The sequence below is a fragment of the Rattus norvegicus genome, chromosome 2 (genome assembly GCF_021556685.1).
Source record: "Rattus norvegicus strain SHRSP/BbbUtx chromosome 2, alternate assembly SHRSP_T2T, whole genome shotgun sequence".
NCBI lineage: Eukaryota > Metazoa > Chordata > Mammalia > Rodentia > Muridae > Rattus > Rattus norvegicus.
The window spans coordinates 111,357,473-111,479,368 of NC_141535.1; the positions used below are offsets into that span (position 1 = coordinate 111,357,473).

The window sequence follows — 121,896 nt, forward strand, 5'->3', positions numbered from 1 at the left end:
ACTCCACCCATATGATGAACCAATGTCACCAATTTGACCTCAAAAGAAAAATTAAACAAACTGATTTTAATTCATTTGAACATTTATACGAATAACTCATTTAACTCTACAAAACTTAAAAAAAAACTTTTAAAACAGTTTATTATTGCTACAGTTAAATCTATAAACAATACAGAATTAAGTTAATAGACAACCAACTCTAATAACTGCCCAAACACAGACTTATTATTTTCATTTATTCACTTTATTTCTTTTTTTTTTTTAAACAATATTGGGAATTGAAGCCAAGGCTGTATACCCACAAACAAATATATCGATTTCTTTTTTTACAGTTTATCCTTATTTATGTGTCTGTGGGTATGCACACACACAATTAGGTCCCCAGAGCTGGTATTACAGGCAGCTGTGAGAATGGACACAGCTGCTGTGCTGGGAACCAAAGTTTTGCCCTCTGAAGACCAGCAAGTGCTTTTAACCACTGAGCCATCTCTCCAGCCACAAAATATTGAGTTTCAATATCAGGCTATATAACATCAATATTCTTCCCACAAAATTATAGCAATACTTACTAGTTCCAACGTAGGACATATTATGAACCAAAAAAAGGTTCTATGATTTATTTATGATGGTAAAAATACTTTAAAGCTTAGTTTGTAAACCAATATTCATTTTTTGTAACAAAAAAAAAAAAACCCAACCAATGTAACTAATAATTAGCAAGAGAATGAAACAGTTCTGATAGTTATTAATTCACAGGCCTACTGTCACTTACAAAACAGTCTGGTTTTTTTTTTTTTAACTTACAAATTTCTTTAAAACTTAGAATCTCATAGTCATAGCATTTTTCCTTCAAGACTTTAAATGCAGGCATGACACCAAGGAGAAATAAATTTAAAAAATGCAGTTCTACTCTGTCCTACTAGGACAGTGTCCATACAGTCATCTCATACTCACGAGCTCCTCCTTCTTCCTGAATCCAGTGAAGCAGAGCACCAGATTCAGCATGCTCGTGCAGTACAGCGGCCGGCAGGAGAACGGCAAGGGCTAGAGGACACAATTGCAAACCTGTGAGCTTCCTTTTCAGTTAGGACTAGAAAATATTCCTGAAGCTTAAAGATTTCATTATTTGCCAATTAACTTTTCAATATCCAAGGTGTACACGTACGTACGTACACACACACACACACACACACACACACACAGAGTTAGAAAAAAGCTAAAATTCTAATTAAAATCTTACGATAATAGATATGATACCAGTTTCAAGTGGAAAAAAGGTTTATGTGTACACCTTGGAAGGCAAGTCTCATGGCACGAGCCACCATATCCAGCAACGAATTATTCTTATTCAAAGTGCCACACGCATTCAACAATTAACAGCATTTTCTAATTATAAATTTTCAAAGAATACATTAATAAAGATGTATTCTTGAGCTGATAAACGTGTATTTCTTACCTCTCCCATTTGTGCACAGTTGAGTATAACTGGTGGTCCAACAATCCTACAATCAGCCTTGTATAAGTCATTGAAGACAGACGTCTGGAAGTCAGTAACTACAAATATATTCTCAAATTCTGGGGAATCCAAACTTCCAAATTCTTCCATTGAATCCATCTTTACACAGGGCACTTTAATTTCCTGGATTTTTTTCATAGTTATTACAAATAAAAATAATTCATGGGTTATACAAAATAATATTTGACTCCCTAAAACTGCACCTGTATTTTTGGACATCTTTTTTTAGAAAATTTAACTGTTCAGGTCTACAATTACCAACACAACACATAACAGTGTAGAACCATATTTCTCTACTTTATACGTCACATATCCTCATACACACCTAGACCTTACTGTGAGGACATAAACATAGGCTCTACGCCTCTGTGGTCTATAAGCCACCTCACTAGCACGCATACTAGGTTCCACGTACTAGAACCAGGTAATGTCCTCTCTGGTGTTGTAGTTTTAATTTTGGTGGTAATGGGGATTGAACCTAGAACACAAAGCATGCTCGGCAAGCACTCTACCTGCCCTTGAGCTACCGTGCCAGCCTTTGTACTTTTTGTTTGTTTTTTGAGGCAAAGTTTTGGCATTGCCCAGACCAGCCTTCAACCCTCAGCAATCCTTCTGGCCTCAGCTTGCTGAGTGACAAGGCATGAGCCACTAGACCACACCTTTAAAAAAGTGTAAATGCATGTATACATGCATTAGGTATATATCCACCAATTTTTATTCTGCTAACTACTGCTTATTGTTATACAGTAGAAAATAGCAAAAATGTAAACTAAATATAAAACTAATGGGGAAAAGTACATGTAAGAAAACCACCAGATCTTTGTACTCACTACATCCTTTTCTTAAATAACAAAGTCTCTAAAATTTGAATTTCTAATAGATGTCATAATTTTGGGGTTCAAAACAACTTATTCTAAATTAAGTTACTTCCAACATTCCTAATTCAGAGTGCACAATACACTTCGTGCCTGATTCCAGTCACCAGAGTGAAGTAATTCAACCGAGGGAAGTGAAGCATGCCACATGCAATGAGATGCTTGACCTACCATATTAATAATACTTTTTATTAACTTTTCATCCGATTTCCCAGGACAACTTTCTTTTATCTTTATAACAGGGACTTCCATTATCTTAACAGTCTGTAGAAAAGAGACTTAAGTTTAAGATTAAGAAAGGTAGGAAAATATTTACAAAGCTGGGTGAAGAATCTCTTTAGAAAGGAACTACAAGCCTAAACTCCTTACCTTTAAGGCCTTTAGGAGCTCCTCTTGTTTCCCAGCTTCCTGGACCACTACCACTCTTGCTTCCACCTGAGGCATTTCTTCTATTAACAGGCAAAATGTCCCAATGTGGTTATAAGGTACCAACAGCACAATCAGTCCCTAGGCCCTCTTTCTAGTCAGAAAGTCTATGTCTGAGGAGAGCAGAATATTCCCAGAAGTTGAAATAACCTAATTCTGAATTTCCTACAAAAATATTTGACCATATATCACTTTTAAAAAGTAATATGTACATTATAGCAAAAGGCATACAACACCAAAGAAACAATGCTCTCTAAAGAAGCATTATGCAGCATGACCCTCCTTAAAGTACATGGAACTTTAGAAGAAAACATTACAAAGCAGTAAACCACAAGCAGCTCCTCACTTAAGCATGAATAAACTCCAGCTTAACAATGTTCTAGCAAGACTGCCTCAATACAAAGAAAGCAGTGTCAACACTAAGACACTCCTTTTTCAAAGTGGGGAAACATTAACCAAATAATGGACAGAGAATATAGACATAGAGCCCTAATTAATACAAAAAAACTCAGTAGTAAGTACTTTATGATTTAATTAACAAATGTGTTTTTAAAAGCTGGTACTAGTCTGAGGTCCACATCATAAAAAAAAAAAAAAAAAAAAGCTGGTACTAGGCTTACCGTCAACATTTGAAGTAGACACCATGCACAAGTTTTCCTTGGATGTTTCTGTAACTTTAGAATCAAAAACTGAAGTGTCTGCCAAGCTAGTTATCTCAGTAGGAGATGGTAACACACTGTCGTCCGCCATTGTTTGAACTACTTTATGAAGGCTGCAACAGTAAAACTTGAAATGTGAATACATGAGACAAACAGGGTCACTGAGCAACAAGCTTTAGAACAGTTTTGACCTTCCTAATGCTTCAAACCTATAATACAGTTCCTCCCCAACTGTAAATTTACTTCATTGCTACTTCATAACTTTGCTATCGTTATGAATCATGTTATAAATATCTGGTATGCAGGATGACCGAAGGGATGAAGACCCACAGACTGCCAGCCACTGACTTAGCCACTGTACTTGGGATCTAGAAATGTGTAAGCTGGGCCCAGGAGGTAAGGTAGGTAGAAGGTCATGCTTGCAATCTCAGCACACAGGAGGTGGAGGTACAAAGATCAGGAGTTGGAAGATATCCCTGGAAACACGAATTCAATGCAAATGTGTAGTACAAGAGAGCCTGTCTCAAAACCTCCATGAGCCTAAGTTTTCTTTCCTATAAAACTGCTCTGGCATCATTTATAGAAATACAATGAAAAATAGGAAAGTGCATAAAAAGAACCCAGAAAACTCCAGCAAATATTTTTACCTCTTTCTTCTACATCTATCTTCAACCCATTTCTCCTACAAAATGTCTACACAACATCTCCCTACCAATAATCCCAGCTTTACTGTTCACCTCATCCTCCCTACTCAAAACTCCTGTCAGTCTCAAATCAAGGTACTCAAGTGTCAAATTCTGTCTATGCACCAGCAATGAGTCTCTGAACAGTTTTCAAGGCCAAATGGCAGTGCTCTTTATAACTGCATGTATTCCATGGAGATCAGCTCTAAGGGCATGCCAACTTCAATCACCACTCTTGACTCAACCAACCCTTATGTGGATTCTCAGAATCTTTCATGGGTCATTGGACAGCTTACATATTACTGGCATTTTTATATTAATTCCCAAACATCTCCAAACTTGACAAGACAAACATTAGTACCATTTTACATCTGGACTGTGAAAGAAAACTTTTAGACTTCTAGGACCTCAGACCTGGAAAGTTAGGCAAGCAAGGAGCAAAGTCTAAAGTGTGGAGCTTGAGTTTGTGGTAACTCAGTGGTAAGTGCTTGCCTGGCATGCTGAAGGCCCTGGGTTTTGTACCTAACTGGACTGGGGAGTAAATACCTTAAAAAAATCAAACAAATATAACCAACAGTCTCACCTTTACCTCAGAGCTTAATCTGACTTTATTCGACAGTGTCTGATCCACTTTTCCCTAGTTTAGATTCATATAATCAGAGACTGCTCAGATTCTTAGTAGAGAAACATTTTAAACTGTCTGCTCTGGAGAAACAGTAAAGTGTTTAATTCTCCATTTCTGAGTAGTGACTAAAGGTAGGCAGATACACAGTATATAAAATCAGACACCTGCTTCCTGGCTCAGCTCTATAGTAAGTTAAGTCTCGGTTTCCATGTGAAGGAAGCAGAGGTTGTGATAGAAACTCAATAGGTATCTTGAAGGACAAAATAACTACTCATACGCTATTCACAATTCGTTTTTTTATCCATGGCAATCACTCTAAAGGTCTCTAAGGAAGAGTTCTAATAGTTGTCCTTTTTCAGAAGCAAGGACCAATTTCATACAGCCTTTTTCATACTTCTCCTAAAACTTACTTCTAGTATAAAATACAAGGCTCTGGGGGTTGGGGATTTAGCTCAGTGGTAGAGCACTTGCCTAGCAAGCACAAGGCCCTGGGTTCGGTCCCCTGCTCCGAAAAAAAGAAAAAAAAAAAAAATACAAGGCTCTGGGCTGGAGAAATGGCTCAGTAGTTCAGAGCACTGACTGCTCTTCCAGAGGTCCTGAGTTCAAATCCCAGCAACCACATGGTGGCTTACAACCATCCATAGTGGGATCTGGTGCCCTCTGCTGGTATGCATGAAGAGATCAACAGAGTATATGTAACATAAATAAATTAAAAAAAGAAAACAAGGCTCTAAGTCACTTAAATGTCACAACATAATGACTTGTATCAACATTCTGCTATCAACATTCTGCTAGATACCCATAAATAACTGTCTTGTTCAGCCTTCATCAGGAAGCTTCATCAGGGAGGGGGGAGGGAGGGAGAGGGGAGTAGAGGGAGAAAGAACTATTTATTTTAAATTAAAAAAAAAAGTGCTCCCTTTTTAAAAACAAAATTAAGAGCCAGGTGGAGTGGCACATGCTTTTAAATCTCAGTGCTTGGGAGTCAGAAACAAGTGAAGCTGAATTCAAGGTCAGTCTAGTCTATACAGTGAGTTCCAGGATAGGCAGAGCTATACCGCATCCCGGCCCAAACAAATAATATGCATGTTTTTTAAAGGAAACAAATACGATTTTTAAAAAGAAAAAGAAAAAAAGGAAAAAGCCAGGGCTGGAGAGATGGCTCAGTGGTTAAGAGCACTGACTGTCCTTCCAGAGGTCCTGAGTTCAAATCCCAGCACCCACATGATGGCTCACAACCATCTGTAATGAGATCTGATGCCCTCTTCTGGTGGGTTTGAAGACAGCTACAATGTATTATAAATAAACACATCTTTAAAAAAAATTTTTTTTTAAAAAAAGGAAAAAGCTAAACATGGTAGTAAACATCATCTAAGAAGGCCTTAAGGCAAGAGGATTACTGTGAATTAGAGGCCAGTCTGTGTTACAGAATAAGAGAGTGAGTCCAGTACGGTACACACCTTTTACCCCAAAACTCAGAATAAGACCCTGGTTCAAAAAGGGGGATAGGGGAATCATGGGCTATCTGACTGCTGCTGCCTTTGAGAACCTTTCCTCTAGTTGTCTAGTCTTGCTACAACTTGATTTGGTCAGTTGATATCCATGGGAGGCCTCCGCTTTTCAGAAGAGAAAGGGAGGAGTGGATAGGGTGGGAGAAGGCCTGGGAGAAGAGGAAGGAGGGATATTGTGGTTGAGATGTAAATTAATTTTAAAAGTTAATTAAGGGCTGGAGAGACGCTCAGCAGTTAAGAGCACTGACTGCACTTCCAGAGGTCCTCAGTACAATTCCCAACAACCACATGGTGGCTCACAACCATCTGTAATGGAATCCAATGACCTCTTCTGGTGTGTCTGAAAACAGCTACAGTGTACTTATATATAATAAGTAAATAAATCTTTTTTAAAAAGTTAAGTAATTAATTTTACAAGAGGCTGGTGAGGAGAAGGAAAAAGGGAGAAAGGGTGAGCTGCTCAGCTTTAAGGACTGGAGGGGAATTTGATTTGATTGACCCATGTTCCTTTGAGACAGGATCTCGAAATCCTTGCTGGCCTGATTTCATTCTGCACTCCAAGCTGCTAGGAAACTCATGGTCAATCCTCCTGTGCCAACACTCCTGAGAATTGGGATTAAATGTTCACAAAGCCAAGATAGGATCAGAGATTTTAACAAATCAAAAGGACCACAGGAGCTGGAGGAGTCACATGAAACTTCGTCTCAAAAAAGCCAAAAATAATTAATGAAATGGTCAGTAGAACACTGCTTAATCTAGACTAAAACGTCACCTAAGAAACTCCAATTCCTAACTTAAAGGTTAGTAGAAAGGACTTTGAACATCTCCAGTAAAAGGATAAATGCTTACAGTGATATGGGCATGACCTTGACCTAAGCATTACAGGGGTATAAATGTACTAAAATAGACTAGGGCTGGAGGTGGAGTTTAGTGGTAAAGCCTGGAAAGATTCAGAGTTCAATCTCCCAGACCGCCCCCCACCAAAAAAAAGTCAAAATAAGAGTCTATACTTATGTGTAAACTACGTGCCAGAGCTTTACAATGCACTTTCAACAATACTTCAGCTTACATGACCCTCTTTAAAATTGCCAGTTGACTGATAATGTGTTGCCTAGTGGCACAAGCCTAAAGTTCCAGCACCCACACAACAGGCAGGAGTACACAACTAAACCCTTTCTCACTATGCACCAAAACAGTGAAAATGCATATTATTATCTATTTTCAAAATATACAGCAAAAGAGCTACAGGGCACACTAATGATACATCTAGCACCCAACATCACTGCAAACTGAAATGCACCAGTTTCTTCCTTTTCACACATTCTAGAGGCTTTTTAAAAATAAACACAACAATCTGATCATAAAAAGAACACATCTTTGTCTTGGAATGTGCCTCAGCGTAGCATGCATGAGGTCATCCTCGGGCACCTCAAAACCAAGCAAGGTGAAAGTACATCGGGGAGGAGGTAGAGGCAGGTGGAGTTTTATGTCACCATTGGCTCCACAATTCAAGCCTATTCTGGAATACCTAAGACCCTGTCTCACAACACATGGATTCTTTTAAATAAAGTCATTTTTAGCTTTTCTTTTAAATAAACTTTTTTCCATAAAAAACGTCATCCAGAGTAAAGAGACAAAACTACAATAGTTTTGAATACGTTGATAATGGTGTTAATTAGCGATTTCATTTACTTAAAGCTCACTATTTTACAGCCACTATCTTAAATCTCCCCCTTACCATTATTTAACCTTTGCAGCCATCCTAAAAGACAAATATCATTGCCATATCCAGTTTGTGGCTAAGAAAGTTGTTCACACAGAGACTCCAAGCCGGGTCTAACTCTGAGGGCGCTAAGTTAACCACTAACCACACACATCTGTGGCCAGGAAGGGGCGGAGCGGCCTGTGTTTTATATTTTAAAAAAATCGAAAATCGGAATTCTGCAGGAATTCCAGAGGGAAACCACAAAACAATCAGGGCAGCTCTGGGCTGCAGCGAGCGGGCGGAAGGGCAAGCAGGAAGCCAAAATCGCTGTCCCAACTGCGCCCTTCACCCTGGGGCGCCTGACAGAAGCAGAATAGAACCCAGATTCCCGCAAGGAAAAACCGGGGCCAGAACAGACGACAGGAAAGGAGGCGGATGTGAGGGAAGAGGATGAAAGGGAGCGGTACAGACAGGTACGCAGCCGTGGGGGCTCGCCGCGGCGGGGACGCCGGCCTTGGTCCCCACGGCCGGTGCAGTTCCGGGCACTCGAATCCCTTCCCGTCCCCCACTCACCCCGCAGTCCTCACCACGTTCAGATATTTTTAAAAAAAGAAAAATGAACCACTGCGGCGCAGTCCTCGCTTAACCTTCTCAAACACTGAGTCTCCTCACTGGGGCCGCCATGGCTCGAAGGAGGCTACCGCCTCCGATTCAAAAAACCCAGACGCTCTCTCTCAGAGCCATGCTGATTGGCGCGCTTTGTCAACCTCCTTTTGATAGGCTGGAGTCTCTGGCGGACTGCTTATTGGTCAATCTCAACGACCGCCTCCAGGAGGCGCCGGCTGATTGGCTATGCGTGTGTTTCAAATAAGCTAAACGGCTGGAGCGTGTGGACGTCAGCGAAATGCCCGGATGTGGGCGAGAGGGGGGCGTGGCCTCGGAGCGCCTCTAGACGTAGCAGGTGTTTCTGTGGTGACCGCTTGTTTACTCAGTAAACAGCCAGTTTCCCGAGGCTCAGTCTCTACCATCACCTCCAACTTCAAGAAAAGTAACAAGCACCGCAAACCATTCGGCTCTTACCACTTCCCAGATTTTATATTTGGAGACAAGCTTGCATCTAAGTAACTAAAAAAAAAAAAAGTGTAAGGAGATTTTAGAATCCCCTGATGCAAAATTGCTTCTGGGTGGCTTGCTCCTTCTCCCCAGGCCCCACCTCCAATCCCCAGCATAAGAATGTTAGTGACCTTTGAAGTCTAGAAAAGAAATGATCAGGTTTTTTTTTTTTTTTCGATATTTCTATTCTGAAAATTGTTTCTAGATGTAATGTTCTATAATACAATCTCTTAAACATACACTTCTAGCTGGGTGTGGTTTCAAATCCTGTGACCCCACTTACTAAGGAGGATGGCGCTGGAAGTGGAGAACAAGATCTGCCTGGTCTGCACAGGAGACCCTGTCTCAAAACAGTTATTTTTTTACTTTCAAAACCGAACCCTACCAAGTGGTTGGATCTGTTGCTACGCCCCAAACCTCAATAAGAGGTTTTAAAACCACCTTTTAAATTTAGATTTATTAATTATATGTGTCTGTATTATTTTCCCTGGATGTGTGTGTGTGTGTGCATCTTGTGAGTGCTTGGAGGTAAGGAGGAGGCCAGATCCATTCCCAGGTACTGAAATTAGAGGATTATGAACCACCATGTGGATGCTGGGAATTAAACCCAGGTCCTCTGTGAGAGTAAGAAGTGCTTTTAACCACTGAGCCAACCCACCAGCCCAAGATCTACTTTAAAAACAAAAAGAACTTCTTGACAACCTTAGGAGCTTGACAAGTGTATGGCGAGTTCATAGAATGAGTAAAACAGTCTACAGTCTTTGTCTGGTTGGTTGTTTTTGTTTTGTTTTGTTTTGTTTTCCGCTTAACATTATCTATGGCCTGACAGTCTCTAGAATTAGCCATTAGAGCGGAAGAAAGAGGGAAAAAAATCAGCCTTGAAATTGCCAACGGGAGTGTGTTTGCAGTTTAAGCTTGGGTGTGTCTGGCATTCCAAACATTCTCCTCACTAAAGTACTTTAAGCTGAAGGCCTCAGTGCTGTTTCCTTTGTGCACCGCCCGAGGAGAACAAGCTTCCCAATCTGTTGGATGAGAATGTGGGGTCTGAGTGCAGGAACTGAGATCATCAGTCTTTCAAAGTTAGGGCAGCACTTTGAAGAGAAATGAATAGATACTACCTTCACTTGCAGGTTTTTATTGGCTCAGCAAATCTTTATGTATTAACCATAAGAAAGCCACTGGACTTGCTTTTGTGGGGGTCATAGGGAGCATGAATAAGGTATAGACTCGGCCTGTCAGAATGGAGGGGGCTTCAGTCGTACAGGCTTGTAATCCCATCACCACAGAAGGGGAAGCTACTGTTCAAGGTCTTGCTTTGGAACATACCTACTTCCAGGCCAGCCCAGGTTCTGTGAGACCCTGACATTTTTTTAGACATAAAAATATAAAGAAACTCAGATATATATAACAGATAGACATAAAGAAAGCCTAATATAGGAAATACTAGATGGGAAGTGCTTGTGTTTTCTAGAGGAAATGCTGACGGAGCATTTTAGATAATTGTGTGTGAGAAATGATTGCTACCAAACTATCTAGCAGAGTGTAGATCCTAGTGAAATACAGCATAACATACTCTGGTGCGTGTGCGAGCACGTGTGTGTGGTGTGTGTGTGTGTGTGTGTGTGTGTGTGTGTGTGAGAGAGAGAGAGAGAGAGAGAGAGAGAGTGTGTTTTGGAGGTGAAAAAAAAAAAACTTTCAAGAGTCAGTTCTACTGTGAGTTTGAGAAATCTGACTCAGGTCAGGCCCTCTTGCTGGTAGCTTGAGGGGGAAGTTAGGGAGGGTTAAGGGGCTGGCTCAGCAGTTGAGAGCTCTTGTGGAGGACCTGGCTTTGGTTCCTCATGGTGGTTTGAAACCACCCCTGACTCCAAGTTCAGGGGATCTTAAATCTTAGGGTTTTTTCCTAGCCAAATGTGAGCATCAGGCATGTGTGTGGTGTGCACGTGTACATACAGCAAAACACTCATACACAAGAATAAAATGTTAAAATCTAAGCATGTTTTTGATGTGAGTATTTTTTAAAGGCATGGTATATCCTTGCTCTTTGGTAAGCAGAGGGTATACAGAGGTGGCGGGGAGTGAAAGCTGTTCTCAGTCATTGACTCATAGTTATTGTATAATAAAGCCCTGAGCATCCAGTAAAACATGCTAGGAATGAGATGGGACAGACAAGGCCTTGACATCATCATAGAACTAACTTTTATCCCATACAAAGATTTTCACAAAATCTGGATACATGGAGAACAGTAATAAAAATAACTTTCTCTGATTTAGGAGCTCTTTCAAGTGTTTCCCTGCTTCTGAGTCTACATGGCAACAATCTTTTTTTTTTTTTTTTTTTTTTTTGGTTCTTTTTTTTCGGAGCTGGGGACCGAACCCAGGGCCTTGCGCTTCCTAGGCAAGCATTCTACCACCGAGCTAAATCCCCAACCCCAACAATCTTTTTATTAACATACTCATAGATATGGTTAAATTAGCTCAATGGCATAGTAACCTTGAACTTCCAAAACAATAAATCTCAGGTACTGATTTGTTTACTTAGTGGCTAACCTCATTTTTTAAAAGATCAGGATAATCCAGACACTTCTAATCCCAGCACACAGGCCTTGCAAGCAAGAAAAGTTTAAGAGTGGACCCTGAAGCAGGAGGGACTGAGGTGCATAGTTTACATACCAAAGCAGACCTGGCCTCCAGGCCGGCCTCCAAGCTCTCTCAGCATCCCCCCCTCAGTCCTCACCCTGCCCCCAACCCTGAACTTTCCAGCTCAGAGGCTAGTCTGCCTCCCCCCCCCCCCCCCCCCCCCCGCACTCCTCCTGATATAATCCAGACATTTTGGTCTCTCTGCCCTTCTCTCTCCTTTCTCTCCTAGTGTGCCCTCTCTGCTCCCCTGGCCTCAATCCTTGGGGTCAGTAAATTTGCCTGCCTGAGAGCAGTGTCCCCATAAAGCTGCCTTTATATACTCTATCTGACTCCCGTTGGCTCATTTCACTGAGGGAGAAGATCTTAATCACTAAGCTACATGCTGAGTCTCCAAAACAAAAAGTGAAACAAAACCACAAAACATGGTAATGCATGAGAAGTCTCAGCTTTGGGAGTCAGAGCAGGAGGATCAGAAGTTCAAGCTCAGGCAGGTGCGATGGCCACTCAACTGTTAATGCAGGCAACCAACTGCCTGTGACTAAATTTGAGGTCCTGCTCCAGAGAAGAGAATTCCTGCTTGGTGCTGTAAACCTGCTTAAAAACCCTTGGTTGCAGAGGTCATAGGCCCCAGGAAGCATCTACTACTGCTTTGTTGCAAATACATGTTGTGAAACATATATATATATATATATATATATATATATATATGGCTTAGTGCTGCATGTTTTCATTTTATTTATTTAATATATGAGTGCCCTGCTACATATACATCTGCATGCCAGAGAGCACATCGGATCCCATTACAGATGATTGTGAGCTACCATAGGGTTGCTGGGAATTGAACTCAGGACCTCCGGAAGAACAGTCAGTGCTCTTAACCGCTGAGCCATCTCCTTAAACCCTTAGTGTTGCTCTTAATCTTGGGCAGAGAAGCTTCTTTTCGCAGTGGGAAGAAGTCAAGGTAGAGACTCCTAGTAAAACAAAGAGTTAAGGATAAGTGCTCAGTGCTAAACGGGATCTTTACACAAGTCCTCGGGCACTCTCGTGACCACACAGCAGCTATGATTATCTGCACATGACCTGAAGAAGATGGAGTCCGTCAGTAATCCAGAATGGGCGGTAGAGGAGCTCATGAAGCCCCGGCCCTCACTGAAGAGCTGTTGTCCATGGAAGGCTGCTGAGGAGACAGAGGGAATTCTGTTTCTTCCAGGGTGTGATTGGTATAAGGTTGCCCATTGCCCAGGTGGGTGGCCCCAAGTCTGTGTGTATGCAGACAGCACTGGTTGGACTGGGGGAGAGACTGAGAAGAGAGGAAGTGGAGTTGCGGATTTAGATACATTGTATACATGTGTAAAACTGTCAGGGTTAATTTTAAAGTTCTAAAAAATTACGGGTCAGGGCTGGAGAGATGGCTCAGCGGTTAAGAGCACTAACTGCTCTTCCAGAGGTCCTGAGTTCAAATCCCAGCAACCATGGTGGTTCACAACCATCTGTAATGGGACCTGATGCCCTCTTCTGGTGTGTCTGAAGACAGTGACAGTGTACTTATATATAATAAATAAATACATCTTTAAAAAAATTACAGGACTTAGCATAAAAAAAGTCAAGGTCATATTCAGACACACATGAGTTCAAGTGAGTTCAGATTCACAGTGAGTTCAGGCTATATGAGGTCTTGTTTTATGAAAAAAAAACAAAATAAGAAAAATCGCCAGGTGGTAGTGTATGCCTTTAATCACAGCACTCAGTAGGCAAAGGCAGAGGCAGGTAGATCTCTGAGTTAAAGGCTAGCCTGGTCTCGGTGAGTTCCAGATCAACCGTGGTGATGCCACAGAGAAACCCTGTCTTGAGAAACAAAAGAAGGAAGGAAGGAAGGAAGGAAACAAGGAAGCAAGGAAGCAAGGAAGCAAGGAAAGAAGGAAGAAAGGATAAAATAGCAGAATTTGTAACCAATTGGATCAATAGAACTATAAAACAGGAGGGGTTAAAATGTGAGTAAAACTGTAATGTACCCTCCTGCGTGACTAAGAAAACAGTATCCTTAAATAAATGAAACCTTTTCCTAAATTCAGGACCCTGCCTTCCTCTGCCAAAGTTCAGACCATCCAGTTCACTCAGCAATTCCATATCAGTCCTGAGGAGTTTGTTTATAGAGTTTTTGCTAAAGCCAAGGCAGGTCTGAAAGCCGTAGCAATCCAGCCTCCCTTCCCCTGTGTTCCAGCAGGTGCTACTGTGCCCCCACTGTCAGCGCTGCCCTTCTCTTCCTCCTTCAATTTTCCCTCCCAAATTACCTCTCAAAGTCATCTTTTATTTATTCCCCTCTCTGTACCTATTCCCCCACAGTACCACCACCCAACATTATACTCCCAACCTACCAAAAGAAAAAAACAAAAACAAAAAGCAAAAAATAAGGTTTGAGTCCCTCCCTGCCAGAGTTCAGACTCGCCATCTCTCATCCCAACCACAGCACGGCCTTCTGGTCAACCTTTTCAGGATGTTCACATTCCTGATTAGAAATCAAACTTCAAACGTTTTCCTGTACTGGTCATGGACTCAAAAGTTCAAAGTCCTGAATATAAAATGGAGATCCTTCACTGAATAAGCTGTGTCTGGCCATACTGGATTCTCACCCATCCATGAAGTCACTCTTTCACAGGCCCTTATATTTCCATACCACATTCACTTTCCCTTAGTTCCTTTTTCCTTATTAAAAAAATGCATGATGTTAATCAGTCAAGACCCCGCTCAAGGCTGAGATGTAGCTTAGTGGGCAGAGTGTTTACCTAGCATTGGTTGGTTTTTGTTTTTTTTGAGACAAGGTTTCTCTGTGTAGCTCTGGCTGTCCTGGAACTCACTCAGTAGACCAGGCTGACCTCAGATATTGGCCTGCCTCTGCCTCCATCTCTTGGGATTAAAGGCATATGCCACCACTGCTCGGCTATGTGGTATAAAAAGCAAGATCATATTGTACCCTTACGGTTAGCCAAGTGAATCCAATAAGTATTTATAGAGCTAGGCATAGTAGGGCATGTGTAAATCCCTTCAGAAATGGAGTTGGGAATGCCCAGAGTTTAAGGTCATCCTTAGCTACATAAGGAGTTCAAAGTTAGTCTGTCCTGTATGAAAAGCTGTGTCAAACAAACAAACAAAAACGTGTTACCTAGGCATGGTGACATACACCTTTAATCCAGCACTGAGGAGGCAGAAGCAGGTGGGTCTCTGTGAGTTTGAGGCCAACCTGATCTCTACATCGAATTCCAAGCCAGACAAGGTTACATAGGAGTGCCCTGTCTCAAAACAAAACAAAGCAAAAATGTTCATATATGTGCATATACTAATATATGTGTACATATACCGTATATACACACCAGAGTATATATGTACTACTGTGTACCGTGGGCATGCCCAATGCCTGCAGAGGCCAAAAGAAGGAGTCAGGTCCCCAGGACTGGAGTTATTGTGAGACACCATGTGGTAGTTAGGGATGGATTTCGGGTCCTCTGGAAGAACTGACAACACTCCTTGAAAGACCCCAGCTTAGCAGCAGTAACGCCATTTTGCAAGGCTGTACTTAAGATGACTGGTTCAGGGAAAGGTTAGAACACTGAGTACACAGCGGCTGCCAAGCAAGATGTGTTTGGTTGAAGGCCTGGCAACAGGAGGACTGCAGTTGAGCACCTGACAATGAGAAAAGCCCCGAGAGAGGTCCCACACCCTGGTGGGGGGCCGAGTCAGCCGTTATGTTCCAAGAAGGTAGCTAGGAAACTTGCCCCCGGGCTGAACCCTTGGGGGGCCGAGTCAGTCCTTATGTTTCAGGAAGGTAGCTAGGAAACTTGCCCCCAGGCTGAACCCTTGCCACATTAGAATCCACCAATTATATCCCTGTAACCATGCATCTGCTTCTGTATGCTTGCTTCTGCTCCCCAAAATCCTATAAAAAGCCCATCCTTGGTTCCGTGGGGCGCGCCAGTCCCCCGAGTGACTGAAGCGCCCGCAGGTGCCTGTGCCTGTGTATCCCGACAATAAACCAAATCCTCTTGCTGATTGCATCCTGTGGTGTCTCAGTCTGGTCTTTGGAGTTAGAGGGTCTCCATCCCGAAGGAAAGTTCTCCCTGAGAGCTTTTCATTTGGTGCGCTGGCCGGGAAAGGAGATCCTCCACCCAGGGACCACCGACCACCCACTGGGAGGTAAGCCGGCCGGCGTCTGTCTGTCTGTCTGATTTTGTCTCGTTCTGCCTTATTCTGTCTGTTCTGTGAGTGCTCAGCCAGGTCTGTTCTGTGAGCGCTCAGCCAGGTTGTTTGGAATTTGGGCGGGACGAAGAAGGAGCTGACGAGCTCGGACTTCTCGCCCCGCAGCCCTGGAAGACGTTCCAAGGGTGTTGGGGCCCGACTTTTCGGGGCCCAATCTGGGAGAGGAGGAAGATCCGGACTAACGGCACCTCTGTCTGTATTTTTGGCTTTCAGAGGGCCCCGGACCTTTGCCACCTCCATCTGACTTTTTGCTTTCAGTTTGGTACCAAAGCCGTGCAGCACGCCTGTCTGTTGTTTGTTTGACTGTTGGTGTTGTTTGTTTTCTCTGTGTTCTAATCTTCCTTAGAACTAACATGGGACAGTCCCTAACAATGCCCCTAAGTCTCACTCTTGATCATTGGGAAGACGTCCACGACCGGGCACACAACCAGTCCGTCGAGGTTAAAAAAAGGAAAATGACAGACTCTCTACACATCCGAGTGGCCCACTTTCGGAGCGGGATGGCCAGTGAATGGCACATTTAATAAGATCATTATTTTACAGGTTAAAGATCGGGTCGTCCACGGACATCCTGACCAGGTTTCTTATATTATCACTTAAGAGAGTCTCGCCTTAAACGCGCCCCACCCTGGGCAGAACCCTTCGTGGACCCGAATTGGCCTCCCCTCAACCCCCAGCCTGTCCCCTCAGCCCCGCCCGGTCCGCCGGCCACGTCTTCCTCTCTCTACCTTTGTGAAATCAGAGCCTTCTAAGAAACCTGTCCTCCCGGCAGACCCAAACTCCCCTCTCATAGATCTTCTCTCTGACAGGCCCGGCTAAAACGGAGGAGGCAGAGCCGCTGGCCAGATCAGTTGCCGGGCCACAGTCTGATAAGGGTTTCTCCCCTGTCGCAGGGAGATTGCGCAATAAGCGTGAGGTGATGCCAGATTCAACCTCCCAGGCTTTCCCACTTAGACAGGGAACCGGTGGCCAGACCCAATACTGGCCGTTTTCAGCAGCTGACATTTACAATTGGAAACAACACAACTCTTCTTTCTCCAAAGATCCGGTGGCACTCACCGACCTAATAGAATCTGTTTTACTTACCCACCAGCCTACTTGGGATGACTGCCAACAGCTCTTACAGGCCCTCTTAACCTCAGAAAAAAAACAAAGAGTGTTCCTAGAGGCCAGAAAGCATGTTCTGGGAGATGATGGGCGTCCCACCCAGCTGCCTGAGAAAATTGATGCTGCATTCCCACTTAAGAGACCAAACTGGGATTTTAATACAGCTGAAGGTAAGGGACACCTACGCCTTTATCGCCAGTTGCTTCTAGCAGGTCTCTGAGGGGCTATACGACGCCCTACTAATTTGGCTCAGGTAAAACAGGTATTACAGGAAGCAGGGGAAACTCCCTCCGCCTTTCTAGAGAGACTTAAGGAGGCCTACCGTATGTACACTCCCTATGACCCAGATGACCCAGGACAAATGACGAGTGTCTCTATGTCCTTCACCTGGCAGGCTGCTCCAGATATCAGGACTAAGTTACAGAGGTTAAAAAATTTACAGGGCTATACATTACAGGATTTACTTAAAGAAGCTGAAAGGATTTTTAATAAGAGCGAGATAAAAAAAAAAAAAAAAACAAAGAATTGAGTCGAATCTTGGCCGCCGTAGTACAGGGCCAAGAAAGGAAGGGAGATAGGGGGGAGCTCGAAAGGGGCTGAAGCTGGATAAAGATCAATGTGCCTATTACAAAGAGAAAGGGCACTGGGCCAGAGAGTGCCCCAAGAAGCCTGGTGGACCCCGAAAGCCTCGACCACGAACCTCCCTCTTGGCTCTAGATAAAGATTAGGGAGGTCATGGCCAGGAGCCCCCCACCCCTGAGCCCAGGGTAATGCTTAAAGTTGGGGGGCAGCCGGTTACTTTCCTGGTAGACACAGGAGCCCAGCATTCAGTCCTCACCCAAGCTTCAGGACAACTCAGCGACCGGACGGCCTGGGTACAAAGAGCTACTGATGAGAAACAATACCGATGGACTACGGACCGCCGGGTTCAGCTGGCTACCGGTAAGGTGACCCATTCCTTCTTACATGTTCCGGACTGCCCGTACCCTCTGCTGGGCCGTGACCTGCTCACCAAACTAAAAGCACAAATTCATTTTGAGGAAAGAGGGGCCCAAATAACTGGCCCCCACGGAACTCCCCTTCAAGTTCTATGAATATAGACTATATGAACTGGGACAGGACAAGCCACAATCCCTAGAAATAGACACTTGGGTCACGAATTTTCCACTGGCTTGGGCAGAGACTGGTGGGTTGGGGTTGGCGCTCCAACAGCCCCCCTTAATTATACAATTAAAGGCCACTACAACTCCAGTCTCCATAAAACAATACCCCCTGTCACATGAAGCTTATCAAGGTATAAGGCCTCACATTACGAGGCTTCTAGATCAAGACATCCTAATCCCCTGCCGGTCGCCTTAAAATACGCCTCTTCTGCCTGTTAAGAAACCCGGCACTGGGGCTGGAGAGATGGCTCAGCGGTTAGGAGCACTGACTGCTCTTCCAGAGGTCCTGAGTTCAAATCCCAGCAACCACATGGTGGCTCACAACCATCTGTAATGAGATCTGATGCCCTCTCCTGGTGTGTCTGAAGACAGCTACAGTGTACTTATAAATAAATAAATCTTTAAAAAAAAAAAAAAAGAAAAAGAAACCCGGCACTGGAGATTATAGGCCAGTACAAGACTTGAGAAAGGTCAACAAGAGGATAGAAGATATTCATCTGACTGTTCCAAACCCTTACAATTTGCTCAGTAACTGTTCATCGATGAGAAACAGGGGTATGCTAAAGGGGTCCTAACACAAAGGTTGGGACCCTGAAAACGCCCTGTGGCCTACCTGTCTAAGAAATTGGACCCTGTGGCCTCCGGCTGGCCACCGTGCCTAAAGATGGTGGCTGCTATTGCTGTCCTGATCAAGGATGCTGGAAAATTGACTTTGGGACAGCCACTCACCATCCTAACACCCCACGCAGTGGAGGCCTTGGTAAAGCAGCCCCCAGACCGCTGGCTCTCTAATTCTCACACCAAGCCTTGTTACTGGATGCAGAACGGGTTCAGTTTGGGCCCGTAGTCGCCCTCAATCCTGCCACCTTGCTTCCTCTACCAGAGGAGACAAAACAACATGACTGCCTACAAATCCTCGCAGAAGTACATGGAACCAGGCCGGACCTATCGGACCAGCCTCTTCAGAATGCTGACCACACATGGTACACAGATGACAACAGCTTCTTGGCAGAGAGAGAGCAAAAGGCTGGAGCTGCGGTCACTACGGAGGACAAAGTGATTTGGGCGAAAGCCCTGCCTGCTGGTACCTCCGCACAACGGGCTGAACTCATCGCCTTGACTCAGGCGCTCAAGATGACAAAAGGTAAGAGACTAAATATATATACAGACAGCCGTTATGCCTTTACCACGGCACACATCCACGGGGAGATCTACCGGAGGCGGGGGCTGCTCACATCTAAAGATAAAGATATTAAAAATAAGGCTAAAATTCTGGCCCTCTTAGAAGCCCTATTCTTGCCCAAAAGACTGAGTATTATACATTGTCCAGGACACCAGAAAGGGCACAACCCAGAGGCACGAAGAAACCGGCTGGCCGATGCCACGGTGCGAGAAGCGGCCATGAACAAACAAATCTTGCCCTTAAATAGCCCAGACCAACCCACGCCCCCACCAGTGGGACAAACCAGTTGGGTTTATGCCCATGAGGACATAGAGCTCCTAGAAAAAAAATGGGGGCCATCTACCACCCTCAACTAAAACAGTCTACAAAAGAAAGACAGTTATGCCAATAAAAATGACTTTTAAATTGATCTCCTTTTTACATAAATTAACCCATTTGGGGTTTAAGAAGATAAAAACCTTACTAGATCGGGAAGAGATTGAAAGACCCCAGCTTAGCAGCAGTAACGCCATTTTGCAAGGCTGTACTTAAGATGACTGGTTCAGGGAAAGGTTAGAACACTGAGTACACAGCAGCTGCCAAGCAGGATGTGTTTGGTTGAAGGCCTGGCAACAGGACGACTTCGGTTGAGCACCTGACAATGAAAAAAAGCCCCGGGAGAGGTCCCACACCCTGGTGGGGGGCCGAGTCAGTCGTTATGTTCCAAGAAGGTAGCTAAGAAACTTGCCCCCGGGCTGAACCCTTGGGGGGCCGAGTCAGCCGTTATGTTTCAGGAAGGTAGCTAGGAAACTTGCCCCCGGGCTAAACCCTTGCCATATTAGAATCCACCAATTATATCCCTGTAACCATGCATCTGCTTCTGTATGCTTGCTTCTGCTCCCCAAAATCCTATAAAAGCCCATCCTTGGTTCTGTGGGGCGCGCCAGTCCCCCGAGTGACTGAAGCGCCCGCAGGTGCCTGTGCCTGTGTATCCCGACAATAAACCAAATCCTCTTGCTGATTGCATCCTGTGGTGTCTCGGTCTGGTCTTTGGAGTTGGAGGGTCTCCATCCTGAGGGAAAGTTCTCCCTGAGAGCTTTTCAAGATAAATCTGTGGTTTTTTTTTTTTTGAATCGGGACAAAGCGACACAAAAGGTGACTGAGAGTTACAAAGCGTGCGCTCAGGTTAACCCGGAAAAGACCATGATTGGACAAGGAGTTCGTCCTAGGGGACACCGTCCCGACATCCATTGAGAAATTGATTTTACTGAAATTAAACCAGGTATATATGGATACAAATATCTCCTAGTGTTTGTAGACACCTTCTCAGAATGGGTCGAAGCCTTCCCCACACAAAAATGGTCACCAAGAAGCTCCTCGAAGAAATCTTTCCCAGGTATGACATGCCTCAAGTGTTGGGGTCGGACAACGGGCCCGCTTTCGTCTCCCAAGTAAGTCAGTTGGTGGCCAAATTGCTGGGGATTGATTGGAAATTACATTGTGCCTATAGACCCCAGAGTTCAGGTCAGGTAGAACGCATAAATAGAACAATTAATGAGACTTTATCCAAACTTACGCTTGACGTCTGGAGATCTTTGGCCGCTGCTTACCAGGACGAGCTTGAGCATCCGGTGGTGCCACACCCGTTCCAGATTGGAGACACCGTGTGGGTGCACAGACACCAGATTACATCCTGTGGTGTCTCGGTCTGGTCTTTGGAGTTGGAGGGTCTCCATCCCGAGGGAAAGTTCTCCCTGAGAGCTTTTCATCCTAACCTCTGATCTATTTGCTTTCTTTTTTAAAATTGGCAAGTTAACAGTCATGAATATTCTTTTTTCTGTTACTTTATCAACTATCTAAGTTTAGACCCAAAACATTTCAGGGTAACTATTTACAGCTGTATTTATAACACCAGTGTATTCCCTGATACAGTGCTTAGGCTGATCAAAGCCATACTCTAAGAGTTTCATATCAAATAGATCTATAAGCTCATATTGACTTAATTTTCTCTCCTCAATACCCCCCATTTGAACCAAGGTCCTGTGTGTCCCAGACTGGTCTCCACTTACTTCCTAGTTGAATATGGCCTTGAGCATCCGATCCTCCTGCCTCTATCTTCCACAGTGCTAGGATTCTGGCATGTAACCATACCACATTGGTTTATTCTGTGCTAGGGATAACCCAGGGCCTCCTGCTTGCTAGGCAAGCATTCACCTAACAAGCTATGGACCCAATCCATTGACTTAGTTTTCCTATGTCTGATATTAATTAATGAATGCTTGTTACCTGCTTACTAACTTGGTTCTAAAGGCTGCACCTTTGTGTATAAATTGGAATAAATTAGTACATCCTAAATATATCAAGGTGTTTTTTTATCTTATTTTTTTTCTTCATAAATGCCTAACACCCATTTCTCCTTGTGTTGTGACTTGGTTTGGATACAAAGTAACTCTCCTGAAAAGTCCCCTGTATGGACAGGCTTGGTACTCAGCTGTTCTTTGGTGATCCTGGAAGCACTAACCCCAGAGTTGGATTAAGTCCTTAATAAATTAATGGCTACTAGGATGTGGAGGCTGGTTAGTTCAAAGTTAGTCTGTCCTGTATGAGAAGCCCTGTCAAAAAAAAAAACAAAACAAACAAACAAAAAAAAATGTGTTACCCAGGCATGGTGGCACACACCTTTAATCCAGCACCCAGGAAGCAGAAGCAGGTGTGTCTGTAAATTTGAGGCCAACCTGATCTACATAGTGAATTCCAAGCCACGCAAGGCTACATAGGATTACCCTGTCTCAAAACAAAGAAAATAAAAGCCTTTGAAGGAATACCTTGGCTCCTCAGCTCTGTGGCTTCCTTTCTCCTTCCTGGTAGTGTTCTACACGCCATTTCATGTATGACCACAAGAGGGGTAGGCATGCCTCTGTTCTCCTCCTGGCCCTCAGCTACTATAAGTGCCTCCTCCTCAACTCCTGTCCCCACCTCTACCTCCAGCCCAAGGCTGTTCCGGCTAAGACTTCTACTGCACGGTTCTTTCTCCTTTTTTTTCCTTTTCTTTTCTTCTTCTTCTTTTTTTTTTTTTTTTTTCAGAGCTGGGGACCGAACCCAGGGCCTTGTGCTTACTAGGCAAGCGCTCTACCACTGAGCTAAATTCCCAACCCTGTTAACCATCATTTGAAAACACATAGTAGGCCTGTGTCTCTCAGTATCAGGTAGGCATCGCTTTGTTGAATTGAGCAGCCAAGGTATGAGGTCGTCTGTGATATGCTTTTGTCTTATCCAGAAGAAATTCATTAATGAGAAATAGCTGTCTAAACAACATCTCATATGGTTCAGCCTAATGTCCAGGCAGTATGACAAAGCATTAAAAAGCATTAAATCATTCAAAGCATTAAAGAATCTCACCAACTATTTTATTCTGTGAATATCTTCCTGCTGGGTACTTAAGACCACACAGGTAGTTTTTCTTTTTTAACTGTCAAGATCTTTTGAGACTCTGGTCCTCAAGGGTAATCTGGGCTTGAGAGCAACTCCGACTCCTCTAAACTCTTTTTTCTAAATCCCAATTGTTTCATTGTGTGAGAATAATTCAAAGGCCTTGTTTGACCTTGGCTTTTCTTAAAGCACGGAGGAATATTTTCTCTGTACTGACATTCCTCTTCAGAAACTGGACTCTGTCAGAGCTCACTGGTGAGACTTCTGCCCTCCCAACAGAAGAACAGGTGACTCCTCAAGGTTGCAGTGCTTTTTGAGAGTTGCCCCCACAGTCCTCTGGAAACGACCTTGGAGAACAAGGGTGTTAAGGTTTGGTCTGTTGCTATGTATTGTAATGCTAAATACTGGCCCTGGTTGCCCCCAGGGACTAGGAGACTCTCAGATCTCACATGATGCTATGTAACCTTGTCCACCAAATTATTCTTTTTTTTTCCCCCTGGAGCTGGGGACCGAACCCAGGGCCTTGAGCTTATAAGGCAAGCGCTCTACCGCTGAGCTAAATCCCCACCGCCCACCAAATTATTCTTGATTGGTGAATAAAGATGCCTACAGCCTATAGCGGGGCAGAGGAGAGATGGGCAGTTTCAGGTCCTAGGTTTGGGAGCTAAGGAAACCACAAGGAGATAGAAAAGAAGACTCCGTGGGGAAGGTGAATTATAAAAACATGGCTGCGAGGTCTAGCCAATTGGAGTTAAGATAGGCCAGATGTAATATGGCAGCTTATAACTTGGAGTTATGATATGGAAGTAGACATAATAACATAGAGGGTAGATTCTGTCCAGCTGTAGTGCTGTGTAAGGCTTATTATAAATATACAGGTTACGTGTCTTTTATCTGGGAACTGAGTGATCAAGGTGGGGTAGAAACCCCCTGCTGAGATTAATTATTGACTACTACACAAGGAGGAAAATATTCTCTTCTTTAATCCTTCTTATCACATAGATAAGCCTCCAAATATGGTTATTGAACCCCCAGAAGGTTAGTTACACTATTTTGATTCTTTTAACTACTATGTAATGTTTAGATAAAACTTGAGCAAAAACTTAAATTCACTTTGATTAGACATAGTTTTGGTTTTTTTTTTTTTTTTTTTTTTTTTTGGTTCTTTTTTTTTTTCGGAGCTGGGGACCGAACCATAGTTTTGTTCTTTAAGACAGTCCTTATAATCGTTTTGGAGAATAAACAAGTGACTCCTTTGATTTAAGCAGAGCCTTGACCCTAAGTGTTTTGAACATTGACTTTTTATATTCCTCGCTCAGACCTTTGTAGTTAAACTTTTCAGCTTTTTTTTTTTTTTTGGCCATTCTCAAAACTCATCCAGCCCACATATAAGACATAATATCATTAACAAATCAATAATAGGCAAGCATTGAAAGACCCCCGAAGTGGGGAGACCCTCACTCAAGTCTTGGGATGACACAACCCCCCAAGAACTCACGAGAGACCGATCTTGATGCAATCAACAAGAGGTTTATTGATAAGGATGACAGAAACCAGCGCACTGGGGTCAAGACTCATATCCCACGCAGGGGTAGAGGAGTTCGACCTCGAATGGCTGGGAGAAGGAGTATTTAAAGGAAAAACCATACCGACTCACAAAGAAGAACTTCCTGTTTCTCATGATTGTTTAATCCTGCTATTATCTGAACCAGCTGGTGCAATTTAGCTAGTTCCTGCAACAAAGTGGCTGAACCAGCTGGTGCAAGTACTCTTTCTGTGGTCAGCTAGTTCCTGGAACAGGCAGTTCCAGGGCCCGACTATTTTTCTTTCTTTTGGCTTCAACTTTTGATTAGGGGGGCAGTTTTAAGCTTTTACCTTTCAGCATCACCTTGAGAACCTCAAAATAATACAGCTGATGTAATGGCAGCTGTTTGTCTTGGAAGACAAATTCATATATCCAAACAGCATACAAAATAAGTTAACGTGACCCATGTATGTACTGCAAAATTGTAGGACTTGCTAAGTGCCCAAGTAAAACTTATAGAAAACACAACAGGACAGTGTTCATACACTTAAATAAAGTGATCTACCATAGCCATACCAGGGTTTTGAATAAGTGTTAAGTAGCAGATAGGGACAGCTTTATATTGCAAGATAAGTAACAATCACAACATCCTTATTCTTTGGCTGTTCTCTTGCTTTCTCTTATCCCTGTTACAGAGTTAGGGGCCAGCCTGACTCAGGAAAGGGGGCTTTGGAGGACGTTTTGAAACAAAGAATCCCTGAGTCTGAAGTGGGAAGGCCAAGTGTCAACTCCAGAACTAATTTCTCAGCAAGGCTCAAACAACACATGACCCTGTAATGTACAGACAAAGGCATTTGTTCCTCTATAAAACTGAATCCAGTGGTCTACACTGAAAAGAGGGAGACTTGCTGATGGGTTCAGTGACACCCGGGAGCACCTGAAACACCTGTCCTCTTTACAACCCATACCCATGTCTGCTTGAGTCCTGGGGTTCTCTGTTAATGATAACTTTGCCCTGCTCTGGTGATCAGGGCTGGGCAGAGCCAGATTGGAGTCAGATACAGAACAAAGCAGTAGGCTCTGGCTCTCTGGCCCATCGACACTATGGAGGAAGCCCAGGAGCCAAGGTTTACCTGTACTGTTCTAGGACTCATCAACAATTCAGACTAGTCATTTGCAGAAATCGAGAAGGAAGAGCTGAAGTGGAAGCTTGAGGGTTCTTTGAAGAGTCAGTTGTGTTGGATGCTGTTTTGCTGGGGCAAACACATGAAGGAGTGTTTTCCTGAAGTGGACACAGGTGAAAGGCTAAGGCAGATTCCATTGAACCAAACACAGGAGAAAGGATGTTCTGCTAAAGCAAGCATGTGAAAGGGCACGTGATGAAGAATTCTTCGCTAACTACATGAACGTATTGGTCTGCCTTACATCTAGTGGTTGAGTTTCATTTGTCGGGACTCCGTAGAAAGCAATGCACCAAAAAACTTCTGCTCCGGGCTGCAGTTTCTTGCCACTTCTGTGGACTGGACTGATTGGCAGAATGATGTCAGCTGAGACAGACTCACGTGCCGAGGCAAGACCCATGGTGAGGGAAGACCCATGGAGGACACTTGATGTTTGGAGGGAGTATGAATACAACTGAAGGGACAATGACAGCTGCTGAGCTTGGCTTGCTTATATGCTAGCTGTGCAATGCCTGTTGGTCTCGAATCATCATGGCTCTTCACTTCCCTGAGAGAGGCACAGCAGATAACTTCTCCTGGCCTCCCTCTGGGTCCCTCTAGCCGACTAGAGCCAAGGCTGAGGCCTGGCTGTCTGCTAGGTTGTATCAACACTGTTGCTAACCCAGCTCTACTGAATTGAATGGCTGGTGAATCTGTGAAGTGTTTGCGAAGGGATCAAGCTGTCTCTGCCTGCTAACCGGTGAACTGAACTGCCCGATTGCCAGACAACACAGACGGGCGTTGCTCTAAACAGCCATTTCTAAACAGGTCCACTTCCCCCATATCCTTTCTTTTCCACTACCTCTGATGGGTGGTGGGCTAAATGGAAGGTCAAAGTGTTTAAGAACCATCATTAAAAATAGGTTTTGAAAAGTATTAGAGTTATAAAGAACCCAACTATAATCAGATCACAGCAAAACCACAGCCCCACAGTGAACAGTATCTGACATCTGCTCATGATCTTCAGAGCTCAGGCAGCTCCATTTCTCTCTGCCCTCCAAGGCACACAGAGCTCATCTCAGAGGCTTAGGCTTCATCATTATAGAAGTATTGTACTCCGTAGTCATCCCACAGTCAAAGGCAAAAAAAACCCCCAAAAACCAAAAAACAAAAAAACAGCGCTCCCTGGGCGTCACACGTTGTTTGGCTGACAATCTAAAATGCAACCTTGGCTCTCCCTGGACCCTCTGTGTGCTAACTGAGGAAATACTTCAGAGATTCCACTTCAACACTGGTCACTCAATCCCAGCTAATTTCTCAGCTCCAGCTGACCAGTATCTCTTATCCCAGTAAAGCAAAGATTCTACTCTAATAGTATTCACGTTCTTCAGCCCTAAATGGTTGTGAATGGTCCTGATAGAATCTTTAAGAGACTCTCAAACTTCCTCTGAGCCTTCAAAGCCAGGCCTATTAACCCATGATCAGACTTAGATGGCAGGACTGGTCTTTCCTCACAGGCTTGCCATGGATACACATCACACTTCTTCATATGCTTGCCTCGGTTACCCAGCACACTGCTGGCAGGCACCTAGACGAGCAGCCTGGAGGCCTTTGGGAAAGACAACTCCTGGAAGACCTGTGACCTGAGGTGAGTGTCATGGAAATGGCACAGGTTCATGTTTCCTTTCAGACTTGGAAATTGAGGTTTCCAACACATGCCGTGCCTTCGTTCCAATCACTGCTACTCACTAACTATTCTGCCCATTTTTAACAGAAGCTGGCAGTTGATATACACCTTACCTACTACATCTCACCACACAACCATGAAGCCAAGGACTTAAGGTTTCAATGAGTAGATTACCCTGTTGTTGTTGTTGTTGTTGTTGTTGTTGTTGTTGTTGTTTTGAGAGTCTCAGCTCACACTAGTCTCATTTATAGACACAGCTGTATTATACCGTGCTAACCAGAGTCACAAAGATGGAGGCCTCTAAGAATTTCATGTATGGCTTTGTTTTAATGAATAGCCATGACAATTCTGTCAATGTCTTTTTTAAAAAAAAAACGATTAGCATTTTCCAATTAAATTGTTACACTTCCAAATAGGCTATGCTAGAGTATCTTCTAACCAGGCACTCTTTCCTGTTAAACACGCCTGAGATATTATAATCAGTGTGCGCCTGAAAAAGCTGTTTGGCACACTTCAATAGTCAGTAATTAGTGTATGAATCTTTGCTTTATTCATGCAAATCATTGAGCTATAAATCATTTGACACCGATTTGCAAGACTCTGCAACTGTGGCGCTGGCGCTTTGGCGAGCCTTAGAATTAGCTACCCCAGTAGCAAAAAAGGGTCCCAAGTAGAAGAAAAGTGTTACTTATTTCAAACTGTGATTTCTTTTTGGTAAGATGGCCACTGTTATTCTGTTAGTCCTACCAATCCATGAGCATGGGAGATCTCTCCATCTTCTCATATTTTCCTCAATTTCTTTCTTCAGAGACTTGAAGTTCTTGTCATACAAGTCTTTCACTTACCTGGTTAGAGTGAGACCAAGACATTTTGTATTTGTGACCATTGTAAAGTGTGTTGTTTCTCTAATTTCTTTCTTAGTCTCTTTATTTAGTTTGTATAAAGGAGGGCTACTGATATTTTTTTTTAGTTAATTTTGTATCCAGATACTTTGTTGAAGGTATTTATTAGCTATAGGAGTTCTGATGGAATTTGTGGGGTCACTTATATATATATCCTATCATATCATGTATTATACTGACATCTTCCTTTCCAGTTTTTATCCCCTTGATCTTCTTTAGTTGTCTTATTGCTCTAGCTAGAACTTCAAGTACTATACTAAAGAGATAGGGAGAAACTTTGAGTTTCTTTCCATTTGATTTGATGTCAGCTATTGATTTGCTGTATATTGCTTTTATTATGTTTGGGTATGGGCCTTGTATCCCTGATCTCTCCAAGACTTTTAACATAAAGGGGTGTTGGATTTTGGCATCTAATGAGATGATTATGTGATTTTTTTCTTTCAGTTTGTTTATATGGTGGATTACATTGATGGATTTTATTATATTGAACCATCGTGTGTCCCTGGAATGAAGCCTATGTGATCATGGTGAATGAAGTTTCTGAACAGAACAGCAACAGCTCAGGCACTAAGATCAACAGTGAATTAATGGGACCTCATGAAATTGAAAAGCTTTTGCAAGGATAAGGATACCATCAATAGGAGCCTACAGAATGGGAAAAGATCTTCATCAGCCCTACATCTCACAGAGGATTGATATCCAGAATGTATAAAGAACTCAAGAAAGACACTGACAAACCAAATAGCCCAACTAAAAAAATTGGATACAGAGCTAAAGAGAGAATTCTCAACAGAGGACTCTCTAGAAACACTTAAATGTTCAGCATCCTTGGTCCTCAGGGAAATGCAAATCAAAATGACTCTGAGATTCCATATTTTGCCTGTCAGAATGGCCAAGATCAAAAATTCAAGTGATAGCACATGCTGGTGAGGATGTGGAGTAAAGGCAACACTCCTCCATTGTTGGTGGGAATGCAAACTCCCACAACCACTCTAGAAAACAATGTGGTGGTTCCTTTAAAAAAATTGGGAACAGTTCTACTCCAAGACCCAGCTATACCACTCTTGGACATATATACCCAAAAGACGCCCCACTATACTACAAGGACACTTGCCCAACTGTGTTCACAGCAGCTTTATTTGTAATAGCCAGAAACTGGAAACAACCTAGATGTCCCTGAACTGAACAATGGATAAAGAAAATGTATATCTACCCAATGGAATGCTATTCAGCAATTAAAAACAAAGACATCATTATATTTGCAGGCAAATGGATGAAACTAGAAAATATCACTCTGAGTGAGGTAACCCTGACCCAGAAAGACATGAATGGTATATATTCACTTGTAAGTGAACATTAGCCACAAAGTACAGGATACCCATGGTAAAAATCCATAGACCCAAAAAACCTAAGTAATAAGGAAGGCCTGAGGGAGGGTACCTGAAGACCACTCAGCATGGTGAAAAAATAGTCATTGAAGGTGGATGGAGAGGGAACTGGGTGGGAGAGGGGGCAAGGAGGAGAATGGGAATGGGGATGAGGTGTGGGGACAGAGGGATAAGAGATGGCTGGGAATGAGAATGGTGGGGGACATCTCTGTGACTAATTGGAGACCTGGTATGGGGGAGGCTCCAGGAGTCTCTAGGGGTGACTCTAGCTGAGATTCCTACCAGTGGGGGATATGGAGATTGAAGTGGCCTCCTTCTATAGCTAGGCAGGACTCCCACTGTTGGGATAAGGACACCAACCCACCCACAAAACCATCAACTCAACATTTATCCCTCCTACAAGATGCTCAGGGATAAAGATGGAGCAGAGGAACAGACAACTAATGACTGCCCCAACTTGAGACCCATCCCATGGGAGAGAATCACTCAAACACTATTAGTGATACTCTGCTATGCTTGCTGACAGGAACCTAACTTAACTGTCTCCTGAGAGGCTTCATCCAGCAGCGATGGAAACAGATGCAGAGTCCCACAGCCAAATATCAGTGGCCTCATTCAGGACTCCTAGACTCAGGGGCTCTTGTGGAAGAGTGAGGGATAGAATTGAGCGACCTAGAGGGGTCAAGGACACCTAAGAAGACTTACAGAGTCAACTAACCTGGGCCCATGGAGGCTAACAGACTGAACCACCAACCAAAGAGCACGCAGAGGCTGGACCTAGGCCTCCTACATATTTAGAGCAGATGTGCAGCTTGGTCTTCATGTGGGTCCCCTAACAATTGAAGCAGGGGCTGTCTTTGATTCTGTTGCCTGCCACTGGGCCCCTTTTACCTAATTGGATTGCCTGGTTGGACCTCAATGAGAGAGGGTGCACCTAGTCTAAGGGAGGCTTCCCCTTCTCTGAGGAGAAGGAGAGGAGATAATGGGGGGAAGGGTTGGTAAGAGTGAGACTGGGAGGAGAGGTGAGGGGCTGAGATTGGGATATAAAACGGATAAGTAAATTAATTAATGGAAACAAACAAAAATCAGTATTCAGGAAACTGAAGCAGGATTATAAGTTAAAGGGCAGCCTAGGCTACATAGTTAGTCCAAGGCTACCTCCTATTATAACAAATGGTGCTATCTCAAAAACAAAAACAGCCAACTAAAATTGAATGGACTAAAAAAAAAAACACTTTCTATAGGAGCCTTACGAATTCGCTTCCGTTTATTCCCCAGCACCTAATGACAGGCACTAGACCATAGCACATTCTCAAAACTTAGCAATGAATAACACTGTACATAATCAAGACTATATTACATGATACACACACACACACACACACACACACACACCCCTTTGCAGTACAAAGATTGAACCCAGGATCCTCTGGACCTTTTGTACACTGGGCAAGGACTCTACCATTGAGCTCATCCCCATTCATACTGTCCTTTTCCTGAGTTCTAACTGTCTCCCTTCCTTATCAGCATCTATACCTACCCATCTCTACCTATGTGCGTCTGTGTGTGTGTATACGTATGTGCATGTGCATGTGCTTGTGTGTGTGTGTGTGTGTGTGTTACTGGGGTTACAGGCATAAATAGCCATGTCCTGCTTATAGGTGCTGGGGCTCAATCCTGGGAACTTGAGCATGCAGGAACTAGGTAAGCACCCACCACCTGACTTACATCTCCAGCATCCCCTCTCTGTTCCTTTCATTTCAAACTTCCCAAGGACTGTTCCTCACTATCCACACTGTCAGAATCCCCATGCCCCCACCCCTAACACCATGACTATCTCCTCTATGGTATTGGTGCAGTGACTGGAGAGATGTTTGTTTCCCTATCTCTGGTACTTGAAAGGGCATCACCTTTTTTTTTTTTTCTTTTTTCTTTTCTTTGGAGCTGGGGACCGAACCCAGGGCCTTGCGCTTGCTAGGCAAGTGCTCTACCACTGAGCTAAATCCCCAACCCCTGGCACCACCTTTTTCCTCACCATTTTATCCATAGTGCCTAAAAGCAAGTAAACAACAAAAACATTGAAATATCAAGGGACATAAATTAACAATTTTTAACATTTATTTTATTTTATTGTATATTTGTAATCATATTGTTTCCTCCTAGGTATAATGGATTTAGTGATGAATTCTAAGAATTATTAATACATCAAGAGTGTTGGGCTGGAGAGATGGCTCAGTGGTTAAGAGCACTGACTGCTCTTCCAGAGGTCCTGAGTTCAATTCCCAGCAACCACATGGTGGCTCACAACCATCTGGAATGGGATCCGATGCCCTCTTCTGGTGTGTCTGAAGACAGCTACAAAGTACTCATATAAATAAAATAAAATCTTTTTTTACACACACACACATCAAGGGTGAAATAACTCACCTTTCAATTGACATTTGAGCACATTTTCTAAGAACTGAATACATTTTTGAGCAATAGCCAGCCCAGTTGTGAATGGAGGAGTGCTAATGTTAGATGTTATGAAACTGGTTCAATCAAGACTTGTCAGAGTTTATAAAGCTAGGCGATTCATTTACCAATACTTCAGTTTGATTAGTCTTTCATATATTATATACTGACACCTATAACTGTTCTCCATGTCATCAACTGACTTACAAAGACATCTGAGACGTCCCAAATTTAATTTGACAGTGACTCCATCATTACACAAAAGAACTCACTGTAATAAAATGTTTTGATTCTATTTAGCCATATTGTTGTTGCCATTAAGATGAATAGAATCAAGACTAATGGATTAAGTTTCAATCATGGAGGTCTGTCAGGTGAGGACCTAGCTCCCAAAGCCAGCGCTGAGTCTACAACTTCTCCTAAGAGGTGTTCCGGCCGGCGTTGGGGTCTCTGCGGAGGCGGCTAAATCGGCCGCAGTTTCTGCCATGGTTGCGCCCGCTGTGTTGCGCGCTCTGCGTAAGAACAAGACCCTTCGCTATGGAGTTCCCATGTTGTTGCTGGTTGTTGGTGGTTCTTTTGGTCTTCGCGAATTTTCACAAATCCGATATGATGCTGTGACAATTAAGATTGATCCTGAATTGGAGAAAAAATTGAAAGTGAATAAAATAACTTTAGAGTCAGAGTATGAGAAAATAAAGGACTCCACTTTTGAAAACTGGAAGAATATTCGTGGTCCGAGGCCTTGGGAAGATCCTCAACTCCTCCAAGGACGAAACCCAGAAACTCTTAAGCCTAAGACAACCTGACTGTGCTCAGGTTTTGTCTCGTTCTGGTTTTTCAATGAAGTAGTCTCATCTCCATCTGTAGGAAGAAGAGTCCAGACCTGTGGAAACCTGGATGTGAATAATATGATGGCAGAAACTTTTATTAAAAAGTCACATATAAAAAAAAAAAAAAAAAAAAAAAAGATGAATAGAATCATTGCCAATACAGCTAAAATAAAAATGGGTCTTGGCATGGTGACACATACTTGTAAACCTAGCATTCAGGAGGTAATTGTAAGTCAGGTAACCTAATTAACATAGTGTGTTTCCGGCCTTCCAAACACATAAGGTAACTGCACACCTTTAATCCCAGTATCTGGGAGGCAGAGGCAGGCGATTGTCTGTGAGTTTGAAGCCAGCCTGGTCTACAGAGAGAATTCCAGGGCAGCCAGGGAGACACCGAGAAATACTATCTCAAAACAAAACAACAAAAAACAAGAAAAACACATAAGGCATCTGGACTAGTTACTTTTCTATTACCATGATAAAACACTGTGAGCAAGGAGAGCAATATAAGAATGAGTTTTGGGCTTGTGGTTCTAGAGGGCTACTTTCCCACAGCAGGGAAATGCAGCGGGCGGCAGGCAACAACATGGGGGGCATGGAGCTCAGAGGTTGAGAGCACCGACTGCTCTTCCTCAGGTCCTGAGTTAAATTCCCAGTACCACATCACAACCATCCATAAAGGGATCTGATGGCCTCTTCTGGTGTGTCTGAAGAAAGCTACAGTGTACTCACATAAATAAAATGAATCTTTAAAAAAGGGGGGTGGGCAGCCGAGAGCTCCCAGCTAGAACCGTAAGCAAGAAGCAGAGAGAGAGGAACTGGTAATGCTCTGAGGCTTTGAAACTTCAAAGCCCACCCATTCCCAGTGATATCATTTCCTCTAGCAAAGCCACGACAACTGGGACCCAAGTGTCCAAATGCCAGAACCTATGGGGGACGTTATCATTCAGACCACTACAGCATCCAACTCACCAAATGCCTTTAATCTCGGCACTCGGGAGGCAGAGGCAGGAGGATTTCTGTGAATTGGAGGCCAGCCTGGTCTGCAGGATAAATTCTAGGACAGTCAGTGCTATGGACAGAAGAAAGAATTGTCTTAGAAATAAAGCATAAAGGTTAGAAAATTCCTATGGCCAGGGCTAGTGGCACACACCTTTAATCCCAGAACTTGGGAGACAGAGGTAGGTCTCTATGAGTTTGAGGCCAGCCTAATTTACAAAGTAAGTTCTAGGACAGCCAGTGCTACCCAGAGAAAACCTGTCTCAAAGTTCACACATAGACACACACACACACACACACACACACACACACACACACACACACACAAACAGAGAGAGAGAGAGATTCCTGTAGATGTAGATATCCATTATGATCAATGAGGATTACTGTATTTAAAATCCAGTGAATTTTATTACTGCATTCACAGAATAAAAAAAGAAGGCATTGTGATAATTTTAATAAGCAAATAAAATATTAATCAAAACAAATGCCCTATGGAGACTGTAAAAAGATTAGTGGTGTTATATTAAAGGTAGATCATGTGTAATCCCATCTCTCAAGGGCAGAGGCAGGAGGATGGACACAAGACCAACTTACTGTACATACCAGACTCTGAAGAAGAAAGGTGAGGGAAGGGAGGAAGACCGTTGTCAAGTTCATTTCTATTCATCAAATACAAGCCTTTTATTACCTGTAACTGACTGTTTCTCTTCTTTCTTCCCCACCTCTTTTCTTTTCTCTTATACTTCTGGTTGGACTTCGGGACTCCCGTGTGCTAGGCGAGCTCTCGCTCTAACTACTGCACTACATTTCTCTGTACTTTTTGCTGTCTTTGTGGTTTTCGCTTTGCCTCAGAGTCTCGCTAAATTGCTCAGACAGGACTTGAGCCCACTGTGGAGCCTCAGTCTTCCTGCTTCAGCCTCCTGAGTGGCTGGGATCCCTGGCCTGTGTTGCGGGTCCTGACTCTTAGCCGACTCGGGCTTCCTCAGAACTGACCGTGCTCACCATATTATTATTAAATATGGTGGCAGGCGAACGTGCGGAGGAGTGGCCTGAGTGTAGAAACTCAACTCTGGCCTCTGGTGGCAACAGGATCAGGAAGTAAACCCTAATTCGTAAATTTGCAGCAACTAATGTGCTGAAAGCCCAGTAAGCAGGAGGGACCAAGAACGGTGTGAGGTGCAGAGCGGCAGAGAGGTAGAGAATGGTGAAGAACACCCTCCACCCTCCTCTACCCCACGCTCCATGCTCAGCCACACTGTGGACAGCAGACATTTAAAATTCAGGTGAGCCAGCCGGGTGGATGTGGTGGCAGGCACCTGCAATCACAGCCCTTTGGAGGCGGAGGCAGGGGGATCAGGAGTTTAAGGTCATGAGATACTGTTTAAAACACTAACATATCAAAAATAAAATAAAGCAGTCGGACAGTTCTCCTAACTCGACAAAAAGAGTCAGCATAACTGTCTAGTTATCAGGCATTTACCTGCCAGGTACTAGGCGCTAGGAATAAAACCATGAAACACATTGATGTGATTGAGGCTTCTCTTGACTTGCTATGTAGCTAATAAAATGATCCCCTTTCCAAGTGCTGGTATAAGACTCTCAGAGAGAATCTTCCCTCAGGAGGGAGATCCTCGAGCCCAATGACCAGTCCGAGTCCACAGGCTGAAATCTGCAAGAGGATTTTTATTGATCAGGATACACAGGTATCTGTGGGCATCCCAGTCAATTCGGAAGACTGGCGCTCCTAGCAGAACCAGGGACGGGTTTTTATAGGGCATTGGGGAGCAGAAGCAGGCTTACAGAAGCAGATGCATGGTTACAGGGATGTGATTGGTGGAGTAAATCAGGCATACGTGTATGTTACCTATTTTGGCTATAATCATAACAGTGAGTTAGCAAAAAGTACATGGTGGTCAGGGCTTCCGGGGGGGTCAGGGACTGTTTCTTTTTCCTGCCAGGTGGCCCATGGAGCAATGCTCATAATTTAGTCTGGTTTCTGCATTTTGTTTTCTTTTATGGTCTGTTTCGTCTAAATGATGGGTCAGCTTGTCCCACAAAGCTTGGACACATCTGAATTTTCCCAGGCTTATTTTAGTTCTGAGTCTGTGTATCTAAAAACTTACTTTTTACTTCTATAGTGAGGGCCTTGGGCTTGTACAATTCCCTTTCTGGGAGGGGGTCTTTCACTGGGATCTGCAGATGGGCACCACCGTGCCTGTCTGTGCTGTGCTGGGGTTAAACAGGGCTTCATGGGTGAGGGGCAAGCACTCTACCAATTGTGCATCATCCCCAGCCTCAGATAACTTGAATCCTACCACACTGCTCTCGTTTTTTTTTTTTTTTTTTTTTTGTACAACTGGAACACACAAAGCGTTATAACTATACTAATTATCTGTAATTGAGAGGTAATTTTGGTCAATATACGTAAAGGAGAAAATGTTTCCCCAGCGAGCACTATCGAGATCGCCGTGGGGCTTGGTACAGTCACGGTTGTAAAGGGAAACGTTCGGGTTCATTAGTTCCACCCTTTTCACCCCCAGTTGAACTTGTTTTATGGAAGCCATTAAAATATTGGGCTATTTCCTCCTCCTCCACTAGACATAATTCTCTTTAATTTTTTTTCATTCACATTTTGCACGCTTCTTCCCAGAAGATTAAACAGTCGTTACACATACTATTGTATGATTAAGATCATGATCAGTATTTCAAATTATACCATTTCATTATTCCAAATTAAAAGCCTTCTCTTATTGGTGATCGTGCTTTTATTATTGCCTTATCTTCAGCAAGGTGAGAAATGAAGGAGCGAACAACACATTACTACTCCTGAGAATGGGGACACGACCTTATAAACCCATCTGTGCACTTGGTTTGTTTGTTTGTATTTTGAGACTGATTTTCATGTAGCCCAGGCTAACCTTGAGTTCACTATGTAGCCAAGAATGACCTTAAGTTCCTAATTCTCCCGTCTCCACCTGCTCCCAAGTTCTGAAGTTAGAGCTTGGCTTATGGGTGAGTGTTTGAGACAAGGTCTCACTGTATGGCTCTGGAGGTCTTAGACTTGCTGCCTAGATCAGATTGGCCTAAGATTTCTTCTGTTCTGCCTTGTGGGGTCTTTCCACTGCAACTAGGCTTTACCAATAGCCTCTCACAGGCTCTCTTCACAGTGCCAAGCCTCAAATTCTTTGCATGACCCCTTCAGTCCTGGGCCATCAACTGCAACTGAAGCTGCACCTTCCCCAGTGGCCTTCCATGGCCTCTCACGGTGCCAAGACTCAGCTGCTATTCATGACCCCTTCATGCCTTCAAAACCAGTACCACCTGGGTAACTCTTACACAATACCAAGTCCAGCTGCAGCATGAGGTACAACCTTGGCTATTTCTGGAACACGGCTTCTTTGTGCGCTCAGAAGACACTTCCCAAAAGATTTCACCTCAGTGATGCTGGGCTCTTAATTACCACTAATTTCTTAGCTTCAGCTAACCAGCATCAATCATCCTTTCTATTTTTCACTCTAAAGTCAGAGCCACACGGCGGAGTTCTGCTGCTTGCAGGACCTGGAACATGGCCCCCTTATTCTATTACCAGCTTTCTGTTTCTGTGATTCCCTCTCTGCCTAAGCTTGGCTTTCCTGGAATTTGCTCTGTAGATTGACCTTGAACTCAGAGAGCTGCATGTCTCTGTCTCTGGTATTGCTGGGATTAAGGGTGTGTACCACCGCGCCTGGCTTTAAGCTTTTCTTCACTTAGAACCTGCTTTGTCCCAGGCTGGCCTTGAACCAGAGATCTGTTTGGTTTTGTCTCCTGGGATTAAAGGTGTATACCATCATGCCTCCACGTAAATTTATCTGGGTGGGATCTTGACCCCAAATCCCTTAACCTGTTATCTCCTAGAATAGGATTCAGTTCCATTCCACTTGCTGGTGCCCTTTAATACTTGAACCATATATTTTATATTTTTCCTTTTTAAGCTTGCTATGCTTGTTCAAAACACTCTTCATGAGACTTAACCAGAGAACACGGTCTCTGCTGGGCTTTTTTGAGACTTTCTTTGTTAATGCAATTAATATAAATCTCTTTACCTTAGCCTCAGGTAGACGCTTCAGACAAGGGCAAAAAGCAGCTACATTCGTCACCAAAATATCACAGAAACAAGTCTCTAGGCCACAGTCTGAAATTCTCCTCCACTAAAACTTCTTGGGCCAGGTATGCACAGTTCAAATCACACTCAGCAACAAAGTCTTCCATATTCCTACTAGGATAGCCCCATAAGCCCAACTTAAAGCATCCCACTGCTTTCCCAAGCCCCCAAATCCCATTCCTCCAAACCAAAGCATGGTCAGGCTTATCCCAGCAATACCCCAGTCCCTGGTACCAACTTCCACCTTAAGGTTTTACTGCTGCGAACAGACACCATGACCTCTTATAAAGGACAACATGTATTTGGAGCTGGCTTACAGGTTCAGAGGTTCAGTCCATTATCATCAAGGTGGGAGCATGGCAGCATCCAGGCAGGCACGGTGCAGGCAGAGCTGAGAGTTCTACACCTTCATCTGAAGGCTGCTAGCCCAATACTGACTTCCAGGAAGCTAGGGTGAGGGTCTTAAGTCCACACACTGACTGTGACACACCTTCTAAAAGTGTCCGTCCCTGGACAGAGCATATACAAACCATCACAGGGTCTCATGTAGCTCAGGCTAGCCTCTGACTGACTACGTATTTAATGTTTGCACTGAGCTTCTGAGCATCCTGCCTCTACTTCATGAGTGTTGGGGCTACAAATATTTACCAACTACCACAACAGGCTCATGATTATCAAAATCACAGGTTTAATAGATTACCTTAGTTCTGCATGCTGGGAACCAGCTGTAACCCCAGCACTGAAGGAGATGAAGCAAAAAGATTGTAAGTTTTAGGCTAGCCTGGGCTACTCCTGTCTAGAAATAAGCAAATAAAAGTCTCAAATTTGCAAACTGAAATTACAAAATTATGTTTACAGCAAAGAATATTACTATTTTAAAACCTTACCTGTTAAAAAGTATTAAGTTTGTGGATATGAATGTGTGCTTTCCACCATTTCTGTATGATTATCATTATTATTTTGATTCATCTTAGGTGATGCCTCCCTAGAATTTGAAAAATATTGAATACCTTTAGAGTTATGGTATCAAATGAAAATGCCACAGCCAGCGATGCTCAGTAGGTCAAGTTCCAAGGGCCAGTGCGCTGGGCCTGGTTGTTCCTCCCAGAGCTGAGCTGCTGACCTTACATAGCTGATGTTTATGTTTTCGTGAGGCAGATCTTTCGTGTAGGTGGGATGAGAATCAATGGCTAGAATTTTAATTCATATGAAGATGTTGCAAAAATAAGCAGCGCCGGGTGTTGTGACTTCCACTTATAATTCCAGAACCTGGGAGGCCGATGCTGGAGATGTCCCAGTTCCCAGGATGAACGACTAGACCTTACCTCAGAATAAACATTTCAGAACATAGCTAGGAATATTGCTTAGCAGTAGAGTGCTTGTGTGGTACTCGTGAGGCCTCTGTAGTGAAGAAAAAGGGAGCTCCGGTTCACTGTAAGAATACAGTCTGAACTTCAAAAGCAAATCTCGAAAATGAAACCCTACAAACACACACACACACACACACACACACACACACACACACACACACACCCCTTCTGATCCCAATCCCAGAAGGTGATCTGTGAGCTGCTGAGAGAAAAGACACCAAAGGATTTACTCAGCACTGCCTCCTACCGTGCTCCAGTGCTGACTGGGCAGGCAGGATGTGCCCCAGCTTCAATCAGCATGGCTGCTATGGGGGAGAACTAATTGCTTTCTGATTGGATTTGGTTGAGCCCTGTTCCAGAATATGCAGTTCATGTTTTCTACTAGAATCCTAGTCAAAATGCCATAGCAGAGTAGGTCCTAGGTCCTAGGGTAAAGTCTTCTATGGCTATCTGCTTCAGAGGTCATGTTGTCAAATTGCCACCTATATACTGACATTTATACCTATAGACATGGGCTGCTCTCACTCTTGGTCACAGAAGCTTCTGGTCATGGAAGCTTTTTTTTTTTTTTTTTTTGCAGTGGGCAGTCAGTCAACACAGAGACGTAATTGATCAAAGTCCTGAGAATAAGAGACTGAGTGCTTCCAGCTAATTAACGCGACGTGCCTTTATCAAGTCTTCCCACATTCTCCTACCCCACCTCGGCCAACCCTCCCCCACCCACAAGGCTCAGGAAATAGCTCGGAAGAGGAAGAGGAAAATATGTAAGAGCCGGGCGGTGGGGAGGAGGGCTGTGGAAGGCTTCTGGAGGTGGCATTGCTGTCACGCACTGACTTACAGCAGTATGGTTATTGGTGCAAGCCTTGCACGAGATCAGCCCAGTCAGAATTCAGGCAGAGACGGGGAAGGTGCTCTCCAGGCCTTCTGCCTTTCTAAGGAACTTCTGGAAGAGGAAAAATCACTGTTCTGAGTGTGTTCCAAATGACAGGTTCCATGCTCCAGGGGCTGAGCCCACACTCGTCCACATATGGACAGCACTAATTAGTCAGACTTAGTGAGTTAGGAAGAAGAGGAGGGGGAGGAGGGGGGGAGGGGGAGGAGGGGGGGAGAACGGGGAGGATGGGGAGGAAAACATGAAGTTAGGAAGAGGACATGCTGGAGAGGATTTGGGGGAGGGAAATGGGGTTGGATATGATCATAATATATATATATATGTATATATATAATGCATATATGTATACAGTTCTCAAAAAATAAGAAAAAAAGTGTAATTAGAAAAATTCTTCGGAGCTGACAATGGGCGCCAAAGAGCCTGTGCATGTGAAGCGAGTCATCTTTCATCAATCCACACCTCAGCCCAAAGGTACAGTTAAAAAGGCAAACAAACAGCCAGGCACTATTCTTCAACTGAGTCATTAAAGCCCCGTTAACTGTAAGAACACGTTACCACAGGTGAAAAGGCAGGAAAACGCGTAGCTGACTCGCAAGCCGACCTCCCCTGCCCGCTCTTCTGTGGGTTACGTCAGCTTGTCATTTCTGGCCTTTACCCTTCTGGGTTTCTCACTTTTCATTCGGTCCGTCTCTCAAATAGTCAGATCTCAATCTCCACCTCAGATCTCTCCTGAGATCTAAATCCACACATTGAACTGACTGCCGGAACGTCCCCTTGGAAACACAAGTTTTCAGAAGAAGGAAGAAAGCACAAGTTTTTAAACGTTGGCTTTAAATAGCTTCTCCATATTACCTTTCTCTCCCACAGACCTTCCCCTCCACCTCAGTCACTCTGTTAGCACTGTGAAGAGACGCCAGGACCAAGCCAACTCTTCGGAAAGAGGAGGGCTTGCTTACAGTTTCAGAGGGGGAGTTCATGGAAATCAGGATGGGAAGCCTGACAGCATGCAGGCAGATGCTGGAGCAGGAGGTAAGGGCTACATCTCCATCCCTAGGCAGATTGAGTCTGAGCCCAGCATGGGCCTTGGATACCTCAAAACCCATCCTCTACCCCAGTGACACACTTCCTCCAACAAGGCCACGCCTCCAAATATTTTTAATGCTGTTCCCTAGTGAGTAAGCATTCAAATATATGAACCTATGGGGGCCATTCTCCTTCAAACCACCACATTCTCCTATAATTCTTTCTTCTGTTTTGGTTTTGTTTATTTGTTTTGATACAGGTGCCTTGTAGCCCAGACTGACCATAAACTATGTAGCAAAAGATCTAGAACGTCAGTCAGCATTTCCTGCTTCCATCAGTCAAGTGCTTGAGACTGCCCAGCTCCGGGCCTGTGGGTTCCATCTACCTAGCTGCCCATAATTCTGAAAACCTTGGAGTCCTGCAATATTCTTCCCTTTCTCAACACGGTAACAGCAATCCAGCGAGACATTCCCTTCTCAAATCCATCAGGTGAGGTAAACTCCGTGCCCTCTTAGCAAGGAGCTAAGGCAGGAGGGTCTCTAGTTCAGTGTGAGGCTCAGGTATAAGGCAAGGCAGTGAGTGTCTCTAGAATCTAAAACAACTAAATCAAACCAAACTAAAATCTGCCACGTACTCTCCAGCCCTTCTCCAGGTTAACATCCTTTCTTCAAGCCAATTACAAGCAGTCACTATCAGAATTATGTCTTTTAAAATGTAAATCTGAAGGCTGTACCCAGTCTCTAGTCCTCAAGTCAATTTAATCTGCATAGCTGAGCTAACAAGGCTCTCTCCCCTCCTCATCTGTGTCTCCCATGTTCTGTGGCATAGGAAAAGGCTCTGCTTGGAGCTGGACTGGCAGCCAGTAAGCCCCGGTCATGTTTTTGTCTCTGCCTCCTCCTACAGGGCTGATGTTACCTGCACTTGGGCACACAAGTGGCTTTTTACATGGAGGTCTTAGATTCAAACTCAGGTCTAACTTGCACTGCATCCTTACCCACTGAGCCTGCTTCCCAGTTCTGGGCTGATTTTTTTTTTAATCATTTACAAGCTTTTTATAATAAAGTTTATTTTTTAGAAAGTGGAGTGCGATTAGATCCTCTTCTTACAACTCATAAATACACCGTTCAAATGCACTGAAGCCATAAGTATGACAACCGAGTGCTTTACACAGTCACCGAGAACAGAAGGGAGCATGCCTGTTTAGAAAACAAATCTTGTGACACAAACCAAAAGACACAGAAAAGCAGATACATAAGAACAAGGTTTTGGGGCTGGAGAGGTGACTCAGTGGTTAAGAGCACTGACTGCTCTTCCAGGGGTCCTGAGATCAATCCCCAGCAACCACATGATGGTTCACAACCATCTGGAATGGGATCCAATGCCCTCCTCTGGTGTGTCTGAAGACAGCTACTATGTAAAAACAGTTACTATGTATTTATATGTAAATAAGACAAAATTAAAAAAAAAAAGGAAGAAGGTTTTGTAAAGCCAAAGTGCTTCCACAGAGCAAAATCATGTACAGAGTGCACATGTAACTAAGAATGTATTTCAAATCCTTACAATCCGTGAGGTAAATGCCCATCTAAGTTGAAGGGCTATCTAATGAAAATGGGCAAAGAATATGAAGAAGTATTTCTGAAAAGAAGATACAGAATATCCAGCAGCATATGATTAACCACATCATTTCTAATTGTGAGGCGAATGCATATAGATATCTAGATGATAGATAAACAGATGATAGATAGATAGATAGATAATAGTTTAAAGTTCACCAAGATGACTGACGGGCTGACATTGAACACAGAAGAATTCTTTTTTTTTTTTTTTTCTTTTTTTCGGAGCTGGGGACCGAACCCAGGGCCTTGCGCTTGCTAGGCAAGCGCTCTACCACTGAGCTAAATCCCCAACCCCTAGAAGAATTCTTAAAGACAAAAAGAGACCTTTGAGGATAGTCACAGGCTAAACATTCTCATGGCTTATGAAGTGATCTTATGAAGGCTTCTCCCTACTTCTCAAAGGGGCAGGGGAGTGTGCTAAAGACAGCTCAAGAGAGTTTGGCTCCAGATCTACAGCATTCCATAGTTGCTAAGTTCTAATTAGTCAGCACTAAAGAACCACTGACACTTGTGGGTTTTTTTTCCTTGGAATTTCAGTTTATAAGATACTCAGATGGTGTTTGCTCACACGGCCTCCTCAGCACCCAATTTGATATCATAGACAAGTTAACCACATGCTTTTTGATCACCTCAAACTCTGTACTATGTCCTTTGCTTGTCTGATTAAACTAACCTTTAAGAAAGTAATGTAGGGGTTGGGGATTTAGCTCAGTGGTAGAGCGCTTGCCTAGCAAGTGCAAGGCCCTGGTTTTGGTCCCCAGCTCCGAGAAAAAAAAAAAAAGAAAGTAATGTAATCAGTCTTACCATACCTGCATAGCTCCTTCACACCTCTGAATCAGAGCAATGTGTAGTGTGCGAAGTGTAGTACTTAGGCCCAAGACCACCAGGAAGCAATGAGTCATCCAGAGAAGCATTGAAAATGACAGTTTGATAATATCTGTTTGTGGTTTTGCTTACTGTTCTGGGTCAGGAAGGTAGGAAAATCAGTTGTTTCAAGAAGTAAAACCTTGGCTGAAGAGATGGCTCAGCGGTTAAGAGCACTGACTGCTCTTCCAGAGGTCTTGAATTCAAATCTTGGCAACCACATGGTGGCTCACAACCATCTGTAATGAGATCCAATGCCCTCTTCTGGTGTGTCTGAAGACAGCTACAGTGTACTTATATATAATAAAAAATAAATCTTTTAAAAAAAGAACTAAATCTTATAATAGATGGAGACAAAGCTCCTCCATCCTTTATGTGCTGTTCAAGAAGAGAGGATGGTCCTTCTTAGGGGGTCAGGCCCACTCTTGGAGACCCTACTCAGGGAATCAGTCAGTATCTTTTCTTTTCCTGGGTACTGCTACAACCATGCAAGACCTTCACATTCTGATCTGCCCACTTGCTGAGTGCTGGCTTACAAGCGTGTGCTCCCCATACCCCCTTTCATGCAGGGCTGAGGTTCAAGCCCATGGCTTTTTGCAGGCTGGGCAAGGATTTCACCAAGAGAGCTTGCATTCCTTATTTCATAGCAGTAGACATGAATGATAGACCGTCAAGATCCCTGGATACGAACTCAACCTAAAGCCCAGCTCTCGCCAGATGGTTGGCTAGGGGTAAAGTGTTCTCTCTGTCTCTCTGTCTCTCTGTCTCTCCCTCCCTCCCTTCCTCTTTTCCTTCCTTCCTTTCTTTGACAAGACCTTAGTATATAGCCCTGGCTGGCTTAGGACTTACTATGTAGACCAGGCTGGCCTTAAACTCATAGAAATCGTCCTGTCTCTGTCTCTCAAGTCCTGGGATTAAAAAGTATGCCCCCATGCCTGGCTATTTCTTTCAATGACTCTGTTTTCAGAATAACAAGAGTGCTTCCCAGAATTGTTGTGAAAACTAAATAAATTAGTCCTCTTGGAGTGCTTACCACAGGCTTAAGCTCACAAGAAGCTATTATCACTATTTTGGTTTCCCTTGTGTATTTTTCTTGCACTTCACAACCACTCTCCAATAACGACACACACACACACACACACACACACACACACACACACACACACACACAACTTAAAAAGAGCCAGCGTCGAATTAGTATTCGATAGTAACCCTACTTGGGAAGTTCAAGTATATAGGAGGACCAGACACTTAAAGTCACCCACAACTACCGAAAAGGACTAGCCTGGGGTACACAGAACCCTGTTTCAACAAGTCCAAAATTTTAAAAGTAAAAAAATAAATAAACAAAGGTTGGGTGGTGGGGGCCCATGCCTTTAATCCCAGCACTTTAGAGGTAAAATCAGGCGGTTCTCTGAAGTTTGAGATCTCTGTGAGTTTGAGGCCAGCCTGAGCCAGGGCTATACAAAGAAGCCTTGTCTTGAAAAACATATACACATAGTCTTGCTACATGTGGTGACAAGTTCCTGTAAAGTTAGTATTATAGTCTGAAGCAAGAGGATGATTTTATCCTAGGTGATCCTGTCTCAAAAAACAAAAGCAAATCAAAACAAAAAACCCAGGGGCTGAGATGTAACTCAGTGGTAAAATGCATACCTGACATAGGCAAAACCCTGCTGCGAGCACGGAGAGTCAACTCCATGGTCTGGTCCCCCAGCTCTTGTAGTTCTTGGTGTTATTTGTAGACTGAATAAAAGTAAAAGGAAGGGTGATGAAAGGGCTTTAGTTTATTGTACCCAGTATCATTAAAAAAAAACAAAACACCAAGAAGAAAATAATAAAACAACAAAACTCCTTCCCATGCAACAAAGGAAGCACCAAGAATCATTGCAGTTTCTTAAAACAACAATGGGGGTGGAGAGATGGCTTGGTAGTTACGGGCTCACTTCTCAAAGGTTTTGCAAAGGGCCAAAGTCCAGTTCCCAGCACCCATGTCAAGGTGCTCGGGATCGGGGGCTGGAGGGATGGCTCAGTGGTTAAGAGCACTGACTGGCCACAGACACCGCCGGACCCTGAAGGAAACAGACCGGATAAACAGTTCTCTGCACCCAAATCCCGTGGGAGGGAGAGCTAAACCTTCAGAGAGGCAGACAGGCCTGGGAAACCAGAAGAGACTGCTCCCTGCACACACATCTCGGACGCCAGAGGAAAAAGCCAAAGACCATCTGGAACCCTGGTGCACTGAAGCTCCCGGAAGGGGCGGCACAGGTCTTCCTGGTTGCTGCCGCTGCAGAGAGCCCCTGGGCAGCACCCCACGAGCGAACTTGAGCCTCGGGATCACAGGTAAGACCAAATTTTCTGCTGCAAGAAAGCTGCCTGGTGAGCTTGGGACACACGGAAGCAGAATTTCTCTAGAACCGGGCACGTTCTGTGTTTACCGGAAGTCCCACACCCGCGGATCCCGGCCCGCAGCAGCTCTCTGCTCCCAGACCCGGTGAGAGAGAGGCCCAACCGCCTGGTCAGGTGGGCACTCCTGAGGCTGCAGAGCGGAAGAGACCACCAACACTGCTCACCCCTGCCCACATCCCTGGCCCAAGAGGAAACTGTATAAGGCCTCTGGGCTCCCGTGGGGGAGGGCCCAGGAGCGGCAGGACCCCTGCCACAGACACCGCCGGACCCTGAAGGAAACAGACCGGATAAACGGTTCTCTGCACCCAAATCCCGTGGGAGGGAGAGCTAAACCTTCAGAGAGGCAGACAGGCCTGGGAAACCAGAAGAGACTGCTCCCTGCACACACATCTCGGACGCCAGAGGAAAAAGCCAAAGACCATCTGGAACCCTGGTGCACTGAAGCTCCCGGAAGGGGCGGCACAGGTCTTCCTGGTTGCTGCCGCTGCAGAGAGCCCCTGGGCAGTACCCCACGAGCGAACTTGAGCCTCGGGATCACAGGTAAGACCAAATTTTCTGCTGCAAGAAAGCTGCCTGGTGAGCTTGGGACACACGGAAGCAGAATTTCTCTAGAACCGGGCACGTTCTGTGTTTACCGGAAGTCCCACACCCGCGGATCCCGGCCCGCAGCAGCTCTCTGCTCCCAGACCCGGTGAGAGAGAGACCCAACCGCCTGGTCAGGTGGGCACTCCTGAGGCTGCAGAGCGGAAGAGACCACCAACACTGCTCACCCCTGCCCACATCCCTGGCCCAAGAGGAAACTGTATAAGGCCTCTGGGCTCCCGTGGGGGAGGGCCCAGGAGCGGCAGGACCCCTGCCACAGACACCGCCGGACCCTGAAGGAAACAGACCGGATAAACAGTTCTCTGCACCCAAATCCCGTGGGAGGGAGAGCTAAACCTTCAGAGAGGCAGACAGGCCTGGGAAACCAGAAGAGACTGCTCCCTGCACACACATCTCGGACGCCAGAGGAAAAAGCCAAAGACCATCTGGAACCCTGGTGCACTGAAGCTCCCGGAAGGGGCGGCACAGGTCTTCCTGGTTGCTGCCGCTGCAGAGAGCCCCTGGACAGCACCCCACGAGCAAACCTGAGCCTCGGGACCACAGGTAAGACCAAATTTTCTGCTGCAAGAAAGCTGCCTGGTGAACTCAAGACACAGGCCCACAGGAACAGCTGAAGACCTGTAGAGAGGAAAAACTACACGCCCGAAAGCAGAACACTCTGTCCCCATAACTGACTGAAAGAGAGGAAAACAGGTCTACAGCACTCCTGACACACAGGCTTATAGGACAGTCTAGCCACTGTCAGAAATAGCAGAACAAAGTAACACTAGAGATAATCTGATGGCGAGAGGCAAGCGCAGGAACCCAAGCAACAGAAACCAAGACTACATGCCATCATCGGAGCCCAATTCTCCCACCAAAACAAACATGGAATATCCAAACACACCAGAAAAGCAAGATCTAGTTTCAAAATCATATTTGATCATGATGCTGGAGGACTTCAGGAAAGACCTGAACACACTTAGGGAAGCACAGGAAAACATTAATAAACAAGTAAAAGCCTACAGAGAGGAATCGCAAAAATCCCTGAAAGAATTCCAGGAAAACACAATCAAACAGTTGAAGGAATTAAAAATGGAAATAGAAGCAATCAAGAAAGAACACATGGAAACAACCCTGGATATAGAAAACCAAAAGAAGAGACAAGGAGCTGTAGATACAAGCTTCACCAACAGAATACAAGAGATGGAAGAGAGAATCTCAGGAGCAGAAGATTCCATAGAAATCATTGACTCAACTGTCAAAGATAATGTAAAGCGGAAAAAGCTACTGGTCCAAAACATACAGGAAATCCAGGACTCAATGAGAAGATCAAACCTAAGGATAATAGGTATAGAAGAGAGTGAAGACTCCCAGCTCAAAGGACCAGTAAATATCTTCAACAAAATCATAGAAGAAAACTTCCCTAACCTAAAAAAAGAGATACCCATAGACATACAGGAAGCCTACAGAACTCCAAATAGATTGGACCAGAAAAGAAACACCTCCCGTCACATAATTGTCAAAACACCAAACGCACAAAATAAAGAAAGAATATTAAAAGCAGTAAGGGAAAAAGGTCAAGTAACATATAAAGGGAGACCTATCAGAATCACACCAGACTTCTCGCCAGAAACTATGAAGGCCAGAAGATCCTGGACTGATGTTATACAGACCCTAAGAGAACACAAATGCCAGCCCAGATTACTGTATCCAGCAAAACTCTCAATTAACATTGATGGAGAAACCAAGATATTCCATGACAAAACCAAATTTACACAATATCTTTCTACAAATCCAGCACTACAAAGGATAATAAATGGTAAAGCCCAACATAAGGAGGCAAGCTATACCCTAGAAGAAGCAAGAAACTAATCGTCTTGGCAACAAAACAAAGAGAATGAAAGCACACAAACATAACCTCACATCAAATATGAATATAACGGGAAGCAATAATCACTATTCCTTAATATCTCTCAATATCAATGGCCTCAACTCCCCAATAAAAAGACATAGATTAACAAACTGGATACGCAACGAGGACCCTGCATTCTGCTGCCTACAGGAAACACACCTCAGAGACAAAGACAGACACTATCTCAGAGTGAAAGGCTGGAAAACAACTTTCCAAGCAAATGGTCAGAAGAAGCAAGCTGGAGTAGCCATTCTAATATCAAATAAAATCAATTTCCAACTAAAAGTCATCAAAAAAGATAAGGAAGGACACTTCATATTCATCAAAGGAAAAATCAACCAAGATGAACTCTCAATCCTAAATATCTATGCCCCAAATACAAGGGCACCTACATATGTAAAAGAAACCTTACTAAAGCTTAAAACACACATTGCACCTCACACAATAATAGTGGGAGATTTCAACACCCCACTCTCATCAATGGACAGATCATGGAAACAGAAATTAAACAGTGATGTAGACAGACTAAGAGAAGTCATGAGCCAAATGGACTTAACGGATATTTATAGAACATTCTATCCTAAAGCAAAAGGATATTCCTTCTTCTCAGCTCCTCATGGTACTTTCTCCAAAATTGACCATATAATTGGTCAAAAAACGGGCCTCAACAGGTACAGAAAGATAGAAATAATCCCATGCGTGCTATCGGACCACCACGGCCTAAAACTGGTCTTCAATAACAATAAGGGAAGAATGCCCACATATACGTGGAAATTGAACAACGCTCTACTCAATGATAACCTGGTCAAGGAAGAAATAAAGAAAGAAATTAAAAACTTTTTAGAATTTAATGAAAATGAAGATACAACATACTCAAACTTATGGGACACAATGAAAGCTGTGCTAAGAGGAAAACTCATAGCGCTGAGTGCCTGCAGAAAGAAACAGGAAAGAGCATATGTCAGCAGCTTGACAGCACACCTAAAAGCTCTAGAACAAAAAGAAGCAAATACACCCAGGAGGAGTAGAAGGCAGGAAATAATCAAACTCAGAGCTGAAATCAACCAAGTAGAAACAAAAAGGACCATAGAAAGAATCAACAGAACCAAAAGTTGGTTCTTTGAGAAAATCAACAAGATAGATAAACCCTTAGCCAGACTAACGAGAGGACACAGAGAGTGTGTCCAAATTAACAAAATCAGAAATGAAAAGGGAGACATAACTACAGATTCGGAGGAAATTCAAAAAATCATCAGATCTTACTATAAAAACCTATATTCAACAAAATTTGAAAATCTTCAGGAAATGGACAATTTCCTAGACAGATACCAGGTATCGAAGTTAAATCAGGAACAGATAAACCAGTTAAACAACCCCATAACTCCTAAGGAAATAGAAGCAGTCATTAAAGGTCTCCCAACCAAAAAGAGCCCAGGTCCAGACGGGTTTAGTGCAGAATTCTATCAAACCTTCATAGAAGACCTCATACCAATATTATCCAAACTATTCCACAAAATTGAAACAGATGGAGCCCTACCGAATTCCTTCTATGAAGCCACAATTACTCTTATACCTAAACCACAGAAAGACACAACAAAGAAAGAGAACTTCAGACCAATTTCCCTTATGAATATCGACGCAAAAATACTCAATAAAATTCTGGCAAACCGAATTCAAGAGCACATCAAAACAATCATCCACCATGATCAAGTAGGCTTCATCCCAGGCATGCAGGGATGGTTTAATATACGGAAAACCATCAACGTGATCCATTATATAAACAAACTGAAAGAACAGAACCACATGATCATTTCATTAGATGCTGAGAAAGCATTTGACAAAATTCAACACCCCTTCATGATAAAAGTCCTGGAAAGAATAGGAATTCAAGGCCCATACCTAAACATAGTAAAAGCCATATACAGCAAACCAGTTGCTAACATTAAACTAAATGGAGAGAAACTTGAAGCAATCCCACTAAAATCAGGGACTAGACAAGGCTGCCCACTCTCTCCCTACTTATTCAATATAGTTCTTGAAGTTCTAGCCAGAGCAATCAGACAACAAAAGGAGATCAAAGGGATACAGATCGGAAAAGAAGAGGTCAAAATATCACTATTTGCAGATGACATGATAGTATATTTAAGTGATCCCAAAAGTTCCACCAGAGAACTACTAAAGCTGATAAACAACTTCAGCAAAGTGGCTGGGTATAAAATTAACTCAAATAAATCAGTTGCCTTCCTCTATACAAAAGAGAAACAAGCCGAGAAAGAAATTAGGGAAACGACACCCTTCATAATAGACCCAAATAATATAAAGTACCTCGGTGTGACTTTAACCAAGCAAGTAAAAGATCTGTACAATAAGAACTTCAAGACACTGAGGAAAGAAATTGAAGAAGACCTCAGAAGATGGAAAGATCTCCCATGCTCATGGATTGGCAGGATTAATATGGTAAAAATGGCCATTTTACCAAAAGCAATCTACAGATTCAATGCAATCCCCATCAAAATACCAATCCAATTCTTCAAAGAGTTAGACAGAACAATTTGCAAATTCATCTGGAATAACAAAAAACCCAGGATAGCTAAAGCTATCCTCAACAATAAAAGGACTTCAGGGGGAATCACTATCCCTGAACTCAAGCAGTATTACAGAGCAATAGTGATAAAAACTGCATGGTATTGGTACAGAGACAGACAGATAGACCAATGGAATAGAATTGAAGACCCAGAAATGAACCCACACACCTATGGTCACTTGATTTTTGACAAAGGAGCCAAAACCATCCAATGGAAAAAAGATAGCATTTTCAGCAAATGGTGCTGGTTCAACTGGAGGGCAACATGTAGAAGAATGCAGATCGATCCATGCTTATCACCCTGTACAAAGCTTAAGTCCAAGTGGATCAAGGACCTCCACATCAAACCAGACACACTCAAACTAATAGAAGAAAAACTAGGGAAGCATCTGGAACACATGGGCACTGGAAAAAATTTCCTGAACAAAACACCAATGGCTTATGCTCTAAGATCAAGAATCGACAAATGGGATCTCATAAAACTGCAAAGCTTCTGTAAGGCAAAGGACACTGTGGTTAGGACAAAACGGCAACCAACAGATTGGGAAAAGATCTTTACCAATCCTACAACAGATAGAGGCCTTATTTCCAAAATATACAAAGAACTCAAGAAGTTAGACCGCAGGGAAACAAATAACCCTATTAAAAAATGGGGTTCAGAGCTAAACAAAGAATTCACAGCTGAGGAATGCCGAATGGCTGAGAAACACCTAAAGAAATGTTCAACATCTTTAGTCATAAGGGAAATGCAAATCAAAACAACCCTGAGATTTCACCTCACACCAGTGCGATTGGCTAAGATCAAAAACTCAGGTGACAGCAGATGCTGGCGAGGATGTGGAGAAAGAGGAACACTCCTCCATTGTTGGTGGGATTGCAGACTGGTAAAACCATTCTGGAAATCAGTCTGGAGGTTCCTCAGAAAATTGGACATTGAACTGCCTGAGGATCCAGCTATACCTCTCTTGGGCATATACCCAAAAGATGCCTCAACATATAAAAGAGACACGTGCTCCACTATGTTCATCGCAGCCTTATTTATAATAGCCAGAAAATGGAAAGAACCCAGATGCCCTTCAACAGAGGAATGGATACAGAAAATGTGGTACATCTACACAATGGAATATTACTCAGCTATCAAAAACAACGGCTTTATGAAATTCGTAGGCAAATGGTTGGAACTGGAAAATATCATCCTGAGTGAGCTAACCCAATCACAGAAAGACATACATGGTATGCACTCATTGATAAGTGGCTATTAGCCCAAATGCTTGAATTACCCTAGATCCCTAGAACAAACGAAACTCAAGACGGATGATCAAAATGTGAATGCTTCACTCCTTCTTTAAATGAGGAAAAAGATTACCCTTGGCAGGGAAGGGAGAGGCAAAGATTAAAACAGAGACTGAAGGAACACACATTCAGAGCCTGCCCCACAGGTGGCCCATACATATACAGCCACCCAATTGGACAAGATGGATGAAGCAAAGAAGTGCAGACCGACAGGAGCCGGATGTAGATCGCTCCTGAGAGACACAGCCAGAATACAGCAAATATAGAGGCGAATGCCAGCAGCAAACCACTGAACTGAGAATAGGTCCCCTATTGAAGGAATCAGAGAAAGAACTGGAAGAGCTTGAAGGGGCTCGAGACCCCAAAAGTACAACAATGCCAAGCAACCAGAGCTTCCAGGGACTAAGCTACTACCTAAAGACTATACATGGACTGACCCTGGACTCTGACCCCATAGGTAGCAATGAATATCCTAGTAAGAGCACCAGTGGAAGGGGAAGCCCTGGGTCCTGCTAAGACTGAACCCCCAGTGAACTAGTCTATGGGGGGAGGGCGGCAATGGGGGGAGAGTTGGGAGGGGAACACCCATAAGGAAGGGGAGGGGGGAGGGGGATGTTTGCCCGGAAACCGGGAAAGGGAATAACACTCGAAATGTATATAAGAAATACTCAAGTTAATAAAAAAAAAAAAAAAAAAAAAGAGCACTGACTGCTCTTCCAGAGGTCCTGAGTTCAATTCCCAGCAACCACATGGTGGCTCACAACCATCTGTAGTGTGATCTGATGCCCTCTTCTGGTGTGTCTGAAGACAGCTACAGTGTACTCATACACATTATTAAATAAATGATATTTTTTAAAAAAAAAGATGTTCAGGATCACCTATAACCCCAGCTCCAGGGGATCTGATGCTTTCTTCTGGCATCCAGGAGCACATGTTCTCCTGTGCACATTTCCACACACAGATACACACATCACATGATTAAAAACAAATGTTTTAAATAAGATCTTATTACATATAGTGCTTGCTATATTAATTATATATATAGTTACTATATACTTATCATATATAGTACTGAGAACTAAAATCAGGGCTTTGTGTGTGTGAGACAAGCTCTCTGTCATTGAACTGAACTCCCAGACTTTTTTCTCCAGCAACGTTTCACATAACCCAGGTTTGCCTCAAAGCCCTGGTCCTCCTGTCTCCTCCAATTCTGAGATTACAGGTGTTATCACCATGCCCAGCTGAAAAGGACGTTTGGAAGCTCACACAGGAGGCTAGCTATACTGGCCTTATTGCTGGAGCTATGAGAAATCAGGTGTTCTCTCTCTCTCTCTCTCTCTCTCTCTCTCTCTCTCTCTCTCTCTGTGTGTGTGTGTGTGTGTGTGTGTGTGTGTGTGTGTGTGTTGTGCCATGCCCCACCCCCATAGAGTCTCACCATGTAGCCCTGGATGGCTTAGAACTTACAACGTGGACCAGGCTGTGTGTACCACCATGCTCAGAAACTCTCATTTAAAACCACTTACTGAATTTACATACTGTTCCAAGTCTTTCTCTAGAGAGAGGATTTTATTATCTTTTACAATAGTATCTTTGTTTTGGATCAGATGATTTACATGCTTTGGAAGTTTCACAGTGCAACTATTTGCGTTTTCTATTTGCTTATTTGTCTGATATTTTGATTTTCTTGTGACAGGGTCTCTCATCTAGTATGGCCTCAAACTTGTCATGTAGTCCAGGATGACCTTGGCTTTCATCCTTATGTCTTCTCCTTTCGAAACCAAGATTAGCAGTTATGTGTGCCAAACACTACTTATTTATTGTTTGTCTGTTTGTTTGTTACTGTTAGTTTCTCTTCTGAGACAGTTTCAAGTAGCTTAGGCTGACCCGGAACCCCTTTTGCACACACCTTCAGAGGCAGCTTGGCATCGCAGGCAGTCATACTCACAGTGTCCGCCAGGGGTTGCTGTGCGTCCTCTGGGCTGCACCACTCTGTTTCCTGAAACCTGGCGAGCCAGCGGCTCTTCGCAAGGACACCACGGAGGGGGCACATCCGCGCTCCCACTTCCTCCCGACGCAGCTTGTGATTGGCTCGCAGCCTGAGGAGGAACACGTGAAAGAGCAGCTGCGGCTGGCAGAAACTTGCTGGTCGTCTCCGGGTACCATCGCACCATACTGCGGTCAGCTCCGGACAGCCGGGCCTGGGGACAATGAGGTCGTCATGCGTCCTACTGGCCGCGCTGCTGGCGCTAGTCGCCTACTACGTGTACATCCCACTGCCCAGCGCTGTGTCCGACCCCTGGAAACTGATGCTGCTGGATGCCACTTTCCGCGGCGCGCAGCAAGTGGTGAGCAGAGCGAAAGGGGGATGCCCCGTGTCGTCCCTGCTCCCCTAAACGAAACCCCCATCGCTTACCCCGGTTGCCCGTGGGCCCTTTGAGGATGTCACATTTGCATCCTTGTCCTGCAATAGGGATATCCCGTGTTTCCGTGAATGCGCATCTGCCTCTCCCTGTCGCTTCTTCCGATCCCCGGGCTCTGAGGGTGTCCTGTTTGCATCCTTGTAATGCAGTGGGGGCGCCCGGTGTCACCCATGTTTTTTCCGAGTGCACGCTTCCCCAGGACTCCTAGCCCGACCACCGGTGTTCGCATCCTTGAAGTCGGCGGGTAGATGTGAGTCTGGAAACAGGCGAAGTTCTCGCCTGGCGTCTCTGACAGCTGTTAACCTTTCCCAGGTCCTAATTAGCGCCCCTGCTTTCTTGGTTCGCTGTGTCTTGAGCCAAAGCCTTTAGCAATTTATAAACCACCCTGCCCCCACCTCCGTTGTGCCACTGGCTGGCAAAGGAAGAGTTAAATGTTTTTTAGCTAAGGGGATTGTGATTCCCCGATGAGCAGTAGCGACGCGCCAGCCTCCCAAAGTCCCCAGGCCTTAGCGCTCCGTTTTGGAGACCGCAAGCTAGGAGGAACCGCTCTGACCTTCGGTTCTCTCCCTGGCACCTCTCAGCTCAGCGGAAGAAAAGAAGGCCGGGAGGCTGGCAGGCCCGGAGGGTCGTTAAAGGTCCTTGTTTGAAGGTTGTTTTCTGTTTGTCTGCAGCCTTTGTTTTGCGTCCTTCGATGTCTGGGAGATAACCTTGGCCTGAGCCAGAGCCGTTGTGGCCTTTTTTAACCTGCAGGGTGGCATTACTCTGCACTGTATCCTGCTCATGAACATTGCTCCCCCGGCGGGAGGACTGTGTCATTGGTTTATTCCACGGTAGGAGAATTGCTTTTAGTATCAGAAGCACAGTCTGTTGCCAAGGTTGAACGCCATGACTGCATCGTATTTTTGAGTAGTCTACGTTATGTAGGTTTCCAGAGCTTCTCCACAATCAAGCCACACTCTATCTTTGCCCAACACTGAGCCTTAATATTGTTTTGTTTTGTTTTTCGAGACAAAGTTTCTTTATAACCACGGCTATCCTGGAACTTTCTCTGTAGACCAGGCTAGCCTCCAACTCGCCTGCAGCTGCCCCAGGAACGCTGAGATTAAAGGCATGCGCCACTACCTACCAGGTCTTTTTTTTTTTTTAAAGATATATAAACATGCATTAAAATTTTATTATTAATTTTTCTGTGTGGGTGTTTTGCCTGCATGTGTATCTGTGTACCACGTGGGTGGAGTCTCCATAGAGGCCAGAAGAGGATGTTAGGACTGTGGTTAAAGAGGGCGGTGAGCCTCTGTGTGGGTGCTGGGAATGAACCCAGGGCCAATGCTTTTAACTCATAAGCTCCAGCTGGTTTTGCTTTCTCTCTCTCTCTCTCTCTCTCTCTCTCTCTCTCTCTCTTTCTTTCTTTCTTTCTTTATTTTTTTTAGACAGAGTCTCAGTGTGCAGCTCTAACTGGACTCCGTGGGTAGCCCACTGAACTCAGTGTGTAGCCCGGAGTAGTCTCGAACTCTCAATCCTGCCTTTGCCTCCCCAGTGCTGGAATTTACTATGTGGGTCAAGCTGGCAGTTCTTCATACTGACGTTAAAGACCTGTCTGCACTCTGTGTGTGGGTGGGAGGGTGGGGGGGTGGTGTTGAGGCTGAGGCTGGGTATGAGCTTCTATGCAGTCCTTAAATTATCCCTAGTGTTCAGATTATAGGTTGTTTAATTCTGGTTTTTAGAATCCAGACCTTGCCACCTGTCTCAAGCAAGCTGGCCTCAAACTTGCTATGTTGTTCTAACTGGCCTTCAGGTCCTAATTTTCCTGCCTCTGCCTCCTGAATGCCCTGGGAATTTATTTAAAGGCACCTCCCAGAGATCCACCATGGTTTGTGAGACATCGTGTAGACTTTAACAGAGTGTTGACCTACTGGAACAGTGGTCTGTCCTCTTCTCTATATGCAACTGAGAAAGTCAGTCAAGGAAGCCCTCATGAAGTTGAGGGTGCACTTGACAGAGTTTCTGAGGTGCCTACTCTACTGGGTTGGCCGTCGTTAATAGGTTAGAATAAGGAGAGAAGAATGCTGTGCTGGTATGGAGATGCTTTCTCTGTCCGTGTTGTAGGTTACTGATGAATGCTTCCACATCATAGTCATCTAGGAGAGTCCAGGTTTAGAAGAAAGCTTTTTTCCCCAATATGCCTTCCCAACCACCAGGGCAAGGCTGTGCTGGGCTCTTGATGGGCCCACCAACATACTGGGAACTAGGGGTTATGTGATGCCAGGCAGTCCCAGGAACTTATGAAAGTCATGGGTGTTCTCACTTGATGCTGGCTTGGGAGTGGGTTTTCAGAGAGTGGCTCTGGTCACCTCCCTGCTAAACGGAGAATGTTGGCGAATACCACTGAGACCAGAAGTAAGCATATTCTACTTGGAAAGCAATTTTTTTCTGAGTTTTCCCCCAAACAGAGACTAGACTTAGGGTTCCGTGTATACCAGGCAAATAGTGGACAGTGAGCTACACTCTCATGTTGGCCCAGTTATGTTTGTGGGTCTTTCCTTCTCCCTACTCCCCTTCCAGGGTCTCAGCATGTAGGTCTGTCTGTCTGACCTAGAACTTTCTAGGTATACCAGGCTGGCCTTGAACCCACAGAGATCCACCTGCCTCTGCCGCTGCCGCTCCCTCTGCCTCTGCCTCTGCCTCTGCCTCTGCCTCTACCTCTACCTCTGCCTCCTAAGTGCTAGAATTAAAAGTATGTACCACCTGCCCCTCAACTATTGTTATAACTTTTGTTTGTTTGGTTCTTTTGAGGCTTGGTCTCTGGATGTATATAGTCCAGACTGACCTGAAATTTATTATAAGTTGTTTGTTTATTTTCCTTAGTATTCGTTTTTAGAATCCAGACCTTGGTACCTGCCACCGGTTGGCCTCCAGCTTGCTGTGTTGTTGAAGCTGAACTCAGCTCATGGTTTTCCTGCCTCAGCCTCCTCAGTGTCCTGGGATTAAAAGGCCAATAGCCCATTGTACTGAGAGTGTCTCCCACAGAGAGCCACCATGATTGTGAGGAAAGTCTGTAGGATGGTCCCAATTTTGTTTAAACCATAAGATCAGCTGATTTATAGCTTTAGAATCCAGAGAACTGCCATGAGGTTGGCATAGGCTTGTTTGCCAAATAGTTTTGGTTTAGATCGCTTGACTTGATTCAAAAAGCAATTGAAGTTACTTAAGAGACTGAGCTTGACCTTCTTTCTTTTTTTTTTTGAATTTGAATAACCTTTATTATGAAATTATTTTTACCAATTACAAAATCAATACAGTCATCATTACACACAAGTAAGTTTGGGGAAGCCCAAAGAAGAATTGCAAAATTCTTCATAATGCTAATCATGCAAAAAAAGTAACATAACTTTTAGAACTTTTAAAATATCTAAATTCTTTTTTTCCACATTTTTTTCTTTATTGAGTATTTCTTATTTACATTTTGATTGTTATTCCCTTTCCCGGTTTCAGGGCCAACATCCTCCTAACCCCTCCCCCTCCTTCTATATGTGTGTTCCCCTCCCAACCCTCCCCCCATTACCCCCCTCCCTCCAACAATCATGTTCACTGAGGGTTCAGTCTTGGCAGGACCCAGGGCTTCCCCTTCCACTGGTGCTCTTACTAGGATATTCATTGCTACTTATGAGGTCAGAGTCCAGGGTCAGTCCATGTATAGCTTGACCTTCTTTTTTTTTTTTTTTTTTTTTTTTTAAAGATTTATTTATTGTATAAGATTACACTGTAGCTGTCTTCAGACACACCAGAAGAGGGCATCAGATCTCATTACAGATGGTTGTGAGCCACCATGTGGTTGCTGGGATTTGAACTCAGGACCTCAGGAAGAGCAGTCGGTGCTCTTAACCACTGAGCCATCCCTCCAGCCCCTGACCTTCTTTTAATGTCAAGAAATTTGAGTGCTGCACAGCATGGTGGCTCACACAACTCCAGCACTCAGGAGGCAGAGTCGGGCAGATCTCTGTGGGTTCAAGGCCAGCCTGGTCTATGTAGTGAGTTTCAGGCTAGCTAGGGCTACATATCGAGACCCCGTCTATAAATAATGAATTTGCTGAGTGCTTCCTTGTTCAGTTGCCATGGGCTACAGCTTCTCACATTTTCTTTAGCCTTGTACTCTGTGTCAGACCATTCTGATTATGTTTGTTTCGCTTTCCTTCCTGGGGCTCCTGGATGCTGCTCAGTTCTCTTGCTTTCTATTGTTTGTTTGAGAAAATGCTTCTTATAGTAGGGGCTAGCCTTGAACACTTTATCCTCCTGTCTTCAGCTCCCCAGTGCCAGGGCTGTCCTCCTGCCTGGGTCATCCTCCATTACCACGTTTATTTGGAATTCTGGGTGCTTTCAGTGTTTTTAGCAGTTAATTTCCTTGTGGCTATAGAACCAGGGTTTCACCCCTACTAGACAAGCACTGTACCACAGAACTATATTTCCAGCCAGGAAAGTGGTCTTTTCTTTTAAAAGTTGTAGCAAAGAACTGCTGCACTCATATGGTGGGGCAAGACCGTTGTTTCAAGTTCAAGGTCAACCTGTGGTATATACTGATATTTTCTACCAAAAAAAAAAAAAAAAAAAGGAAATTCCCTCAAATTGTATCATCATGTAAATAAGACACAATACTGTAGTGGATACATTTACTTAGAAAATTATTGGATATAGTCATTATAATATGTATTTTGCTTAATCTGTCCAGGTATTTCAGCACGTATGGCTATGTTATAAGATTAGTTGGGTGAGCTTCAAGGCCTCAGTCAGTGGTTCTCAGCCCAGAGGGGGTCACATATCAGATATTTTGCATATCAGATACTTACATTACCATTCATAACAGTAGCAAAACTGCAGTTATGAAGCAGCGATGAAATTATTTTATGGCCTGAGGTGAACGCAGCTTGAGGAACTGTATTAAAGGGTCATAGCATTGGGAAGACTGAGAACCACTGGTCTAAGGGAATAAGATGAGGCGAATTTCAGTGTGACAGCAGAGCCCTCAGACTTCACAGCTGCATCACAGTGGCAGTGTTCTTGTGGAGGGCAGAAAGCAAGCTGACGATGAAGGAAGCCCGAGGACACAGAGGAGTCAGGTCTGAGAGCCTCTTTGAAAATGTTCTCTATATAAATGGGCTGGGGTCGTAGCTCGCTTGGTAGAGACTTGGCCAAGCATGATCGGGGTTTCTGGTTTAATCCTGAGCTCCAGCATGGCAGTACCTACCTGTAATCCCAGCATCCAAGAGGCAGAGGCATCTTCATCTACAAAGCATATCTGGGGCTAGCCTGGGATACATGTTTAGAAAAAGAGAGAGAGAAAAAGAAAAGGTTGTCCAGATGAAAAGGTGACCCCTGGGGGCTGTGTTGGACTTTCAGAGCCAAGCACTGCTGGGGAGAACGTGGTTGGGCAGTGCCCATCAGAAATGTTGGAAGCATGGTTTTTCTTGGCCACCAGTCCCTTTGGGCGGACGTTGTTATGTTATGACGGATAGAGGCAAGGCTGTGTAGCTAGAGATGCAGATATTTTACAGGATTGAGATCCTCCTCCTAGTCCAAATACACGGTCATTTGTAAGAAACAGAGGAGACCTTCCGTGTTAAGGGAGAGAGGGTTGGAATGCAGCGCGGTGGTAGAGCGCTTATCCTGCATGTGCTAGATCTGAGGCACCCCACATCTGTGTCACCCCAAACTCATTTAAATGAAGGAACATTCAGGAACAGTAGAGGAGGGGGTGGGGTATAGCTCAGACTTTGAGTGATTGCCTAGCATGTGTGACACCCTGGGCTTGATCTCTAAACAAACAAAATATTAAACTGTATTTTTACAGTTTATAGAACTCATATTTTTTGAGTACTATATAGCTAGAATATTTATATTATAAAATATTTAGTGAGTGCTGGGGAGATGACTCTGACAGCAAAGTAAAATGTGTTCTGAGGACCTGAGATTGAATCTTCAATATGCATGTAAGACCTGTACATAGTACACATGCCTGTGTTCCCATCACATGCCTGTGTTCCCATCACATGCCTGTGTTCTCATCACAATCCTGTGTTCCCAGCACATGCCTGCATTCCCAGCACTATAGAGGAAGAGACAAGAGGATTTCAAGGACTTTCTGGTCACACACCCTGGCTGAGTCTGTTAGCTCAGGGTCCAGTGAGAGAGGCCCATAGGATGTCAGTTATGAATCTCCTTAGTGACATAATGTAAAAGAAAGGTTCCTGAAATTGGCATGCCTGCTGACTTGCCCTGTTTTTGAGCACAGCACCACAGCGGCAGGCTGTGTCCTTCTTTGTCTTATGGGTGACTGAGCTCTTGGACTAGCTGAGCAGAGCTGTTAGTTGTCTCCTCACACTTAGAGCTGTAACGTGACCTCACCCGAGCTCTCTGAAGGCCTTGCTGTGCTCTTGTGTTGTGTGGGTGTGACTGAAATTACAGCCTCACTGGAAACTTCAGAACTCCACTGTACTGACCTTTGCCATACATTTTGAACTGGGAAACTGTACCCATATCAGGTAAATTTTAAGTATTTCTAAGTATAGGAAGTGTTTCTTTTGGCTTGTGATTTGAGGAGACGCAGTCCACAGGGCAGGGGTACCATGGAAACCTGAGGCAGCTGTTCACATTGTCTCTGTAGTCCCGAAGGAGAGATGAATGCTGGGGCTCTTCATTTGACTTTAGAGTATCAGTGAATAGGTTTTGATGATTTTCTTTTTTGAAACATTGTCATGCACTGTGACCTGGGTTGGCCTCCCTATGTCTTTGGTGGAGGCTGGTTTTGAACTTGTGATAACTCCCCACCAGAATCTAGAACAGTGGGACTGTGGGAGCGGGCTACTCAGCTTGGTAGGAGACAAGTTTCATATGCCACCTCCAGACTTGGGATGAAGACCACTACTTCATGGAAGCTTGAGGGGTCAGTAACCATAGTGATGATTAGCTGATCCAGTCAGATTTCCTACAAAGACAGGGCAGCAGAAAGGCTTCACCTTCAGGGAGGTGTTTACTCTGCTCTAGTTCCGGCAGGTGAGCAGGGTGGTTTGGGATCTTCAGACAGCACCTGGGAAATGGTAAGGTCAGGTTGACTCAGTTACCAGATGTGTAAGGGAATAAAGCATTAATAGGCCCATCTTAATTTTTTTATAGCATTTCTGCAAATCCAGCCCTGAGACACACAGAGAGGGTGTCATTCTTACGTGAGACAATCTATGCTGTTTCTTACAGGCAGCCCAAACTTGATCTGCAGACGTTTCTGTAGGCTGTGGAACCTTTCTTTCTGAAAGGTTCCTTTTATGCACGGTTACTCTAAAAATACTGAGCAGGAGGCTGGCAGGAGCTGAACAGTAGAGTGCTTTTCTAGCATGAGTAAGACCTGGATTTTATATCTAGTACCCAGAGGAGGTAAGAAGAGTGGGGAGAGAAGGAGGGACAAGTTTTAGCTAGGTTTGGTGGTGTACTTGTATAATCCCAGTGGCTGGAAAGGCTGACACAGGAGAAGGACAAGTTCAAGGCTAGCTGGGGCAACTTAGTAAGACACTTACCTCAAAACAAAAACTTAAAGGGGGTTGGGGTGGGGGAGGAGGGAGTAGAATGTGTGTGCCTAACAAACACAAGGCCTTGGGGTTCAAGCATAGTTCACAGTAATAAATAAATGAATGACCACCATGTGTTTATCTTAGCCTCCAAGGAGACTATGTTGTAATAATCTGCTTATTTATGTATTTCCTCTGTTCTATGCTTATAAAGGATGAAGGAAAGACCTAGTATGGGGTGACATGTATCAGTAGGCCCAGACTTGGAAATGGGAGGCAGGAGGATGAAGCATTTCAGGCTCAGCCTGAGCTGCATAGTAAGACCCGATCTCACAAAGAAACGGAACGAAGGGTGATGAAATGGGGCCTAGGCACGTAGCTCAGTGGTAGAGCTTGCCTCGTGCGCACGAGGTTCTCCGTTCATCTCCCAGCACCACAAAAGGGAAGAGAAAGCCCCTGAGCTGCCAAGCGACAAACCCGGCAGTGTTCCACCTGGAAGTCATCATACCATATGTGTAATGCCCATGTATCATCACATATAGTGCGTGTCCACATATGCGCATGCGTGATGCTGTATTTGTATCCAGGTGGCTGGAAATGTTGACACAGGAGGAGGACAAGTTCAGGGCTAGCCCGGGCAACTTAGTAAGACACACAACCTCATGCATGCTAAGTGCCTCTTCTATCACTGAGCCTCACACTCCTGGGCGTATTCAATAAAGACGTTTTTCTTCTTTTCCGTGTGTGTCTGTGGTGAGTGTATGTACGTTCACATGCGTTAGGGCAGACCTGTGCAGATGCGTATGCATGTGTGTGTATGCGATGTGTATAGACATGCACATGCCATGGCACACATGTGGAGGTCAGAGGTTATCTTGCAGGACTGTTTCCTCCTTCCACTGTGTGAGACCTGAGGATTGAGCTCAGCAGTAGCTGTCTTAACTCACTCAGCCATTTCACCGTCTCTGAGTGCAGAATATTCTGCAGTCCACCTTCCACCTTATTCTTTGAAGAAGGATCTCCCCATCAAACCCAGTGCTCTAGCCACCTTGTTCAGGGATTCCCTGCCCTGCTTTCCAAGGCTGGAACCGCTGGGAGGCCTACTATGCTCCCTCATTTACCTGGGTTCTGGGGATCTAAACTCACAGCAAGGGCTTAAACCACTGAGCAATCCTTCCAACCCTTAACAAATATTAGCTGAACAACAGTGCTAGGAGTGGCAGAATGAATGACAGACTGGTATCTTGCTGTGAAACTTTTCTTGATGAGATACAAACATCTGTTTATCTAAGATGAGGTGGTGGTTTAAATGAAAATGGCCACCGCATGGGTTGGGGATTTAGCTCAGTGGTAGAGCGCTTGCCTAGCAAGCGCAAGGCCCTGGGTTCGGTCCCCAGCTCTGAAAAAAAGAAAAAAGAAAAAAAAAAAAAAAAAGAAAATGGCCACCGCAGGCTCACAGGGAGAGGGCACTTTTGGGAGGTGTGGCCTTGTCGGAGTGGGTGTGGCCTTGTCGGAGTGGGTGTGGCCTTGTTGGAGGAAGTGTATTCCTGCAGGTGGGCTTTAGGGTTTCAGAGAAGCTCAAGTAAGGCCCAGAGTCAATCTCTCTTCCTGTTGCCTGTTGGTCCAGATATAGAACTCTCAGCTTCCTCCCCAGCACCATGTCTGCCTGTGTGCTGCCATTCTACCTACAATGACTATAATGGGCTAACCTGAACTGCAAGCCAGCCCCAGTTAAATATTTTCCCCTATAAGAGTTGTTGTGGCCCTGGTATCTCTTCACAGCAATAAGATAGGCATCAATGACAAGCCAAAGAAACCATTCCGGCCAAGGCTTGCTTAGTGAACCTATGAGTCTGGTGTATACATGAATATATTACAGGAGTATGGGTAACTCAAAGGCAGCTGTGTCATGGAAAAGCCCACCTCAGCATGGGTGATACTGCCCAGTACTCCACCAGAGAGTCACCTGTCCCAGCCATTGTTAATTTATATGCCTGTGAGGGGTGTGAATTTTGTACGTTTAATGAGCTTCCTGAGCCCTATGAGTTTACTTCCTGGGCTCTTAGAAACATCCTTCCTGGAGTGTTTCAATTAACATAACATAGCTACAAAACAAACCTGAGTTGCCTGTTGAATGAGATGTGATGGGCCAGATCTGCTAGTGACAGGGGCGTATACTCAAACAACAGAACATAAGTTACAGATGGAGCTTTTATGCGTGCCTGCAATATCCTTCAGAAAGGACATCAGACACAGACCTGGGGTCAGGGCCAGATGGTACACACCTGTATTCCCAGCACTGGAGAGGTGGAGGCAGGAGGATCAGAACATTGTTAAGGCTACATGAGACGAAACAGCAGAAAGAGGCCCTGAGTGTTAGCAAGGCTGAGTGTTGACAGCATCATCAGTCTTTAAACGTAGTGAGCGCCTCCTCTCTCACTTCCTGTGCTTTGCATGTGATTCATTGTGTCACTCCAATAACATGGCAATTTTCTTTATGTGACCAAGAAGAAGACTCAAACGGAAGAAAAGTAGCTTGCTCAGGATGATGGAGATGAGGGTGGGGCTGGGTGAAGGCCAGGCTGCTGTGTTCCCAGGCTCAGGAACTTCACCATGATGCTAATTGACCTGGCACAGGGACCAGCTGAAAAAATGGAAGTCAGGTACTTACATGAGAGGGGCAGAAGACATTTGAGCCAGAGCAACAACATGAATGAGGGGCCCAAGGAGAGACAGTGATATAGTTGAGGGCCTAAAAATAGCTTAGACTAGCTAGAGCCTTAGAAGTTTTAAGGCCAGAGTGGAGGTCAGAGGGAAGTGTGGACTGAGCAAGGAGTGACTCTTTGTGGTCTAGAAAGACGGCAGGAAGTTACTTGGTAAGTCTGTGTTTTAAAACACTTCAGCATTTTTTTAGACTCTCAGAGCCCAAGTTGGCCAACGACTTCATGTAGCCTCTGAGGACCCTGAGCTTCTGATGCTCTTGCTTCTGTCCCCAAGTGCATCAATCACATGCATACACCATCCTGCCCTGCTGATGCCAACCCATGGCTTCCACTGTGCTAAGGCAAGCACTGCCGAAGTAGGGTGTGCTGCTTGCACTCAGGAGTGCCGTTTGTTTCCTGGTCTGTTTCCTAGGGCCTCATATGTACTAGGTGTGATGATTTGTATATGTTTGGCACTATTTGGAGGTATGGCCCTGTTAGGGTAGGTGTGGCCTTGTTGGAGTAGGTGTGTCACTGTAGGTGTGGGCTTTAAGACCCTCATCCTAGCTGCCTGGAAGCCAGTCTTCTCCTAGCAGCTTTCAAATGGAGATGTAGAGCTCTCAGCTTCTCCCGCTCCAGGCCTGCCGGGATGCTGCCATCCTCCCACCTTGATGATAATGGACTGGCCCTCTGAACCTGTAAGCCAGCCCCAATTAAATGTTGTCCGTATAAGAGTTGCCTTGGTCATGGTGTCTGTTCACAGCAGTAGAAACCCTAAGACACTAGGCAAGCTCTGTATCACTGAACTACACCCAGGAGCCTTAGAAGAGTCCCCACTAGTAGTGCAGAAATTGAAATTTCAAGCAGAGTCTAGTTATCCAGGAGAGAATGTGAAGAAATGGGTTAGGAGTAGTTTGGAGGGCAGCTGACTTGGGCTGCCACTGTGGGGGATGCTGAGGGATGGGTGAGAGGGATGAGCTCTGGTGAATCCTGGGATGGACTCTTAAGAGGTGCAGCAATGGTGGCAGTGAGCCTGATTGAGAGGGTCTGCTGGTGCGTGAGTGATACATGTATGTATGTATGTATGTGTCAGTGTGTGTGTCTATGTGTGTGAGTAATGTATGCATATACTTGTGTATGCACACATATGTGTGTGAGTGGTGTGTGTACATGCGTGTGAGTAAAGTATGTGTGTACAGCGTATGTGTGTGTGTGTGTGTGTGTGTGCACGTGCGCGCGCTGCTATTTAAGTCAAGGGGCAACCTGTAGGAATTGGTTTCCCCTTCCATCATGCAGGTCCCTGGGGTCAGGTCTCAGGTGGTCAGACTTGGCAATCACCTCTTCCAGCTGAGCCATCTTGCTGGCACACAACATATAACACAGTTATTCCTGGACAAACCTAGATGGGTGCTTGCACTATATGTATTTGCTGTCTAGACCTTAGGCCCCCCGGGCATTGTAGCTATAAAATGTGCCTTGTGCTCCGTTCTGACTTTACTTCCAGTCAGCAGTCCTCTGCCCCCAGCTTCCTGTTCAGAGCCTTGCCCCTTGAGCTTGCTTGTCTTTGTGTGTCTGACACCTTTTCTCCGGTCCCCTAGGCCTCGGAAGCCCTCCTACCCTCTTGCTGTAGCCAATAGCCCACACATCTTTCTTTTTTTTTTTTTTTTTTTTTTGGTTCTTTTTTTCGGAACTGGGGACCGAACCCAGGGCCTTGCGCTTCCTAGGCAAGCACTCTACCACTGAGCTAAATCCCCAACCCCGCCCACACATCTTTCAACACCAACGTCTCCCCTCTGCAGTGTTCCTATCTACCAGACAGATTTCTCTTTGACTGGCTTTGGTTTGGACAGTCATTTACGATGGAGAAGCTGAAGGAGTTTCTGGTTCTGATTTCCTTCAGTCTGGTGCCCTAACTGCCTCTACGATCTGACCTCAGTGTTCACGTGCTTCTGACTCTGAATTTGACTGAAAACGGCCTTTTGTTAGCTCTACAGACTTTTTTTTTTTTTTTTTTTTTTTTTTTGTGGTAAGCCTGCTGTTTTCTGGGTTTCTAACTTCCTTATAATATTTTCAAAGATTTATGCTTGTTTTTTGACTTTGGAATTAATTAACTACAGGCTTTTTATTTATTTATTTATTTTTTGCCAAATTTTAGGCCATCTTCTCCAAAGATGTCTGGCAAGCTTGCATCTTCTCAAGGAGGTGGTCTAGCCTTCTCTCTCCAGGTTGTGTTCAGAGCTCCTCTCCCTCCTTCCTTTCCTGTCTAATGAGACAGAGGCACTATATAAAATGGCCCTGAACTTAACCTCCTCCTGCCTCAGCCTCTTAAGTTCCTAGACCACAGGCTTGTAAGTCAAGGGCAGCCTATAGGAATTGGTTTCCCCTTCCGTCATGTAGGTCCTGGGGTCAGGTCTCAGGTGGTTAGTGAATGTGTGCATTCGTGTACGTGTCCACTGCTATGTAAGTCAAGGGGCAACACACACTTATACCCTGGCACACATACTGTCATACATGCATCACTCACACAGCACACATAAGCATGAACACATTACTTACACACATACACAACACATTGACACACATACACATATCACACACGTGCACACTCACACATCAACTTACACATTTCTTCTTTGAATGCTTAATTGAAAAAAATTTTATTTGCTTTCATTTTGTGTGTGAGTGTGTGGGCACAGGTCTATCAGAACACCCATGTGGAAGTCAGAGTTCAACTTTCAGGAGTCAATCCTCCTCTTCTGCATCAGCCCCAGAGGCTGGACTTGGGTTGTCAGGCCTAGCAGCAGGAGGCTTTACCTGCTGAGCTGTCCCCCTGCCTCTTTTCCTTAATGATTTAACATCCATTTTGGCGAGGTTGTTCTTGCTGCAAAACCTCTGACTGATGGTTTTTGTTTGTTTGTTTGTTTTTCTTTTTTTTTTTTTTTCTTTTTTTAGGAGCTGGGGACCAAACCCAGGGCTTTGCACTTGCTAGGCAAATTCTCTACCGCTGAGCTAAATCCCCAACCCCTGACTGATGGTTTTTTAAATTTGTTTAATTCTTTAACTTTTTATTGATTCTTTGTAAATTTCACATCATGCACCTAATCCCCCTTTGTATCTACCCTCTGCCCTTGCAGCCTCCCCACTAAAAGAATACGTGAGTGGAAGCTGTGGTGTGTCAGTGTGTCACATGGTATATCCTTCTCGTCACACATTTTTACTTGCAGATGTTCATTGCAGTGAATCCTTGTCTGGTTTGAGGCCTCTTGCTCTGCCACACTCTCAATACCGAGTCCTCGAGTCCTCGCCCGGACTCCTCTGTGCCATCCAGCTGCTGCCCTGTGTCATGGAGTTCCTGCAGCTTTGGTTCTGTAGGACTCGAGCCTCCAGCAGTTCATAGATGGAGTAGATTTTGGGGTGGGTCAACTCAAAGCCCTGCATCTGGGTCTGTGTGTAGCTGAGTCGGCCAGCCTGTTCACTCTCTCACTGCCCTAGCTAGTTCATCCAGTGCCGCAGCTGCTAAGGGGCAGGGGCAGCTCTTCCACTCCCGTGTCCTCAGGGCAGTTCACCTGTGTCCACACCAACAAGGCCAGCTCTATTGTGCTGCCCATGCAAGGGGCACAGCCCACTCCTATCAACTGCTGTAGCCAGTGAAGGGTGGGGCCCCCTTCCCACCTGCTGCAGGTGGCAAGGGACAGGAGAGTGGGAAGGGTATCGTTCTTTCAGCCATGGCACTACATGGCAGACTATTGGCGAGGTCAGCTCTCTTGCACGCATACCCTTGGCTGGCACACCTGTAACCCATGCAACCATGGCCAGCTCTATGTTACTTCCTGGGCGAGGTACAGCCCAGTCTCCTGCTGAAGCTGGCAAGGGGCAGGGCCAGCTCTCCTGCTCATGATGCCCAGGCAAGGGGTGGGGCCAGCTCTGCACAGCCCTCAGACATCAGCATGGTACCAGGTGGCAGCCCAGACCAGGGGTATTGCCTGTCTTTGGTGGTAAGAGACACCCCCCCTCCCCCTGCTGCAGGGCCAGGACCTTACCGTGGCCTTAGGTAGCATCTCTGGTTACTTACCTCAGGCCGTTCCTCACTACCCTCGAGTCTCCAGTTCTGCCTCTCCTCACTGCGCCCAAATCCTTCTGCTTCTTCATTTCTTCCAACCTGAGTCTCTGGGTTCCTGGGTTTGTCTCAGGAGTGCTACAGCAGACTTACGCTCTATGACACCAGGTAGGGGTTGTCTTGGGAGTGGTCTACCCACCCAGGCCGTGTCCCCAGTCGGGGTCATCTTCAAGATGTTCTGCCTGCCTGGGCTGTGTGGCACTGGACTCAGGCTGCTGCTGCTTGTATGTGTGCTGGTTGTAGGGTGAGGTGTTTGTCATGAGGATTCTGCATAATAGCAGATCTATGTGGTGAATTATAAATGCATCTACTTTGGAAAGTAGCAATATCCTTATTTTATAAGAGAAGAAATAGAGGACTGTCAATGGGGCTCAGTGGCAGAGACTTGCTTAGCTTTTGTGGGTCCTGGGTTTAATCCCTGGCACCAGTGTGGTGGGGGGAGGGTGAAGGGTCAAAGTTCATAAACTTCTTTACAGGCACATGACTGCTAAGCGGTGAAATATGTCGACCAACCCTCACAGTTTGTTCACTAATATTCAGAATCATCTAGTCCAGGTTTTTCAATGCCCCCCCCCCCTTCAACTCTACCACCCCAACTCTAAGCTCTCTCATACATTGTGAATGTATTACCCAAGGGTGAGCCTATGACAGCTTTTCAGCCTGATCTTGGGACTGTAGGGAGGTATAGGGCAGGTTGGCATCAGACATTCAAGGCTAGACTCACATGTAATGAGCTTGAGGCCAGCCTGAGCTATGTGAAACTCTGTCTCAAAACTTGAAATACATGAATGGATAAATTTTGTCTTGGAGAATATTAATATGATTAAAGAGAAATTTGAGATAGAAGAAATGGTGTATTTGAATGAAGAACAGCTGGTAAGTCAGGCAGTACAGAATCAGCAGAAATCCACAAATTCCAGCCAGATGGGGGGCAGGGGAGGCTCACATTTGTCATCCCAGTGTTTGTGGGGCTGAGGCAGGAAGATTCAAGGATAGCCTGAGCTACATAGGCAGTTCTAGGTCCTCCATAGGTAAACAGTGAGACAGAACAAATTATTTCATTGCCAAAGGTTGGTTGGTCATCTGTCTGTCTGTATCTGTATCTATTTCTGGTTTAACAAAGACTTGTTTGTTTTGAGAAAAAGACGATAAATACCAGGCTTTTCACAAAATAACTCATGATATTAACACTTATGGAAAGCATCCCACCATTTTTCTGCAAGATGCATTTGACATGTTAGCTCTCATTCACAGAAGTACACGTTACACTGGTGTCGAGCAGCCCCACCCAGGTGGGATAGATAAATCACCTCTCCAGAGTTACAAGTCAGTGCGATGTCTCTGCAGTCGGGGAGGCAATTACTGAAGCCACATGGATGGGAAGAGCTGTATTCCCTGTGCAACAGAAGATGACAGCAGAGGCAGTTGATTATGGACCATACGTCTTTTTATTGTTAAGCCAATGAAGTATCAAAATTAAAAGCAAAAATTACAGGCCGTGACTTAACAATACTCACAGGGACATCAGAGGAAGTGGAAATGGAACCAGATGCGGGTCAATCGTGAATTAAAGAACAGGGGAAGGATGAGGCAAGGGAGAAAGGCTTTGCCTTACTTGGGCCTGAGTCACTGGACAGCTCTTGGTTTCTTGGTTAGATGTTACGTGGTCTCCTTGGGCAGCCTTAAGTTTCCTTTTCACCAGTTCATGCTGAACTGAGTTTTGGTTTGTTGAGAACAGAAAGTCTGGCTCCAGGGAGAGTCTGAGGCTGGTGACCTTACATGCCTTCCTGGTGTGCTACACATGGCTGAGAGTTCCATGGTTAGATAAGAATGGAGGATACAGTTTGTCTGTGTGAAAGTATATTTTACAATCTGGACTCCATGAAAAACGTGGATTTTTTTCCTGTTTTTTTTTTTATTTGTTTGTTTGTTTTTATTTGAAAGCTGAGCATGGTGGTACCCACCTTTAATCTCAGTACTTGGGAGGCAGAGGCAAACATTTCTCTGTGAGATTGAGGCCAGCCTTATCTGTATAGAGAGTTCCAGGCCAGCCAGGGTTACATAGTGAGACCTTGTCTCAACAATAACTTGAGAAATAAATACATTTGAAACATATGCGTCTTGTGCACAAGGAGCCCAGAGAGGATTCAGTGGGACTGGTGTTAGGGACGCTTGCAAGCTGTCTTGTAGGTGCTGGGAATTGAACCCAGGTCTTCTGCAAGAACAGCCAGTGCTCTTAACTTCTGAGCTATCTCTCCAGCTCCTCTAAACTAATTTATTAATTGACAGATATTTGTATAAATGTGTGTGGTGCAGTAATTTTTAGTATATATATAAATTGTATATTATCAGCTTATGATATTTTAGTTGCCCATCATGTTAGACATGTATCATTTCTTGAGGTTGAGAACATTCTGCATACATTCCTAACTTTTTGTTGTTGTTGTTTTGGTTTCCTTGAGACAGGATCTTAATGTAGCTCAGGCTGGCCTCTGCCTTACTGTGTAGCTGAACCTGGTCTTGACCTCCTGGTTCCCTTACCTTCTCTCAGGCACTGGGTTTACAGGTGTGGGTCACCACACTTGGCTTATGGTGTAGATGATACAAAACCATTAACTAAAGCTGGAGAAATGACTTAGAGATTAAGAGTGTGGACTTCGTTTGCAGAGGGAGACTTCTATTCCCAGCACCCATACAGTGGCACACAATCACTTATAATTCCAGCTCCAGGGGATCTGATCCCTCTGGCTTGGGGACCTGCACTCTGTATGTGTACACACACACACACATACACACACACACACACACATGCACACACACACACACACACACACTCATGACACTTAAAAATGTTAACTCTAATCACCTTTCTGTATAATAGGAGCTTAAACTCATTCCTCCTATCTAGCTGTGTCCTTTTACCCATTAATGGATCTCTTCCCTTTCTCCTTCCTCTCCTTCCCTCTCCTCTCCCCAGCTAAAATCTAGACTTTTGACACACTGAGTAGCCTTTCTGCTTGCTTCAGAATGAAGTTCGCGCAATAGGTGGGTAGAAAGCCTACTGATTTCAAATTGAAGCCGCAAGTTCCTTAGGCCACAGTGGAACCGTTGAGGTGCACATGATACTTTAGTTGAGGACGGGGGGTCAGAATTTACTGACGCTCCATGTGCTGACGAGAACTCTGTGGTTGCAGATGCTGCTACTGAGCATGTCCTGGCTGTGTCTGAAAGAATGAGAAGCAACACTGATCCCTGAGCCAGGACTGGGGGACCAGGAAGAGAAAGTGGCAGTTGTGCTCTCAGGAGACCCTCATACTGGGTCGCTGTTGCAGGAGGTCCAGTTACCAATATACAGTTACCTGCCACTGCTGCTGCCACCTTTTCCTCTTCCTCCTCTTCCATCACCTCTTCCTCCTCTATTATCACTTCCTCTTCCTCCTCCATCACCACCTCCTCCTCCTCCACCACTTTCTCTTCCTCTTCCTCTTCTTCCAACACCACCACCACCTCCTCTTCTTCTTCCTCCTGCCCTCCTCCTCCTCCTGCTCCTCTTCTTATTCTGAGGTGGCATGGGATGGCACGTATAAGAAGCTACTTTTATTGAGTGTCTAAAAAGATCTTTCCATAACCAAACTGTTCATCTGGGCAGCACATATACTAATCCCAGAATGCAACTGAGATTGCTGTGGATAATGTGAAAATTCAAAAAAAGCCATTCTTTGTTAAGAAAGCTCTGATAGGCTTTTAACTGTGGCACTTTCAGCAAGCTAAGGGCAAGAACATGAAATGGAACAATGTATGCTTTTCAAGAGGACTACTTGGAGAAATAAATGGCATATTAAAATTTTTGGGGGGGCTGAAAGGTGGCTCAGCAGTTAAGGGCACTTATTAGTCAGTCAGAGGGCTGGACTTTGGCTTGCAGCACCCATGTAACACAAGATGTCCTGTGTCTACCTGTAACCCCAGCTCCAAGAGAAGGTGATCAATCTCTGGGGCTCGCTGGATTCCAGCCTAGCCCCCCCCCCCGCAAAAAAAAAAAAAAAAAAAAGGAAACCCAGATTCAGGGAGAGACTCTACTTCAAAAGACTAGGTAGAGAACAAGAGAGGTAGATACTTGATGTCCTCTTCTGGTCTCCATTCACATGTATACACACACACACACTCACACACACACACACACACACACTCACACATACACAGTAAATAAATAATATTCAAAATAATAAAAATGGTGGTGCTCTTGCCCAGTGTGTGAGGCCCCAGGTAGTTAGTTGGCATCTAAAACAGACAGAAAAAGCAAACAACAAAAAACTGTGTCGCATCTATACAATGACTTGTAAATTTTATTATTCAACAGAAAACAACATGGGTTTCCATTATTTAGGTAGTTGCTTTTTTTTTTTAATTTCAACAAAGACATCGTATAAATCTGTCCTACTTGGGCCCTAGTCTGTTGCTTCAGAAAGTCACTCTTTGTTTAAGTTTTGACCCAAACACTGAAATTGTTGGTGGCCATGGCATCTTAGATGAGGCAGAAGCTTCTTCAAGTTCATCAAAAGGGGTGAGCCTTTGGACAGAGAGCAGAGTCTCACATTTGAAGTGCCCAGGCTAGGTCCCCATCCTGCCATCCTCTCCCACCCTCAGCCCTGTTCTTCCTTCTCCCTCTTTTCCTGGGTCATTGACCTCTCCGTTGATAACTGTGCACTTGTTAACTTTGCACCTCTTCCTTCTCCTGTGGGTCCAGACAAGCATCTCACTTTGTAGCTTGGATGGCCTTGAACTTAGGGCTATTTTACCTCTGCCTCCTAAGTGTGGATGACGGGCGTGAGCCACCATCCCTAGCTTATCTCAGTTACCTTTAAATCATTTGTCTCCCCACCTAAGTCTGTCTTTCTGTCTAGTTAGTAGTGTCTCTAGAGGGAAAGGAACATGTCTGTGCTCCCCACTCCCACCTCCACCCCCACCCTGTGTACCTAGCTTTGAAAAGTTCCTGGCACCAAGGAAACCTCTGTAAATTTCCTAAGTGACTAAGTGGGTAAGCGACAGGGAGGTCCATCCACAGAAGCTTTGAGCACAGAGGGCAGGGTGCAAACACTGCTACATCCCTTTCTCAAGCCAGGCGGCATCCTGCAGGGCCTGCTGGTCAGACTGTTTCCTTCCCATGAAGAACTTAAGTAGGAAGTGGACAGGGTAAATTGTCCACTGTTCAGAATATGTGAACCTGGAGGTGGCAGGGAAGAGGGATATAAAAGCTAACACTGTGAATCCATCTGTCCAATCAATCATTTTCAGTTAGGCATGGTGGTACGGGGGAGGGGTGGGACAGAGCAATTCAAGTTCAAGGACTGCCTGAGCTATAGGAAGAGCACAGAGCTAGCCTCGGCAATGTCGTGAGACCCCCACCCCAAAACAAAAAGTGGCTTGCATTTTCCCACATCAGAGAAGGTGGCCATGCAGGATCCCCTGTGAGCTCGCACCCCTTTTGCAAAGACAGCGACGTGTACCAGCTCTGGAAATTGCTCTGGTCTTCTGTTTGGCTCATCGTTAGCTTCCACCAGTGCTTGCTTGTACAACCTGCATGCCCTCGGCACTTCTGAGCTATCACAAGGTCTACAGCTATTTGCCAACCTCAAGGCAAAGGTCAGATGAGAGATCGTTGGCATTGTCTGTGACCCTTAGCACAGTTTTGGGTCATCGCTCAGTGTAGTACCAAGTTATAAAGAGCCTTCCTCCTAGTAGGTATGAACAGTAGCACCCCAGGTAAGTGCTGAGAGAGAGCATAGGCTGCCTGGATTTTCAAGATAGGTTAGTATCATTCCTTTTAAATATATATATTTTTACGTTTATTATCTGGGGGTGTGTATATATTTGGAGTCTGCTTGTGAGAAAACCTGTGATAGTTTATCTTTCTCTCTTTTTTCTTGCTTCCCCTTTTTTCCTTCTTTTAGACCCTGGCACATGTAGGGATTGAGCCTACAGCCTCTTTCCACTTCTACCATGCCAGGCAAGCATTCTACTCATGACATCCATCCTGAGTAACTTTTGGATGATGATGATGATGGTGGTGGCGGTGAGGTGGTGATGGTGGTGATGATGATGATGATGATGATGATGATGATGTCGTCTTTGCCACAAAGTTTTGTTATATTTAATCCAGGCTGGCCTTGTAATCATGATCCATTCTCCTGTCTCAGCCCCCTGAGTGCTGGGATTCCAAAGTTTAGGCTACCACAGCTTTTTTTTTTTTTTTTAAAGATTTATTCATTTAATGTCTATGAGCATCCTGTTGCTGACACACCAGAAGAGGGCATCAGATGCCATTACAGATGGTTGTGAGCCACCATGTGGTTGCTGGGAATTGAACTCAGTGGCCTCTCAACCACTGAGCCATCTCTCCAGCACCTACAGCTTTTAAAACAATTAATTAATTTGAGATAGGACCTAACTAGAGCCCTGGCTGGTCTTGAACTCACTCTGTAGACCAGGCTGGCCTTGAATTCTCAGAGATTTTCCTGCTTCTCCCTTCTGAGTCCAGGGATGAAATTCGTGGACCACCCTGTTAGCTTTTTAAACTGAATTTTTAGGACTTCGTGTAGTAAGCCCTGGGTGTCGATTGTGGCGTTTCTGTGCATGTATGCAGTGTACTTCCTCTTCCGTCCCTGTCGCCTCCCTGTTGCCTGCCGCGCTGCCTCCTGCAGATCCTCCTCTGCTCTCCTGTCACATGGATGCTGTTCTGTCTTGTTTTCCCTAGGAGCTCTTCCTCAGTGCTAAAGGTCTGCCCTCTTCCTACTTTCATGACCTACAGACAGACAGACAGAAAGACAAACAGGCAGAAAGACACAATACACACGCTCTGTGTCAAAGCTGTGTTCACTTGGCTCTCTCCCCTTCAAATACCCAGGGCCTCTTGTGGCCACACTTAGTGTGTGTTGGGGAGGTCTTACCCTCTTCTGACATCTTCTGGAAGTCTGCCTGGGCAGAGGACCCATTATCGTACTTTCAAGACTTCCGCAGTATTAACCACTGCTCGGGAGGGGCCCAGCTGTGGATGTGCGTGCCCGCTGGCCTTCAGATGCCCAAGTGTCAGTCTAGAGAGCACTGACTCCCAAGACCAGTCCACCCTGGACCTCAGGCTCTGGCTATTCTCTGTTGAAATCTGCTGTTGAGCATGCCACCAAGGATGGAGTTCAAGGTTTGGGAAAACCTGTTCTTTTCCGCCTGAGCTGAACTTCGGCCTGCTCTCACAGCTCCTCCCAGGTTTGTTTTTCCTTCATGTGGACTAGAAGTTGCCTTCTAATTGCTCCCTGCTCTCAGGTCCTCAGCATTACCTCAGTGTCTCTTAAGATGAGCCCCAGGCACTGCCTTCTGCCGTGATTCAGTGACAGATGAAATTTTTCTCCATTGCTAGCCCGTCCACCAGAAGGATCACTGATACCTGTTCTGAGGGAAAGACTGCCTCCCTTCCGTTCACCAGGGCTGGGGAAGCCCACCGTGTTCCTGGGAGGGTGTAGCATGTAGTTTAAAAAAAAAAAAACCCGCTAAGCACCGGTAACGGTGGGCTCGCCTGCCTTCATGGTTCCCAGGACCAGCTGCTCCCATATTCCCAGGTCATCCACCCTCTGGCTAACCTGCAGAAAGCCAGCTACCGCTAGCTCAGATCCCCTTAGCCCCATAATATGATAACACCAGAGACTTGTAGTAGACCATCCAGATTGATAATGGTAAATCTCCAACTCCACACAAATGCCCAAAGAACACAAAAGACAATTGATATAAATTCAAGCTGCACACTTCGACCGATCGGGCAAATGTACCCTACATTATTTTATTGCCCATCTATGCAATCTCTAGCTACTTGCGACTTCTCCGGACCATATGGGTCAGCTCCATCTCTTTCTGGTTCCATCTTGTCTCTTCCATCCTCCTTCTCGTCCTCCTCTATCTCTCTGTCTCTCCTTCCTCTTTCTCTCTCTAAAAATTTCAGCTCTGCCCCCCTCCTTCCACTGACCAATCGCAGGCTGATTGGTCAATCTGACCAATTAAGATTTTCCTGGACCTCACCTGAGTACAGGCAGCCCTTATGAGGAAGCAGGGGGAAAAAAAGCCAGACAGCAATCTGCAACAGGAGGATAAGAAAGGCACAGAACGTGAGCCTGGAAGCAAGCTAGTAGGCAGCTCCTTGATAGCCTGTACTTCAGTTCCTGCCTTCAGGTTCCTTCCTTGAGCTCCTCCCCTGGCTTCCCTCCATGATGGACTGTATAGCATGTGAGCTAAAGCAAACCCTTTCCCCACAAGTAGGTTTGGGTCAGTGTTTGTCACAGAAATAGAAAGCAAAATAGGACAGCTGCCTTTGTCAGCACTGTCAGAACGCAGTCCAAGACGGAGTCACGTGAGGGGAATTCTGAGTGCCTGTGAGAAAACTCCAGGAAAACAAGAGTCTCGTGACCTCAGTTTCTTCAAAACCCAGAGTGGTTCTCGGGATGTGTCTTCCTGCCCCTCCCCGGTGTAGCAGATAAGAGTGATTTACCTCAGCTGTATTTATTCCCATGCCTCTATGGAAATGGCTTTGTCACATGAGGCTTGTGCTTGGGATTGAACCCCTTAGTCATGTGATTCTCCTTAATCCTTAGAGTTTGGATGGTCTGATGCTTGGAATAAAGTTGGCTATTGCAAGAGACTTCAGTCCATCTCAGTCCACGTCAGTTTTAGGCCCCGCTCTCCTAGATTTACGCTCCAGCTAGAGCAGAAAACATACCCAGAGCTCTTCTCCTCTCTCCCGTTGGAATGCTCAGTTATGTCTTACACTGGCTCTATCTTAACTGGGTCCCTCGGAAGCAGCACGTGCACGTCTTCCTGTCTTCCATTAAAGTCCCTTCTTCATGCTTCCTTTTCTTACTTTTTTTTACCCTGAGTGGTGGTGGTAGGAGGGAATTAAAAAGAAGCCTTCATTTCTCTCATGCTAAGGTTTCTAGAGTCAACTGGAAGGCTTTGGTGTGAGAGTAGGGAAAGGAGAGTGGGAAGGCCATCTGTGTGGTTAGGAGATGTGGAGAGGAAGAGCTGGCAGCCTTGCATGTGCACCCCACTGTAGAGGGCCCTGTCTGGGTTCACCTCGGCTCATTCTCCCCTGTACAAGAGTCTTGAGTGCATGTCTTCTCTGGGACACTTTCCTCTGGGATTGTCTCTCTGTGGGTTCTCTTCGTGGAACCTGTGAGAAGAGTCTGCGGTTGGCTTTGCTCCTCCATGGTGCAGCATTTAGTAATGTGAAGTCCCACGGGTCGGCACCAGCAGCACAGCCCTGTGGATTTTGGATCAGGCAAGAAGTGTGGACTTATCCTGTTCCTTCCCTGACAGACACAATGAGCATCTGTGGTCTTTCCAGGTGAGAGGCTGGGTGTCAGTGTTTGATAGACGGATAAACAGTGCTTCACAAGTAGGGCCCGCTGTGAACTCTGGTAGGGTAGAGCTTCGCTCCTCTCCTCTGTCCGGTAGGAATTGGGCCTCATTTGTAAAACAAATGTGCTGGACTAGCTCCAAACTAGTTTTAAAAACGTGGTTTTTAGATCGGTTTAATTTTATATGAATGTTTTGCCAACATGTATGTATATGCATCACACAGACATACGTGGTACCTGCAGAGACCAGGAGAGGGTCTGGGATGTTCTGCAACTGTACTTATCGACAGGTTGTGAGCCAGCAGGTGTGTGCTGGGTATTGAGCCTGGGTCCTCTCCAAGAGCAGCAAGTGCTCTAAGCCACTGAACCATCTCTTCGGTCCTCTCAGTCAGCTGGTTTGAAGAGAAGTTTGTAGGTGTGAAGATTAAACAGAGTTTAGCAAATGTCTTTTTTACCACTAGGGTTTTCCAGTGTCTTTAAAAGGCTGAGCTGCTGTGAGCCTGAGAGGAGAACTGATCCCTGATTACAGTCACGGGTTCTTCATTCTTTGTTATCAGCACACAGTTGCTGTAACTGGAGCTTTTAGGCTAAAACTCTGGAAACAGGCAGCCCCAAAAGGTTAGGACTGGCCACTTTCCCATCATGCCCATTAAAGACAGAACAGTGAGGAGCAGAGTGAGGTGGACATTGGGAAGAAGTGGTCCATAAAGGGGTCCCCAAGTCCATCTATGGGGTCCTGACAACCTAAAGAGTTCAATGGAAGAATTGAGCACTGGGCAGAAGATATCATAGTTACGTAGTCCTGGTCAGGGTGTGGTCGGTCTCACGCATCATTTTCTCAGCTCCAGTCCAGCAAGGTGAAGATGTCCTGATGCTGGAGGGGTCATGGGATTGGGGTGATTCTCAGGGCCTGCTTACTTCTCTTTGCATAGAACCTGGTAGTGGAGTGGGAACCTGCTACCGGGGCTGAGAAGGAATGCATCCTTAGTGTTGTCTCTATCTCCTATCATTTGTACATCAAGGCTGGAAAGACGGTTTAGTGGTTAAAGTTGCAAAGAAAGGGAATTGGATTTCCAGCATCCACATGAGTCAGCTCACAATGGTTAGTAATTACAGGTCTAGGGGATCTGATGTCTTCTCTCTAGTGCCTCTGTGGACATTGTACTTAAATGCCCATACACTGGAGAAATGTTCAAACCTGCACACACACACACACACACACACACACACACACACACACACACACACACACACACATACACACACACACACACATACAGGCACACATAGTTAAAAATACAACTCTGTCTCTGTGTCGTCGTCTTCTTCCTCCTCCTCCTGCTCCTCCTTCTTTCTTCTTCTTGTTCTTCATCCTTCTTTTTCTCCTCCTCCTCCTCTTCCTCCTTCTTTCTTCTTTCTTTTTTCTCCTCCTTCCTCCTCCTCCTGCTCCTCCTCCTGTCCTCCTTTGTACAACTAAGGTAGGAATATTGCTGATGATGTCTTCATGTTTTGAAACAGGGTTCCATGTAATCCATGCTGGTCTCACATTTGGCAAATAGTTCAGTCTGGGCTTGGAAACCTGCTTCTCTTGCTCCTACTTCTCCAGTCCATCGATTAAAGGTGTGATCATGTGCATTAATGGTGTGCATCACGTGGCATAATGGCTCTTCATTAATATTCCTGCACAGACTAGGTTTGGCCTCACTGAATCTTTCTGAGACATCTAAAAAGACCATGGTGTCAGTATTTGTGTTGAGTCTGTTGGCAGTGAGTTGAAACCTAAGAGTTTGCCCCTGGGCTGGGGCAGCTTAGCTGGTGAAGGTAGTTGCACAGCAGACACTAAGTCCTGGCTCTCGTCCTTAGCAGCACATGTAAACTGTGTGAGGTGCACTCCTGTAACTCAAGCAATAACTCAAAGCAAGGTTGAGGCCAACCTGAGCTGCCAGATACCCTGTGATACCTCATGTCAAAAACGAATAAGCAAAACCAAAATAATAATAAGAAAAAAAGTTGCTCCAGAGTCACCCAGAAAAAAAGGTTGTGTAGCCCCGAAAAAGCATAAGGCCCCAAGCTTCAACAAACATTAGTGCAGAGAGCCAGTTTGAAGTATTTACCTTCTGGTGTATTGTCAGCATTTACCTGCTCCACTGTGCCTGTTGACCACGTGTTATGAGTGAGTGTTGGGGGAAGTGGTGGAAAATATACCATGTATTTTTCTTATGGCTTGTGTGGATGGGTGCCCAGCTTCAAAGCAAACATTTGCTCCTTTGTGCATATGTGGGTGTAGTCTTATGTGATGTGCACATATGTGGGTGGGTATACTCTCATGTGTATATGTGTGTATATGCGTGTATATGTGGGTATAGTCTCATGTGATGTGTGCATATGTGGGTGTACTCTCATGTGATGTGTGCATATGCCGGTGGGAGTACTGTCATGTGATGTGCACATGTGTGGAGTCAGAGAGCTACCTCAGAATCACCCTGTTCTTTGCTCCTCCTGAGTTCAGTCTCTTCACGGGACATGGAGCTCCTGGGTCCCTTGGATCCTCCAGTACAGGGTGAGACCTAATTTCCAAAAAGAGCAAAGCAAAAGGAGTGGATGAAGAGTACACAAGTGGAACCTTGTGCTTGTAATTAACCCATAAACTCTCCTCAGAAGGGGCTGTTACTGTGTTATAATCCCTCTGCCCTGCAGATGCTCTCACGTTGACTGCATCTGTCTAGTATTAAACGGCTTGCATTGCTGTAATTGTGGATCTAGATGAAATGTTTTCCTTTTTTTTTTAAGGTTTATTTTTATTATGTCTATATATGTGGGGGCATGTGCATGTGAGTGTACCTGCCCATGGAGGCCAGAAGAGGGCATCGGATCCTGTGGAACTTGGGTGCAGGCAGCTGTGAGTCACAAGACATGGGTGCTAGGAACCAAACCTGGGTCCTCAGGAAGAGCAGCAAGCTCTCTTAACTGCTGAGCTGTCTCTCCGCCCCCTAAACTGAATGTTCTACAAGAGTAAGTTGTTCAGTTACCTCAGTCTGTTTGGACCAGCAGCTTCTGTAAACAGTGCAGAGTTTAGGAGCCATCCAAATGCCTTCCTCTGTGGGACAGACGGCTCTGCATCTGTGAGATTTGTGGGTTGAGCCTGCAGGGCACCCGGCCTCCTGAGGCTTCTACCCAAGATGTGGCTGAGTTGTTTAAACCTGAGACTAACCAGTGGCTGTGGAACCTCTTCCTGCTGTAAAGGCCTGGGCTTTTGTTCAGATGCTGATTTTCTCAGACTCCCTTGTTGCTGCCCTGGTCCTGCTGCACAGCTGAGCAGATCTGCTGGCAGAAAGAGCTGCCAGGAAGACAGAGTTTGTGGAACATTCCATAGCCTGCTTCCCTTCATCCTGATTTTAAGTTGGGCACATCGTAATGTTGCAAAGCCCAAGTAACAGGAGAGGTGTGCTTTGGAGCGCTGCTTGAGTAGTGGCTGCCTTCCAGCTCTGAGCAGTCATACTCAGAGTGATGAGTCAGAGTCAGGTGAACTATTGAGTCAGAGACTGGCAGGCTGTGGTGTGGTAGGAACTGGGCTAGACATTAACATCTCAGCCTCAAATGAGTGCTGAATAAGTTGGCTTCTCACCCTTCCTATTCATAAGACTTTCAGAGAATCCAGAGAGGGAAAGTTCAAATGGTTCTAAAGCCATACAAAAGGGTACGAGATATGTTTTTAAAAATATTTCATATAGGATGCATTAATTGGTTATTATCATTGTGGAAATACACGACAGGTATCACCTGATTCCTCAGACACTGGTAGATATCTATAAAATCATTTTCCTTGCATGTTTAGGCTTTGTGTACCATTCGTGAAATAATGTATATCCCACCACGTAAGAGGTTAGTCAGATTTTATACTATAGAGAGCCCCAGATGTAAAAACAGGAAGTCATTCATCAAAGATCACGTCCAATTGTCTGCTTCCTGAACTTTGCAGAAAGCAGCCGAGTCCAGCTTGTGCATCACAAGCTGTGGACTGTGGGGCTTGTGTGAGCGGCCAGGCGGAGGGCATGAGCAGGCAGGCCTGGATTGCTGTATTCCAGAAGGGAGCTGGGAAGGCTTTGCAAGCTCTGTTCTTTACGGCTGCAGGTTGAATGACCTGCTGTCCGGAACAGTGAAATGAAAACAAGAGCCATTTGTCCTGGCAAGCAGAAGAGGCCCTGATCAGGTCACGGCATCAGGGTGTCTTTTGATTAGGCTTAGAACCCAAGGCAGTAGTAGAAAACATTTTTTTTCTTTTTCTTTTCTTTTCTTTTCTTTTTTTGGGAGGGAAGGGGCAGCAAGAAAAAGAAACTTCAGTGGTTATTAAGAAAATAATCGATGCACAGGATGTGAAAATGGAGGCTCATGGTTAGATGTCTGACAAGCAAGCAGGAGAACATGAAGTTAGATTGCCAGAATGCACATTTTGTTTTGTTTTGTTTTAACAAGTTGGGCATGGCAGCATGTGCCTATAATTTCAGTATGAGAGGAATATATATATATATATAGTGAAAAGACACCCACTGGAAGTTGACTTCTCCCCTCCATATATACACATATACATAAACACATATGAACGCACCCCACACTAACATGCATGTGCCACACCACACATACACCTACACAGAAAGAATATAAACCCACACAGTAGAAGGAAATATTGCCAAATAATGTGTTTGAAAAGGGACTTATATCCAGACTATATAAAGAACTCATTAAAACTCAGTAGTAATCACATCCAAGGTGCTTAGCATCACGTTAGCCCGTAGGGTCTTTTGCCTTTTGACACTAGGAAGAACATAGGGTTTCCCACAGTCTACAGGCTCAGCCCCAGGAAAATCTGGGCCTTCAGACCCAGACCTTATCGGACTGGGCTCATGATCTGGTTTGCACTGTGAGAAGGAGCAAGGAGTTTGTTTACAGAGTTGAGGTCAGAGGCTGGCCCTAGGCACCTTGTAGTCTTGACTCAGCCACCATCCACAACAGACCAACTCAATGAAGAAAGTGTAGTAGAAGAAAGAGTCTTTTTTTTTTAATTATTTAAATCTTTATTTTTTTTCCATCTTTATTAACTTGAGTATTTCTTATTTCCGGGCCAACATCCCCCTAACCCCTCCCCCTCCCCTCTTTATGGGTGTTCCCCTCCCCATCCTCCCCCCCATTGCCACCCTCCCCCCAACAATCACGGAATGCTGGGACACTTGGCAACTGCTGCTAACAAAACCACTGTACCTTGCGAGTTTACTACTGTTCAGTAAATTCTGACATCAAGGAAAGACATAAATGTGTCTGTCTGCTTCTGGCATAGAGCGCTCCCTGCAACTGCGATGGAGAAGGTGGAGAGAGACTAAGAGCTTTTTTCCCCAGTTTGGCCAAACTACAAAGAAATCACTTTCCTTTTAAACTAGTCTGTGGATTCATGAGCCTGTAGTCCCACAATACCACCACTAATGCCGCTGCTGCCTACATGAAGGTGCCCAGCACTGCGAGAGCTTGCCCTACTGACCTGAGCTGTAGCTAACATCCTAACAACCTGTTACTCACTGCTGTTATGGGGCCTGCCCTAAAGCTGACGCATTATCCTGGCTGCAGTTTAACTTCCGGTTCCCTGGGGCAGGCGTTAAGTGTGTCTTCTAAGCCTTCCAGCCTGGTTCCATTCTACAGAACAGTCTCATTCCCCAGCACCCCACCCTTTGCATCCACACATAGCCTGCATAGCTTATCTTTCACCTGCTATTTTATTTGCAGTGTCCTTTGGAAGCAAACAGTCTCAGCGTGTGCAAGCACGAAAAGCAGCTGATAATAACCTTACAGAAACTGCACATCAGTTCACAGTAGTCGGCGACCTGAGCCTCGCTGCACTGTGGGTGTTGTGATCACGGAAATCAGCACCCACTACGAATCAGGGTAACCTACTCAGACTCGTGACTATTGGTAGAGGGTCCATATACTTTTGAATCATCCCTATATCCCTCCTTGCTCTGTTTTGTCTGGTATTCTTTTGTCGAATAAGCCTTTTCTTCCAACACTGAGACTATGGAGAACCCAGAGTTCTCTATGGTGCATAGATGTACGGACGCCACAGAAAAGCATTGGAGAACATCATTAAGCCACCCTGAGGGCTGGGGCTGTACCTCAGCTGGTAAAGTGCTTTCGTTGCGAAACTGGGTTTGATCCGCTACACTTCGTAGACTAGGTGTGCTTGTGCATATCTGTAGTCCTGGCATTTGGAAGGCGGGGGCAGAAAGAACAGAAGTTCAAGGTTATCCCCCAGCTACACAGCAAGTTTAAGGCCAGCCTAAGAAATACGAAATGTCTCCAAAAATAAATAAGTAAAAATAGTTCCAGAGCGGTGGTACACGCCTTTAATCCCAGCATCCGGGAATCAGAGACAGGTGGATCTCTTGAATTCTGAGCTTGAGGCCAGCCTGATCTACAGAGCAAGTTCTAAGACAGCCAGTGGTACAAAAGGAAGCCCTGCATCAAAAAAAAAAAAAATTAAAATTAGATAGATAGATGATAGATACATGGATAGACAGACAGACAGACAGAGATAGATAGATAGATCAATAGAGACAGACAGACAGACAGGCAAATGATAGACAGATAGATGATAGATGCATGGATGATAGACAGCACTCCCCGTAGTGAGCTGGGACCCCCCACACCAATCATCACCAGGCCGATTCTAGTTGGCCTCACTAGCCATATATATACACACACACACACACACACACATATATATATATATGTGTGTGTGTGTGTGTGTGTGTGTGTGTGTGTGTGTGTGTGTGTACACATACATACATATAAGTTTTCTGGAGGTAATTTGTTTACAGCATTTAGCCAACAGTTTCAGAACATGGTTACCACCATTTTGTTTTACATTTGATTTTTGAGAGTCTCATGCAGCCCTGGCTGGCCTTAGACTATGTAACAGAGGATGTCCTTGGACCACCTGATCGCCTGTTTCACTGCCCAAGTGCTGGGATTACACATGGCCACCATAGATGGGAAGTTGTAGCACTGAGGGCTTTAGTGACCAACCCAGAGTCCCAGGACTGGTAAGAGGGGAGCTGGGACTTTAACACAGTGGCTGTGCAGTTGACACTGTTGGCTTCTGTACACTGTTCTTGTCTTCTTCAAACTGACTATGTACAAATATGTGTTGTCAACTTATTACTGATAATTTCATACATTTCATTCATCACACTCTATCGTGATTATGTCTACCCTAAATTCCTCACCCACTCCTTTTTTTTTTTTTTTTTTTTTTTTTTTTGGTTCTTTTTTTCGGAGCTGGGGACCGAACCCAGGGCCTTGGGCTTCCTAGGTAAGCGCTCTACCACTGAGCTAAATCCCCAGCCCCATCACCCACTCCTTTAAGGCACTTCCAGCATCTTACTGAGTCCTTACTTAGTTCTACCTGTTGGAATGGTGATTAATGTTGTGTAGTTAGTCACGGCTGTAGTGAGTTCATGGGTACAGTGACCATGTCATGTCTGGAAGACAGCACTTCATACCCCTGTCCTTAGCTCTTCTCTCTTCCTGCCCTCTCTTCTGTGATGTTTCTTGAGCCTTACCTGGGAAGTGAGGACGTGCAGGATGGGGTTGGTGAGCATGATATAGGTGGTCCTTTGAGGCTGAGCACCAGATTGAGGAGGGGTTTATTACCACCCCGCCCCTGTGCGCCCCTTCACCTCATCTGCTGCTTTGCCTTATCTACCAGTAGGCATTTGATTAAGACTCCTGCCCAGCTCTTTCTAACCTGACTTCCTCACTTTTCCTAGTTGCTCAAATCTCATCTTCGACCCAGCTTGGTTCAGGCTGGATGCCTTGGCTGGATTTCATTCCTAGACAGAAGCCAGTCTGTCCATGCAGAGCCTTGCAAACCTTTGTCTGGGTCCAGGGATGTCCGACCTCCTGACATTGTGGCACAGCATTATCGTCTGTAAAGATCACTCTTGAGAACTATGCAGTGGAGTTATAGAAAGCCCAAGCCAAAATCTCCTAAGGTTTTAAGTGAGGCCACCACTGTGTGTGGGGCTGTATTGGAAACTCCTGTCAGCTTCACCTATCGAACGCACTGCTCTCACCGCTTAGTTGCTGGGGTGCCAGAGGGCCACCAGTTTTGGTTCTCCTCTGCTGATCTTTGTGCCTCTTCTTGTTTTAATTTTCTTAAATTATGTGGTCAAAAAGCTAGTTTTTCTCTGTAGCTCAGGCTAGCCTGGAACTTACTCTGCAGCCCAGGCTAGATTTTAAACTCATTGTAATTCTTTGGTTTACCTGGGTTGATTTTTTTTTTTTTATAAAAGAAAAGTATCTTACTACAATGGCCCAGGATGCCCTACATTTATTATATAGCCCAAACTGGCCTTAAACTCTTGGTGGTTCTCCTGCCTCAGCCTCTGGAGCACAGCATGTATTATCTCATCCAACTTCCTCTACTTCTTTTCATTTCCAAAGACTGCCTCTTCCTTCCCCTCCAAGTTCTCCATGCCCATAGACTTGTCCACAGTTTTTGCATAGAATTAGCCACCAGAGATTGGCCCACATCAAAAGCAAACCAGTTTGTATACTAACAAGCAGAATACAGTTTCTGGTCATAGTCTGTCATTTGCTCTTTGGCCATCAGACCTGGGGAGGGAGACATATTTTGAGTCAGGGTCTCATAGCACAGCCTAGCCTCCAGTTGCTATGGAGCCGAGGAGGACCTTGAGCTGCCCATCCACCTGTTTTCATCACCTCACTGGATTCCAGATGTGGGCCCCCACACTTGGTCCACATGGTGCTGAGGACTGAGTCCAGGGCTTTGCCCTTGGTAGACAAGCACCGCCTAAGTGAGCTACAGCCCCAGACCCCATTTTCAAATTTGAATGATTATAATGTACTGACTGTGGGATAGCTGGTTGTCTTGTTGGGATAAGAACCCACATATCCCAGGCTGGTCTGGCTCTCACTGTATCTGGGCTGGTCAGGAGCCGCCTCTCCCAACTGGGTGCTAGGATCGTGGGCTTGCACTATCACACCTGGTGCGGGACAACTGCTTGCTTGCTTCTCTAATTTATCAGTAATTTTAAATGTCACAGTTCTTGTGGCAGCTTTCTGGGTGCTTTCTCTACCACCTACTTTTTTTCCTTCTCTTGCTTTCTCTCCCTGACAAACAGTCTCTTCTCAGGGCCACCCCCAACCCCAGCCACCAGTTAAACAAAGCACACTGTCTTGCAGAAACACAGCTAACATTAAGTGAATGCAAGCTAAGAAGCAGAAGCGTTTCTGGGAAGGCCTGGGTAAACTGAGTCCTGTGTTGGAACAGCATGCTGTGCCTACTCTGGAATCTGAATGGATAAATATGGTGATGCCCTGGTCAGTGTCACTGTTACCCTAGTCAGACCTATGTAGTTTTCACCATGCAAATCAAATGCCATTTTCTAATTTGCTAAAGAATTTAAGTTTAGAATTGCACATGCACACAAGCACACTCTATATGTATTTGTTTACTCATTTATTTACAGTATTTTGTTTAATTAATTGTTCGTGTGCACATATGCCATGGCCAGCATGTGGAGGTCAAAGGGTAACTTGCAGGAAATCCGTTCTCCCTTTCCATTTGGGCTCCAGGAATTGAACTCAGATTGTCAGGTTTGACGGCAAATGCCACTGCCCACTGAACCATCTTGCTGGCCCTCCATTTATTTAACATGATGGTATTAACAATTATTTTAAGCTCTTCAGTGAAGTGGACAGTTATGTCATAGCATATATAGAGGTTGAATTATCAATATCTATTTTCCTGTTGCTATGGTAAATGATTACTCCCTAGATGCTGTTCATGGATAGATCACTTACCTCCTCCTCTTATTTTTCACAAATGCCACCTGGTGGGTGTATGATGAACGTTTTCTGCATTTCCTTGGTAGACGAGGTAAACCGAGTCAAGTGATCATGGCTCAGCATGTACTCCAAACGAAACCCAGATGGGTTTGCTTGTCAAGAGAACTATCTTAGTGGGTGCGTCAGTGAGTCAGGACTGAGGGATGAATGTGGCCTGCCGTGAAGCAGTAACTTACCTTGTCAGATCCTGACTTTATAGTCCGTAATAAAACACCACTACTCTCCAGCTGTGCCCTTTGCTGAAAGAAGTTATTTTTTTTAAATGGCTTATTTACTTGTGGTTTTGTATAAGTGTGTGTGTGTGTGTGTGTGTGTGTGTGTGTGTGTGTGTGTGTGTGTGTGTGTGTGTGTACAGTCCAGAAGAGGGCACCTGATGCCTCAGAGTGAGGCTATGGGAATTTACAGGATACCAGGCTTTTATGTGAGTTCTGGGGTCTGAACTCTGGTCTTCATGATTGAGCCGCAGTGTTCTTACGCCGTGAGCCATGACTCCAAAAGATCTTTGCTGGGATTCAGGGCTCTTCTCTAACTGTACTTTCTATGAGGCCTCTGTGCAGATATCCTTTTATTTGTTTTTGAGACAAGGATTTACTATATAGCTCAGGTTAGCCCCGGAACTCTGTGCAGCCCAGACAGGATCTCACTTGCAGCAATCCCTCTGTTTCCTGCATTCAGGGGTTAAGCTGCACCTAGCTGGGGTAGTCTTTAACTGTTTGGGCAAAGCTCCTGGTTATGCCGTTTGTCCTCATGTGTGCATGACTTCTCCCACTTATCAAGAGACTAGGCACATCTAAACACAAAAGCTTTAAAACATTGGGAAATACTTATTTGCATTTCAGTATTCTTCCTCCAGTCTGGGTGTTTTATTGCAGCTGTAGTTCAGTTATTTGGAAAGTTAAGCTGGCTTTAGAAAATGAACATATTACAATTGTTTGGAAAGCAATCCCACCTGGTCTAAAATTTCAGCTCAAGAGAGGGCTACAGAAAGACGTCTGGGCTATTTAGTGAGACCCTGACTTTGTCAGGGCTGGGAGTATGACTTGGCAGGAGAGCACTTGTGTAGCATTCTCAAAGCTCTGGGTGAGCCCCAGTGATTCCCAGCACTGCAAAATAAATGATAAAGTCTGGGAGCATTTGCCTAGGCTCTGTGTAAATGCTCCATTAAATAAGAGGGTGTAGGAGTGGGTATGGGGAGGGGAGACTGGAGAGTGGGTTTGGGGGAAGACAGGAGAGGGTGTGGGAGTGGGGATAGGGATGGGAGGAGGAGGGAGAGGGGGAGGGGAAATATTGCTAGCTCTAAGACCCAAAGGGGAATAGTTTATTGACATGTTCTCTTTTCTTTTCCTCCTTGGGCATTTTATGTATTTACATTTCAAATATCATCCCCTTTCTCAGTTTCCCCTCTAGAAACCCCCTATCCCATCCCCCCTCCCCTTGCTTCTACCCACTCACTCCCACCTCACCATCCTGGCATTCTCTTTGGGGAATGGAGTCTTCACAGGACCAAGGACTTCTCTTCCTATTGATGCCAGAAAATGCCATCCTCTGCTACATGTGCAGCTGGAGCCATGGGTCCTTCCATGTTTACTCTTTGGTTGGTGGTTTAGTCTCTGGGAGTTCTGTGTGTGTGTGTGGGGGGTCTGGTTGGTTGATATTGTTGTTGTTCTGAAGGGTTACAAACCCCTTCAGTCCTTTCTCTAACTCCTCCATTGGGGACCCCATTCTCAGTCCAATGGTTGGCTGTGAGCATCCACCTCTGTATTTGTCAGGCTCTAGCAGAGTTTCTCAGAAGCCAGCTATATCAGGCTCCTGTCAGCTTGCACTTCTTGGCATCCACAATATTGTCTGGGTTTGGTGGCTGTATATGGGATAAATCCCTGGGTGGGGCAGTCTCTGGATAGCCTTTCCTTCAGTCTCTGCTCCACACTTTGTCCCTATATTTCCTTTAGACAGGAGCCATTCAGGGTTGAAAATTTAGAGATGAGTGGGTGGCCCCATCCTCCAACCTGGGGCCTTGCCTAACCTCTGGATATGGTCTTTACAGGTTCTCCTTCCCCTTTGTTGGGCATTTCTGCTAATCTCATCCCTGTTGGATCCTGGGAGCCTCTTGTTTTCCTGGCATCTGGGACTTGCTGGTGGCTATCCAAGTTTCCTACCCCCATCACTACATATCTCTGTTCAACTTCCTGACCTCTGTATATCATCCTAGTGTCCTCTAATACATGATACTGCCCTCATTTTTCCCCACCCCTCTTCTCTTCCTCCTAAGTCCCTCTTATCCTCTACCTCCTGTGAGTATTTTGTTCTCTATTCTAAGAAGGACTGAAGCATTCACATTTTGGTCTTACTTCTTCTTGAACTTCATGTGGTCTGTGCATTGTATCTTGGGTATCCCAAGCTTTTGGGCTAATATCCACTAGTGAGTATATACCATGTGTTTTCTTTTGTGACTGGGTTACCTCACTCAGGATGATATTTTCTAGTTCCATCCATTTGCCTATGAATTTTATGAAGTCATTGTTTTTGATAGCTGAGTAATATTCCATTGTGTAAATGTACCACATTTTCTGTACCCATTCCTCTGTTGAAGGACATCTGGGTTCTTTCCAGCTTCTGGCTATTATAAATAAGGCTGCTATGAACATAGTGGAGCACGTGTCATTGTTATATGTTGGAGCATCATTTAGTATATGCCCAGGAGTGGTATAGCTGGGTCCTCAGGTAGTGTAATGTCCAATTTTCTGAGGAACCTCCAGACTGATTTCCAGAGTGGTTGTACCAGCTTGCAATCCCACCAACAATGGAGGAGTGTTCCTATTTTGCCTCATCCTTGCCAGCATCTGCTGTCACCTGAGTTTTTGATCTTAGCCATTCTGACTGGTGTGAGGTGGAATCTCAGGGTTGTTTTGATTCACATTTCCCTGGTGACTAAGGATGTTGAACACTTCTTTAGGTGCTTCTTGGCCATTTGAGATCCCTCAGTTGAGAATTCTTTGTTTAGCTCTGTACCCCATTTTTAAATGGGGGTTATTTGGTTCTCTGAAGTCTAACTTCTTGAATTCTTTGTCTTTGTATATATTGGATATTAGCCCTCTATGGGATGTAAGATGTGTCCAGTGACACTCACCTGAGCCAGGAACAGTTGTTTGCAGGAACTCAAGTGTCACTGGTCAGCAAGCTTGGAATGCTGAGTAAAGACCCTGTTTCAAAAGAGCAAAACAAGCCAGGTGTATTGATTTTTTTTTTTTTTTTTGCCTGCCTTTGATCCCAGCACTGGTTGGCAAAGGTAGCTGATCTCTGTGGGACTGAGGCCAGCCCAGTCTACCATAGCAAGTGTCAGGGTCTGAGAGGGCCACATAGTGAGATCCTTGCTCTCTGGTGTACTCTCTCCTGCTCTGTCTCTCTCTCATACACACACACACACACACACACACACACACACACACACACACACGCTTAGTCTCAAAAAAAAAAAAGCAAGCTAAACACCCCCCACGTTTTGGTGAGCCCCACTCTGCGTACCTGCCTGATGCTAACAGTTGACTCCCCGTCTCCCCGCTTCTTCTCCACATCCCTGCAGAGTAACCTGATACATTCCCTGGGACTGAGCCACCATCTGATCACACTGAATTTCATCATCATCTCTTTTGGCAAGAAAAGCGCAAGGTCTTCTCCAAGAGTGAAGGTGACGGACACTGACTTCGATGGCGTGGAGGTCCGAGTATTCGAAGGCCCTCCAAAACCAGATGAGCCGCTGCGCCGCAGTGTGGTCTATATCCACGGAGGAGGCTGGGCCTTGGCCAGTGCAAGTAAGTCCCCGTCATCTTCAGGTGGCTCCGTGTGCTTGGCTCTGGGAGGGCCCCTTGGTTCTCGGGAACATCCTGGTTTCCATGTCGCCCTGGCCACCTTATCAGTGCTTGTCTCGTTTATGTGGTTATGGCCTAGAGTGGTTTCTCCGTCCTTTCTTCCTTGTTTTCTTCCTGTCTTTCTCCCTGTCTTCCTTTGTGTCTTCCCACCTACAGCACGGGGGGTTGAAACCATTGCTCGTTGATCTGAGACAATGGCTGGGTCTACAGCAGAGCCGACAGCCCCAGCCTTTGTTGGATGACTTCTTAGTGCTGATTTCTTTGAACGGATTTTCTGAGCAAAGAACGTAGCCTAGGTGGCAGTATTGTGCATCGCGCACGGGCTCCCGTGATCTAAATCGTAGACGACTTACTGTAATAATCCAGTGATACTGGCTCTCCCTATGACTATAAGCTCAACTTTACCAGAAGTTACCATATTTACCAGCTCGTGAGGTAATTATCTGTAGCCCTTATCGACTTGATTTTGAAGGCTTCTTCTTACACAACAGACTGGGCATTGCTTAACACGTGGTAAGTCAGCATTAGCTTTTGAAACCCAAAGAGTAAAATACGGAAAGTATGCAGCTATTAAAAGAAAACAGTGTTTCCAAGGGCTGAGGCATTTTCTTTGGAGCCCGACTTCAAAGAAGCCGGCTGCTTAGCACCACATCATGAGCACATTCTGTCTCAGAAGCTCAGGCTCCTGCCTGTAGTACTATGACCTCCTTCTTCATCCGCAGTCCAGAGCTTTTGGTATTCTCCCCACAGAAAGCATATCACAGGCTGGAAGATGGCCCAGCAGACAGAGGTGCTGGCCACCAGGCCTGATGACCGAGTTCCATCCATGGGACCCACATGGTGAAAGGAGAAAATTGACTCCCAGAACTTGTCCTCTGACCTCTACGTGGGCCTTGTGGCATCCTGACACAAGATACACACAAATACAAATGTAATTTTAACAAACTAGAAAGAAAAAGTGATTCAAACTAGGGCTCTTCCTTTATTATGTTTTTATATGAACTTTTAATTCACAAAATATAGAATGTTCAACTCTCTTTCACAACTCCGTCTCATTTAGCTCCACACCCATCAGGTCTTCTATTATTCACAGGCTTGTTCCCACTGATTACGTGAGTTTGTTCAGGACGTGACTCTTAATGCAGATACTTACAGTTGAAGGCAGACCTGGACCATGGGTCGCCACTGTATCCCTTGGTTCTTCATAGCTATGACAAAACACTGAAGCAACTTAAGGAAGAAGGGAAGGAAGGAAGGGAGGGAGGGAGGGAGGGAGGAAGGAAGGAAGAAGGGAAGGAAGGGAGGGAAGGAGGGAGGGAGGGAGGGAGGGAGGAAGGAAGAAGGGAAGGAAGGGAGGGAGGGAGAGAGGGAGGAAGGAAGGAAGGGAGGGAGGGAGGGAGGAAGGAAGAAAGGAAGGAAGGAAAGAAGGAAGGGAGGGAGGGAGGGAGGGAGGAAGGGAGGGAGGGAGGGAGGGAGGGAGGGAGGAAGGAAGGAAGGAAGGATACCGGCTGGTTTTGTGTGTCAACTTGACACAAGCTGAAATTATCACAGAGAAAGGAGCCTCCCTTGAGGAAATGCCTCCATGAGATCCCAGCTGTAAGGCATTTTCTCAGTTAGTGGTCAAGGGTAGGAGGGTCCCTTGTGGGTGTTGCCATCCCTGGGCTGGTGGTCTTGGGTTCTATAAGAGAGCAAGCCGAGCAAGCCAGGGGAAGCAAGCCAGTAAGAAACATCCCTCCATGGCCTCTGCATCAGCTCCTGCTTCCTGACCTGCTTGAGTCCCAGTCCTGACTTCCTTTGGTGATGAACAGCAATGTGGAAGTGTAAGCTGAATAAACCCTTTTCTCCCCAACTTGCTTCTTAGTCATGATGTTTTGTGCAGGAGTAGAAACCCTGACTAAGACAGGAAGGAAGGGTTTATTATAGTTTACATTCTGAGGGTACAGGCCATCCATCTGGGCAGGAAGGAAGGCCATGGGCAGAAACGTGAGGTGACTTGTCACATTGTATCTTCCGTTTTGTTGTTGTTACTTTTTTCTTCAGTCCAGGAGCAGGACCCAGGGAATCCTACCGTCCCCAGTCAGGATGTGTCTTCCTTCCCCAGTTAACAACTCTAGAAACTTGTCGCAGACAGGCCCAGAGGTGATTTGTACATCTTGTAGAATCGACAGTGCTAAGCTTTATAATCACTCTTGTGTGCTAGAGACAGAGATTCAAAGTAAATAAGATGGGTCGCTGCCTTGGATGGACGGAGTCTGTGGCCCTGGACATGTGTCAGCTGAGAGTCCTATCCAAGACAGGAAGTATAGATGGCAGAATGTGTGGTTATGAAAGTCAGCCTGGCCACTGCCCCCTTAGTTTTGACTGGTGGGCCCGAGGGAGAGCTGGGCTGGCACGTGTCTACAGATGGGCGTGCAGTCTTCTAGAAGGCTTGAAGACTTCTTAGAAGCACTTTCTGCTTCTGAGTACTTACTTCCCTATCACTAAGGAAGGAAACACTAGGCCCTCTGCTGAAAGAGTAAATCTTTTTTGTTGTTTGCTTGTTTGTTTGGGGGCAGGGTTTCATGGACTTAGGCTAGCCTTACTATGTAGCTGGGAATGACCTTAAACTTCAGATTCTCCAGCCTTCCCCTCCTGAGTGCTGGGATTACAGCAATCTGCTACCTTCCCAGGTTAATGTGGTGTGAGGTTCAAACCCAGAGCTTCATGCCTGCTAGGCGGATGCTCTTATCAACTGCGCTACATCCCAGTCTGGTGGGTTTTAACGGATTGGGAGAAAAATTACAAGAAGTCAATCCTTACCTCTTAAGATAATTCTGTTCCTGAGGGCATTTGAGTCTCCTTTCTAGGAAATAAGACTTCCTAAAACTCTGCTTCTCTGTTGGCAGAAAGAAACTAACCACCCTATTCCTCACATTGCTAATTTTCCCGAATCACAGGATGTTGAAAGTATAAAATCTTATAATTCTAAGGTGGAAATGGCCCATTTGCTGTGATTTGTCTTGATAGTGTATATTTGAAGAGCTTCAAAATCAGAATTGAGGTGGTGGGTATGAAATAAATGTTTAGTAAGTTAAAAGCATAAGTTAAAAACTCACTCAGTACTGATTTCCTGTTGTAGTAATTACATTTTATTATAAAATAGGTTTAAGTTTTGCAGTTGAGTGTGTCTGTTTGCCTTTCGTTCTTCCCTCCCTTTCTAACCATCCCTCCCTCCCCTGAACCCCCTCCCTTCTCCTCACCCTTCCTCTTCCCTCTTTCCTCTTTCCTTCCTCTCTCCCTAACCTCTTCTGTTTTTGGTTTCTGGGGTTTTGAGCAGTCTCACACATCCCAGCGTAGTGCCTACGGCAGCCTTGAACCCCTGATCTTCCTGCCTCTGCCTCTCAGGTACTGAGGTCAGAAGCAACTGCTACACACCTGGTTCACATGCACTGTTTAGTGTTTGTTGTTATTATTGTCTCAGTCTAGAAAACAATCTACACATGGCGATGCGTGAGAGTGGACAGGGGGAATGGCCACCTTTGTAGTGATTCATTCTTCTCTCTTAGAAATCAGCTACTATGACCAGCTGTGCACAGCAATGGCCGAGGAGCTGAACGCCGTCATCGTTTCTATTGAGTGAGTAGCTACCGCTGGTCACAGCTCCTACTAAGATTTCCGTTTTTATTTTGTATGTGTTCCTGTCTGTGTCTGTGGCTATGTGCACCTGAACGCCGCTGCCCACAGAAGCCAGAAGAGTGTGTCACGTCCCTAGGACTGGAGTTGCGGGTGTTTGTAAGCTGCCCAGTATGGGTGTTGGTACAAAACTCTGGTCCTTTGAAAGAGTACCAAGCACTCTGAGCTGCTGAGCCATTGCTCCAGCCTCCAATAGTCATCATCGTTATTAACAAGAAATGCTAAGTAACAGTCTAGTAAATAAAAATAAAATGCGGCATCAAATGTTGGGATGACAGATGTGTCTACCTACTCCATATTTTTTGAACGGGGTTTAGTAATACATTGATTTACTTTAAATATCTATGCATTTGTTGTCTGCGGTGCTAGGGACTGAACCTCATACATTCAGAGAGCCTGTTATTGAGCCGTACGCCCAGGCTTTTTAAAATGTAGTCTTACTGTAAGTCTGACCGAAACTTTTTAAAACTAAAAACAGTTGGGATTTGAAAGAGAACCTCATTGCCAGCCAGGACTGTTTTCCTGAAGTACGTTTCTGTAACCCTCGGAAGACAGCACTGTGCTCAGCAAACACCAGACATGGAACTGTTAGTAAACGGTGGACCGGTCTCTGTGGGCTCTCTCACACGCCGGTTTCTTGAGCAACTATGAAGTATCTGAATAAGTTGGCAGCTGTTGCCATGGCAACGACACATCTCATCACTGTCTCATGCCAGCCTGGCCCCAGAGCTTTCAGTCTCTTGACTCAGACTTCCCTCTGTGAAGGTCCTGGACAGCTGCGTGGGAAATTCCAGCCACTTTCCTCTGTTTATCTCTGAAGCCAGCTTCCGTGTTTGAAGGGCCACACGTTTGATCTACGTTCTCAGTAGGAACTAATGCTCGTGGGGGTAGTGGAGATTGTTTGTTGCTGAGTCGGTTGCTCTAAAAAAACTTCCCCGCATTCACAGGGGATTCAGTTACAGGCTGTATCATAGGTGAATGAAGAGTCTGGATCTCTAAATTCTCATATAAATCATCCAGGGCAGTATAGCATGGTGGCTTATGCATGTAGTCCGAGCATTTAGCTAGAGACAGGAGAGCTGCTATGAGTTCTAGGCCAGTCTAGTCTGTCTGTGTAATAATTTCTAGGACAATCTGGGCTGTAAAGTAAGGCCCTTTGTTTCAAATCAACCACAACAAAATCAGCAACAACAAAAACCAAAACCAAGCATAGGGAAGCTGACGCCGCGGTAGGTTAAGTGTTTCTGTGCAAGCATAGAGACCTGGGTTAATATCTCCAGCACTCCCCCATCCCCAAATAACCCAAACAACAACAGAACAAACTGATAAAACCCCAAAAACAGATGTGGTTGGGCCTGCTATTATGGTTTCAGTGCTGAGGAGGACCCTGGAGGCTTGTTAGTGAGCCAGTCTAGCTGAGCTGCTGAGCTCCGAGTTCACTGAGAGACCATTTCTTAAAAAAATAGGTAAAAAGAAATAGAGAAAACACCCAGTGTTAACCTCTGACCTCCTCACACACATTTACAGGAGTGCAAAGCAGCACACATGTACAACACACACACACACACACACACACACACACACACACACACACACACTTGTGCAGACATATATGCCCACACCCCCACACGGTACGTATCTTACTATCTTCCTCACAGAATAGCAAGTGAGTCCTCTACAGTAGTCAGCTAGCTAAGCAGATGCATCGGTGGCATGCGGGACTATAGGCTAGAAGCTTTGTAGGTTCCCAAGCCTAGGTCAGAGGAAACTAATAATGCCACATGACCAGACAGGGAAGGCACTGACTGCTTATATGACCCAGGCCCCTCCAGTTCTCCCTTTCCTCTGCCTTCTTCCCATTCGTGGCTTTCATCCCCCATGCCCTATTGCCGATCTGAGGTAGGATCATGGATTTTTCCTCAGGACAGAAAGCAGGAACATGGGTGCCAGCATCTTGTGTGAGGCTCCAAGGAGACCATGCTGACTTGGGATGGGGACCTCACAGACATGTCTAGGGGAATCAGTTTAGATGGCTGGAATAAAAGGGCCTCTGGTGTTCAGCAGGGAATCCTCCTGCTGTAGTCTAGGTTGCAGAGCTGCTGTACTGAGGTGTCAGGCAGCCCCAGCCTGTAACAGAAGCCTGGGCTCACACAGTGTGGCTGAGGAGGCTTCCACCTCGGCAGATTTAACTGTAGTTGCTTTGTACAGCTCCCTGCTCTTCTGAACCTGCAGCTAACCTGTCAGATCTCTGAGGACTCTTGTGTGAAGTTCAGCAGGAGCCATTCAACCAACAACGGTGTCTTCACGGGACATAGAAGGAGCCAAGCCCTTAGAACAAGGCCCTGGAATGTGGTATTAAAGAAGCTTTAGGGGCCCTTCAGTGGTTTCTGCTCCCTGTACTTATTCAAAGGCTTAGAGAAGGAAGGAAATCGGGCTTGCTTCACTTGGCACCCAGAGGATCTAACCTCAGCCGGCTCTTGTTTACCTACCCTCAGGACTTCAGTAGCAACAGTGGGCAACACACCCTGAGCTCTTGCTACACACCCTGAGCTCTTGCTACACACCCTGAGCTCTTGCTACACACCCTGAGCTCTTGCTACACACCCTTCTCTACCTTGAAGTCTCTCAACTCCAGTGACACAGGTGTCACTGTTTAGTCTAGGCTTATGTAACACCCTGAAAGGTTGATTAGGTATGTTCAAGATTTTTAGAAAGACCTAAAACTCAGAAGCCATTCCGTTCTCTTCTTACCTTCCCATTGTGCTAACTCTGGATAATGGGCACCCAGATGTTCACCACTGGGATGAGCACAGTACAGGGGCACCTTCAGGCAGCTCACTGACACCCATAAGCAATATGGGATGAGAGATCCTTCCTGGGACCAGAAAACAGGAATGCTTCACCTGCATTCCAGCACCTTATATAAGGCTGCAGTGTGAACACCGAGGAGACCATGCTGACTTGCGATGGGGACCTCACAGACGTGTCTAGGGATCAGTTTAGACAGTTGGAATAAAAGGGCCTCTGGTGCTCTCACAGGCGTGTCCAACCTGTGGCTAGCCCATGGGTTACATCTGTCCCAGGATAATTATGAATACACTGAGATGTATTTATAGATGGTAACATTGTGACGCAGTGTCAAACTGTTGGACACCTCTTAAAGCACAGAGTAGCTAAGTGTGTGTGAGGAGTGCTGTGGTCAAATGACAGATTATTCAGTGCTCACTTACTGTGGACAGTAATTATGAGATAAGGGGGTTTGGGCCAAGGATAGCCACAGAAAGCCTTATATCTCGTGTTGTAGCTGAAAGATAGCCAACATCACATGACCATTGTATTCTCCCCAAAGAGACTGTTCAGAGGTCTAACCTGGGAGCACAGTTATTCTCACTGGCTCACTTCTTTCCTTTCTTTTCCTTTTATTTTTTTGAAGAGATTTATTTATTTAATGTATGTGAGTACACTGTAGCTGTCTTCAGACACACCAGAACAGGGCATCGGATCCCATTACAGATGGTTGTGAGCCACCCTGTGATTGCTGAGAACTGAACTCAGGACCTCTGGAAGAGCAGTCAGTGCTCTTAACCGCTGAGCCATCTCTCCAGCCCCCCTTCTTTCCCTTGAATGCTAATTTACTTTTGTCTCCTGGGTCAATTGCAGTGTTAAGTCCTGATATATAAAGAGAAAGATGTAGCTTTCACCCTCACATGTCCAAAAACCTTGGCCCATAAGTTTAAGTGTGATGAGCGATAGGAAGTGGGTAGTGAGCAGGAATTGAGCATCTATGGGCAGGACCGCCTGTTTGAAGAGTGGGGAAGCCATCTTTGGGAAGGCGGTATTTGGAGTGGGGAAGCCATCTTTGGGAAGGCGGTATTTGGAGAGTGGGGAAGCCATCTTTGAGAAGGCGGTATTTGGAGTGGGGAAGCCATCTTTGAGAAGGCAGTATTTGGAGAGTGGGGAAGGCACCTTTGGGAAGGCGGTATTTGGAGTGGGGAAGCCATCTTTGGGAAGACGGTATTTGGAGTGGGGAAGCCATCTTTGAGAAGGTGGTATTTGGAGCTGCCGGTGTAGCTCAGTTGCTTGCAGAGCTTGCACAAAGCCCTGGATTTGGTCCCCAGCCCTGCATGGTGGTGTTTGCCTGTGATGTCAGCAGTAGAGCCATAAAAGCAGGAGGACCAGACATTTAGGTCATCCTTGTCTACATAGTGAGTCTGAGGTCAGCCTGGGCTACCTGTAAGACCTTTTCTGCAAGAAACAAACGAACAAAACAAACTTCAAAAGAAAAAAAAAAACAAAGACTTGTCAGAACAGAGCCCCTTAAGGGACAATGAGACCTAGGTAGACGGAGGACCAGGGTTGTGAAGTCTGGGGTGGTAGAACGAGAAGGCATTTGGAGAGAAAGTGAGAGAGAAGACTGTCAGGGTGCATGCTCCCACAATGAAAACAAGAAGGAGGGCAGAGGATCCAGCAGCTTGGCAGATGCTGAGTTCTCCCAGAGCCTCTCCTCAGCAGAGAGACCGGCTGCCACAGGGTCCCTAGGGGTGGCTTTGCTCCCTGTGGATTGGGAGCTCATGGGCTGGGGCAGCCTGGACATGGAGTCACCTCATGTCATAAGCAGCAGGAATTGGGATTCCTGTGCGCGCGCTGCCTGTGCTGGTCTGCAGGGCTCAGGGACAGGCCTGCCAGCAACACAAGCCTTTATTTTGTGATGTTGGTAAAGCCAGGGCCTCCTACTTAGGGCTGTCCAGGGCACTAGGCAGGTATCACGTACTAACTGTACGGTATGTATGTGATAAATAAAAGGCGTCATATCTGACTACATGGTAATATCTTTATTTATATAACCTAGGACCGCCTTGTTTTACATTCATAAAGTCGAGTATTTCTAACACACTGTCTTTTAACCTTTGCTTGGACCATAGGATGTAAGGGACAAGAGAGATTCATACTCTCTTTTCAAAGATGTGATATGAAATAATCTGTTAGTTGGGGTTCTCTAAAGGAATAGGTCAATTGAGTGGATATGTATGTAATGAGTGCATGTATGTGTATATACGAATGAATGTGTATGTAAAGAGGATTTATTAGAATGGCTTACAGACTGTGATTCAGGTCGTCTAACATTGGCTGTCCCAACCAAGGTTAGCCAGCACAATAATAAACCTGTGTCTTGGTTGTCAATACACATAGGATGTTGGATAATATTAAATTCTATAAGGGATTATCACACACCCCTTTTTTGTTGTGGAAAACGCTCAAGTTTTTGTTTTTAATTAAGTAATTTATTGTACACTTATTTGCTATTCTATGTAGATGCCTTAAGCCACGTAACATTCCACCAAATGTCAGGAGAGCTTGAAGCTTTGCCGAGCTGTGGGTTCCTGCTGCTGGTTCAGTTGCATGAGATGCTGATGTGCGTGGGCTTTGATGGCTGTCCTGGTATTAGCACTGGGCACTTCAGGGCCTTGTTTTTATTGTCCATAACATTTGGGGCTACGAGCTTCCAAAGCCACAGTGCTTTTATTGGACAGTGTGCAGTGTCCACATGCTTAAGTAGGTATGTGGCAATCTGAAAACCACGTGGTCACCTACCTCACTGTAAGTCTGCCTCGCTTTGTTCTTCTGTTCCTGAAGCCGTTAGGTGGAGCCATGCAGAGGTGACACAGGGGTAGACTGCTCTTTTCAAATGTGGGACGCTATGGGTTCCAAACTCTGACACACACACACACCCCAACAGCAAAAAAACTGGGAAGATCAGCTCAACTCGAACCTCCCCAAACACAAATCAGACAACACAAACTGAGATCAGCTCAACACATGGTCCATGCTCACTCGGTCATGCCCGCTCCAGCCAGCATCAAACATCACACAGTCTAAATTTACAGAGAGAGGATCCCATGGCTGCTTCCAGAAAATAGACTGTTTGATTCTCTTTGCTGAAGCTAAGTTGCAAATGGCTCTTTTCAAACATTCTTAGTTTAATTGTGTTGTCTCTCTGACTGCGTCTTAGATAAAATGCCAACGGGGGAAGAAATGCCTTTCTCCTCCACTTTAGAGTTTGAGGTGGGAGGGAGTGGTTCAGAGAGATTGCTCATTTGACAAAGTATTTACTGTGCAAGAATGGAGGCCTGGGGCTGGGGATTTAGCTCAGTGGTAGAGCGCTTACCTAGGAAGCGCAAGGCCCTGGGTTCGGTCCCCAGCTCCGGAAAAAAGAACCAAAAAAAAAAAAAAAAAAAAAAAGAACGGAGGCCTAAGTCCCACCCCCAGAACTCACTTAAAGGGGAGAAAAGTGCCCATTTGTAATCCTAGAACAAGAGAGGTGGAGGAATTGCTCTTGGGGTTCACTTGCCTGCCAGCCTAGTCTACCCTCTAAGTGCCAGGCTGGTGAGAGACTGTCTCAGAAGGAGAGTGAAATCCTGAGAAATGCCAGCCAGGGTCGACCCGTGACCTCTGCATATATGTGCACACACATGCTTGTACCGTGAGACACACGTGCACACACAGAGCTATGCCATTCCAGAGGTGACTGAGAAATCCAATGGGCTGGGAAACCTGGCTCCATTGGCTCACGCCGGGCCTTGTGGATCCCTCTTCAGCCTCTGTGGCGACACCAAGAGAGGAAGCTAGAAGCCACAGTCTCCCGGATAGCCTAGGTTCCTTCTGTAGTGCTGTCAGGGTGTCTGGGCTGAGGTTAAGGGTGAGGTTTGCTTCTGAACAGGGAAAGGGAGTCAAGATAAGCACCTGGAACTTGGAGTGTCTCGGCCTTTGCAGATATGTCTCAGGAAGGCATTTCCTTCTCACAGTCTTGGGGACCAAACACAGGACCTGATACATTGTAGGCGAGGGTTTTGCTGCTGAGCTTTTGTGAGCCTCTGGAAGTCTGGAGCTGGGAATGGCACGCCGGGATAGTCGCACTGTTTAAAAAGACTTCACATCGGAGAGTCCTCTGGCAGTCAACCTCTAAGATTTTTGTGGAGCCTCCCAATATCCATCTGAGTTTTGAGTCCCCACTGGGTGTATTCGTGTGTTTGTGGATGCATGTGATAAGCATATAGAGATCAAAGAACAACCACAGGTGTTCATCCTCAGGAGCTGTCCACTTGCTTCCCCCTGAGACCAGGTTCCCCTGAGACCAGGTTCCAACTCAAAACAAACTAGGCTGGTTGGCCAACCAAGGACTTTTACCAGTTTCTGCCTTGCCTATACTTGGATCATAGCACATACCACCATGCCTAGCCTCTTACGTGGGTTCTGGGGATCGAAATCAGGCCCTCCTTGAGTGTTCTCTACCCACTGAGATATCTGTTTCCTCCCACCTTTCTGAGACCAGCATCTCATTCTGTAGCCAAGGCTGTCCTGTAGCTCACTGCTGTGTGGACCACGCTGGCCTCATATTCCCAGAAGTCTTCTTTGTCTCGGCCACTGAAGTGCTGGGGAGATCTGAGGTGCCACACCTGGTTTATTGAGTGTCTGTCTATCCAGTCAGTCAAGTCTTTGCTCTAATGGCCACCCTCCTTTGCTGAAGGATTGGCGGTCAGGGTGATGTGAACACTTCTGGTTCTCAAGAGTCTGGTGTTGAAAGTGGAAACAGCAAGGAAGACGGGTGTCCAGTGTTCATACCCAAACTGCACTTACAAAAAAAAACAGACAGCACTTGATTCCCAGTGCAGCTCCTGTCTGAGCTTCTCCTTTCCCTCTCTTCCTCCCAAATTCTTTCTCGTCTTCCCGTCTTCCTCTCCTCCTCTCTTTCTCCTTTTCTCCCTTTCTCTTCTCTTCTCTTCTCTTCTCTTCTCTTCTCTTCTCTTCTCTTCTCCTCTCCTCTCCTCTCCTCTCCTCTCCTCTCCTCCTCCTTCTTCTTCTTCTCTCTCTCTCTCTCTCTCTCTCTCTCTCTCTCTCTCTCTCTCAACAGGGTCTCATGTATCCAAAGCTGACCTTGTAATTCTGGGGTAGCTGGGTTCACAGGCATGTGCCACCATGCCCTGGTTTTCTGTGGTGCTGCGGGTGGAACGCAGGGCTTCATGGTAGGCAGACACTGCACCAACTGAGCTCCATTCCCAGCCGCTACTGCATGTTCTTTTAATAAAAAAGAACGTTGGTAAAGGAATACATAGATTGTTCCTCTGGGGTCGTCTCTATCCACTAGAGAGCTCGAGATGTATATAATTATTAATTTATTTTGGATTCCCCCCTACTGAAGATCTAGACTCTCTCTAGCCTTTTATGGTTTCCATGATGAACTGATTGAAATTTCCTTGGGAGAAGGAAAAAACAGTATCTGGAAAGACTATGCCCCTTCTCTCTGTTGCACTGAATCGAACAGGAAGATGACTTCATTCTCCACTGTCAGACAACCTTTCACCCACCTGGCACAACCTGAGGCGCACCTTGTCCGTCCTCGGGCAGCTGGAGGCTTGGCTTCCCGGTTACGTCAGTTTTGAGGACAATGCTTGTTCCAGCCGTGTTGGACACTAGTGAGCTTGCAGATGGCAGATTACTAGTCTCTCTTGCTTTGCCTCCTTTCTGTGGTCACCGTAGTAAATGCTGAAGGGTTAGGGGCTGGAGGTAGAGGGTCTGCATTGCATAAACATCTGGTTTTTATGCCAGCACCATTTAACCCGTGACTGTAATTCCAGCACTCAGGAAGAGGTGTTCAAGGTCATCCTCAGCTTCATGGTTTGAGGCTAGTCTGGGCTACAGGAGACATTGCCTCAGCAAAAGAAAGCAGTAACTCAACAGGGCCACTGCTCAGTAGAACTCTGACATTTGACTCTTCTTAACCTTTCTTCTTTTCAAGAAACTCGAGGTGTGTGAGTTATAGTGTATTGTCAGAGAGCTTGGCTGCTAGGAAGGAGAGATTCAAAAAGTTATTCAAAGAAGTGTCCCTTAGAATGAAAGATAGGGGACTTTTGATGAGGAAATGATAGGGAAGAATCCTTGTGGTGGCAATGAGGAGACCAGTATCCTGCAGTGGAAACAGGAAGTGGCCTGGGAGGGAGGAGAGAGAGAAAGGAGAGCATGTGATGGGGTTCTGACATGTCTGAACTGGTGCAGCACTGGGAATTCTTGGGGATTTTTCTTTCAAGATAGATGTAGGAATTCACCCAACAGTACTGGAATTGGAATATTTGGGGGCAGGGCTCACACCTCAGTGTTTTTGAGAAACTGCTAGCATTAGGTGAAGTGCAGGCAGAATTTAGAAAGAAAGCGTGGGTGGTATATTTATCAGGCTTGTTTGTTTGAGACACTGTCCTGCAACTACAGGCCTGTACTTGCTTTGGAGCTCAGCTAGTCTCGAACTTGTGGTGTTCCTCCTCCCCGGTCTCCTCAATGCTAGAGTTAGTGCTGGAATTACATATGTGCAGAGTACCACAGTGCTGAAGTTACATGTGTGGGCAGGTTACCACAGTGCTGGAGTTACATGTGTGGGCAGGTTACCACAGTGCTGGAGTTACATGTGTGGGCAGGTTACCACAGTGCTGGAGTTACATGTGTGGGCAGGTTACCACAGTGCTGGAGTTACATGTGTGTGCAGATTACCAGTGCTGGAGTTACATGTGTGTGCAGATAAGCACATCTGGTGAGGAAGAGAATCCATTGGACTTTGGTAAGGCTTTCTATTGTTCATGACGTGCAGTTCAGGCTTGTCTCAAGCTCACTATCTATATAGCTGAACTTGACCTTGAGTTTCTGATCTTCCTGCCTTAACCCTGAGTGCCAGGATCATAGGTGTGTGCCACCTTCCCGGACAAGGAAAAACACGGTGTTAATGTGTGGTAATTTTGTATTAAGAATATTGCTAATACACCCAAATGATGATGTTTGTTCTGTGACAGCAAAAACCTGGTTTGAAGATTTACTGTGCAAATAAGGTAATGTGAACCTTCAGTGTGTGGCAAAAACCACATACTCAACAACATACATATACACACACACGTTCACACAAACATACACATGCTCACACACACACATACACATGCGCATGCACACACATGTGCCCGAGTGTACACACATACAGTTCTAGCTCTGAGTTGGACAATGATGACATATGCTTTTCCAGTGCTTTCCATGGACATAACTTGGAGCTTGAGCAGCAGACAGCAGGCACACTCTGTCCCTCCATCCTTCCATTCTTCTCTTGGGGCTCCCACATGCTAGGCAAACACTGTACACTGAGCTGTATATCAAAGCTTTTGTTCTGTTACATGTTCCGAGAGAGGATCAACTGCAATTACACAGGTTGAGTTTGAACTCACTCTTGGGACTCACTCCAATTCCAACTTGGTGGTATTATTGGCCGAGGCTCTGCCACTAGGCCAAGCTGTCTCCTTTCATTAGATAAACCCCCCATGAATTTCCTTCTTACTCTTAAGTTTTCTATGTCTATAAATACATTGCAAACATTGTTAGCTCTCTCAGGGAAATGTTACCATGTTGAAGTGACTGGAATCTCACTGCTTTCAGTATACTCATTCTCTGCTCTATCTTCCTTACCAAGTGACATTAAGGAATATTTTAGCTTGAGCAAAAGTGCCGGGTATGGTGGTGCACCCGTGTGATCCCATCGCCCGGGAGGCAGAGATATTCGATGGGTCTTTGTGAGTTCTGAGCCAGCCAGGGCTACACGGTTAGAAACGGTCTTTAAGAGAAGGTCTTTAACACAGAGATCAAATGATTATGGGTATGGTGTCACAGGGGCACTGGTGATTGAATTTAGAGTCACACGTGCTAGGTGGACTCCCCTAGATGGAGTCTTAATAAGTTGCCCAGTCTGACCTCAACTTCTTCTTCTTTTTTTTTTAGATTTATTTATTTATTATATATAAGTACACTGTAGCTGTCTTCAGACACACCAGAAGAGGGCATCAGATCCCATTACAGATGGTTGTGAGCCACCATGTGGTTGCTGGGATTTGAACTCAGGACCTCTGGAAGAGCAGTCAGTGCTCTTAACCACCGAGCCATTTCTCCAGCCCTGGCCTCAACTTCTTAAGAGACTGAGATTACAGGGCCCGTTGTGGGTGGGCCATCCCTGGGTTCTACAAGAAGCAGGCTGCGCTTCTTGTAGTAAGCAGCACCCTCCATGGCCTCTGCATCAGCTCCTGCCCCCAAGTTCCAACCCCGCTTGAGTAAACCTTTCCTCACCAACTTGCTTCTTGCTCATGGTGTTTCCTCACAGCAAAGGAAACTCTGAGACAGTGATGGGATGACAAAAAGGAAAAAGAAAAATGATATTTTCATGTCTTGACTCCTGAAGTGCATCTGTTTTTTTTCTTTGTTTTATTTGAAATCAGAAATTACACGGAGGAGCAGGGATAAATAGTCTTGAGAGATGCTGCCACCTAGTGGAATAAATGGTGTAACCCCTCCTGTCCAGGGAGTAGTATTGCATGCTATACTGAGCTGTATCCCCAGACCCCATTTTTTTTTTTTTTTTTCGTTTTATGACAAGGTCTCACTAAGTGTCCCAGGCTTGACTTGAACTCTCAGTGTGTAAACCAGCAGGACTCTTGAGTTCAGGATTCTGCCTCGACTTCCTAAGAGACTGGGATTACAGCCCAAGGCACTCCTTGAATGGCCAACTCGGCCCCAGAAACAAGTGGAAGTTCGATCAAACTTCCCAGAGAAGGCTCCGGGGATAAGTCAGGTTAAGCCCAGGAGGAGAATGGGAAAGTGTGTGAGCCGGACTGAATTGTCCACACACATGGAACCCATCCCGACCGTGGGCCCTCCTCAAGATCAGGGTTCTTTTTACAGAACAAGACAGCAGAGACCTCTGGTGCTGCAAAGTGTGCCTTAGCAGGAGACCCAGGAGGGTCCGGATGAGGCTGTGTGCTAGCTTAGCTTTCCCTCTGTGCTAGCTTAGCTTTCCCTCTGTGCTAGCTTAGCTTTCCCTCTGTCGTTAAAAAGACAGTTTACTAATGTTCCAGCCTGCAAGTGCATTCCTTGGATTTAATGGCTCCTGGCACAGGCCTCTTCAGCAGATAGCTTTATTGTAGTCATCAAATGGAGTGTGGTAAATTGAGGCCAGTGAATTGGCTGATGCTGTCAACTTCTAACCCAGAGTCACTAAGTGTGGTAGATAAACTTTCCTAAATAAATCCCAAAGTTCTTTATAGAGCCGCCTGTATCCTCATAAGGACCCTAATGAGGAGCACCTGCACGTTCAAGCCAGAAGCTGATGGCGGTGGACAGTTTGGTGTCTGAGAAGCTGGTTTTTGTTTGTTTGTTTGTTTTTGTTTTTTGTTTTTTGTTTTTTTGAGATAGGAGCTTGCTATGGGGCCCAAGCTGGCCTCAGCCTGTAGAAGGCACAGAGGTCCTGGTGCTCATGGATAAGCACTGGGGGAACCAGAAATGTTAAACACACAGGCTTGGCTCTTCTAAGAAAGAGATGCAAAACCAGTTTTCCTCCCAGAAGGCTGAGAATGGACTTAGTTAAAAGCCTAGTGGCCTTTGTGCTACCTGTATGACTGAGACCACACCAGATCCGCCCCCAGACCCCTAAGATACCACACGCAGTCAATGTATAGAACCCAATCTTCATGGAAGCAGCCACATGTACTAAAAGGTAAAAGTTTTAAAGTTGCCCCCCTAGACACAAAGTTTAGAGCAGAAAAAATAAACAAACAAACAAAAAACAAAACAAAACAGGTTAGGCCCCAGAATTGTATGTTTCAAGAAGCCTCTCCTAGGGCTATAGAATAGATAATTACATTGGCCAGCTCAACAGCTTTCTCCCAGAAACTAGCTGACCATAAATCTTAGAGAACAATCTTGAGAAGCAGGAAACAACTTCTCCTAGGAACTAGCGGACCATAAAGTTAAACAACCTGAGAAGCAGGAGACAGCTTCTCCTAGGAAACAATCTTGGGGGACAGAGAGTTCTTCCTTGTGATTTTTCACTGTTATTCTACACACTTTCCAATGACGCCATCCCTGCCCCCTCGGGTTCTGGTTTCTCCCTTTAAATACCTCTTCTCCCAGCCTCTCGGGGTCGAACTCCACTGCCCCTGTGTGGGATACGAGTCTCGACCCCAGTGCACTGGTTGCTATCGATAAACCTCATGTGATTACAACAAGGACGGTCTTGTGTGAGTTCTTGGGGGGTCGAGTCATCCCGAGACTTGAGTGAGGGTCTCCCCACTCCGGGTGTCTTTCAGTACTTTACGAAGAGTTTTGATGTAGTCAAGCCTTAAGCTTTATTGGGCTTGTGGGATGGAGGTAACGATCACCAGGAAACACTCCAAATTGTGCTGTACTTACCGGAAATAACCTGCCCGGTGTCAGACCCTTGAAGTGTGAACCCACACCGGCCACTGGGTTGTCTTGGCTGACACTCCTTTGTTGTCTCACACAGATGGACACTCTGCTGGCCTTGTGGTCACAGAGACACCCCTCCCCCTCACCAAATCAAACCCCAATCCTCCTGCCTCAGCCTTCTGTGGGAGTATCCGTGCTTGGTGCGCTAGTTTGCTTTTCTGTTGCTGTGATTTTGTTTTTCTCTCTAAATGTCCAGTGGCCATTAAAACGAGGCGATGCCCTAAAGTGAGCACTAATTTTGTCTTCACAGATACAGGCTAGTTCCACAGGTTTATTTTCCTGAGCAAATTCATGATGTCATCCGGGCCACCAAATACTTCCTACAGCCAGAAGTCTTAGACAAGTACAAGGTGGACCCTGGAAGAGTCGGCGTTTCTGGAGACAGTGCCGGTGGGAATTTGGCTGCAGCCCTTGGACAGCAGGTAACAACAGCGCTGCCTCAGGGGCCTTATGATAGGAGGGGTGGGGTGAGCGTGCACGGCTGACACCCACGGTCTTCACACATGGTGCTGGGCTACCCGCCGTGTGGCTAGCTAGCGCCCCCATGTGACCATGTCCCGGGACCTTTCTCATCAGGGCTTTTTGAAGCGGGCACTGAGGAGTGTCTGGGAAAATGTTAATGTTCCTCAGGAAGATGTGTGGACATGAAGTAACCCCACTGGCTTAAATTTCAGTTCTTTATGGCTGTTTTCTTAGAGTTTTAAGAGAAATTAAAATACTAAGCCATTTTCTAAAGTTGTATTTATTATTATTATTCGGTCACTTTGTTTTGTTTTTTTTGTTTTTTTGTTTATTTGAAGTAGCACTGGTTTGTCTCAGATTCTTTCTGTAATTTAGATGACCTTGTACTTCTGGTCCTCCTGCCTCTACCTCTCAAGACTTAAAATTATAAACCTGTACTACCATACTCCCAGTTTCTATTCCTCCTCCTCCTCCTTTTTTAAAGATTTACTTATTTATTATATATGAGTACACTGTAGCTGTCTTCAGACACCAGAAGAGGGCATCAGATCCCATTACAGATGGCTGTGAGCCACCATGTGGTTGCCGGGAATTGAACTCAGGTCCTCTGGAAGAGCAGCCAGTGCTGTTAACCGCTGAGCCATCTCTCCAGCCCCTTCTATTACTTGTTTTTGTTTTTGTTTTTTTGTTTGCTTTGAGGTCAGACTAAACTAAAACTTCTGATCCGATTGGCTTAGCCCTCTAGAGTGCTGGGATTGAAGGTGCATACCAACCACTCCGGGCTCATGGGTCTCAAAGACAGAATTTTGGCTTCAAATTGGAGAGCTGTAACCATAGCTAAATCCCGTTGTTCTATGAGCCTTGGGAAGGTGAAGATAATGCCATCCAACTTTCAGTTGAAAGGACGTAGGGAGACCATAATCACAGGGTTATTATGTGCCTCTTACCAGGGGCGGACTTCTAAGTGAGGCTTGTTCCGTTGCTGCGAAACACGCCACCTTCGTTTTAGATGCAGCAGAACTTTAAAGGCTGGGATTACAGTACAGTCCCCTGTGGAGTCACAAGTAAGCTGAGGTTGCTGGCATGGGAAGGCATTTCCCTTCCACTCCAAGCCCACTCTGGGCCTGAGGTCCCTGCTTGTCTGGTCCAGCACAGAGGCTAAGGTCCCAGCTTGTCACCAAGCACCTGTAAACCCTGGAGTCCCACCATCCCTGCGTGCTCTGTTCCTACCCTTCCCTAGAAGAGGAAGATTGATGACTTTTTTTTCCCTATTCCAGAAGTCATTACCATTTGACATAGGGAGTAAAAGATTAAATGCGCCCACACTTTACTCATAGGAAATATGCAACAAGCCGTGTATGTGCAAAGGATAAAGACAAGTAGAGCGCTGTGGGGGTTTAGAGACATCAGAGGTCATATAACAGTGAATTCATTCGAATCTAGGAGTCACAAACAGTAGCCATTCCTTAGGCTGTCCAGTTAGCCTGGGAGTGGGGGGTAGGGTGGAGGGGTGGGGGATGAGGGGGTTGGGGAACGTCTGTTCGTTTAAAGCATTCTGTAAAAGGATCCACACAAAATGCAACAATATGTTTCTTCTATTCTAGTTTACCTACGTTGAAAGCCTGAAGAATAAGCTCAAACTACAGGCTTTGATCTACCCGGTCCTGCAGGCTTTGGACTTCAACACACCCTCTTATCAGCAGAGCATGAATACTCCCATCCTGCCTCGCCACGTCATGGTGAGGTACTGGGTAGACTACTTCAAGGGCAACTATGACTTTGTAGAGGCAATGATTGTGAACAATCACACTTCACTTGATGTAGAAAGGGCTGCAGCCCTCAGGGCCCGTCTGGACTGGACATCCCTGTTGCCCTCATCCATCAAAAAGAACTACAAGCCTGTCTTACAGACCATAGGGGACGCCAGAATCGTCAAGGAGATCCCCCAGCTGCTGGACGCCGCTGCTTCCCCGCTCATCGCAGAGCAGGAAGTGCTTCAGGCCCTCCCGAAGACCTACATCCTCACGTGCGAGCATGATGTCCTGCGTGACGACGGGATCATGTACGCCAAGCGCCTGGAGAGTGCGGGTGTGAACGTGACCTTGGACCACTTTGAGGACGGCTTCCATGGCTGTATGATTTTCACAAGCTGGCCGACCAACTTCTCTGTAGGAATCCGGACTAGGGATAGTTACTTCAAATGGCTGGATCAAAACCTGTGATGGAGGAAACTCCTCAGACGCACGAAGCACTTGACCTCCGTTTGCTTTGGAAAAACCTGCGCTTTTCAACCATCTGCACCTTTTCCTCGTTTCACATTAGTACTGATATCTGTACCCTACAGACCTTATAATTATTTACAAAGTGACTCTTGACTAACGCAGTGAAAAAACATCTGAACCTGGTTTCCCAAATGCTAGGAATGGCCCCAGTTTGAGGAGCTAGAAATAGCCTTAGGTCCTGCCTCTAGTGTGTTCTTTCCAGAAGTTTTTACAGCTGTGGGTGAGGCAGTAAATTCTGAGGAACAAAAACAACAGCAGCAACAGGACCATGTTCTGCAGTTTGCTCTGGTTGACATGGGCTGCAGAGCAGAGCCTAGTGGACACTCTTGAGGGCAGCCCCTGGCACTGCATGTCCTCCGTCTCCCGGGGTGGTTGTGTGTCCTGTGGGAATTTTGACAGGATTTCTAGCAAGACAGATTTCTTCTCAAAAGCTTTCCTTCGGGAGTATTACTCTTCTGAGCTAGATGCTATAAATTCAGTGAAACTAAAAGAATACTTGAAAGTTAGTTTGTACTGCTATTCTCAGAAAACGTGAGGCTGCGTGTACTGGTTATTTCCTTGGGAAAATCTTTTGGGAACAAACGTATTTAACTGTAGAGTAAGTTTCCTATTGTGAAATAAGTAAAGGTAGAAAAATAACAGCCTGTTGTTACTTAAGAATACTCCTGGCATAAATTACTAAAAGTGGTGTGTGTATATATTTGGGATAGTAAGGAAATAAATTATGTTTAATAATAACTTAAAATTATGAGAAATGCCCATAGAAGGCTTTGTCCATTTTTTGGCAGAAGGCCTAGTGCATTGAAAACTCAACCCTTTTCAGTTGAGTGAAAAATGGGACTATTTTGGTATAGTGGTCGTTTATTTTTTAAGTTATTTAATGTTAATATATATATAGCTAAACAGGATTTTTCTGAAAAACATTATAAAAATTTTAAGATAAAAGGTATTTTAAAAAGACAACTACCATAAAGTTATATCCACATGTAATTTTGAGAGGAGATAGATAGTAATAGTAGTACCACGTGTAAGGATCAAATACTTTGATATTTATCTGCACATGCAAATTAAAATAATTAGAAACTTTTTACCTAGTAAGTCATGTTGTCCTAGGTACATGATGCTGGTTGGTTCTCCTTAATCTAAAATCTTGAGTCAGGTCTTATGATACAAGTAGAAAATTCCAGCGAGTGTTTATTTTGTATATAAGATTATTAAACCTATTGTGTGAAGCTACCCTCAGGCTATCAGATGTATAAAAAGCACAAATGAATGTCTCAATTAGATTTGGGTTCCATCCTCGAGATATTTTATTATGTATATGCAGATATTCCACCATCTAGAAAAATTAAAACCCTGGGTACTCTGGACCCCAGCTCTTCAGATGAGGGTTAGCCAACCTGTAATTTAAGAGCTTAGGTAAGACTCACCTGCTCGTCTCTGCCCACGATGGCCAGGGGAATCCTCTGGGTGAAGGGCAGATGTTAGCACTGCCTGTTTCTCTTATCTCTCCTTCCATTCCTGTCCTGACGGTCTAACTGCCAAGCCTTACCTTCGTACAAGGTCTTCACTGCCAGTGTGGGCACCTTGGGCATATTAAGGGATTCCAGATTAGATCTGAGTTGAGCACCCTGCCCTTCTTCCTATCACTCCAGCTTCTGCTGAGAATCCATGCCTCTTTAAGGGACTGTACAGAGAACACTCAAAGACATGATCCAGTTCGTCATGAAGAGAGCAGGACCTTTCCACTCCATGAAGGGTGTGGTTTCCTGTTTCCAGTTTCCAGCAACAAGATAACAAGTAAAAATTTGCACACCTACTTTTCTTTTATCATAAAAGCTACTAGCACCTTGATGTACAAAACAAATGTAACTGTGTGTGCACATGTGTACGTGTGTGTATGTGCAGTGTCTGCATAAGAAAAGGACTGCACAGGCTACCTTGCTGATTTGTGCTATGTGTGTATAGAAATATTGGCACAGGCTACCTTGCTGATGTGCCCACATCACTGGTCTCCCTTTTATCTAAAATCTGACAGTAGAATAACTTGATCTTTGAGGCCTCTTCCAATGTTAGTCTTTTCTAAGGTAATTTTTAGTAGGTCATAATTTGGTATACACTAATACTCATCTATGAAGACTGACTTTGCTTATAAATTTTTTTAAATTGGCCATATAGCATTAATGCCTCCACAGAGTTACCATTGTTCACTATAATTTAGGATATAATTTGATGCCCATCTTCAGCCGAGGTTGTTATGGGGGGAGAGGGGGAGATCACAGAGTGTTTTTTAAACCTGATATTTTTGTTACTATTTGAGTGACAGCCATCTTTTCAGGGTGCTGGGCATGGAACCCAGGCCTTAGATGCTTGGCAAGTGCTTTATCCCTGAGCTACACCTGAAGCTCTATTGCTGGTCTCTTCCGAGCCATTTAAAGGTCGGCAATGTATATTGACTTTATCTACCTCTGAGAAGGAGGAAAATATAACTATCCAGGGTTTCTCAAAATGGCATTTCCCTTCCCAAACTATGAGCCAAATTCTTCAGAAATCATCAACAGTAAATGATGTCCAATGTCTGAAGAGGTCTCAAAGATGCAAAGAGAACATAGGGTGCAAAGGAGCCACCCACTGCATTTGATGGCATACTTGAGTTTCCTTTCTCTTTAGGGCTTTATTCTTAGAGATATGTTACGCTCCACAGCAGGCTAACAGCAGATCTCTTCAGTCTACGACAGCTTGGCCTCGCTTCCCTGTGTTATGGAAAGGTCACACTGTGGAATACTGAAGGAAAATCTTGAGGTACTGCAGAGTACAGTGAAGCAGGAATCCTCTTGGTGTCCATTTGCAAGGACTCACAGACTCACAGACTTACAGAATGATGCCGAATGGAATGTTTTGTGCATGACCTTTCAACCTTTGACTTTTGCCAATTCTCCGCTGCAAGGGGAAAGGCAGATTTTATGAAGAGTTTTAGGAATTAAATACATTTTATAGAATGAAAACCCAGTATGGTACTGGGGAAGTTTATTTATGCTTGCAGTCTTGTTTGGAAATAAAACGGGTCCATCTGGAAGCTTGCCTCCGGCCCTTCCCTTGCCTACACTGTCTGGTTCCAACGGGAACCACTGACCCCTTTCTTTCTTTGTATCCAGGTCACAGCCCAACTCTTCTTCCCCTAGATAAACTGTAATTTTGTCACAGACAGGTGATTTGTGACCTTCCGGATGATACTAATTTCCGCTGTCCAAGCGAAGCCTTCTGTGGACAGACTCTGGAGTCCCATGTCTGTCCTCAGTGCTGATATTAGAAAAGATAAGTGGGCTCGAACCACTCATGGTATCAGTATTAATAGTGAAAACAAATTCTAAAGCCGGTCATGTTTCCCCAATGTGTTATGGTAAGTTCATATCACTCACTCAGTCCATTATCAAGGTAGAGCATGGCAGCACCCGGGTAGGCATGGTACAGGAGGAGCTGAGAGCTCTATGTCTTCATCTGAAGGCTGCTAGAATACTGCCTTCCAGACAGCTAGGAGTCTCAGTCACTGTTCTGTTGCTGGGAAGAACCATGACCAAGGCAACTGTTGCAAGACAAAGTAACTGGGGGCCTGCTTGCTGTCTCAGCGGTTTGGTCCGTTATCAGCATGATACATTCCACTCTCTGGCCCCCATAGGCTTGTAGCCATACTGTGAAAATGCATTCAACCCACCTTCAGAAAGCCCCTGTAGTCCCACAGTCTCAACGCTGTTTCAAAGCCCAAAGTCTCTCTGAACTCACAGCAATCTCTTAACTGAAACCCCCTGTAAAATCAACATAAAAAAAGCAGACCACATGATTCCAACATAGGGCACAGGATATACATTACCACTCCCAAAGGGATGGAAAGCAGCATAGTGAGGAAATGCTAGACCAAAGAAAGGCTGCAAGCCAGCTGAACAATCTTCAAATTCTGTGTTCACGTCTGATATCAAAGCGCTCTTCAGGTGGAAAACCCCTTTAAGCCTTGCTGACAACACACACTTCTCTCTCCTGGGCTGGTTCCACACCTTGTTTACAGCTCTCCTTGTCAGCTGTCCCGTGGCTATGGCATCTCCATCATCTTGGGGTTTCCACTGAAGTCCAGGCTTCACCTTCATGCTTCACACATAGACTCTCTGGGCCTCCATGCAGAGATAGCTCTGACATACGTCTGGCCTCAGCAGCTTTCTTTAGGTGGAGAGGGAGATTTCATAACATCTGTGATAGCTTGTAAATGCTTGGCCCAGGGAGTGGCACTATTTGGAGGTGTGGCCTGGTTGGAGTAGGTGTGTCACTGTGGGCATGGGCTTTGAGACCCTTATCCTAGCTGCCTGGAAGCTAGTTTTCTCCTACCTGCCTTCAGATGAAGATGCAGAACTCTCAGCTCCTACTGCACCATGCCTGCCTGGATGCTGCCATGCTCCACCTTGATGATAATGGACTGAATCTCTGAACCTGTAAGCCAGCCCCAATTAAATGTTGTCCTCATGAGACTTGCCTTGGTCATGGTGTCTGATCACAGAAGTAAAACCCTAACTAAGACACTCTCTTCCTTCTATCTTTGACTCCAAAGCCAGAACCACATGGGCTAAGTTGCCAAATTCTGCTGCTTGCTGGAGTTGGACTTGGCCCCCTTGTTCAGTTCCCTCGGCATCAGCTTTCCTCCCTGACATCACCACTCTCTCTAACCTATTTCATATCAGCCTTTTCTTTAAATCTTTGTGTGTGTGTGTGTGTGTGTGTGTGTGTGTGTGTGTGTCTGTCCACTGAACTTATCTCTTTTATGCTTTTTGGTGCTCCTTTTCTCAAACTATACATTTTTTTTTTATTTCTCATTGTCCAGCTTGCTCCTTTTCATTAGAGATCTGTATAATCCTGGCCACTAAAAACTACACAACATAATCAATACTAGAGTATCTTGAAATCTCCTCTGCCAGTGCCATTGATTGAAAACTCTCTAGTATAGCCTCAGATTCTGTGGTGGTGGCAGAACAAGGGGAAAAAAAAGCCATATTCTTCCCAAAATATCACAAGAATAACTCTCTAAACAAATTACTAACATTCTTTCCCTATGACACCTCTTGATCTGGGCTGCCATGATATCTACATTTCTCTGAGTCTTCCACACTCCTCTTGGGATGACCCATTGAAAGTGTTCAAGTGCCTGTCTAGCCCCAAATCCCAAAGTCTATATTTCTAGAACAAACAGCATGATCAGGCATGTCACAGTAACACCCCACTTCTGTTACCAACTCCTGTTTCAGTCACTGTTCTATTGCTCTGAAGAGACACCATGACCAAAGCAACTGTGACAAGATAAAGTAATTGAGTGCTTACTTGCAGTTTCAGAGGTTTAGTTCATTATCATCATATTGGGGAGCATGGCTGGAGGCACACAGGTGCTAGAGCAGTAGCTAAGAGGTATATTCTGATCCATAGACAAGACAGACAGACAGACTGACTGACTGACTCTGGGCTTGACATCGGCTTTTGAAACATCTAAACCCACCCCCAGAGACACACTTCCTCCAACAAACCACACCTCTTAATCCTAATCCTTTTACATAGTGCCCTGCCTGGTAACCAAATATAGAGCTTATGGAAGCTAATCTTATTCAATCTACAACAAATATAGGAATTGAGGAAGTCTCTCTGGACTGATCGGTCTATATTGGTATCTGTGGTGGTTTGAGTAGGAATGGCCCCATACACTCACGTGTTTGAATACTTGGTTTACAGTATGGCCTTGTTAGAGTAGGTGTGGCTTTGTTGGAGGAAGTGTATCCCTAGGGAGTGCCTTTTGAGGTCTCAGAATCTCAAAGGCTGTTTCTCTGCCTGCTGACTGCAGATCCAGATGTAGAACTCTCAGTTCTTTTTTTTTTTTTTCATCTTTGTTTATTTAGTGTGTGTAAGGCCTGCACGCCACGGTGAGCGCATAAAGGACTCAGTTCTTCCGGTTCTGGCTGGCACCAGGCTGGCTCCTGGGAGGAGGTGCCCACACTCACACTACAGCTTCTTGTTTTTGCTCAGCCTCTTGTGACGCCAGATGTTCTGTTTGCGAAGCAGTCGCCAGTACTCTCGGGACTCCAGTACTAGTTCCTCTAGCTTTTTGGGGGGACCCAGGTCCACCTGGAACAGCCATGTCGGGTACTCGGAGTCTGACTTCAGGGCCACCTACTGGCCTTCCTTGTAGATGTTGACCTCCATGGCATGTGTGGTGAACTGAGAGGGGTCTGTGCACACTTCGGGGTCCTTCAGGGCCTCAGCGGCCATGCCACCCTTGCCACCCTTGCTGACTGACTTCTTGGCATATTCCCGGATAAAGATTCTCCAGGTCTCCCGGGGACCCGGAGCGCCCGGGGATGCCAGCGGGCCCACACCCGGGTTGCCCCGAGGAGACTGGCGGCCTCCATGATGCTCGCCGGCCGCTCACACGTGCATGAACTCTCAGTTCTTTCTCCAGCACCAAGCCTGCCTGCCTGCCTGCTGCATGTTTCCTGCCATGATGGTAATGGGCTAGACCTCTCAAACTCTAAGCCAGCCCCATTAAATATTTTTCTTTATATGAGTTACCATGGTTATAGTGCCTCTTCACTGTAATAAAACTCTAGCTAGGACCATATCAAATGGTCACATACCACTTGACACATACCTGTAATACCAGCCTTCACTGTGCAGGGGGGTAAGGCAGGAAGATCGTGGGTTTGAGACCTTGGCACATGTAAGAAAAGGATGAGACATAGTTTCATATAGCCCTGGCTGGTTTCAATGTTGCTTTGTGGCTGAGGACAACCTTGAACTTCTTAGTCCTTATTCTTCCACCTCCTCAGGCTGGAATTATAGTTGTGTGTCACCACGCCCAGTTTCCACAGCTAACTTTCAAAAAATGTTTGCTGCAGAAAAATACTCCTCTCCCCAAAATTCATTTTTTTAAGAATTATATAATTATTCTCTGTGCTTCTAACAAGTTCGTGTCAAATACAGTTAAGGCAGGGTGATGTGAGGGTCAGATGTACAAGGGCATCCTTGACTACACAGCAAGTTCATGCCTAGTTTTGGCTACTGAGGTTCTGTTGAAAAGAGAGAAGAGACTTATCTACAAACAAAATATTTTATAAATAAATAAAAATACTGACTGTGCATTTAAAACAAACGTCCTTTTGCTCTTCACAGTGTTAGGGTCAGTCTCAGGCCTCAGGTATCCTCAACAGGAGCTACATCCCAGGCCCTCAGGGTGCTAACCCATGGCCTACGAATGATCTGACAATCTTCCTTGGAAAGCCTTAGAGTATGAGGGATGTAAGAGCAAGTGTTGCGATAAATCTTCCACCACACGAGGATCAGACACATACTCAGCTCCTGGGTTAGCTTGGGTCTCACAGCACAGTGCTGCTCAGTTGCTATCTCTCTCACCTTTGCTTGTTCTACACAGCCCTGCTGCAACTGTTATCCCTTACCCACTGCTACACTGTAGCTGCCTTCAGACACACCAGAAGATCACATCGGATCCTATTACAGATAGTTGGGAGCCGCCATGTGGTTTCATGGATTTGAACTCAGGTCCTCTGGAAGAGCAGTCAGTGCTCTTAACCACTGAGCCATCTCTCCAGCACCTCCACCCCCACCTGAATTTTTAAAGTTTTCTATATTTACACAGAAAACCTCTCTCTCTCTCTCTCTCTCTCTCTCTCTCTCTCTCTCTCTCTCTCTCATGATCATGGTGGCACACATTTTTAATTCCAACAGAGGTAGGTGGACCTCTGTGAATTCAAAGCCAGCATAGACCACTATGTAGCAAGTTCCAGAGCAACCAGGACTACATAGTGATTTAAGACCCTGTCTCAAAACAAAACGTGGGTCACAAGTATTGAACTGAGGCTGTCAAGTTTGGCACCAAGTGAATATACCCAATGGTCCAGCTTGCCGCTTCCTCCCCTTTTAAAATTAATTTCTTAATAGGTGTTTAAATATCCTAGGCTGCTCCCAAACTCGTTGTGTAGCTGAGTGTCAGGTGCAGCATGGTTGCGAGACAACTGATGCTTGGCAGTTGAGGGTCACTCTGAACCTCTGATCCTCTTGTTTCTGCTGGGATTACAGTGGTGATCCATTTTACCCAGCATTGTTTGCATTGTTAAGATCAAAACCCCTTCTTTTTTCTCCTCCTCCTCCTCTTCCCCCCTCCTCCCCCTCTCCTCCTCCTCTTCCTTCCCCCTTCCCCTCCTCTTCCTCCTAATCTGGCCGCAAACTCCCTGCGAGGTTGAAGATCAGGTTGAGTGTGTGAATCTCCCGCTCCACCTTCTCAGTGTTGGGATTACAGGTGTGCGCCATCATGCCAGGTTTACATAGCTTCCTGTGTGCCAAGCAAGTACTCAACCAAGTTAACCGGGTCCCTCTCTCCCTTGTTGTTGTATAAGACAGGGTTTCACTTTGCGTCCCATACTAACTCAGATGCACTATGCTGTAGCGCTCCCCATAAGCCTCCTGCCTGAGCCTCTAAGGTGCTGTCGTTTAGGTGTGTCCTATCATTCTTGGTTTATGGGACTTTTTTTGGCAGATGTTTTTCTTTCTACCCAGTGCCTAAAATCTTATTTCGTGAAAACGAAACAAAACACTGAAGTCCACAATAGATGTATAAAAGATTTAAAAAGAAAGAAAGAAAGAAAGAAAGAAAGAAAGAAAGAAAGAAAGAAAGAAAGAAAGAAGAAAAATGTGTCCAGCAGGTGCCAGCAGAGGGCGCCCGTGAAAGTCAGTGACGCTAGCCACCTCACACGTATGCTGTTTTCCTCAAAATTGAAAAGAAAACATTTTCTTTTATTTACAAACGATGATCAAGAAGCAGTGTCATATTTTGTCACAGAACAAGTTAAATTATGTATGGTTTTGCAGTAGAGGGAAATTTTTGAATTCTCCTAACTACCTGAAAGAAAATGAGTTTTCCAAACACGACAACCAGGACTCACCCTGGTCCTTTGTCAAATCCTGACTCATCCCTCTGCCCACCACAGGGTTTCAGCTTTTTAAATTTTATATTATTTCTGTGGTTTTATTCAGGGTAGATATATTTGCTATCCACTTTGGGGGAAATGGCGTTCTGTGTTTCGAAGGCCTGTTCATTGTAGTGGGAGAGAACAGGACCTTCCTGGCTTTGTTGTGCTGTTGGAAGACCCCGTGCACTGCATCGTGCTTCCTCTGATGTGAAGGAACCACCTCAGAAAATATCAAGTGACAAGAGGCTGCGTGGCCTTCCCAAGTCAAAACACCATGTCCATCCCAGCAAAGCTCAGCAGACACATCTGTGAGATGGCCACAAAACAACAAACAAACAAAAACAAAAAACAAAAACAAAAACAAAAACAGATATAGTATGTTCAGGATTAAAGGGAAAACTTTGGATCTTGGCTCACATGGTACAGAGGATACAGCAGGAACTAAAAGGTGAGAAGGAGGTCTTAGTTCTAGTTCTGCAGGTCAAAGGTGAGTCTGGACCAATGGCCTCAGTCTTACCTGGACCTTGCTGGGCAAGACACAGCTTTGTCAACCATGGACTCAGAAGCTATGGAGCCAGCATGTGGGTACTGAAAGCCACACCAGGGTCCTCGAGGAGAATAGCCAGTGCTCTCTCAACCAGTGAGTCATCTCCAGCACCCCCTCCCCCCAACACACACCCCAAGCCAGTAT

The 121,896-nt window shown here is 45.2% G+C and overlaps 3 protein-coding genes, 2 long non-coding RNA genes and 1 pseudogene across 11 annotated transcripts in view; 3 read left to right on the forward strand and 3 right to left on the reverse strand.

Moving 5' to 3' along the window:
- The window catches only part of Ect2 (epithelial cell transforming 2), a 61,956-nt gene extending 53,243 nt beyond the window's left edge, over positions 1-8,713 (reverse strand). Inside the window, exons 1-7 of one of the 6 annotated variants that reach the window (XM_087626143.1) lie at positions 8,648-8,713; positions 3,438-3,589; positions 2,761-2,840; positions 2,563-2,655; positions 1,457-1,639; positions 955-1,044; positions 1-38 (exon numbers count right to left, since the gene is read on the reverse strand). The exon at positions 1-38 is cut by the window's left edge and continues 70 nt beyond it. In XM_087626143.1, coding sequence (XP_087482269.1) covers positions 1-38; positions 955-1,044; positions 1,457-1,639; positions 2,563-2,655; positions 2,761-2,840; positions 3,438-3,567 — 614 coding nt within the window. In that variant the 5' untranslated portion in view covers positions 3,568-3,589; positions 8,648-8,713. 6 annotated transcript variants of the gene reach the window in all.
- A 6,996-nt stretch (positions 8,714-15,709) lies between these two features.
- On the forward strand, positions 15,710-29,406 carry LOC147996196 (uncharacterized). Its single transcript, XR_015671468.1, has 3 exons — positions 15,710-15,938; positions 17,095-17,278; positions 28,581-29,406. It is a non-coding gene; the product is annotated as an uncharacterized LOC147996196 (long non-coding RNA).
- Positions 29,407-32,327: 2,921 nt separating this feature from the next.
- LOC148006680 (cytochrome c oxidase assembly protein COX16 homolog, mitochondrial) lies at positions 32,328-32,899 on the forward strand. The gene has a single exon (XM_087636849.1). It carries the CDS (start codon positions 32,464-32,466, stop codon positions 32,782-32,784), a length of 321 nt encoding a protein of 106 aa, XP_087492975.1. The 5' UTR covers positions 32,328-32,463; the 3' UTR covers positions 32,785-32,899.
- A 21,153-nt stretch (positions 32,900-54,052) lies between these two features.
- Positions 54,053-55,683, reverse strand: LOC134485890 (uncharacterized). Its single transcript, XR_015671485.1, has 2 exons — positions 54,913-55,683; positions 54,053-54,697 (listed from the first exon to the last, which is right to left on the reverse strand). It is a non-coding gene; the product is annotated as an uncharacterized LOC134485890 (long non-coding RNA).
- On the forward strand, positions 54,630-115,273 carry Nceh1 (neutral cholesterol ester hydrolase 1). Of its 2 annotated transcripts, XM_087618991.1 has the most exons (6): positions 54,630-54,844; positions 84,453-84,611; positions 92,179-92,407; positions 96,010-96,079; positions 109,704-109,875; positions 111,520-115,273. In XM_087618991.1, exons 4-6 carry the CDS (start codon positions 96,042-96,044, stop codon positions 112,135-112,137), a joined length of 828 nt encoding a protein of 275 aa, XP_087475117.1. In that variant the 5' UTR covers positions 54,630-54,844; positions 84,453-84,611; positions 92,179-92,407; positions 96,010-96,041; the 3' UTR covers positions 112,138-115,273.
- A 2,861-nt stretch (positions 115,274-118,134) lies between these two features.
- Mrpl54-ps1 (mitochondrial ribosomal protein L54, pseudogene 1) lies at positions 118,135-118,659 on the reverse strand (annotated as a pseudogene).
- Between the last annotated feature and the right edge of the window lie 3,237 nt (positions 118,660-121,896).

What these genes read in the sequence shown, in the direction of transcription:
- LOC148006680 (XM_087636849.1), top strand. Translation starts at nt 32,464, where the DNA reads ATGGTTGCGCCCGCTGTGTTGCGCGCTCTGCGTAAGAACAAGACCCTT.
- Nceh1 (XM_087618991.1), top strand. Translation starts at nt 96,042, where the DNA reads ATGGCCGAGGAGCTGAACGCCGTCATCGTTTCTATTGA. An exon ending in GCCGTCATCGTTTCTATTGA is followed by an intron (nt 96,080 to 109,703) that starts GTGAGTAGCTAC and finishes TTGTCTTCACAG; the next exon opens with ATACAGGCTAGTTCCACAGG. An exon ending in CTGCAGCCCTTGGACAGCAG is followed by an intron (nt 109,876 to 111,519) that starts GTAACAACAGCG and finishes CTTCTATTCTAG; the next exon opens with TTTACCTACGTTGAAAGCCT.